The following is a 125,099-nucleotide window of genomic DNA, read 5'->3' on the forward strand; positions in this document are numbered from 1 at the left end:
TTGACATTCATATAATAGAAGAGAGAAGCCATTCAGTTCTCCATCGTAAACTATTATACCCTTTCGGTCTCCTCGTAAACTCTTCTACCCCTACGAAATTTGATTTCTTTTAACAAAACGAATTAAATACAAAAAAAGTGGATATATAAACAATTACTCATAATACCAACAATACAAATTAAAAATGGTACCAAATTGAATATTATTTGACGAGTTTGGATGTCCTTTTAAGAAATCAAACGAAACTGAATACACATATATTTTAATAGTTATTTTTGTATTAATATGATATATTGCATTACTCTATTATTTGTTAGTTTTTAATTTTTTAATACTATTTATTAGTTTAATCTAGTCCATTTTTCCACTATTTCTTTTTGATTTAAATATAATCTATCATTATCATTCCTAATACTAATTTTTCATTTATTACATGTTATATTTTGCATCAAGCAATTATTTTATCATATCTATATATTATTAAACATTAATTTAAAATTTAAAATTTGCAATTTAAATATCCAAAAATTGATCAAAATTACTTTGCTTTAAACTAAGTCAGATCAGATCTTTTAAATTAGTCATCCAAAATAAAATCAAATGTAAATTCATCTTTAAAATAAATGAGTTTTTGCTTCAAAACCGATCCAAATTATCTGTGAACACCGTTACTATATCCTTTCCAAAAATCATTTCCATGATGTTTGAAACATCTCGACCGAACGTAATTTATCAAATGTTGGGTGAGTTATTTTCCTGTAGAGAAAATTAGAGTCGTTTATAAAAAAAATGTAGAGAAAATTAAGGTGATATGTTAGCGATTTTATGTGAATAGTCCTACAAAAAGAAATATACCTGTATTTGTTTTTATATAATTCGTTTAATTCATTTAATATTTTAAGGGATTTTTATTTTTTTTATTTTTATTTTTATTTTATTTTATAAAAGCTACACAATTACTGATTATTAGATAGTTGAGTGTCAATGTCACGCGCAGACGAAGCTTCCGCTGGAAATTAACAGAAATCTATTCCTTTTTCTACTTTTTAATTAGCATATCAACGCTTAAATGGTAAGAAACTTTTGGGTGATGTAAACTCTCTATATACTGAGGTAGCACATACTTTTTTTTATTACATACAACAAACTCATCAAGAGCTTACATGATTATGCATGGTAATCCAAGTTATATCCAGCTCAGGTAAATAAAACCCCAAAAGAAAAGTTAGACCTATGTCGATGACATACCCGAAATTTGGAAAAATGTTATTTTAATTTGGAATATACAATAAATGTTATTTAATTTGTCTACATGCCATTAACTTCAAGAATCAAAACAAATCCATTAGTTATATGGTAATTTCATTAATTATTTTATTGAGGTAAGATAATCTTTTTTTTTTTTTTGGTACAAATTGAGGTAAGATAATCTATGAATTAGGTTATATGGGTATCTTAACCGATTGATTAGTTTGTCACACCGATTGATTAGGTCATCTTCTTCCCCTATTTCTTACCATGTGTATCTTCTTTTGTATTTGGATTGGACGTGGTAATGCATCATACAGTTACTCGTTTTAGCTGTAAATATGATATTTACAGCAAATATTTTTTACAATTAATTTTATTAATGTGTAATTTGAATTGTTCGATCTTCAATTAACTGTTTATCGTCATTACAATGTGTATGCGTGCCGCTTAACAGTAGCAATCTGGGTCCGTATCTTGGCACAGTAATAATTTCGAAAATTTTGAAACATGTTGCCTATGTGATTATGATTTAAGTACAATATATATATATATATATATATATATATATATATATATATATATATATATATATCACAAACTTGTTTAAGTACAATATATATATAGTAATTATGATTTAAGTACAATATATATTTTCTTACATAAAAAGCTTACTCGAGAATATCATCATATCATAATATTTTTATTAATCGAAAAAAGCAATAACGTTTTTTCTATTACGACCACTACTAGTTTAGGACAGAATGGAGATGTTGTGTGCTGTAACATGTTTAGGGTTAAACGTGCCTTAGCCTCCGTTACCCTCCAAATAATAATAACACCAAAATCTTAGGGTTTCAAATAACGCTCCACTCTCTACCTAAACCTACTCTCCCAAACAAAACGTGCAAAACACGCACCAATCAAAAACATTTAATGTGCAAATGGCATGATCAGTACCTTTAACCTTAGATGACACGACAGGTACAAAATTAATAAATGAAGCGCTGAAAAAAGAAACGCGTGAGATGAACGCGCGAGTACTGTATACCCTTTTTTTCACCCCTCTATCTAGGGTTTTCTCGCCGTCCACAGCACAAAGCCCATTATAAATGGTTAGTGATAAGAGCCGCACATTATTGACACGTGGATGTTTCTCATTGGATATAATTTTCTCTCTCCTAACATTCTCTTTCGGTATATTTTTTTCTTTTCTTTTTTATTTAAATTTTTTATTTTATTACAAAAATACAAAGACATCTTCTTCCAACGACAAGAAGATAAAAATTCTCTCTCATCTATATCTAATATCTTCACTCACTCTCTCTCTCTCTAACTCCGAAACAATCGAAACCCCTCTCTCTTTCTCTCTCTAGGGTTTGTGCGTGTTTCGCGCTTAATTTATACCGACGCAGTAGCGAATCAAATCTCCGAGCTAAGCTTTTTATCTTCGCCGTCGAAAGCTCTGTCAAACGGTGTCGTTTCTGTCCAAAGCCGTTGAGAATCGGTTAAGCTTCTGGGAGAGATCGTGTGCGGTGATCCACAGGTGAGTTCGCGTGTACCTTCTCTTTTTAGATCAAGCGTTTTCTCTTCTTATATATAATTCAATGAACGTTTCCGTGTTGATCGGAATCTTGTTCTCAGATAAATCTGAAGATTTTTTTGATAAATATTATTAAGCTCTCACTGTACTGTTTATGGTGTGTCCACTTCAGCTTTTACTTTGCATTTTCCTTTTTTTTTTTTCTCGCTTTATTACTACCGTTTCACGCTCTCTTTTTTTATCATTTTTTCTTTTTTTCTCGAGTTTTCTTAGCTGGTTAATTCGCACCGAGTTAATTCATGTTTATCTATTGATGTGAGAGATAAATTAATTTTAAACGGCGAGCCCTAAGATAATTTAATTGTGTTGATATTTGTGCATCGTTTCATCATCATCTTGTAAGGTGAGTTTCTTGCCACGCATTAAATCATATAATTCGATGATATTTTAGCTGTAAGATGACAATTTTCTCCTCCATTTTTTTTTTGTTATAAAAAAACCCTAATGTTTTGCTGGGTTTTGTTAACTGTCTCTATCATTGAACTAATTGTATGGATGACATGGTTACTGGTTATTGCAGTTGCGTTTAAAATCATCTATTATAAAGTATGAGAGTATTTTTAGTTGGTTTTATTGAATTAGACCTAGGGTTTAGCATCTTTCATAATTTTGGATGTTATGATTTTATGTAATTAATCACTGTGTTTTGAGTTTTTATTGCTTCTATATTGCTTTATATTGTGCTTTGACTTTGTCGACCTTGTCTTTCCTTTTTATTTGTTACTAGATTTGCATGAACCCTAATTGTTTTCTTAAAGCTTGATTAATATGTTATCATATGATAGTAGTGCTTTCCTTACTTTGTACATGTTTGCAACTATTTGTTTGATTAATAATAATAATTTGACTTAAGTGTTGGATATTTTGACCCATTATTTCCATTTTGAAATTTAATCTGAGTTTAATATATTTGTGAATAGGAGATATTATTTATTGGTACTTCTAGCTGCAGTTACTTGTACTGTGATGTGCTTGCACAACAGTGGATAATTATTTGCAAGGTGATTCTAATATATTGGCTGAGTTCATGGGATCGTCGTATGTTGAGATTGACTCGATCTCTATTGATCTTAATACCACTATTGACAAGAGCGATGCAGGCAAATGTGAACATTTTTCAATACGGTAAGCGTTGACGCCACATACATATTCTTAAGAACCTACAATACTTCAGTTATATAGTTTACACCTTCCTTAATGCACACTCCCTCCGGTCACATTTATGAGCAAATGTTCCTTTTTTAGATTCATTGAATAATTGATCTACCTTAAGTATAATAAAGTTTAGATACATCAATTATTTAATGAATCTGAAAAAATAAAAGTTGCTTATAAACGTGACGAGAGGATTATTTTTCACAGCTAAATGTTAGTGGTTAATTTATTCAGGTGGGAGGTAATATTAGTAGAAGGGATCGAACACCGAACCTCCTAGATGTAACTCTTTTGGTGTCCCAACTCATACCATTGGGCCACACCTTTAGAGACTATTCCTAAACTACTATCTTGTAATATACCTGTAGTTGATTACACTGTCTTAATTAGAGGAGTTTCTGTTATTTTTATTGACTATAGGACACATACTGCAATTAATGTGTTTGTTTACAATAATATTTGAAGTTGGAACCCTTTCGATTTTTAAATGCATGGGAATAAGGACTTTATCGAGAGGCATATGATTGGTGTTGCCTAAATATAGAAAGTTTTGAATATTGCAGAATTATTTTGAGAAGTGTTCGGTTTTGTAATTAATTTGAGAGGGGCTGATATCAAACTTTCTCTTCAGAATTAAAAAAAAAAAAAAAAAAAAACTCTAGATTATATTTTCTTATATGTAATCAACTGTCTTTTGATTCCCTTTCAGATTCTTTAACACTATCTTAATTATTGTTAGTGCAGTGAATATGTCTCAGAAATTCGGAAAAAAGATTGGAAACTTTGTTGGCCATTTCCAATAGATGAGTCTGACAAGCAACCGTCATTTCCACCGCTAGATGTGCCAAAACACAGATGTTGCCATTCTCCAAACTATGAACAAGAAAATGCGGCCAAAGACATTCCTAAAGATATCCAAACAGACTTTAATCGTGTTAGTACCGGATGCAGATCTGATACCAACTGCACTAATGCAGCTCTCAAACCTTGTATTCAGAAAGATCCAATATCTGACATTATTGTGAGAAGAGACATTGATCTTAATGCTAACCTGAATAGTGTCGATTGTTTCTTACCAATTACTATTGAGAAAGAAAAGAAAGCCGGAGTTGGACTCGGCAGCGGAATTGGTAACTTTCAATCAGTTATATATTATATATGAGTATCTTTTTTGTTGTTTTAATTGGGTGTTAATTTTGTTGAATTGCTTCCTCCAGACCTTGAGATCGGATTGGAGGATAATCTCAATCACCAAGTAACAAGTGCTCCATCGCCTAAAATTTATCCAGACTTTCCACAAGAAGTGAGCACAACTAAAAGAGGTAGTTTCATCTGAATAAGACATTTTAATGTCAAACAGCAGCACTCTTATTTATTTTTTTGTATTATTGAAGTGACAAGTTTGTGTATATTATAGTGATATATTCTTAATTTCAAAATGTACAATTCAAGTAAAAGGTTCTTTTTTATTGGGACAGGTGGTGAAAGTAATGGAGTGTCTTATGTTCAGCTTGCTAAAAATCTTAGACTTAAATGCACGGGTAAGAATTCTGCTGAGATTTTTAATGGGGGAACACCTGCAGATAACCAATGCCGGAAAGATTTAGTAACAACAGCCATGGAATCAGATAATAAATATGATCACACAACTGGACCACCTATTGAATCCCTTGCTTGTAATCATACTGTGCCTGCAGTAAGTACAGACAACATGGTTGACGATGATTTTCAAGATCATCATTCAGAAAAGTCCACTGGTTTGTCTCGTAGGAAACCTCGAAAGGTGCGTTTGATGACTGACTTGTTGCGTGAAAATGGTGAATCAAAGACTGAAAAAATTGCAGTACAAGAATCCCAATTCCGTGGTACTTCCAATATTTCTGCAGCTTCACAGGCACGCTCAAATTTCCCAGGAAAGGTGGATGTTCAAGGAGATCTGACTTTAACAAACAAGGGTCAGAGTAGGAAAAGGAAAATTCTCCCGGATGAAGTACGGAGTATGGAAAGTATGGCTTTTCAGAGAGCTGGAGTTGAAGCTCAAAACTTAGAGGGGAATGCAAAAACAACTAGTACGGTTTTCAATAATAGATCCAATTCCAAAAATGTGCTAGAAGGAACATGTTTACAATTTGCTGAGAAAGGCAACTGCAGTAAACCTGGACCTGAAAGAAGCCAAATCATGGGTAAGAAGAAGAAGAACAAAAAGAATCAAGTTGGAGACAATTATTACTTGATTCCTGAGCCACAACAAGGACAGAGAAGAGAAAATGAGGACACCGTGTATACTACAGATAAGGCATATGCATCTAAAACTGTTTCTTCTAGATTATCTCCTTCTGTGTTCACAGGGAAAGGGGTGGATGATTTTTCTTTCCACAACCTAAGAATAGAAAATGAGTTCAATCCATCCAAAGAAAAGGGGAAAATGCTGCAAACCGATGGAGAACTTAATTCTTTATCCTACCACAGAAATGACATGCTTGGCAGAGATTCTTTTGCATATTCAGGGGTAAAAATCAGGTCTAGTGTTGCTGCAGATGTTCCAGTTCCTTCAGACCAAGGGGTGATGAATGGAAAAGGAAAGGAGGAGGGTTTGCATCTTTCTTTGAACAGTTATATGTCAGAACATGGTTACAACAAAAAATGTATCCATCAAATAGAAAACCGTCTTCCCTTCACATTGCCTTTTCAAGAGAGCACCTCAAGAGTTCCTCAGTTTAATAGAAACGATAGTGAAACCAATGTTTTTGGAGCACCTAGCATTCCTTGCAGGCACACGACAAATAATATTTATGGAAAAGGAGTTCACTGTAAAGTAAGTTGCCACATAAATGTTCAGAGAATACTTTTCATGATTAGGTGAATAAGTATGCCTATCAAATAAAGATGAATTAATTCCTCTGACCAATTAATGGTATTATGTAATTTTCCCCTCGTTTGTGTGAGCATTGAGCAGAGTTTAGTATTTTTAATCAATGTTGCATTTCTATTAGACTTTCAATTTGAACAGTTTTGACTTCTTTAATCAAGTTTCTAGAGTGATCATCATTTCCGTTTTGCAGGAAAATACTGGTGCAAGAAAAACTGTTGAAGATGTGGAACAACTAGGTATTAAAAACAGATACAATGAACAAGCAGCTGAGGTGTCTGAGCAGGGAACATTAGATGGTATACCCATGGAAATTGTGGAACTCATGGCAAAGAATCAGTACGAGAGGTGTCTCCCTGACGTAGAAAATAGATGCTCAATGTTTGAAAAATCTTCTACCAGTAGGAACACACAGATGACAACTGCTGTTTATGGCAAAGGGAAGATGAGCTTGTTAAAAGAAGGGCAGAAGGAGAAATCAAGGGGTAGACCTAAGAAAAATAACATGGTCACAAGAGGAGAGAATGTGAAGCCTAACAAAAGAAAGCCAAATCATTACTTTTCTCCATTCAATGGAAGTAATTTGGGAGTGAACAATCCGTATCCACCTCAACCCTCCTTCGGATTTGAAATTCCCCAGTCCCAAAAGTTGTCAAATGGATTCCAGTTTTCACCTATGATTTCTAACCAGCTTGGTAGTGCGCGGAATATCAAGTTTAATGGGAGTCTCGAAGAGCGCGCCCCCTCTAATGCTACTTTGCAATCCCTGGGAGGATGTAGCTTACACAAGAATATATTACAACAGGATGATGAAGCTTCTCACATTTGGGCATCCTTGGCCCCAAATCACGCTTCCATAGGGTATAATGGATTGCAAAAGGTTGTTTCTCAGCCTAGTAGTAGCAACATAGACAGAACTTCACTCCAATCTGGTGCATTACATAAGCAGAACATGAGGAGGGATATTGATCTTAACTATACAAATATCAATGCTACAGGCCAAGAAAAGCATAGTAGAAATACAGGTTCTGGAGTCTTCAGCAGGGTGAATGGAGAATGCTCAGTTCCATGCAAACATAATGGAATAGAGCCTCATCAAAATGTGAGGGGCTCTTTGGATTTGTATTCTAATGAGACTATACCTGCCATGCATTTACTTAGCCTTATGGATGCAGGCATGCAGTCACGTACACCCTTCAATGTTGGTGTTAATGCTCAAATGCTCAAAAGACCCTCATATCCTGGTGATTGCAATACCAAGTTGGAAATTGGTGCATCTAAGGCCAATGGTACCCTGAAAAGGCAGCCGTCTGATTATTACAACAGAAGTTACTTATCAGATAAACCACATGGCTGTTTCATTGGCTCTCCAACCTTCGGTGCATCTTCATCAGCCCAGCATGGTAATAAGTTTACAAAAGATGATGGTTCCAATGCTCAAAATTCAACTAAGTTTGGAAAGAAAGAAAAGATGAAGAGCTCCAACTCATCCCTGCAGAATAGATTTGTTAAGCAGTGTAGCTTGTCTTGTAACGAAACAGAAACTTCACTGCAACGCAGATTGGAAGTTCATGGTGCTCACACCTCTGTGCCGTTAAAGACCACATCTGGCATCTCATGTACGGTGAATAGAAACCCAGCTGAATTCACCGTTCCGGAAACAGGGAATGTCTATATGATCAGAGGAGAGGATCTGAAATTTGAGAGGAGCATTCCCCAAAACAAGCATCTTTTCCCTATTCATTGTGGACACAAGCAGCAGAGGAATTTGAAGGGAACTAAAATGAAAGAACACTCAAAACATTGAAATCCTCCATTATTCTGTGATCTGGTAGCTCTTTAGGATCTCCTTAATTTTACTTTTTAGCTACAAACTTTATAATTAAGCATTTCTTTGATAAACCTTATTTTTCCTGTCTTTCTCAAATATTTCAGCAGGTGAGTCGTTCATGCAACGTGAGAATAGCAAATGACTTTCATCTCAGTGTAGAAGGTGATCTTTGACTTGGAACCTCACATCGATCGACTTGGGAAGGAGTTAGTGAGATGCCACGTTGAAAGCTGATCAGAAGACAATCGTGCATCTATTATGCAATTGTTGTAACTATTAAACTTACGTACTTCATATATATTATGTTGGTGTCATAAAATTTACGGGGAGCCTACATGTAGCCCCTTAGAATTAAAGGATCAGTATGATGTCATAAAGTTTATGGGGAAAACTCAAAAATAGCCCCGTATAAACTTAATATATTATTGTTACAATTCATACAAGTGCCAAAACCAATGTAAAAGATCCAGTTTGCTACTGAGATGTTTTTTTTCCTACAAAACCTACAAGGAAAATACTATTTGTTTGTGACCAAATTTCACTGGTAGTACGTGATTGATCTCTTTGATGAAGTTTATCAATCACTTGAGCTCAATTGATTTGTTCGTGATTGATCTCTTTGATGAAGCTTATTAATCACTTGAGTTCAATTGATTTGTTCGTGATTGATCTCTTTGATGAAGCTTATTAATCACGTGAGCTCAATTGATTTGTTTGTGATTGGACTTTGGCCTATTTTAACTCGTACCTCGCAAGATTTTTCTTAAGACTGAATTCAATGTTGATTCTCTATTTAAAAACATTACATGTATAATTAAAGAGCAAGACTGAATCTCTAATTTAGAGTCTTTTGTTGATTGTTTTTAAAAAAGTAGTTGTAAAAAAAAATCTTAGGAAAATCGATGCATTTCGTGCGAGGGGACAACCACTTCGGTTCATGGAAAATTAACATTATTATGTTGCATGTCCTCTTGCGTGTGCGAGTTATATTCCCTAGCGCTTCCGAAGGGACATTAAAAGACACTCTTGAAAAATGATCCCTTTGAGTGTGTTTCTTTCCATATCTAAAGTTTGAATCCTTTAGACGCCAACAATTCTTTCATTGAGTTGGTCTATGTCTTTATTCAATTTTCCATTGTTTATTCTAAAATTTCATTTTTTTTCTTTCAATTTTTAGAATAAGAAAAAAAAATCATAATTGCTTTATTTTCATCCTTTGTTCTTTTTTTCCATTCCTTCAAGGCTTAATTTTAAAATGGCTACGGATTTGTGAATAGAGACTTTTTTTTTTGAAAAGGCTAAAAAGATATAAATAAAACAATCAAAGTATAAGGAATGCTACAATCAAAGGATTATACATTTTACAATTACATTACAAAAGCAACGGTGTCTCCAAAGAAGAAAAGCTGAAAATTGTATTACAATAAAATCACTACTAGACATCTGTAAGGCTGAGTGCTTCATTGATAGAAATCATAAGTACAATTACAAAAACAACGGTGTCTTCGGAGAAGAAAAGCTGAAATTCGTATTACAGATAAAACCACTCCTAGACATCTGTAAGGTTGAGTGCTTCATTGATAAAAATCATAAGAAAAATCTTTAACTCTGAACTTGATCCATGACCAAACCAAAAGTTGTACAATGTCCAAAGGTGTTACGAGCTAAGCAATCCTGGTTGCCAAACATGACATAGTTACGGTGCTTCTAAATTGACCAAATGCATGAAAATATTCCTTCAATTTCTTTCATTGAGAAATCAAACCTATGAATTGAACCACATGACAAAAATAATTATTTGACATTACACAACTAATTCTTATCCAAGACAACATACATCCATAATAGAAGCTAAAAAATCAAGCAAATGTTCAGTTGTTTCATTCAAATTACAACTACCCAGACATGAAAACGATGTAATATTTTGCACCCCTCTTCAAAATAAATTATCTTTGTGGGATGACAATTATGCAGTAATCTTCAAGCATAGAAATCTTCAACATGACTAAACTGTCCAAATGACCTAATATAAAGGAGAATTCGTTATATCTTCAAAGTTAGTTATCAATTCATAAGCATCTTTAACCGATTACATACATCCGGATTAAGATCCCAAATCCTAACCCTAGATTACATATATTATAAGAAAGATTCGAAGTATATATTTCGAGCGAGCTATATGTCATGTCCTCGAAAGGTTTAAGATTTGAAATTTTTTATTCGAATAAAAGATCAATCTATGAAACATCCAAAATTACTCAATGAAATTCAAACCACATGACCATAAAAAAAACATGGTGTTGCAACAACATAGGAGTTAGTTTATTTTTATCTACAAATCGTAAGATCAAACTCTATGCAAACGAGTTCATTTCTGTTCGAAATAACAATGTCAGCTAGAAACACATTCGTCCCCACAAAATACTAACCTTACGGACGACATTTAAAAAACGATGTATGAAACTCACATATCTTAATATATATTTTCCGTTTTCGCACATTTGTGCATTTGTTTTTCTATATTTATTTTTCTTTTATGCCTTATTGAAAATCCGTACGTTTCTACGATTCATAACTTTACACTTACAACTTTAAACTAATCAACTAGGAACTTTGTTAAGGATCAAACTCATGTCCTAAATTGATCTATCGATTCATTTGTCATGCTGAAATGTTTTCGAATCAACAAACTGCCACGCCTGGAGAGACTCTAGTTTGATATAATTTGTGTCAAGTTTTTAGTTATCAAATACGTATACAAAAATATATAAAGCATGACTCCTTCCAAAAGAAGAAATGTTAACAAAAATAACAATTCAAACAAGAAGAACAAGATATAATTTCATTTTATAAAATGTGAATTCAATATGTCCAATTTTGTTCGCGCTTGTTAGAATCACATTACATTTTTCGTTCATACATATCATTTTACTTGAAAATAAAAAGAAATATTCTTCTGTTATTGATAAGATTGTATGTTTTGTTGATAACTTAGTGAATACTTTTTTTTTGTTTTGAAAAAGTCATATTTTTTAAATGTTATTTATTTTTTGACAATTTTTTTTAAAAAAATAAATTTTTAGCTTTAAAAAGGTCACATCTAACCTAAGAATTAATATATTTGTTTTAGAATTAAACAATTGTTAATTTGGAGTGCAAAATGGAAACGAATATATAAAAAAAAAAAACGTATATATGGAGAAGAGAAAACTCTAATAAATGGAAAAGAATAGATAAAAAAAAGAGGAAGAAAAAGTGCATAAAAAAACAAGAAATTAGAGTGCAAAATACAGTAACTTATATTATTTGGCTAATGCTAACATGTGCCCTTGGGGCACATGTTAAGGAATTTAAATAGAAATAATGGTCTTAAAAGTTGTGCATTCAACCTTAATCAATTTTTTAAAGTCAAAATTTTAATGTTTTCTATGAAAAACTTATAATTTTGGATTCCTTAACTTGTGCCCTTACAAGATAACAAGACCCATATTATTTTATCTAAAATAAGAGTAGAAATACAACAAGAGTTATTCTTGCATGAACTCTCACCCAACACATCATTCTTACACACAACCAATAAAAATATGACACATGTTATTAACTTTAAAAAAAGTGTGTAAGAATGGAAACATAAATAATGGTGGGTGGTTCTTGTCGGTTAAAGAAAGTGGAAAAAAGAGAGAGAAATATTCTGATATTAATTCCTTTTATTATTTTAATGAGGTGTTTGATTTTAATTGGATGGGTGTAAGAATGATATGTTGGGTAAGAGTTCACCTAAGAATTTCTCAACAATAATTGTTATAACTTAAAAAATGCAAGTTTTATATAAAATATTTGCTGTAGAAGTATGTTTTGTCATGATGAAAGTTCAAATGATCATTTACAATAAATCAAAAACAACCATACAAATGAGTTGAACATGGTACGATGAAATTAAAGTTTTAACTCAGCCGTACTTACCACAATAGAATGAATATGCATAGAAAATAATATAGGATATATTTTAATCGAGTAAAGAAAGCTTAATTGAGAATTAAATAGAAAACGTCAAAATTTTGTTGGCCACCAGTCAATTATTTCATGACATCAATTATCAAAAACTCAAAGCACCAAAACAAGAAAACTAGTTGCAGGTTTTGGGAAACAAACGTAAGAGAGCAAGAATGATTATATATGTGATAGAAAATTAGAGATAGATCTATGAGTTGTAAAAGAGGGACAAGATTGATTATACCCAAAACGACGACATATTATATATAGTGGCTTGCTTGGCTTTGGCCCTTTTTTCCTTTTTATATCAGCTTTAAATTAAACTGAAGGAAAATAATAAGTAGGTCATATCTGAACCCAGAAATAATAACAATAATAATGAAACTTTTGTATTCTGGCCGTAATTAAGATTTAAGATTTAATTAGGATTTAATCATAAAATTAAGATTCAGGATTAAATGATAGATTAGTTTTGATAGAAGGAGTAACGTAAGATCCTGCAGACACAGCACAAAGGCGCGCTTATGAACATTCATTCCATTTCTCATGCAACAACTCGCTTCTTCAATCTTTCTTCCAACTCGATCTTCAACATTCCGTGGGACCCATTTGTTTTGATGTTCCTCCTGGTTCGTCTTTTCTTTTCATTCTGCACATTCAACAAGTTTTTTTTTTTTTTTTTTGTCACACATGAAAAAGGCAGATTTTGAGTGTTATTTTAATACCTGTCTTGATGTTTTTGATCAAATTTATTAAAAAATTTAGTATTTATCTTGTGTCTGGCTTTCGAGCACATGATTTGATGAAAGCTTTGCAATTGCAACCCTTCATAAAAAGTTGAAATATTTCCCTTACTATAATGCGGATAAGCTCAAATTGACTAAATTGTGCTTGTGCTATTGTTGTAAGAATTGACCACCCCATTACTCCTTTTAATAAATTCTTTTTCCGTTTTTAGAAGAATTAAATCTTTTGTTTATAAAAAAAATTGTGAAAATTTCGAGTTTAACTTGGAACATCTTATGGATATGATTTGAATTTCTAAGGATTAGCAAAATTTATTTATGTAGTGAAACAACACAGTTTCACACAACATTCTATTAAAGTCCTTGGGTCGTTATTTGATGGTACATATTATTACTTTATCAAATCATCTAACGCTCTGCGTTGTTTTTTAAGACACTACATCCACATGCTAATGATAATAGATGAAGTAATAAGTTTTTTTTTATCAACAAATAAAGGTAGTTCGTGTTTTGTTGGTAGATATTCGTCACATATATATTTTTTTTATATTTTATTATTTAAAAATAAATTTAAATTTTGAATCAATTTTGTATTACTATTATCTAACAAAATTTTAGAACATTAAAGAATTTTCTATTACTAATAACATGCATTGTGCTCATGTAAGATAGACTAATTCTACTTGGATTTTTTTTTTAAAAGATAATTTAGTGAATTAACGCTTAAAATAAAACTATGTGATTCTCCTCGTTCTAACAATTGAGTGCAGATGGCAATGATTAAAAAAAAAATGCTATGAAAAACAAATTCGCACATCAAAACTTAATTCATTTATTATCTTAGGTTTAGTTGAAGCACTGATATAATCATTATCTCACTTTTAAGAGCAAGACAACACAAATTTACTATGCCTGTTGAAGAGAAATGAAATGATGCTTGTCTTCAGGAATATTCCTAGCTAGGATATATATACCTCTCCTTTCATTGGAGCCTGACATGAATTTTTCAGCTCATGGTTGGTACTGTATTTTCTAGATATATCAAACAATCCTCAAATTCAGTGGGCCCAGTGCCCTTGGTCTTTGCTTATTTTCTTCCTTGATGTGAACATCTTCACAACTTAGCAGAACCGAAATAGAAGGTTGTTACCCTTTTCAGCCGCAGAGACTGAGAGATAGAACAACAGTGAGTTATAAGTATGTATATATATATAGAACATAGCATACGTACATATTCATAGTCTCTACTCTCTATCTCATGCAGGCAAGTCTAATGTTTCTATATTGAGCAAGACTTGAATACTCACAAACACAAATGATTTGGATTTAGCCACATGTATATATATATATATATATATATATATATATATATATATATATATATATATATATATATATATATATTTTTTTTATCAAAGCACTAAAATAAAAAGACAGGAGATGACTGAACCAATACAACAGAGTCAGAAAACGTATAACCTGCGAAAAGAAAGACTAGATCTATCCCTATAAAGGATTTAACCACATATACAATTGATAACAAATAAAAGCATATATATATATATATATATATATATATATATATATATATATATATATATATCTTTTTATACTTTTTATCAATTGCGTATGTGTCTAGATCCAAATTATATTATATTTGTGACGACAAAAATACTTTCATAAGATGAAATGTAAAAGTATAAATAAACTTTGACATTTTTAAAGAATAATTGCTTAATTTAGAATGCTTAAAGAGTGTCCCGGGACACTCGTTAATAAGCCCGGTTTTTTAATATTATTATTATTATTATTATTATTATTATTATTATTATTATTATTATTATTATTATTATTATTATTATTATTATTATTAAAGTAACATTTATGACAATTTTACAACCGTTTTTTTTCACAGAAAATAAACGATGTTCATTAATTCAAATTGATAGAGTATATCAATACAATACACATTCAAAGTCGCTAAAAACAAAAAAGATAAATATGCGAACAAACTCACAATATACATGTTAAAAGCTTAAAACGGCATAGTACATATGCCTACAAATATGACTACATTCAAGTCTCCAGACATTGATATATTCAGGCCCGGCCATTGGGGTGCGCAAGCAGCTCAACCAAGCCGGGCCTCGAAAACCTATGGGTCTCAAAAAAATAAATTAAGTCTAATACCACATCCCACTTAAATAAATAAAAAATATGTTACTTATTTTTCTTTCTTCAGTACATGTTTGAGTTTTTTTTAGACTCTAATTCTCTTTTTGACATAAATCTGATGCTACCAAACCACCCCCAATTTATATAATCACTCAATCAGTCAATTTGGAAAGCTATTTCAATAAAAAAAAATCACAACAATCATTTCTTTTTCGCACAAACCATTTGTTTCCCCTTTCCCACAACGGAGGAATGATAAATCCAAATGACACCGTTAGGTAAATTTCACCTCTCTTTCACTTAATTTTTTTTTATTTCGTTTCATGTTTAGAAGTTCTTCTAATTCTGATTTTTTTAATGAGGTTTAGCTACAAAAAAAAAATTATGTTTTTATTTTAGGGGGCCTATTTTAAAAAGAGAGCCGAGCCTCCTATTTTATAGGAACGGCCCTGGATATATTTAAAATAAATGTACATTGATATATTATACTAATTAAACTCTTAAAAAAATATGTTGTCATGGACCGTGTAAAAAGAGTTACAAGTGTAACTACACTATTCTGCATTAGTTTTTTTATCCACGCATGATTTAACAAAACATGCTTGACAATGGTTGGTCGCATATATGCTTCTTTAAGGTAGAATCGTAGGCCAAAGCCAGAAAGGAAAAGAGATGAGCCAATATATATCAAGTTAAAATTAATGATCAATACTTTACTTTCATAAATAGAAAATTTTATCGGTATTTTTCTTTTAAGAAAACAAGTGAAATTAAAGGAGCTGGGTGTATACAATTTCTGAAAACGCGAGATAATTTTCCTTATAAATTAAGTAATTGATCATGCGAACCCTAAGAAAGCCTACGTACTCCAAAAATGATGATGATTATAGTGTTATTGGTAAGAATTTTAAGAGTAATAAGTTTTTGGATTCAGCAAATTAAAGAGGACATTGTAGTTGAATGCAATCAAGCAGCTTTAATTTATACTCTTTCCTTAAACAGTACTATCAGTAAGTGTCAATATATAATTAGTTCAGATTCTAAAGTAAAATCGGAAATGCACAGGTGCAAGCAACTAGTAAATCTTTGCATGATCCGGTTTTCGACATTAATTGTTGGTCAAACGTCATAGGATTATATTATATGTTTTGTGAGTGACCAGAAAATAATTAAAAAACTGTGTAAGAGCATCATATTATTGAAGAAAGTAATTACCTAGCTATAAACTTTACGACTAGCTTTGTTGTTGACAAGACCTTGGATTGGAAGCAAAAATGAAAAATATAACCACCCATTTATGGGAGAACACCAATGTCTGTCTTTTTTCTAGAGTCTATTAAAGCACATAAATCCTTCAGTTTTGCCTCTCATAATTCTGACAAATTAATTAATTAAGTGATTAGTCAACACATTTTGATGATCCCTATTTAATTTGTTTTGTTTAGAATGTAACCTTGTTTGGTTAAACTGCAATTGCCGCACGTACACAAGAGCCAAAGAGTGCTAAGTTATTGTGAAAAAGTAACGGAACATATACTGTATAATGATCAGTTACCTGTTGGATAATATGGAATGGGGTACCCACTAGCTAACTACTATGGTAGGTCATAATATTCTTCAACCCACAATGCGAGGAGAAAATCTTGTGTGGACCAGGATCAAAAATTTTGGTTTGGTCACACACAAAGAGAGAAGAGAGAGAAGAGAGAAGAGAGAGAAAATGGAGAAGAGAGAAGAGAAGAGAAAGAAGGAAAAAACTTGTGTGTGTGACCAAACTAAAATTCTTGGTCCTGGTCAGAATGCCCCAAACTGGTGTGCTTAATTTTCTTTTTTGAAAGGAAAGTGATATGCTTTATTTATGGATCCACATTCGCATTTCAGACCATAAACATCAATTTTACAATTATATTTCTTTTCAGATGGGATATTATAATATATGTTAAAATAAGAACAATCAATGGCAAGTCATAGATTAATTAGAACAATACTCCCTCCATCCCAAATTATAAGCCAAAAAAAAAATATCACATTTATTAAGAAAACTAAAACATGAGAATTTGGAGTATAGTTTTTTGTGTTTTCTTTGGAAAAAGTTTCATAGGAAGATGTAAAATCAATTTTCATTGGCCATTGGTTATGGAAAAAATGAAAGAGAGAAAATTGAATGTAATTTGCATTTAATTTTATGAGAATAAACAAAAGTTTTTCTTGAAAAATAGATTTTTTAGAAAAACAAGATTAAATAGGATAAAAATGTGTCTTTTTTGCTTATATTTTGGGACAAAGAAAATGAGTTTTTTTTGCTTATATTATGGGACGGAGGGCGTACATGGCAAGTTATAGATCATAAACGATACTCCCTCTGGTCACTATTATAAGCAAAAATTCACTTTTTAGATTCATTCAATAAATGATGTATGTAGTCTATATATAGACCACATACATCATTTATTGAATGAACCTAAAAAGTCAACTTTTACTTATAATAGTGACCGGAGGGAGTATGCTTTAAGGGTCCATTTTTTAAAAATGCTTTGAATATGAACTCTTACTCTTACTACTCCGGCCGTTCCAAATTATATATCACTTTAGCAATTTTATATAGATTAAAAAATATAATTAATGTTGTATAAAAAAGAGTAATTATGAACTATTTATAAAAATATCCGTCGTTAATTGTATGGAAAACATAAATTAAAAGAATTAGAAAAAAGATAATGTTATAAATAGTAAGGGACATAATAGAAAAATAAAGATTAATTATTTTTTTGAGTAAAGAAAAATAAACATTAATGATTTTTTGATATTGTAAATTGACATATAATTTGAAACAACTTTTTTACTTAAATTACATTTTATTTAAAACGGAAGGAGTATTTTTTACTAAATATGGTCTAAAAGTGATTTTTGGACCATTTTTAAAGGATCAGTATTAAGACACATCGGTTCAATTTTGATAAAATTTACAGAAAAATAAAATTGCTTTCTTTAAATATAAAAGGCATATAAAGGAACCAAGCGGCGTCATTAAATAAAAGCCCCATGCATCCAACAAAAAATTGTAGCTAGGCTCTTTTAAATTAAGTCGATGTTGACAATCCAAAAAACCTATCTAAACGTCGTTATTATTAAATTGTGAATTTTTTTTTTTTTGACTCGTTGATTTTAGTAGGGACTGGAATCTGTGACAATCCAAAAAACCTATGTAAACGTCGTTATATTAAATTGTGAATGCTTCTTTTTTGACTCGTTGATTTTAGTAGGGACTGGAATCTGTATACGGATGACCAAGGGAGTTTGTGTTGGCTCGAACCGAGTGTTTAGACACGAGTGATGCACTATGACTTCTATCTGCTATGAAATGGGTTAAGAACCTTCAGCTCTGGAATATGGATTTTGAGGTGGATTCAAAGACGGTGGTAGATAATGTCTACGGTAAACAATTAGGCGTGTCAAACTTCAACTCTATTATTCAAGAATGCACGCGCCTGTTGTGCACAGATCTTGCAAACTCTAATGTAAAGTTCATTAGGAGAAGGGAGGTTCCATCTTTAACTAGTTTCCATATTTTCTATGGGATTTCTACATGCATTGAAACTATTCTTATAAATGAAATGCATTAAGCTTGTTTACGTAAAAAAAAAAAAAAGAATACAGGTAAGTATTAGTGTATATATACAATACATGTACGATAATAAATAAAGGAAATAGGTGGACATAATATTATGGCGAGAATACAATTAGTTATAATCATATTTTGTCAAAAAAATAAATAGTTATAATCATATATCATTAGTAACAATTTGACGGGATTCTGGTAATTCAACCTTTTTTTTTTGGTGGTCGGGACCCCGGACCTTGCATATTTTTATGCATTGTCGGTTTGAAGTCTTGGGTTCAAACATATATTATATATATGATTAAATATTAATTTAACAACTTACTATTAATAGTATTCCCTCAAAAAAAACTTACTATTCATAGCAACCTTTAACACTTTTATCTGATACACTGATGAATATCTGCAAGTGATTTTGTTTTATGGGAATGTTGTCATGTTTGACTTCGTTTTCCCTGCATATTTTGTTCTTGATTGTGTGTTTTAATTATTCCATTTTGCCTTTTAATAAAGAAATGAAGGCATAAAAAATATAAGGGTAAGGGGGAAATGTTCCTTTTTGTTCTATTCCCTTTAGATTCAGAGGTACATGACATGATATGATATGGTATCTTTGAGTATTTATAGATATTTTTTTAATGTACAGAAGACATTACAAATGATGGGCTTCTACATAATTGGTATTCGAGGGCTCCTCCATCCATATATATACTACCTGACAAAAGCAAATTGTCTAACTCCCCATGTATATCAGATTTTAATTGCTGCTACTAGAACACCTACCAATCTAAAACATTCCAGAGGTCCTCGCTACCCAACTCATCATCATGTGGGGAAGTTGGTCACAATGAAAGTGTCTGTATTTCCAGCTACCCTCTTAGCTAGCATTTGTTGTACTTTTATTATATGTATATGGTGATTATGGTTATAAGATAATTAACACATTTTGCTCTATTAACAAATAAAAATAACAGGTATTTATCCATTGTTGAATATGTCAATTAAATTGAGTGAGTTGATCACCCTAGCTGCCAAGCTAAATTGTATACTAGACTAGAAGCTGTAGGGGGTGCATTTTTCGGGTCTTTTGGTAGGGCTTAAGTAGAGTTTGACTTTGGATGGTCCGTTGGAAAATACTATTGAAGCAAAATTGTGATTGTTGAGCGATGGTTGATAGAATAAAGTTCTCATATATCTTAGAAGTTATTTAGGGATGAAGACCTCATATACCACTCTTATACTTCTTTTTAAGAGGAGGTAGGGTCTGGTGATTATGTGTCTTTCTGTTGGCCGTTTCATTTTGTCTGTTTTTCCAAGTTTTTGGTGGTTCTTCTCTGGTAAGGGTTGTCCATCTTGTACTCTCTTATTTAATGTATGTATTTTAACACAAAAAATATTGTGAAGAGTGACACAATATAATGTATTCAAGAAGGAAATGATATGAGGTAGATTTGGATTTGTTGTACTAAACAATTTCAAGCAATGATGTTGTTAGTTGTTGGTTGTTAGATCGAGATCAGAGTCAAGAGTTAATTTTAATTTCTTTAAAATGTAATATCAATAGATCATATATACATTTGTAAAAAAAAAAATCATATATACAAGATAAGTTGGTATATCGAGATCGGAGTTAATTTTGGAGTCTATTTATAATGTTTTTTGAGTTGTTGGATTGAACAGATCGTATATTTATTAAATAATAAAATATATGATACATATGTACATGTAAGATTCACTTAAACACTTAAAAGTAAAAGATCTATCGTAGATGGTTTTAGTGAGTAGTGTAAACTTTCAATATTGTAAAGTTCAACTACTATTCCTTTTACTTTGAGTTTTTAATATATCAGTCATTAAAAAAACCATAGAAACAAGTTATTCTTTTCTGAATTTTTGTATTAATCTGCTAAAAAAATTTAGGGCTAAATCAATTTTTTGATTTTTGTAAACATTTTAATTTTCTTTTTGGTCTTTTTAAAAAATTTCAACATGTAGATTATCAGATATTTTCTATCACGATTTTTGGTCAATAAAAGAAAATGTTAACCGATGCTTCAGATTAAACAATCAAATATAGTAATATTATATTGGAAGTCATGCAATCAATTTATCAAAAGTCTAAAAGTGACATTTTAAATTTAAAACTTTTTTTTAATCTCTTTAACCATTACCTTAAACATTGGTTAGTTTGTCCTCGTAAGCTTAACTCAGTTGGTAGGGACAATGCATAATATATGCAAGGTCTAAGTTTCAAACCTCGACAAAAAAAAACATTGGTTAGTTTGTCCCATTACCTATTTTCTTCTTGGAGAGGAAAAGAAAGACATGGAGAGAGACCAAATGGGAAGAAAATATTCACGTAAATTATGGTATGATTAACCAGTCCCATAGGGTGCCACTTATTATGTTACCATGTGGTTGAGGAAATGGAGCCATCACTCTCTCGCACCATATATTATTCTCTGATATATCTCTCCCAAATCTGACATATTTTCTGCAGAAACAAACTCCTTCCAACTCATATTTTCAGCAATTCCAGAAACTTAACCCCACTCCACGTGAATCTGACACGCTCAATTTCAGGAAATAAACCTAAATTAATTACATTAAATTACCTAAACTTTAATTTCGAATTTTGAAATTATTTTACTACATATCACATATGTTGCCCCGTCAAGCCACGTATATCTCTTCATAGTTTATATAAAGAAGAGGTAGACATGTAGTAGTAGTAGCAGTTCATATAAAAGTATCACTTCGAATTCAGGTTAGAAGACTGCCCACCTTACTTAACACTATGTTTCCATGTTCAAATAAATAGGACGGATCCAGCTCAATATCGGACGGCTTGTTAGAATTTTATTATGCAGCAGAAAAAAGTTGGTCGAGTGACTATGTTAATGTGTGGAGTTTGGCATAATCGCAATATATAATTAGGTATGGAATTATGAGGAGAAAGTAGTTATTAATCAGATTGATGTTCATATTATTTGACTGTGGGAAGAATGGCCAAGTATAAATGGGCGGAGTTTGATTCAATTGATTGGATTAATGCAATGGGAAGCTGTTGCCTTCTAAACACGGGTGCATTTAATTTGGACCACCAACTCTTTGGCTCCAACTTGGACCACCTAAATGACTTACAATAGGAGGTGTGGATCCGGTCAAGAAGCTCACACCATAAGCACATGATAGTATCAATTCCCTTTACATGTTTTAAAAGAAAAATTTAAAAGGCATATTAAATTGTAGTGTGGACCCGCAGAAGTGAGTTGTTGTCTCTAATGAATTAAAATATATTTGCTTGAAAGAATTAAAATGAATGAAAACAAAATTGTGTTCAGTAATATACTAATTAATCAACCAAATTAAATGCAAATCGTTTTAATGAATTTATTTTTTTAAGAACGTTTTAATGAATTTATAAATAATATTCCCTAAAAAATTATACATAATATATAATATTTATCTCCTATACCATATATTCAAATATCAAACATAAATAACTGAAATAAAAGTATATGCAAAAAAATAAATACTCAAACATGTTATGGTAATTATACACTCAAAAGCAATTTTAGTCCAAACAATAAATATTGTTTAAATCACTTTTTTAGTGAAGGTATCCAAACATAAATCACGTTACATTCAACCAACTTTTAACAAAAATCAATTATACAGAATCAATTAATTCAAAATCAATTTTCACCACCGCCGAACCAAACACATGCGAAGAAGATCTCGGTGGTGGAGAAGAGAAATGAGAAAAAATTGGATTTTTTTAAAATTAAAACATTAAGGGTATTTGGGTAATTTCATAATATAAAATTAATTTTTTGGAAAACTATTATAAAAAAATTATGTAGTGACGTGTTTAAAAAAATAACTAATAAAATAATAATGTATCAGTGTCACGTCAGATCCGTTAGTATAAGTTAACAGTAGAGACTAAAAACACCAACGAAAAATTTTGTATCGATTAAAAAGCGTGATTTGTTTTTATAGGGACATTTGGAACTAAAAAAGTTTAAACAAACTTAAACCCTGACTTAAAACTAATCTTGGGATATTTGGCACTAAACAAGTTCAAACAAACTCAAACCCTAGCTCAAACTAATCTTGGAACTAAACAAGTTCAATCAAATTCAAACCCTAGTTTATGTCTAATCTTGGGACATTTGGGACTAAACAAGTTCAATCAAAATCGAATCCTTTATTGGGACAACAAATAGATTGTAAACTTTGGCTTAAGACAACTAATAAGCATCAAACCCTAGCTTAGGTCTGATCTTAGGATATTTAGGACTAAACAAATTCAATCTAACTCAAACCCTACCTTAATATTAATAATAACATCAATAATAACTAGTAACAACTTTCTTCGACATGATAACAATTGCAGTAATGATAGTAATCATATTAATAAGGGTTAATTATCTTTTTGGCCCCAATAATTTTTTCAAATTTCAAGTTTTTAGATAAAAAAAATTGATTTAAAAGCTTGAAATTTGAAAATTTTACATTGGTCAAAAACATATTTAATCCATTACAATTGCAGTAATAGTAGTTTTTTTTAATTATTTTTGCTTATTGATTGAAATAATATCTTTAAACTAACATCCTATAAATTATTAATTTCTTCATAAGCCAAATCATAGCATCAATTTCTAATTTAATATCTAAATTATTTTTTTCTTTAAAATTAAACCTTAAAGAAATGTAATTACATTTCTTTAAAACATCACATTTTTGTTAGGGATTGAATTATTTACCCATGTACATTATTAGATTCTTTAATTACATTGTTAAAAAAATCTTTTCTATGTTCAACGTAATTTAAAAGGCCTAGAAAAGATTTTTTTTGTTGAACATAGAAAACCCATGCAACAGTAATTTATTTATTTGAACGTAATTTATTAGAGACAATGTAATTATGCTTCAACATAATTTATTTGTTTCTTTTCAAAATAAACAAATAAATTATTTGTTTCTTTTGAACGTAATTTATTTGTTTCATGCTTCAACGTAATTTATTTGTTTCTTTTCAAAATAATACTACAAAAGCCCATGCAACACCATAAATAAGAGAGCCCAAAAAATTCCATGACAAAAAAAAAAAAAAAACTGTAGCATGATCTATGTAAGCTTGGAATTACAGTAAACTTGTTTGAAGGGTTGTCAACAATAAATCTGGTCCGTTCCAATATATTAGTAATAAATCGATGGTCAATATTGAAGGGGTCCAAGTTGGACCTAAAGAGTTGGTGGTCCAAATTATACGCGACTTCTAAACACTATCATTTGGATATTATTCAATTCACAAAAACACCAAGCCATTTTTTAGAGTGAAATTCACTCTCATCTAGTCAGTATACTGTAATTCAGTTTTTTAGTTTCACAATTAAAAGTTTGATGTCGTTATACATCCAACAATTTGATTGTAAGTTAATTAAGTGGCAAATTAAATATGCAATTTAGCCTCACAAGAACAAGGAAAAGATGGTTGCATCACCACTTTGAGGCTTCAATTTCAGTTCAAGGATCAATCAATGAAGTAACTTTGAATCCACGAAGATGGTCTGACTCAAAATGGAAAAGGATACTTAAATGGTGCCTGCAACTGCATAAAACGCTCTTACCCCAATTTAATTCATTCATTATTGGTTTGTACTTTCTATGTTTTTTTATTTCAAAATTTATACTCTGTGTCTCGCAAATAAAAAAATTATACTCTGTGTCTCGCAATAGATGACCCATTTGAAAATGTGTAATTTTGACCTAACTTACTTTGACCATATTTTTCTACTAATATACAAAGATAAATAATATCATATAAGATGTCGTTAGATTTGTCTTGATGAGTATTTTCAAAATATCAAATTTTCATAATTTTTCTAATATATTATTCAAGATATTTAAGCTCAAAATTATTCATTGGCATGCGTAATAAGGTCAACTGTGTCAAGTATTATGGGACAGAGAGAGTAATTTATTACTCGTACTCGTAGTATACATACTCCTTTTTATTTAATTTTTAATGAAAAAAATATCAAATCATAATCGCCATAAACAGCATAAGTAGTAAGTACTACTACTAGTATTTCAAAATACAAAGGCCTGGTGATACAATTACAAACATGATGCAGATGCAGCAATCGATAATGACAGTAAAGTTGAAGTGGTAAAACTTGACAGTAAATACATGCATTATTATCTATTTTTTAATTGCGAGTGAACACCACGCTGCAACTCTAACTTGTGTCATGCGAGTGGGGGTGAGAAAGATGTTGCAGTGTCTTCAAAAGCTGGGCCCCTTTTCTCTTTCCCCTAGCACTACACTCTCCTTGAAGCGCCAATTCCACTGCACGCGCCACCTCTTCTGGCGGAGCCGTCTGCATATCCCCCGTATCACCGCCGTAAATCACAGCTAACACACCAATAGCATACTCTTTCCCACGCGCCCCCGTTTTTCCCATGACAGTAACCATCACTGGAACCGCTAGCGCGTGAGCTCTCACTTCCTCCGCACCTTCCGGCACAGTACACATAAGCTCTAAAGCAGCAAGAGCTCTCTCAGCTGGTGCACCGTCAAGTTCAGGAGCAGATTCTACGACGGCGCCAACGGCGCCAGCTTCAACAGCAACACGACGGTTGGCTTCTGAGAGACAAAGCGCGAAGAGAATCTTGGTGGCGGGTTTTGATTGACGTAAATTTCGTATGAGTGCACGCATGAGGTTAGGTGGACATGGTGGTTGGTCTTGTGGAGGGTTGGGAACGAGGGAACGTTCTAGAAGGTTAAGAGCAGCGTTAAGGTCTGTGGTTGATTGTAGTTCTGACACGTGGAAGAGTTCTTGAAGGTTGGGGATGGTGGAAAGAAAAGGAGGAAGAGGTGGTGGTGGTGGAGGAGGAGGGAGTGGGGGTGTGTTTGGAGTGGAAGTGGGGGTGGGAATAGAGAAACGCCACTGTGTGAAGCTTTGAGAAGTGGTGGCTGAGTTAGAAGAGGATGAAGTGGAAGATTCGCATGTTGTTGAAGTGTGAGTTTGAGTTTGAGTTAGAGGGAGTGGTGGTGGGGTGGGACCGGTGGCTGTAGGACTAAGGACTGTTTGGCCGCAGTGTCGAAAAAAGCCACATGAGAATAGTTGAGTTTTAAGCTGTTTTGGTTGATGGCTTTTCATGGTTGTGAATAGATTCAGCTACTTACTTGTTTTTCTTCGAGTGAGAGACTGTGAGGTGAAGTGATTCTTTGTTGTGTTTTGAAAATTGTAACAATGTTGTGACTTGTGAGTACTGTGCAGTACGGTGTGGTTCTTGCTTTCTGTCAACTTCGTCAAAAACAATATAGGGAAAACTATCACGGTGTGGTTCACTTCACTTTTCACAGAGTTAAATAGTGAAAACTCAATTCAATTTGGTATTTTTGGAATGGAAAATGATTACTGTACACTAATACACTCCATTCCATTTACATCTTGCGAGAAAATAAAAATAAAAATGATGATATGATATAAGAAAATGTTTGAGAAATGATATTTAAACCACTATTTTTGATAACTTTATGTCATATTCACATTATTTTTTTACTTTTTTTTTCTATTGCTTTTGTTTTTGTGTCAATATCTCGTTTGCTTTGTAAAATTTTAATTGTCTCAAAAATTGTCATATTGTGTCAATATCTCGTTTGCATTGTAAAATTTTAATTATCTAAAAAATTGTCATATATATGGATGTTCAAATAACACAACTCAAAATGAACATTGATACTTGAACACAAGAAAAACAACATGTATTGACAACGTACACCATTTCATGTGGATCATGTACACCCTTTTCTCTCAAAACACGTATCCCAAGGTGCACAAAAAGTTGAAGAGTCCACTATCCATACAAGTATGAGAAATGGTCGAACAATTTTGTGATAATTTTGTATAACTTTCTCTCTTATACACTCATTACGTTCTTACTCTCTTTTTTTCTTTTTCTTTTTTTTCATTTGACCTTATCTCTATTGTTTTTTATTAATAAAAAAAAGATTAAAATAATGTTGTGCCAAAAGTTGTCGCAAAATTATTGTACAAATATCATTACTCTATAAATATACACTGTGATGTTCATTTTGGATGTACATATAAGATTATTGATAAAATAAATAGGAAAAAAAAAGGTGTTGAATAATGTTGGAGAGTCTAATGTTTAAATACAATTTGAATCTTGCTGTTTTCACATTCATTGTTTTCTAGAAACACATGGAGTGAGTGTTTGGATCAACTTTGGGACACAAATATCACGTCCCAATGCAATTTCAACTTGGACATTATGAAGCTACAAATATGAGCTTTTGCTTTGATGTGGTTTTTTAACGTGATTTTCTTTGATGTGCCGCATTACCAAACAAGCTAGGAAATGACCAAAAAATCTAACGGTAGTTAACTACCGCCGGTTTCTAATTATAAGTCAACTGCAGTTAACTACCGCTGGAGTGTTTTTGGTAATTTCCATGTGTTTCTAGGAAACAATGGATGTGAGAAAAGCAACTTTCTATTTTCATGTCACTTGAAATAATATAGTTCGGTCAAATTGCACTTGAATTCTCCCAAAAGATTTATTTGAGTAATTATATCTTAGTCTCCTAAAACAACCAAGGTTTTAAAACCAAAATAAAATTAAAGAACAAAGATATTTTATCAAATGATTCATGATATCAATTTTTTTTTTTTATAAATAAGATGCAAATTATCAATGACTCGTTGGATTAGGAAAAGATTGGTCCTTCGTTTATAGTCACATACTTCGTGAAGAAAATCAATGTTGTGTTGACATGTTAACTAAGATGAAAGCAAAGTATTTGGAAGTCGTTTATTGTCATGTATGATTCTCCCCGTCGATGGGGACGCGCTCTATTAGCATGATGCAAATGGAGTTTATTTTTTGAGACTTTGTTTTCCTTCTTTGAGGGAGATTATTCTGTTAAATTCGTCAATTATATTTCGTGCATGTCAAAATTGTAAAATATCAAAGCATCTAAAAAGAGGAACTAAAGTCATACATAAATCCGTAATTTAACTAAAGAAAATGATTGGAAATAAGAATCTATTTTCTGTCCACCTCATGGTTGTAAACGTGTAACTGCAATTAGAATAAGGAGCAAAATATTTCATCAAATGCAGCCTACCCTATTTGTTTCACAAAGCAACTGCCTTCTGAAGTACGTGTTTCTCCTATCTCAATCCTCAATTTACAACATTAATATCCTCCCCTCCATTCAGCCTCAAACAAAGGAATGTAATGGAATTTTACAGTTTTGTAATTCAAGCTACGAGATCTCAACGAAGCTCTGAAATGAACTAATAAATAAAATAAGAAACTAAGACCTACTTAATAGTTCAAAACTTAAGAAATTACGCGTCCGATATGGAAGACAGATCATCTCCATTTCTCTTCTAGATCTTTCCTCTCCGATAATACATAAGTAACAAATAATGCTGCTACAAGTGCAACAATTGTTAGCAGAAGTAGAGCATAGCTGAAATCTTCAGTCAGTGAATCGTAAGTCCTAGAAGGAGCAATCTGAGTAAAAAATAGATCTACTCCATAGGCAAAGACGAGGGATGTAGACTCCAATTTGGCAGGCACTGTTACTATACCTCGCAGACCTTCTACTTTTAGGGAATGTGTGATATAGGACTGCATAGATTCAAACATAATGTGTGAATTTCATGTTAAGAAGTATAGTAAGCTTAAAGATAAGCATGAGACCAAGTTGGTTTCAAATGTTTATCTAACTAGTATGCATTTGCTCAAGCAGATCTACTCTAAACCGAGGAAGGACGATATGCAAGTGCAGGCCATAGCAAGTAAAAACAGGGCTCAAAGTCATTTCTCCATCCTCCTTATCATTTTCCAATTACTAGTTCTCATAATGGATAGGAACAAGTTATTAAAGTTGTAATTCATTACTGTCTAACATATGGCTAATCCCTCTGGTACAGAGAAATTCCCCCGAGAAAAAGGAATGGGGGGTTATATATATAGTTAAATCAGAAATTAATCTCACACAACATGCATGTGGGCATGGTTCAGTTTGGGATGAAAACTACCAAACTGAACTGTTTGCTAAATTTAAAATAACTGAACTGTTTCAAACTGAACTGAACCGAACTGTTATTAGTGATACCTTTGAAAAAAATTATGAATAAAAACAAACGAAATCGAATTTTAGTCACCGAACTGAACCGAACTGTTTTGAACCGAACTGAACTGTTTCAGTTCAGTTTCAGAACTGTTAGTAATAGTTCAGTTTTTTTTGGTTCAGTAAAGTTCAGCAGTTCAGTTCGGTTTTTTGGTTTTTTTGCCCACCCTTAGATATATATTGCTGGCTATAACTTGGCATGTTATCTACTTTGCCGCTAAATATCTAAAGAATAAAGGTCACAGCCCTTCATCAGTAGATAATTCTTTGTCATCCAAAATATGTCCCCCCAACCCATCCCCCCTCTTCTCAACGCACTGTCTCCCTGACCAGAAGCAATTTCATATTTATTGTGATAAAAGAAATTTGTAAACTTGCTGATGTTTTTAATCCTTTAAAGACTCAACAAATTTCTTTTGAGATAATGAAGGATTTTTTTTTGCTTGTATTAAATTAAGGAAACTTCAGATGAAAATATACCTGAGAAATGATCGGTAGTGAATCAGTAAGAGGAATAATTCCTTCTTCTTTCTCAGCTTGTGAGGGATTGAGAGTCCGACGGGGATCCAAAAATCGTTTATCAAGTGCCAAAACCTGCAGCAAACAAAAAAAAACAGTAAGAATGTCATTGAAGAATCCAATTAAATGAGAAAACAACAGAGTGTTGCTTTTGATCTCAAGTATTCATGTGGGAAAACAGTCATAATAAATTCCTACCTGATCACCAATTGTTCCGATAAGAAGCTGCTTAGAGGTTATACCCTTAGCAGTTGAAGTCACTTCAATGGCTTTCACAGAGTGAGTAAAGAAGTATGATTGTGATTTTGCTGAGATTTCTGGTCGGTAATAAGAAGAGATGGGTGATGTAAGATTATGCTTCCCAAGTACAAACTTCCAAATATCTTTGTTATCCTGTGAAATATATTCCAGCCATATATCACATTAGAATGAACAAAGACAACACAAGAAATAATGACTGGATGAACACAATAACCATGTAAAAAAAGATTAGCAGCAAAAAATTAGACAGAGAGAAGAATAATCAAATAACAATACACAAGTTGGCTGACATACCGCCCGAGACTGGTCATAGACCTCGATGACTGACATCTCATGTCTGTGAGCCCTGAGATTAAAATAGTGGTAGACAACCCAGTTTTCACTAAATACCTACAGAAATAATATTCATGCGATGTGAGAGCCAGATTCATATAATACATCTTAAGAATGAGAAGGTAGCTCAAAAGCTTACAGCATGAACAGGACCCTGGCAACCGTGGTGGGTCATGCGATGCAATATGCGACCAGTCACAGTATCAATGATATAGATAACCAAAGTTGCCTCCTCTGGTGTTGCTGTTCCGATTTCCCCACTGGCTTTTGGTGCTGCATTTGCGACAAAAAGTATATTCTTCGATATATACTTGTACATGACATCGTGGTCAGTCATAACTTTTGCTTGAGTATGAACAACCTAGATGAAACAAAAGAGAATAATAATTTAGAAAGGAAGGAAGCAAAGAAATGACCAAAGACTCGATGAAAGAGAGTCATTATAATATTTAAAGTTTAAGTGCGTTGAAAATCTTTAATTGTCGTATTATTTATGATCATTTGTTATATTGAAATATAACTACATATACAATTCAAACGACTTCGGAAAAACTAAAGGCACGCTGATTTGGGAGCATAACAAAACTTGGATATTAAGATTAGTAAATATTACACTACCAATCAAATCACCTCTTACTCGGAAAAAAAATCACCTCAAGACTAAAAACTTAATTTCATTCTTTATAGTGACATTGATTTATTTATGATAAAACCCAACTCAAGCTGTCGAGTTGAGCACATACTCATTAAATTTAAAAGAAAAGTATTTCGAGTAAGGCATGTTTATATACCTCAGATGGGAGACTAATATTTTTAAAACATAAGGTGATCTGTATTAGATGAAGTAGAATATAACAAAAAATGTTCTTTTAATTAAAAACCTCAAAACCAAAGGCACCATACCTCATTTGATTTTCTTGTAACTGTTGCAATAATCTTTTCTGATTCCGATGGGAATACAATTGACCATAAGTCCCTGAATACAAAGCAGTATTCATCCACTACTTCATGAATGCAATTGCTCTTTAATGCATGACCTCTAATAACACCATTATCAGTCTCAACCGAGTACCAGTATATATTTGAAAACTCACGTTTCAGAATCTCAATAGCTTCAGGAGTTCTTGGGTATAAATATGCATGTTTGTTAACATCTATAATAAGATGCAGACGCTGTTCAGTTGAATCAGTATAAGGCAGTGGAATAACTCGAGCAACGGTGTGGGCAAGACTCAGAGAATTGAGTTCCTTCCCTGTGTATGCATCAAGAAAAGAAATAACAGTTGGCGCAGTCACACTTGGTCCACATCGCCCAATTACAAGAAGAGATGGATTCTCATCCAGTGCATGATGATGTGGAACCTGCCACTGATAAATGTTAAGCCCAACTGGATGTTCACAATCCTCTGATTTACGCAAAGTATGAAGTGTCGTAGACCAAACTATGCGTCCATCCCCGGTATGCAAAGCAAAAACCTTTCCTGCCCTTGTAAGTACTATAAGCAACTTACGAAAACCATTATGATCACGAGTCATTTTGCTTTTCTCAGAACTCCTCAACCTAAGCTTTTGAATAGCTATTTTCTCCTCAGCGCTTGCGATCATTAGAGTTCCTTTGAGTTTCAGCAAATGTCCCTTCATGAAAGTTCCACCATTAGAGCAGCAGTTAATGATATCCACATAAAAATCATAATTCTAACATTAAAACAACAGAATATATACATATAGAGAAGTATCAAGCGGAAGTGTGAGAGGGTCTAATCTTGATGACCACATAAACATACACTAACAGTCAAAATTGTTTACTTCAAGATAATCTTGATCATATAATTATGTTGTGTGGTCAAGATTAATTCTTCAAATGAGATGTACTCTCAATTGACACATACACACGCAAAAACATAAATATCTGTAAAAAAATAGACAGTATAATGTCCTTGTTAAACATATCAAGGGCATACCTTAAGCCATTCGAAGAGGTTCTGTTCTACTTTTGCAACAGATACACCTTCCTTTTCCACAGGTAGTTCTGACGTTGTTACATCAATAACTGAGGCAAGACCGTCCTCTCTACTCCAGACAATTTCTCCTTGTTGAACTAATAGAAGTGAATGATCCTCCATTACCATCAATGCTCTGAACCCATGAGATCTATCTGTTCTGACATAATTGTTTATGAAAATCTTCTCAATATTTCCTCTTTGATGGTCTATTACCAAGTTTTCCTTCAGCAAAGCACCATTCCAATCATTAACATCCTTTACAGAGAGCTGAATTTTATTGTCTTCATATTGAACAAAGGCAAAGACATGTTGATCCTCTGAAATTGACAGAGCATTGCTAAAGGCTGCTGTATTGTCGATTTGGTCCAGCGCCACCAACTCACCTTCATTTGTAACTTTAATTAAGAGAACTTGGGAATTGATTTTTAATGCAAACAGTCCTGGAAGCTTTGATGGTAATATTACTGCCTGTCCAGATGAATCCTTGATGAGGTCTGAAACTTGCTTCTGGTTGTAGTTAATATCTCCATTGTTGATGTCTATTGTTACTATCTTTGACCTTACATCATCCAACACCACAAACTTATCACCTGAGACTGATAATGATTCCCCAGAAGTTGCAAAGGGAAGTGCTACATGATTATTCTTTAACAACTCCCCGCTCTTTGCATTCACTTCATAAACATAAAACTTTAAAGAACCAACAAAACCAGCTACATAAATCACATCAGGAGACTGTATAATATGGCTAACTTCAATGCTGCAAATATGATTAAGATATAAAAAAAATCAATGGTACTCTTTCGCTTAAGAAAAAAATATCAGGCTTATCCAACCCCAAATTTGTCATACCTCTCACTAGCAAAATCTTTCCTCCAGAGAACTTCACCGTCTATGCCAGAAATGGCATGAAGACACCCTTTACCAAAAACAAGTATCAAATCATCCTTGTCAGCTTTCAAATTTTTCTGCAAAAAGTAAAAACTGCAATTAATTACAGGTGTACGGAAAAATACAACAAAATAAACCAAGGCCAACTGCAGTAAAGGGGGTCAGTGCAGGTTCATAAAGATGGCAATGCAGACTAAACTATTCTGCCCCACCATCAACCAGCCAATGAAAGGGCGGGTAGGTTAGCCCATTTTAGAAAATGGGTTGGTTGAGCGAACACACTGCCAATGAAAAATTTCAATAAAATAAAGACCTTAAGGCTCCGCTTGGGGGTTTAGAACAGGAGGGAAGGGCTTTGGGGGAAAGGAAAGGAAAGGGAAAAGAGAAAGAGAAGGAATGTCTCCCAACTTGAATGGGGGTTTATTTTTCTTCATAATACCAAATCCCCATAATATGGGTGAGCTCGATATATTGCAGAAAGCTTTCTGAGGGTTTAAAAAAATTCTTCAGATCATTTCCATCCTTTTATAATACTCTTAAAAATATATCAATCATAAGCTTTCTCTTCTCATTCTCTACAAAATGACTCTCTTAAATAAGGTGGGAGATTTCTCTCTTCCCCCCTCCCTCCCCTACAAACTCCCAAACAGTGCCCACATAGCAAAGTCACCCATAATATGGGTCGAGTCATGGCACCTTATTTGCTTTGGCATTCATCTTAATGCATATATTAAGGAGGATTTCTCTAATTATGTTCGAGAGAATTAGAAGGTCTATTGTTTTAACTAGTTCAATCTATTATTGAGTTCTGTTTGCATCTCCAGAGGATGCTCACTTTATGTATGTGTCCTTTTCACAGCTTTGGAGGATGTTATACCTTTTATATCAGTTATTGTTTCTTAACCTTTTCGTAATCTTCTTACTTTATTCAATAAGAAACCACATCACATTCATATGTATATAACAAAAGATATGGTACTTAGAAAGAAAAAAAAAAAAACTTACTGGAATGTTTAATATTGACTTTGATTCCTTTGATCCCTGAAGGGAAGACTCCCAAACCATCTGCCCGTCAGGTAAGTTCCATGCTCTCAGTATACTTCCATCAGAGGAAAGGGTGATGACATCTGCAACATTTAAAAACACATTTGTGAACTCAATCACTAATATACACTAAAATTGAAACAAATCTTGATGCATAAAATAATTCACTCCAACAAAGTATTAAAGAGAGCACAGAAGAAATGACAAATTAATGAAAAATCACTGTTAAGTCTTTTTACTAGTGCATGACATCCTTTAACTTATTATATTATATTTGAAACAATGAGACAACAATCGCGAGGAATATCATTGCTTTACGAGATACAGATAGCCAAATGAGATTTTTGGACAATAGACACTTGAAAGTGGAAACGAGGTGGAGTGAATCTCAGGCTAACTTTACTCTTTTATGAGAAAGATGTTTACTCTTTGATATATTTATGCAATTAGAGTGAGACTGAGACGAGCATCAGATTGATTCACCAAAGTTTTAGATCTACAACCCCAACATCTTCATTTGCAACCTCGTATGAGAATTGCAACAGAGAATGCAACAACAGGAAGACTGTATTTATGAGGAAATATATCACATATATTTGTTATATTTTGGTCAATAACTTGTTCTTCGTCAAATATGTTAGTAGAAGAAATCCAAACAAATATATTTTCAAAAGAAATACAAATTTCAAATAACTAAACTGAGTACCAAAAAAGGAATAGAAAGGGATCGTGGTAACAAGAAGAACCCTGAAAATTAATGTCACATCCCAATGTCGATATATTTTTTATGATAAATTATAAAACTACAATATAACTTTTCTGCAGTACAACTAAAACTAGAGAGCATGTAGTATCATTCTGCGTGAAAAGATACCAAACAGAAAAAGGTTAGACATCATACATTTTCCAAGGGCAATGTCAATCCCATCAACAACATCATTGGTGCCAAGAACATGCCTCCAAACTGCAAGCAACAAAAACACAATTCATCATTTTCTAATTCCAAACAAAAGAAAACAAACAACTAAGCAAACAACCAATGGTTATTGCTTGGAAAAGGCTTGATTTACTCCGAAAACGATTCAAGACTATTAGGCTCAATATTATATTAACCATCATAAGCCATAACCTATGGCAGTATCAAAAACAACACTCTCCTAAATATAACAGAAATTTGGGTTTGGACTAGATACATCAACTTTTGTTGACCCAAATTTCTCTTATATTTAGTTCGGATAACAGCTTAATTAATATACTGAAAAAACAGTAACACAAATTAGCCATACAAATCTCTCCATGGCGAAGGTCGAGTGAAGCTACAACATTCTCTTCAGTGGACACTAAAACACGCTTTCGCCCCGTCTTCTGAGTATGGAACACAGCATGCTTCACCTTCCCAATATACTGTTGGTGCCTGCAATTGGCAGCCAAAAACATAATCACAATCCATCAATTATAACTTCCAAATCATAAAAACAGATTGAATTTGATTATAATCACTTTTAAAGTCACACATATAGAATAGATGAGATTGATTTGTTGATGGTGTAAAACTTTTCACACCGTGGTGCATAATTAAAAGGCTAATTTATGCACTAGAAGTTTATTTTTCCGTGTAAAATTGATTATCCTCAACGATTAAAAAAAAACCGATCAACATCAGTTAAGGTTTAGATTAAGTAGCAAGTACTTGTAACAACATCGATGAGTTTGAAATTAGAAATAAAATCAATGAAAATAGATCGAGGTTTTAAGGCGATGATTACAACAAGGGAATAATTAAAACAAATGGAATTGTGGTGTGAATAAGGGTGATAGAATTTACCAATCCATGAGACCAACTTGATCTTCGTAAAGAGAAGAAGCGAGATTGGTTAAAGAGAGGAAAAGGAGAAAAGAGAGAAAAACCCTAATCGCCATGGCCATGGCGATGGATCTGAAGAGAGAAGAGTGAATGTGTGAGTGATGGGTATTGTAATCTTCGAGTTCCACGGAGGAAGATCGAAGCTGACTTCTCCAAGAACGCAAGTGTTTGTTTATTTATTTTTGGATGAAAATTAGGTTGGTCTAATTAAGTTATTTATTTATTTTGAAAATGGCCACTTTATTATTAGTGAAAGAACAACATTAAGCAAGTTAGCAGCTGTACTTTTTTTTTCGGAAAAAAATATATTCAAAAAGAAAACACTCTTAAAAATATCGTATTCGTTTGTTATACAATTAAAAAAAAATATCAAAATCGAAAAAAATAATTCTTTAGATAATTTTGTAACAAAATCGTTTTTATTTAGTTATATATCCAGATAAACTAGATTATTATTTTTTTAACAGTGATTTTTATTATGGTAAGACAACACAAAAATATTCTACTTAGAGTAAAAATCATTGTTTTTACTAGCGCATTCAGACGGATATTTCGTGCTAAATCCTATTTTTATTATGCTAATGTGTATAAATTATGAATAATAATTTTTAAAATTTTTTAATTATAATTAAAAGTATTTTGATTAAAAATATAAGTATAAATATTTTGCAGTTTCATAATGTAACAAATTACATTACCTTTTTTTCAATAACACTAACAATATAACAAACTTAATATAATTATGTTGTAAACATAATGTAATTTTTTTTTTGTTGAATGACACTAACAATATAACATTTTTATATGCAAATTTGTTTAAAAGTATAAGTGTAAGTAAAAAAAGTCATCCCAAAATCATGTATTCCCTTTTTTACATGGTTTCGAGCCGACTTTTTCATTTCCAATTATACCGTTAAACAAATTTCTTTGGTTACATACCCTTAAATAAATTTGACCATACAAATGTTATTTTGTTGGTGTTATAAAAAATATAAGAACTTATGTTATATTTGTTATATTGTTGATATCATCGAGAAAAAAATAAGTATAATTTATTACAATATAAAAGTGAAAAATATCAATTATCTACCCTTATAATCTTAATCAAAATAACTTTAATAAAATTTTTATAAAAAAAATATATTGTTCATAATTTATAGGCATTATCGCAATTGAAAGAGCGGACGGATGGATACGAAGTACCACTTGAACTCTAATATATATATATATATACTATAATTTTTTTTTATGATTAAGTAATTGATTGAATATATGTGATGTATTTAAGTTGAGATATTAATGTTGAACACTCCAACAAGATAAAAATAAAACTACCTTATCAAAACGACGAACAAAACAATGCAAAGTACCAGAGGATAATCATATCCATGTGAGCATAGTAGTAGTAAATAAACGAATAAATGATTTAGTTGGGTGATTCCAAGAAATTAGAGAGAATGTGGAGTGAAAAGTTTAATAGGTTCGCCTAACTCTTCTACGTTGTTGGAGAGTGCTAGTCAATGTCCGATTAAGAAACCAAAAAGTTAAGTTTTTATAAAAAAAAAAAAAAAAAAGTTTCATTAAAAAAAAAAAACTTACATTTCTAAAGCAAAATTTATCTTTGAGGATTCTTGAACGAATCCCCCGGTTAGCAAGACCCTACTCTATTTTCTAAAAAGTTAAAGAGTTGTTTAATTGTTTAACTTAATAGAAATTAAACTTTTTTGTGTGCTTCACCATAATAAAAAAAAATAATTGTGTGCTTGGAACGCATCCCTGGTTGTTGACAAGCACGTGAGGAAATAGTGTGCAACTCGTTTGTGATAAGGAATCAGGGAAAGAAACATATCAATTACTATCATTTTCTGTCTGTCCCTTTCTAAATCTATATTTTCACTTTCCGTTTTTTCCCCCTCCGAGGATTTTAGTTTTGAAGTTGCCTCCTTTTAGATTAGATCTCTAAAAACCAACCACCGAATCCCGAATCTCAATCTCCCAGTTCCCCTCATTTCATATGGCACTGTCTTCTATGTTCAGTACCACTTGGTCGCAAAGTTGGAACAGTCATGCTCCTCCACTCTGCTTCGCTGTCATTTAGGTACTTTATCTTGTTCCACTTTTCATCCTTAACTTAACTTGCTATATTGGTCACCCGAAACTCCTTGCTCAATAATGAATATCCACTTGCCATTTTTGGCTGGGAAAGACGAGTAGTTTTTATGACCACTTTGTTTACATTCATGCCATACTTGTATTCATTTGGGGTGAAGGTTTTTTTGGATAGTCAAATGTTGCTTGGTTATGTTAGTTTCTAGTTTGTATCCGGAACCTCCTAGTTAATACTCTTTCGTTGTCCTTCAGCTCACCAACCAAACTGTCTACCTGGGACCTCATTTGGAGTTAAGTAAGTTACTGAACATTATTGATTTGGATTTATTTCTATGAATGGCATCAATTAGAAGAACCTTGTCTCCGGTTCCTCGAGCCACAACTGCAGGAAATGTAGATGTATGTTCAGTATCTTCCCCGTTATCTAAGTCCTCTCCTACCCCCCAGAAGTCTATGCCATCCGATGGATTGTTACCTTCTTCATTCACCTCACTGGACTCCAGTGCTTTTTTGCTTGGTGTTTTCTTCCCAAGATCTTTGTGGAATATTGAGAAATCAAAACCTAAGGGTCAGCTTTGGAGAAAGGTGCTTTTCCATTTTTTCATTTGTTTCATGGTTGGTGTTTCTATTGGCCTCATCCCGCTCGCATCAACCAACTTGTCCTTGAATCTCATGTCAAGAAATCAAGGTTTTTCTTTTGAGGTCATATCTACTGTAAAAAAATTCCAGTCACTCGAAAATGTGAAGATAAATGAGACACCGTTAGTTGATGAGGCTGTGAAGTTTGATGCTACTTTGATTTCTGCAGTACAAGAACAAGAACTAACAGATGGTGTAACGTATAATATATCAGATAGCCAATTCAGTGATGAATCATATTTGGAGTCTCAAAAGCTTCTCATAATTGTCACACCAACTTACAATCATCTATTTCAAGCTTATTATTTGCATCACTTGTCACAAACTTTGAAATTGGTCTCCCCTCCTTTGTTGTGGATTGTTGTTGAGATGAATTCTCAATCTGATGAAACTGCTGACATTTTGAGAAGTAGTGGGATTATGTATAGACATCTCATATGCAAAATGAATCTAACCAACACAAGCCATAGGAGCCTTCTTATGAGAAATCTTGCAATAGCTCACATTGAAACTCATCGCCTCAATGGAATTGTTTATTTTGCAGACAATGATAACATCTATTCGATTGACATCTTTCAGCAAATGAGAGAAATAAGGTATTTTAGTTCAAACAATGTTACTCGGTGTGATAATTTCTGTTATTCACCTCTCACTCTTGGATCAACTTGTGTTATAAAGAAAATCGTTACATCATATCGTTCTTTCCTTCAATATTTTTGCAGGCGATTTGGAACATGGACTGTTGCAAGATTATCAAAGGATAGAAGCGGCATTCTCTTGCAAGGGCCCATTTGTAATGGAAGTGAAGTGATTGGATGGCACACAAATAATGAATCAGATGGGAATTCTAAACGGTTTCATGCTGAAATGCAAGGCTTCGCCTTCAACAGTACGATACTATGGGATCCAAAGAAGCGGCACCGACCGTCTCATGAACCTATCAGGCAGCTCGAATCAGTCAGGGAAAATTTGTGGGTTGGTAACTTAGCATATTTTCTTCTTTGGAGTATATCATTTTCTGTATTCAACTGAACCTGTTGAAATTGGTCTGCAGCTGAAATGTATAGAATTTCTGATTATGTAACATTTGTCCTTTGCGGTCGGGTGATGTTCTACATACTCTCATGTTATGGCTATCCTCTCCTGGTTGAGCGAAACAAAAATATATAGCTTACTGATTGATCAAACCTGAAATGATGTTTTGATCAATTGTGAATTTATTTATTTTTTCGCTATATGCAGGTTAGCACATTGATTGAGCAGATTGTTGAAGATGAAAGTGAAATGGAGGGCCTAATGAACGACTGCTCGAGAGTTATGGTTTGGAATATTGATCTCGAGTCATCTTATTCCTTCTATCCTAAAAAATGGATTACAGAGAACAACCTAGACATCATTTGGAATCTTCCCCTTGTGTGAAATTCTTCATAAAGAAGCGGGAAGCGCTATATTTTCATCCTGTTGTGAGTTAAAACTTCAGTCTTTGTACTTTAGTTCCTTCTATAATTGAATTGAATGTTAAGAATTATAGGTTTAGGAAAGGGAAGAAGGATCAGAGAAAGATGGCTCAAGTTAATGAACCAAAAATGTTATCGATAGTTACAATGTGTTACAAAAGACAAAGCACCAACCTTTGCATATACCAATACTAAACTCTTAATCATAGTTAAAATTAAAAAGGGAAAAGTAGACAGGAAATATAAAGAAATATGCAAACTGCTACTTATAAACCATTTTAAGTTATTTTAAGATATTCTAAGATACTTTAAACACCTGTATGTTTTGTAAGATGTAAAAGAAGGAGGAATTATTGTTTTAAATGTGTTGTCAATTTGTCATATACTCAATTTATACAGCCTTTTTTAACTTTTGATTTAAATTGTTTCAGCATTCTGTTATGCACTGCAAGGAAGATTATAAAGAATTGGAAGTCATCATGCTAGTGCTTTATTGTTTATTATCATCTTCTCAAATGGCTACGCCTATTCGGATATCCCATTCGCCATCACAGTGACTTGCGATACCATCCCTACGAGTCCATTGATTAATAGTGCATTTTAATCTTTAACAGCCTGTGCATTATAATTAAAAACCAGGTTCCTTCTGATCTTTCAAGAGGCAGATGTTTCAGTTGTCCAGTTGGTCCTATCATATACTTTTTGTTTGTTTTAACAATTTAATGATGTCTCTCATGTAACATTGAGATGAATTTTGAATGTCAAATAGTAATAGTAATATTTAACATTTGAATGCATACCTATTCATCATTTTCATTTAAAATTTAATGTAATATTATCTCTAGAAAATTTGATGTTAAATTTTACAGTTAAATAAGTTTTTCGTCCCTAAAAATATAGCGAATTTTGATTTTAGTCCCTAAAAAATTAATCACAATGTTTTCGTCCTCACAGATTTTTTTTATTTTTTTTTGTTCCCTAATGACCAATTTATGTTAATATAAATGTCAAGATTACGAGTCTTTTATGTTCAAAATGTGTTCATGTTTTTTGAAGGAAAAATGTGTTCATGTTATACTTATATCCGTTTATTATGTTCAACTTTTGTATATTCATATTATGTTCAAAAAATTTCAAGAACACGTCAAAATTATATTTGTTATGGACCAAAAACAAAATAAAAAAATTTGTGATGTTTTCATATTTGTTAGGGACCAAAAACAAAATAAAAAAATTTGTGATGATGAAAACACCTTGTTTTATTTTTATAAGGACTAAAATCAAAATCTGTTATATTTATAGGACTAAAACCAAAAGAACTACCATTAAAACCAAAAATAAAATAATAAGAAATTATTTTTCGAAAAAAAAAGGTCAGCCGTTCATGTATTAAAGACAATAAATTAAATAAAGAATTATGATATCTAATAAGAATCATAAAAAGACAATAAATTAAATAAAGAATTATGATATCTAATAAGAATCATAACATTCTATTAGTAATTATTCATATTACTAATAGCTTACTAATTATAAATTGGAAGAGTGGGGTTGTTGTTTGGGGGAGGACGCTTTTTTAATCGAGGAAGTCACTGATTCTGGACAAGAACAGCCTGCCCCAGAAGATGTTGAAGGTTTGGAGAAGGTACAAGGGGAGTGGGAGTTGGACGACTTGGTTACTCGATTTACAAAACGAGTGGAATCAACATGATGGACAGAAGGAGGGTCGGCACAAATCTGAAGCGAACAATTTTGTTGGGAAAAACAAAGCTGTCAACGTTTTGGTGCAGCAGCTGCAGCCGGTTTTGGAGCCTGTAGAGCAAGCAGTCAGTGCAACTGCTATTCATGCCAGCAACGTTCAGCAACAGAAGGGTGATGATGCAAACAAACTTAAAGGAACAATACCATGGAGTCTTGATTGGCTGGCCCATTTTCATTCACGTGATACTAGTAATGATGGATCCTTGAATTGTGATAAAATTAAAGTTGTTGATTCTAATGTGCAAGTGGCAAAACGTGATGATAAATTGCCAAAGCCATCATCTCTTTCAAAGAATTCTTTACTTCCCAAGCATTCGGTTGGCTTTTTAAAAAAAGTTGCGCGCATGCCGGACATTGAACGTAAACAAATTTTAAAAGCTTTGAAAAGGCAAGATAGAAGTAAAAGGAAGCGTAAAGGGAAATTTATTACAAATGCAGCAGGTACTTCTAACTCTGATTCTTCTAAAAACTCAACCTCGTCAGTTAATAATGATTTGGGTAAATTGGGTCTTGGCTCATGAAAAACCAAAAGCTGTGGCGGAAGATGTTAAGGAGATTGGGAAGGTAGTGGGTGTGAAATTTAATTGTGACACGGAGAATAGTTTTAATTTGCTAACAAAAGAAGGGAGAAGAGAATGGAGGGCTTTCAGTGGTGGTGAGAAGGCGAGTAAGTTGTTAGGGGACGGTGAGGGTGTGGAGGAGAGGTGTTGAGGGCGTGGGGTTTGGTGACGGTGGGGAGGGTGGAAGGTTTAAATGAAGATTTTGACGTATAATGCGAGGGGGTTAGGAGGTGGTGAGAAGAGGGAGGAGGTTCGTCGGTTAGTTTGTGACAAACATCCTTCAGTGTTGTGTATACAAGAATCTAAGATGTCCGTGGTTACTGATTTATTTATTAAATCCATCTGGGGGAATTCCCCTTGTGACTATTCTTTTCAACCGTCATTGGGAGCTTCGGGAGGTTTGATTATTGTGTGGGATTGTTCTAGAGTTGTTGTTTGGTCCACTATGAGTCTTGATCATGTTCTGGTAATCAAAGGCAAAGATATTCATTCAGAAGAAGAATTCGCTATTTTTAATATTTATGCACCTTGTGACTTGGCAGCTAAAAGCGATCTTTGGGCTAGACTGATACCTCTAATTGTTAGTAATAATGATTTATGCTTATGTGCTTGCGGGGATTTCAATTCTGTCCGTGATTCAGATGAGAGGAAAGGAAGGGGTATGATGTTCAGACAGGTGGATGCGGATGTTTTTAACAAATTTATTGATGATGGGTCTCTTGTTGATTTGCCTATTTGTGGGAGGTTGTTTACATGGTACCGCGGAGATGGTGTGTCGATAAGTAGATTGGATAGATTTTTGGTGTCAGAGAAGTGGGTCGAAGCTTGGCCTAACTGTGTTCAAGTGGCTTACCCAAGAGGCCTTTCTGATCATGTTCCTCTCATGTTATATGTTGATAACGCTAATTGGGGTCCTAGACCGCTTCGCATGTTAAAATGTTGGGCGGATTATCCAGGTTACGAAGACTTTGTCCGTGAAAAGTGGGCCTCATTCAATGTTACCGGATGGGGCGGTTTTGTTCTTAGGCAGAAATTGAAGTTGATGAAAGAAAGTTTAAAGGAGTGGCATGTTCAACATTCTCAGAATTTAGATGGTAAAATTATGGACATTAAAAATTGAATGGCTTTTTTGGATGACAAAGGTGAGACTGGGGCGCTACTGGAGGTTGAGGTGGAGGAGATTCATGAATTATCTGTTAAATTACATTCCTTGGCTCGAGTTCAAAATGGTATCAATTGGCAGAAGTCGAGAATGCATTGGTTACAGGAAGGCGACGCCAATTCAAAATTCTTCCATGAAGCTATGTCTAGTCGTCGGCGTCATAATGCGATTAACATGGTGCATGTTGGGGGTATTAATGTTGAAGGGGTACAAAACATCCGTGCAGCAGTTTACAATCATTTTTCCACTCATTTTCAACCTTTATGTGCTGCTCGACCTTGCTTGGATGGCCAACATTTCCGCAAGTTATCTTATGGTGAGGCTGGTAATTTGACTAAACCCTTTTCTCTTGAGGAAGTAAAGCAAGCGGTTTGGGACTGTGATAGTTTCAAGAGCCCGGGACCGGATGGAATTAGTTTTGATTTTATTAAAAGGTTTTGGGATTTACTAAAGAATGATTTCATTAGATTTTTAGCGGAATTTCATCGCAATGGGAAGTTGTCTAAAGGAGTGAATTCTACATTCATTGCATTGATTCCAAAGGTGACTAGTCCTCAACGCCTTCATGATTTCCGGCCTATCTCTCTGGTGGGGTGCTTGTATAAGGTTTTAGCAAAGGTTTTAGCTAATAGGTTGCGCGGTGTGATTGGTAGTGTGGTTTCTGATTCACAGTCGGCTTTTGTTAAAGAACAAATCTTAGACGGTATATTAATAGCTAATGAAGCGGTTGATGAATCGAGACGTATGGGTAAGGAACTTCTTTTGTTTAAAGTTGACTTCGAAAAGGCCTATGACTCCGTCGACTTTAAATACCTTGACTCGGTGATGGTAAATATGAATTTCCCTACTATTTGGCGAAAGTGGATCTATGAATGTATTGGGACAGCAACAACATCGGTTCTTGTCAATGGTAGTCCAACAGAAGAGTTTCCTATTGGGAGGGGTCTTCGCCAAGGGGATCCGCTCTCGCCTTTCTTATTTTTGTTGGCAGCTGAAGGCTTTAACGTCCTAATGAATGCCATGGTGGAGGCACAATTGTTCCACGACTTTGGTGTTGGCCGAAGTAGTGAGGTGCGGCTTTCGCATCTTCAGTTCACCGATGACACTCTAATCATTGGTGAAAAGAGTTGGCTAAATGTGCGAGCTATGAGGGCGGTGTTACTTTTGTTTGAGGAGGTGTCAGGCCTAAAGGTGAATTTCCATAAGAGTTTGTTGACAGAAGTTAATATATCTGAGTCTTGGTTAGCGGAGGCGGCATCGGTTATGAATTGTCGAAGAGGGACTATCCCGTTTGTTTATCTGGGGTTACGTATTGGTGGGGATTCGAGGAGGTTGAGTTTCTGGAAACCAGTTGTTGACCGTATAGTGGATCGCTTGTCGTCATGGAAGAATAAGTTTCTCTCATTTGGTGGTCGATTGGTTCTTCTGAAGTCTGTCCTGTCCTCGCTTCCGGTTTACTTTCTTTCCTTTTTCAAAGCCCCTGCAGGTATAATTTCTTCTATCGAATCTATTTTTAAAAAATTCTTTTGGGGGGGGGGGGGGGGGGGGGTGGTGAGGATAATAGGAAAATTGCCTGGATTAATTGGGATTTGATTTGTTGTCCTAAGGATGAAGGGGGTTGGGGGTTAGGAGGGTGGGAGCTTTTAATTTATCGTTGTTAGGGAAATGGTGTTTGCGTCTGTTGGTGGATAGAGACGAGTTGTGGTATCGGGTGTTAAAAGCTCGATATGGTGAGGAGGGGGGGCAGCTTTGTGAGGGTGGTAGACAGTCTTCGATGTGGTGGAAGACTATATGTAATGTGCGTGAAGGTATAGGAGAGGGGGTGGGGAACTGGTTTGAAGAAAACATACGTAGGGTAGTTGGAGATGGGAGGGACACTTTCTTTTGGTATGATACGTGGGTGGGAGACGTTCCGTTGAGATTAAAATATCCTCGATTGTTTGATTTGGTGATGAATAAGGAGTGTAAGGTGGCTGACATGGGGAGGTTGGGGTGGACGGTTGATGGAAGGGGGTGGGAGTGGAGACGTCGCCTGTTTGCGTGGGAAGAGGAGTGTGTGAGGGAGTGTAGTGTTCTTTTAAATAACTTTGTTTTGCAGGATAACGTTGATGACAAATGGAGATGGTTGTTAGACCCTGTAAATGGTTACTCAGTAAAAGTCTTCTATAGATACATTACTTCCACATGTCATATTTCAGACAGGTCTCTGGTTGATGATGTTTGGCATAACCATATCTCGTCAAAGGTTTCTGTGTTGGTGTGCCGCCTCCTTCGCAATAGGCTTCCTACAAAAGACAACCTGGTGCATCGGGGGGTTCTTTTATCGACAAATGCAGCGTGCGTAGGTGGGTGTGGTGATTCCGAATCCGCTACACACCTCTTTTTACATTGCAACGTTTTTGGTTCACTTTGGTCTCTTGTAACAAATTGGCTTGGTATTTCATATGTGTCTTCTGCTGAGCTTCGATCACATTTTATTCAGTTTACCAAAATGGCTGGTATGCCAAGAGTTTCTCATTTATACTTCAGGATAATTTGGTTTGCAACTATTTGGGTGATTTGGAAAGAAAGGAACAACCATATATTCCAAAATACGGTAACTGCTCCTTTGGTGCTCATTGACAAAATAAAGCTTCATTCATTCCTTTGGTTGAAATCTAAACAGGTGGATTTTGCTTATAATTACTTAGATTGGTGGAAAAACCCGTTGCTTTGTATGGGTGTTCTTAGGTAACTGTTTTATTTTCTGGATGGTGTTTTTTATCACCAGTTGATGTAACTGTGTAAATATGTGCGGTGTTTCTTTCTTTTGCGCGCCTTGTGCGAGTGGAAACACCTTGTGGTAATATATCTCATTTTGATTTCTTCAAAAAAAATTATTCATATTTTCATGAGTGTCCGTTTTCTGCTCTTTTTACTGCGTTAAAGTTTGAAAATTATGAACGGTGTTTTTTTATGAAATTTTGATTTTGATTGAAACTAAAAATACAAATGTTTGTTACTTTCAAGTTATAACAACAAAAAAAATATAATCTAAATTCTTTTTTTTTAGCGACACCAACAATCATCTTTATTATATAAAAAGTTGTTTAAGGTATAATTGGGATAATGAAAAGGTATGTATAAATACTCATCTAGTTTGTTACACTTTTTAAATGATAAAGGAAAAAAACCAGATATATATATATATATATATATATATATATATATATATATTCATATCGTGTTTGTTACATTTGTTTTAATATTTAAATTTATTCTTGAGCAATGCTATATATCAAGAAAGATTTTATCAAGAAATTGTCCCGAAATTAATGTTAGCCAATAAAATCTCAGCCTGGCCGGAAATCATGGGGTGGTGGGTTTTATGTATTTTTTTTTATGAAACGTTAATAAATAATATTGAAATCTAAAGGTGATTATTTTGCCATGTCATTCTTGAATTCATCAAGAAAATCCATTCTTGATATCTAGCATTTTCCTTTATTCTTATATGTTTGTTCCATGTGTTATTTGTATTGAAAATTGAGGGTATTTTTGGAAGGAAGTGATGAAGCGGTTTCATTCGCCCTAAAAAAATGTAAATATTTCCATTTGCTCACATGTTCATCAATATGGCCATTTTTCGGATGACCATAGAATATTCATAATACTTCCATTAACTTGGAAATAAAATAAAATACACAAAAATAGTACTAATGTTGAACTGTTGATTTGGTAGCACAAATTATTTATACACGACATTAGTTGTAGTTTTAGAAAAAGTTTATAGTGAAAAATACACACTTCACTACTATTTGTGACAACCCTCTCTCTCATACTCTCATTGTACTTTTATTCTTTCTCTTCCTTTTTCTCTCTCTATTATTATTGTCCAATAAAAAGAGAGGAAAAAAGTTGTCACTAAAAATTGTTAAAAATTGGATGTCAAAATATCATTGCTCTTACATTATATTAGAGAAATGATATTTTGACAACCACTTTTTGACAACTTTTGGACAACTTTCTCTTTCATACTCACATGATGTTATTCTCTCTCTTCCTTTTTCTCTCTCCATTGTTTTTGACCAATAAGAAGTGAGAAAAACAAGGTTGTCAACAAAGTTATCATCAAATGGATATCAAAATATCATTACTCATTATATTATTACAGACACCGGCGTAGTTGTCAAAGATTCAGGGGTTCTTGAACACCAAACTTTGATCACAAATTGGATGCTACAATTATCTCTTGTTCCAAGACTCAAAAGACAAAAACTGCCGAACCTTAAAATATCTTTTCTTTGAAGTACATGCAAATTTTGTGCCTTGTATATTGCTGAACTTGTAAATAAATAATCCTCACATAAATATGACTAAATAATAACCACGTAAATGGCAGAACATGTCTCTAATCTTGAATGCATAGTAAAGAAAAACTATTCTTACGCATCCTCTATTTTTCGTTCTCATGGTTTCTTCTTCCTATTCAAAACCAAAGCATAAAATCAGAACCTAAGAAAACAAAACATAGAATAAAAAAAAAGTTTCCTACATTTGTTATATTGGAGGCAAGATGTTTGAATTCCTACATGCAAGAACAGTCCTGCAAAAAATCCAATAGTTGATGCAATTGTTCTCAAAATTAGCTGAGGCACATGCTTAGATGACAGCTCTTCTCAATTCGAAAGATCACCATCTGCCACCGACTCAACGTTCAAGAAATCCATTCAATTATCACTCGGTCTCCTTTGATTCTGCTTCGTTATATATGTTGTCGTTGTTGCCTCAAAGTTTATCGGGTTCGGGATGCATGCACATTGCAGTGGGAAAGCACAAAATCAGCCTGAGTTTTTGCAACAATTAAATATCAGCCTGAGTTTTGCAACAATTAAATGACAATGGAATTATAAAGAAAAGCACCTTATATATGGAAAAGTATGGACAGCTAGAATATTTGGGTTCGAAACAAAGTAAATCAATTAGGAGTAATAGATCTAAAATAAAAGTGTCAAATAAAAAGCTTACATTTTAAGTGTCGAGTGAGTGGACACATAAGTCCATATCTTGAAATCATGCTACAAGAAGAAAAATCATAGAAATGATTGTCAATGATTAAGTGTCGGGACTTAAAAATACTTACCCACCCTGTTCTTGAGAAAAAAAGAGAAACAACATGGAATGTAACAAAATCCCTTTTTTCTTCTGAAAATGGAATTTGTTATGTAAAATAGCAATCATGACTGTTGTTTTTTGGATTTCCAAACTGTTGTATTTGGATTTCCAAATGCTATTATCTACCGAAGTTGTTACTAGGTTGAGTCACGACCAGGTCGCTCTCTTTAAGACGTTTCGTGGCACTACCCAAAATTGTGCAAGGTAGACTATCAACCACGCCGCCTCCAGGATAAAACAAGTCCAGCTACAACTGTGCGGTTAACTACTGCACCGTAGAAAACCGTTCGACAATTACACCTTCAAATATGGTACTAAGACCACTCTTTAATACTGAAACCACTTTAATATGGTATTATTACCATTCTATTATGGTGCCAAGACCACTCAAATATGGTGTTACCACCATTCTAACGTTAATTTCTCCAAAGTATCAATATGGTACTATGACCACTCAAATATGGTGTTACCACCATTTCTCCTCAAATAAAATTATTGAATAATTTTTATATACCGTTAAGATCATTCTTGATTCCGACGGGACATTGTTTATTCCAAATAGGGACTATGATCTTAAAAGCACTCTTTATTCCGAAGGGACATATATTATCGAAGGGACTATGAACTTAAGACCATTCTTAATTCCGAAGGGACATTAAACCGAAAAGGGGCTATGGTCTTAAGAACACTCTTAATTCCGAAGGGACAGAAAGGAGTAGAAAAAGGAGAAGGACTTGTCAAACAAGTTGAAGGAGGGAGAAGAGATGAAAGACTCGTCAACACAAGTCAAAAAAGGGAGAAGAGAGAAAGAGTTCCCGACAACTCAATGAAACTCTTTGGTGTGTGGAATGCACTGTGTGAGCTCTCTATTTATAGAGAAAATTCTCAACTAATAAGTGAGAAACTTTGGGAACAAGTAATATGAGAAACTTTGGGAACAAGTAACATATTACTTTGCGATTAAGTAATTCCCATATTAGATCTAGTACAAAAATATCTTAATTGAGTACCAAAATATATTATATTTAGTACAAAAATATATTATATTATGTACCAAAATATTTTAGCAAAACTTGGGGACTAAGAAAGCACTTTCTAATAATGATTAATAAATTAATTATTTAATTTATCATTTCCAAATAATAAAATATATATCAATATATATTTTTCTCTAGTGCTTATGTACCCCCATTAATTAGAGGTACACCCCCACTATATAAACACTACTAATGTGTGTGTTCCATCCGACGTGGGACTTCCACTTTTTTCAATTCACACAACACTAGTTCTACCCAACATGAAAATTTGTGTTTAGTCTTTTTACTCAATTTCCACACATGTTCCAACAATGACTAAGAATTTCGGCTTGTTCATAATTAGTTCCACAACAAAATAAAAAAAGGGAAAATCTTGGGTGAAGAGTGAGAGAAGAAAAAAAAAATTAGAAAAAGAAATGAGGAAAGAAAGATGTGAAACATAAGAAAGGGGTGTAGGAAAAAGGTAACAGAGAGGATTAGATTAGAGAAAGTAAAACCAAATTGATGTGACGAGAGACGGAAGAGAAAGAGAGACTGAATTGAGATTTCTTGGAACGGATTGATATGTCAAAGGAAAGAGTATTTTATTGGGAATCAATGCACATTAACTACCTTATTTTTTAGTAGGCAGTTTAGAGTCAAGAGATCCACTTTGGAATTAGCGATGAGTTGAATATTGCAATTAGTGGGTCAATGAGTTGTTAATTAATAAATTAAGAGGTCCACTTACTTAGTTTAGGAGGGAAAAAAGTAGGGTTTAGGGAAGGAATACGGAAAGACTAATATGATGATGATGAAAAAAAAGTGGGATACCAACTGTTTTGATAAAAAAAACTTGATCCAATTGTCGTGATCCAAAAATCCCTTTCCCTTTCCTTGTAATGCGAAAAAAGTCTCTCTTATTACACTCTCACTTTTATCAATTCATAAGATTAACCTAAACTTAACCCTATCCCCACCGCACGTTTTCAAACCCTTACACACCTGCGGCACCACCTACATATAAATGAAAATGAAGAGAGCCTCCCTCAAATATTCGCATCAAATTGTTTCGTGCACAAAATCAACAATGGTTGCAACATATTTCTATTTACCTGATGACTGTTGGGAATATGTCTTCAAATTCCTCATCATCGACGGTTACCGTCTCCACTTGAATTCTGTTTCTGTTGTCTCCAAACGGTTCCTTTCCATCACCAACTGTCTCCGATTCTCTCTGTCTATCTATGGTATAACATACCCTTTCCTCACTCGACTCTTTCTTAGATTCACCAACCTCACCTCCCTCAACCTTACATGCTACTCCTTCGACCTCAACAACTTGCTATTCGAAATCTCTAGTTTCCCATTGAAACTTACTTCACTCAATATCTCCAACAAAAGCATTATTCCCACAAATGGATTGCGAGCTTTCTCGAAAAATATTACAACTCTGACCTCTCTCACCTGTTCGCACATAAGTTGTATCAACAGCACCGACTTGTTGGTCATCGCTGAATGCTTCCCTTTACTTGAAGAACTCGACCTCAGCAGCCCTTTAGAATGTAACAACGACCAATTACTTGATGAGTTAGAGACTCTCTCATTGCAACTTTTCAAACTCCGCAAGGTTAATCTCTCTAGTCATTACTACATCAACGACCAATTGTTTTTTCACTTGTTCAGAAATTGTAAGCTTCTCGAGGAGGCCATCATGGTTTGCTGCAATGGTGTAATCGGCACAGGTATTGTTAGAATGATTGTAGAGAATTCTAATTCTTTGATGGGTTTTGTTGTAAGACCGCAATTAAAGTCTCTCTGTTTGGATCACAATCCATGGTTAAGAGATGAAAGCATCATAATGATTGCTTCCATTTTCCCCAATCTGCAGCTTCTTGATTTAACTCATTGCTATGAGATATCGGAAGGTATTTGTCAAGTTTTAAAGAGATGTTGTAAAATTAGGCATTTGAAATTAGCTTACTGTTCAAAACAGAAGTTACTTGGAATGAACTTTGAAGCTCCCAAACTGGAGGTGTTAGACTTGTCAAATACAATGGTTGATGATGAAACACTCTATGTGATCTCGAAAAGTTGTTGTGGGCTTTTGCAACTGTTACTGAAAAATGGTTATCATGTCACAGAGAAGGGAGTGAAGCATATGTGGTAGAAAAATGCACAAAACTAAGAGAGATTAATTTAAAGGGTTGTTTTAAATTGCAGGCTAATTTTGTTGCCTCAATGATATTTTCAAGACCATCATTGAGAGAAATAACAGCTCCACCTGGTTTTGATTCAAGCGAGAAAATGAAACTCTACTTGAGCCACAACTGCTTTGTTTGGTAGCCTGAAACATGAAACAACTCTGCTGAAGTATAAACTCTGAAATGCAAAACTTGTTTGTTGTTTTCGGATTCACTTATATGAGAAATTAATTTATTTTATAAATGTTAACTTACAAATTTGTATTTAATTATGTGGATGATAATTCCCTATCATAATATATCATCGGTTTTTTTTTTTGGTGGTGGCCGGGGTTCGAACCCCGGACCTTGCATATTGTATGCAATGTCCATACCAACTGAGCTAAGCTCACGAGGACTATCATCGGTTTATTTATCCCTTTTCTGATATTATATGCTAGACTAGATGTTTTTATTTGTGTGTATGATGGTCTTCTTTGGTTGGAATTGGAAAGGTAACAATTTAGTTTAGCATTTTAAACTCGGTTTTTATTTTGATTCAATTTGCAAGCTGTAAATTTTTGCTATGGTTTGGTGTTAATATTATTCTACTACACATTTAATTCTTGATTATCTCTTTCATTTTTTTAGATATTTGAGAAAATATTATCTGCTAATTATCCATGTCCATCGGTGTTTGAACCTTATTTTTGTGTTGGATTGGAAGTTAGAATGCATGCTTGAAATGTGTATGTCTGTAGTTCATTTCACACGGCAAATAAGGTACAAAACAAAATGAAACCTACACTAAGAGTGTGTTCTTCTCAAGTCTCTGGTTTGATCCCCTTCGGTGCCAATTTTGGTGTTAGTTTGACTTCCTCTTAAAAAAATGTGAAACTATCTTAAAACTAATCAATATTCTTCTAATTCCTCATCGTGTTGAAAGTTCCATCGAAAATTGGCATCTTTCTGCATACGCCTGCATATCATGTTTCTTATTTTGAAATTATGCTATGTCTGATATTGGTTTTTGAAGCTATTGACTGACTACTCATTCTTTTCTGCGTTGATTCGAGTGTTTAATTAGTTTGGTGTACATTTTGTTGTTTCTATTTAGTTTTTGATCAATTTTTTTTGTTGCTTAATGATTCTGTTTGTGGTGACTTGATTATCGAATCCAAGTCTCTCATATATGCTATTTTTTGCGACACTTTCAGCTCACCTCCTTAGTATTTATGTAATTTATACTAGGTATTTGTTTAATCATTAAACAATCTATTATTGTGTGCATTTTGGTTTAGCCTTGGGTAAATTGGAGAGTAGTATAATTACAATTAAAGAACAACTATTGGGAAATTGACCGAGACTAACTTGAGCTAGCTTATAGCTTGTTGAATTAGCTTATAAGCTTGTTGGATCAAAACATAATGTGTTTGGTAACGAGCTTTTCCTACAAGCTTATAGCTTTTCTTGAGAAGCTATTTCGAGTAGCTTTTGAGCTTATAGCTTTTAGCTTTTTACATTTTGTTCCAATTATAACCTTATAATTTTATTTTTGTTACTTTTTTATCCTTTTGTAAGATGAAATAACTACCCACTACCTTACATCAAAATTGCACGGTACTCATACTCCACTCCACCCAATTTTCTTCGTTTTGGATAAAACAGTATGCTCTCATGGTGAGTGCTGCAATTTTAAATACAATTTCAATAATGAAATCAACCGAAGAAGCAATTCTTATCGGGTTAATCATTTTTTAGAAATCCCAAAGAGAAAAAAGACAATATGCATAGTTAGAAGGACCAACAAGTATGTAACTGCTCTCTATCGATACGCTGTTTATACGAGATTCTATTTTTCTTTCAAAAATCAGGTCCATTTTTTTTATTTCGTAAAAAAAGAAAACCATTTTTTAATGTTTTTATATATTTAGAATAAAATATATTTATTTAATATAAAAAATATTTAAAATTAAATGGTTGTGTACTTTTATGTCATTTTATATTTACAATAGCTAAATTTGCCAAACACTTTAACTTAAAATGATCAGCTTTTCAGCTATAAGTTATCAGCTATAAGCTAGCTTTTCAACTTTCAGCTAGCTTATAGCTTAATTTTACCAAATAGAGCCAATTAGAGAATAACTTCTCCCTCATTAAACCAAATCAGTGCATAAGCGAGGGCTCATAGGAATCAAGAGAAAGAAAGAGTAGAAAATGAACAAGTCAAGGAAGGAAGACAATTCTATCTTCCTCAATCCTCTCTAGAAATCCATAACCTAAGTAAGTACTCTCTTTGCATGTGTGGATTTTCTGGGTTAGGTTATGAAGGATTGTGAGTTTTATGTTGAAATTGGAATTCGTTTTGCTCTTGCTTAAACTAATTTTTCTTGAAGTATGAATATGTCATTGGTGTGTTCTTGTTGTAATTGTTGAGTTATATGACTTGTTGTGTGTTGACTTGATGCTGTCGTGAATGTTTTTGAACAACCAAAAATGAAATATATTAACTAAACAAAGAGTTCTACCAAAAAGAGTGCAATGATAGAAATCAAAAGTGCAAACAATTAATTACAATACCAAAACAAACAACTGAAAAACCAATATATCAACAATTAATTACGATATCAAAACAAACAACTGAGAAGCCAACATAGATTATAAGCTAAGTGACAAAACCCAAACGCATAATAGGATTAAGCAACCAAAGATGAAAAATGTGATTGCTCCTTTTCTTCCTGTTGTGAATTCGGACAAAATCACACCAATGAAAAACAAAGATGCATGGAGCAAAGGAAGTGGTAATCAATGGATAAAGTGTCTTCAAGCAGCAGCAGCAACAACAACAACAACAAACAATCCTAAAACTAAGTGTAAAGCAACATCATAAGCATAATCAAAGAAACAAAGATAAGAAAGCAAGAAAGAAAAAAACACACCAAGATGGTAACCCAGTTCGGTCCAATATGACCTACTCTAGGGGAGAGAGCAGCCCTCCAATCCACTAAGATGAAAGTGATACAAATGAGTTACAAGAAATTAGCTTAAAAGCTCACAAAAGAACAAATCCTAATTTCTACCCATTTTCATGTCACCCACACTCACAATGAATCCTAAGAGAAAACACAAAAGGAAGCTTTTTTATCCTTCCAACGGTGAAATCTCACTACCCAAGGTGTTTACAATGTTTCCCAACCCAAGAGAACCTCAGTACAAAGACACTCAACCCTAAAGTTACCTCCTTTGTAATCCAAGTTTCTCTCTCTTCAAGCTCTCCTTCAAAATCTAAACAGAAACACTTATATAGCAGTTAGACACTGACAAAATCGTGTCACGATTGGCCAAATCGTGTCACGATTGATGCGTACGACCCAAGGTACGACCAACCTTATCCTGAAAACGTGCCAAGCATGCGAAAAATCGTGTCACGATTGAACACCGGGAAAAACCATGCTCACTGCCAAGAAAATCGTGACACGCTTGATAAATCGTGTCACAATTCTGTACAACCTCAGAATCACAATTTGAAGCCAATTTACAACACTTCCAAATAACCCAAACACAAACTAACCAAATTATTTGCAAAGAAGATTGAATAGCTCTTGAAACGGCTCCTAAATTACCAAATTGCACAAGATGATTAGACAAGTGTATCAGATTCGTAGAATGCACTCATTACGTAACTAGACCCTGAATACTGCAAAAAACGTTGCAGCCCGAAAACAAATGGTCAATACTTTCTGGCATCCTACATCTGCTTACACACAAAGTAGCATTAGGTGGAATAATTCCTCGCCTAACCAGATTGTCCTTTGTAAGGATCCGATTGTTAATGAGGTCTTGTTTGTTGGCTTGTTAAAAAGTATTAAAAAAAGAGGGATTTGAGTAAGAAATTATTTATGATAGATTTGGTGTTTTCATATGAAAGTTAATGGGTTCAATATTTAGACTTGGTAATAATGTAATATGTTATAATTTATGTTCTGGTTTCAACCCAATGCAATGTTGAGTTGTAACTGTATTTAGAATGCGAATTTTTTTTCCAAATCATATTCAGCATGATTGTTGTTTTTCCAGGCAGCTTGGGCATTTGGATTGGCGCCTAGTGCCTTAAAGACCAAAATTAGAAGTGCATTGTATTTTCATGTTGGGTGCCTTGTGCTAGCTAAAAATATCCTCAGCAGGCGTCAATCACACCAATTTTGGCCCTTTGTGCTATGTTTCCCCCTTCGAACTTCTTGCACTTAGATGCCATGTTTGGGAGCTTTATGATTGGTTAAATCCTATTGTGACTTGATAATATGTTAGAATTGATGGTTTAGTTGCAATCCAATGCAATGTTGAGTTTTGGGTTGTTTATAATGTGAATAATCTGTCAAAATCATATTTTCGCATGATTATTGCTTTTCCAAGCAACTTGGCGTTGTGACGGGTGCCTAGTGCCTGAAAAACCAAATGTGATTAGACATTGTCATTTTTTCAAGTATAAGTATTCCTTTTGTTTATAAGACCAAACTAGGTATTTAAGATTAGAAACTGTGATCGGGTTACCTAATCCCAAATAGTTCATCCCCTTTACTCTCTTTAAGGCCATAGTGGAAGAGGAATTAGTGATGGAAACTCAAAGCAAAGGAAGAGAATACCAAAAGTTGTTGAAAGAATTAGATTGTGAACTTCTTCCTAGGTGCTGATAGTATTTTTAAGCATTGGGAACATTGAAATATGATGACAGGTCATCTTACGTTATTTTTAGCATATTTTTCAGTTATTTTTATTTAGTTTTGATCCAAATTAGAGGAGTTTTAAAACAATTGGCTATTGTTTTCGAGACATTTTGTAATGTTTTCATTTTGAATCATGTAATTCTAGTTTTCCCAAAACCAAGCAGTTCTAGGGTGTTTTTAATGTAATTCAAGGGAACATCATGCAAATCGGCAAAACAAAGCATTTTATGAGAATTTGGGAAGACAATGAATGGAGATTCAAGAGGCCTTTGAAGATATTGCAAAAAGGAAAAATTATGTTCCAAGTCCCAAGACAAGTTCTATTGAAAAAAGCACCCCAAAAGACGAAGAAACAAACGATTACGCGCGGATAAAGCACTCATGCGCCCCTGGTGGGCAAAAACACGCTTGTGCGCCCCCGAGTGTGAACCTGGCAACCTCGTATGCGCAAAAATACACTTATGCACCCTCGGGTGTGGTATGCACACCCCCGAGTGTATTATTTCGGGAAATAACTGTTTTTTGCTATTTTTTTCATGGAAACAAGTCTATAAATTCAACCCATCTCATTCACAATTATTCATTCAGAACGAAGTGGTTCAAGAGGAAAGCAAACATCAGGAGCTTCAAGGGAGTAATCTCTCTCCTCACTCAAGTCTTTAGGGTATGTTTTATTTTTTTTGTAATTTGTCTTTTCAAGTCTTTAGGGTATGTTTTATTTTTTTTGTAATTTGTCTTTAGTCACCATGAATAACTAAAGGGTTTCCAGATGAACCTCTATTTTATATGTTGGATTTATTTAATTTAAATTTTTTTATTCAGTTATTTTATGTATTTAATTTTATTATGCAAAAGTCTTAAAGCTTTCACCTGAATTCAATACATACCTGAGATAATGATAATCCCTCATATGATACTCCACTTGTCGCTTTATTACTTGGTAACAATTTAATACACTTGTATAAATTGTCTATCAAATATCTTGCTGCCTCTTTGATAAAATATTTTTGCACTCAGTCAACATATTTTTGCATACCATAATCTTATTGTTGCAAACAATAAACATATTTTTGAATGCAATATCCATGTGTGGGTAATCAATAAATATATTTTTGCACATGCCATGAACTTATTTTGGCCGTCATTAAACTTATTGTTGCAGAAAATATACATATTTAGGAAGCCGCCAAGTTTTTTTTTTGCAATCAATAAATTTTTGGCAGTCATTAAGCTTATGAAAAATGCTACACCCTCCGGTCACTATTATAAACAAAACTTTACATTTTAGATTCATTCCTTAAATGATGTATGTGGTTTATAATAAAGACCATATACATCATTTAATAAATGAATCTAAAATGTAAAGTTTTGCTTATAATAGTGACTGGAGGGTGTATTTCTCTAGAAAAATAGCATCAAGAATTTTTCAACAAGTTTTAATTGCATGATTTATTTGTTTACTTCCTATTTTTCAGCCACACCTCCTTGAATTGTGGCAAATAGTGCATTGTGATTGGCTGCTCTTTATTCTTGAAGAATTCTTGATGTTGTTTTTCTAGAGATATAGCATTGCTATAAACTTATTGTTGTAGAAAATATACGCCAATTTTTTATTTTTTTTTTGCAATCAATAAATTAATTTTTGGTACCCATAAACATATTATTGCAACAAATAATATTTTCGCACTCAATCAACATAGTTTTGCAGGCAATAATCTTATTATGACAAACAATAAACATATTTTTTAATGCAATAACCATGTCTGGGTAGTCAGTCTTTCAAAAAAAATGTGTGGGTAGTCAATAAATATATTTTTGCACACAATAAACTTATTTTGGTAGTGTCCCGTGAGCATAGCTCAGTTGTTAGAACAATGCATTATTATATGCAGGGGCCGGGGTTCGAACCCCGGACACCCCACTTATTCACCTTATAAGGTGAATTCTAGCCACTAAGCTACCTGACAAAAAAAAAAAACTTATTTTGGTAGTTAATGAATTTATTCTTGCAGAAAATAAACTTATTTAGGAGGCCAATAAATTTATTTTTACAATTAATAAACTTACTTTTGGTACCAATAAACATATCACTGCAACAAATAATATTAATAATATTTCTGCACTCAATCAAAATATTTTTGCAGGCAATAATCTTAGTGTCGCGAACAATATACATATTTTTGAATGCAATATTTTAAGAGGTCAGTCAATAAATATATTTTTGCAAACAATAAACTTATTTTTCCAGCAGTATTATCATTCTTGGAAAAAATAAACTTATTTAGGGAGCCAATAAATTTATTTTTGCAAGCAATAAACTTATCTCTAGTAAGCATAAACATATTATTGCAGCAAATAATTCAGTCTCTCGAGTTAAAATTTAGAAAAATAATTTTTTTTTGACAAAGAATATTTATATCTTTTTTCTTTTTTTTGGAATATTTATATCTTATCCCTGATTCTTTTTTTTTTTTTACAAGCTCTGATCCCTTGATTCTGTCTCATTTTTAATATTGTTCGTATAAGTTTAACCTAATCTTAAACTTGCAAACCCTCACAGATAGCGCAACTATCACCAGCAGCAACAACATCAATATGAAAAGAAAGAGAAGTAACTCTCTCAAATCTTCCCAACAACAATTGTTTTCTTCTTCCACAAAAATGACAACCATTACAGCAGCATATTTCTATTTACCTGATGAGTGTTGGGAATGTGTCTTCAAATTCTTCACCGATGGTGACGGTAACATCAGCAACAACTACTACTTGAAACATCTATCCGTTGTCTCAAAGCAGTTCCTCTCAATCACCAACCTTCTCCGATTCTCTCTCACTATACTTGCTCCAAAGCACTTTTGTTTCCTTCGTCGTCTCTTCCAAAGATTCTCCAACCTTAACTCCCTCAACCTTTCCATAGACTACGGTAATGATATCAACCTACTTCTCATCCAAATATCTCTTTTACCATTGAAACTTCGATCACTCCATCTCTCCAACACACCCACCAATCTTGCCAATGGATTGCGAGCTTTCTCTCAAAATGTTACAACTTTGACTTCACTCACTTCTTTCAACGTAAATTATAGATCGCAACGACTTTTTCTTCATCACCGATTGTTTTCCCGATTTGCAGTCGCTTGATTTTAAGTATTGCCATGAAATATGCAACAAAGGTATTGGTTGTGTTTTATGGAGATGTTGTAACATTAGACACTTGAACTTAACCGGTTGTTCGAGAGTGAAACTGCATGGAATGAACTTTGAAGTTCTCAAATTGGAGGTGTTGAACTTGTCCCATACAAGAGTTGACGATGAAATGTTGGATTAATTATTTAATTAATCAATTATGGATTGACAATAATCAATTATTATAAGTTGATGCCATAATATAAATTATGGTCTATTGTGTTAAGCACTAATTATATGATGAATTTGAGTGATTGGGCTTTTGTTACTAAATGGACCGTGATGGGTTGGACCATTTAGATAAGCCCAATGAGAGGTCCCTGCCCTCAGCCGTTTAGCTATTTAAACGTCATCCCATTAGACGGTTAATTATTCTGAAGATTGGTGAGAAAACCTAGAGCTAGACGGAATGAGGGTAGTTACCCCTCTCATAGTTGTCGCTGTTGTCCACGGTTATCCTTCATCAACCTAATTCAAAGGTACACAATCTCTTGTTCCTTTTTTTGTTATTGATGATATGCTATAATTTGTATCTATTGATCTATGGCTAAACACTAAAACTTTCATCAATTGGTATCAGAGCCACGTATATACAATTTATGGCTATTGTCTTTGTACCTTATTACGTGTTTGGTTGATTCTTTCAATTAAATATACTCTGTAATATGTTTCGATATACACCATGCCATATGTGAGGTTTTGACCATAATTGACAATTTTCAAATTAATCAAATACCTTGAGTTTTGTTTTTAAACGATAATTCAGTTTGAAAATAACCAGACAATAGATGGTTGGCTAATTCTTTTGGTGTATGTTGTCGATTACTAGACCCGAATTTATTTTTCGATTTGCAATTTTTTTTTTCTTTCTCTAACTGGATCAACGATTCTGAACAAATTATAAAGGGTTTTTTTCTCATCAAATTTATGGAGTTCTTACTACCTAAAAACCAAAGTAAATCGTTGGGTATTCTATAAGAAATCATATTGATTTATATTCGGATTTTGTCAAGAACCCTAATTTTTTAATCTCTGATTGAGTCAATAATCCACAAAATTGATATGTGGTTTCCCTTTGTCTCTCAATCGCGATTTCAAATCGAATTGAATCGTCAATTTTCGTCATCTTACGAGCAAGATCGAATCGGGTTAATCACGGGTCATTTCGACCCGTTTTCAGTTATCCGGGCGAAGAAGAAGCTCTTAGGCGCGTGTTCCACACGCGCGCGTATTTTAAAAAAAAATTATATTATTTTAAAATTCCAAATGTCATTTTATTTTAACCAGATAAATAATATTTACCATTCTAAAATTTTGGTAAATATTTTTTGGAATTGTTGACATATACATATTTGTTCTAATTTTATTTGGGGATAAATTATATTTTAAAGTATCATATTCTTATTTTTGTGGGAAGATTTCTTACTCGTTTATGACACTTCGAGAAAATACTCATTGAGGTATTTTTAATCCCCAAACTAACTAGTTAATATTATATTATTTTGGGATAAAAACATAATTTCTCTTGTACCCAAAATATTCAGAAGATTTGATTTATTTTATACCTTAAAATTTGGGATTTTAAATTACTTTTTGAAATCTCTAAATTTTTGATGTAAATTGATATGAAAATCATATGTTCTTTTAAATCATGCATTCTTTAGATTTGAGTCTAAAATATAACACTTATGTAAATTATTCTTTTAAAGTGTTAGTATTGTGAAGAATCTTTAGACTCAGTCTTATATTATTGTCTCAAATATCTTGTATAAACTAATATATTTTTGAGAATTGTTGATATTGTATTTTTTTGATGCATGGATTTCAAAATTTTGTCAAATCTTGAAAAGATCATATATCGATTAAATTGAGAATAATTTATTTCAAATCATGTATTCTCAATATTTGAGCTTAAACTGTTTTTGAAAATTCTCTCTTATATTTACTATTGTGAATTTATAGAAGGCTCAATTTTGTTAATTTTAATGCCAAGTATAATTAATTTATATTTTACGATTTTAAATATTCTTGGCATTATAAATATTCTAATGTAAGATATTCTTGAATTCATATTATCTTAGCATAAAGATCCAAAGTTCACTAATTGATCATTCTTTTCGCAACATATTTAAACTAAGACACTTGTCTTCGATTCTTGTCACAAATTGTTTTGAAGGGTCCTCATAATATTTTGTTTTCAAAATGAGTATAGTGAGTTGTATATATATGTCATTTATATTAATTGAATATAATATTGACATATTTCTCTTTAATATACATTATGCTTTCTGCTATACTCTCTAATCTAGACCCGTAATTTATTACTCTAAATTTTGTGATAAATACTATTAGTGTGTCTTGTCGCAATTAAATATTTGGATCACAATTATGTTAAACTATGTATTTTTGTATATAGTAAATAATGCATTATTGCATTTTTTATGCTAAAATTATAATGATGAATTAAAATTTGTAAGCCTCTTTGTTGTTTATCTGTTAACTATTATCAAAACAACTTATTAAGAATGGAGGCAATTTTTGAAATATGTATCATCCTTACATCTGAATTCTTATATAAATCATATTGATTTATAATTAGAGTCTCACTTATGCTTATTTATAATTGCTTATTCTCTATTGATGAATATTTTTGAGATGACTATATTATAAGATATTCTCGTTAAGTCATCAAAATTCAGTGGCTCTAAGTATAAGGATGAATGTCACACTCTGCGAGGTAAGTTGTTATTTAATTATTTTATCCTCTTGTGACTTATTGCTTATTATTGCACATATGAAGAAATTTTGTTCTTCTTCTCTTTTGTTGTGCAATTATGATATCCTATATAGAAGTGAAATCCTTTTTCAGAATATTCTAAACAGAACTCTGTTGTTATATACTATTTTCTTACTATAATGCTCCATTTTGTATTTGTGTTTTTTCTAATTTATAGTGGGAGTATTGAAAAAATTTATTCTAAGAGTTCTTTTCTGGATAAATTAGAAAACTATTTGACACACTTCTATTCCAAATAACAACTTTTGTTATTATACTACTTCATATAAAAGAAATTCTAAAGTCATATTTATGATGTGCTAATTTAAAATATTGTTAAGCACATTTTTCTATCATTTGAATATGACCGAAGTTGAGTAAATTTAAGTATAATTGTTTATGCATGATATTATTGTATCATATTCTCTTAAGCATAAACATTATTTATTTGTATAATTGTAATCTCACCTATCGTGGGTACAATTATGCAAATTTTGTTAAATAGATTAGCATTATATTGGTAACAGTCATACCCTATCGGTGTGTTGTTATTAACATAATTGTTATTATTCAATGTACCTAAAATGTTTATACTTATGTCAATTATAATTAGAATACTCTATCAATGTTTAAATTTTGTAAGACATAAGAATGGTACATTGTGATGATATAGTTCTTACTTATTATCGTTAAGATCCTTGAATGAGATTAATATAAGTAAGTTACTTTGTTAAAAGACATGTAGAAAATTGTATAAATTTTGCAATCCAATATTATTACATTTTGAATTAAATTTCTACCTAAATGTGATTTATATATATATATATATATATATATATATATATATATATATATATATATATATCGGATTGCTACTATCCCTTTGTTATGTGAGTGACGGACATACCCTATCGGTGTGACGTTACTTAACATATCATTTTGTGATAGAGAAATAGTTGAATATTTTATTTAAAATATCTTTCAAACCTTTTTAATTCAGCTATCATTGTCTATTCTCTATCAAGTGGGAGAATCATTGCTATGTATTGTGTAACGTGATGGACATACCCTATCGGTATGACATTACTTAACATAATCATCCTTTTGTGGGTAAGATAGTTTAACTATCATTCTTCAACAAGTGAGAAAAATTCTACATGTCAACTAACTATATCTCATAAACAAATATATTTATTTGTTTTCATATTTTAGATATGAAATAGAGACTTATATTGAGGATATTAATTATGTTATTGCTATTCTTTAATACTTATGGAAGCTTATGACTATTTTCTCTTATATCCTCAATAATAATAAAATATAAGTCTTGTGTATTTCCGCTGCTTGTAACCTAATTGTTTCTCAAATTTGTGTAAGTATAATTGTAGCGTTTGAGTTTTGAGTGAGTTATTAAAATTGTGAAAAGAGTCTTATATCCTATTTTTAGAGACTCATCTCACTCATAGGATGATAAATTTTTTATATAATCATCATACTCTGTCATATAACGGTTACTATGTTTATAAAATTCTGTGGAATTTTAATTGTGAAAAGGAGATCTTGTGTTATAAAATTCTTAAATGAAAATTTATGTTCTCCTTAATTGTAAATGCATAATATGTGGTTAACTACGAAACCCAAGTCTTGATAATATCTGCCATTGATAAAATATGTATTTATGGGGTTTCATATTATCTTTGAGTTACCACTTGTGTTAATAATTCTGCTATGCTCATGTGCAAAATATGTGGTTGAGTTCATGAAACTCTATTGGCTAAAATTATATAACCACTTATGTTGATGATCTTGCACTAGTAATTGAGTATCCCACTGTTGAATATTACATTATCATAATATTTTGTATCAGTGATCACTAATGAGAATTCCACTTACTCTTGTTTATATATATGTGGGATCAGTGGGAGTGTGTACACAATATTATATATTATGAGCTCAAATGAGAAATCTCACTTTTGTTTTATATATATGTGAGATGAAGAGAAATGTGTACACAATATTATTGTCGTTATCGCCATATACTCTTGTGCACACTATAAAATATGGCATAGCTTAAGAGACTTTAAACTTTAGTCTCATTCTATTATATTGAGATATATGTTAAAATTCTATCGATCTCAATGAGCATCATAATTGGATGCTTAAGTCAATTTTGTTGGAATATGCACAATAACTTCTTGGCATGCAAATATACATTGTGTTTCTGTTTTACCAACATTCCACATTTTAAGGTCATAAATAGTAAGTACAATGTATAACATCAATACTCCTATCGAGTATGATATTGTGTTCTTGTGGTAATTATAATTTGAGATAATCATAAATGTTCTTTTGTTATTGACATTCTAGTGGCCACATTAATCCACATATTTTTCTTTAAACTACGTGTCTATGTTAATCCAATTTGGGGATTATTGAATTTCCTATTTTGCTTTTATGGATTTTCATAGTCACATTTTTTTATAAAACTTGGATTAATTGAATGTCATTGAACATTTATCGACTTTGACTAAATGTAATTACTATCTCTTTATAGGCTATCCCTATAAGTAATTACTACTCTTATACCTATGTGGATATATGACTTTTATGGAATTGAAAACTCATTGGCAGAACCACTAACCACATACTTATATATGAGTATTGTAACTCATAATGATTTGATTAAGTCTATGTTATTTTGGGTTAGTGGGAGTTTGTTATAGCATTTATAAAATGCTTGGGCTATTCTTTACTGACATATTCTTTTAATTCAAATGTGTCACTATAGATTCATCATTTGTTAGAAAAGTGAGTCTTTGATCTGTATGATTTGTTTTCCCTATCGGATTCAATTTCTGCAGCATTAAAGCTTACTTCTCTTTTGAATGATTAGTGCTTTGACCATACATGTAATTTTAAATTTTTAAATTCTTTATGACAAGTGAATTTTTTTATTTTTTCAGTAATTGAGTATTGTCATCCAAGTGGGAGATTGTTGGATTAATTATTTAATTAATCAATTATGGATTGACAATAATCAATTATTATAAGTTGATGTCATAATATAAATTACGGTCTATTGTGTTAAGCACTAATTATATGATGAATTTGAGTGATTGGGCTTTTGTTACTAAATGGACCGTGATGGGTTGGACCATTTAGATAAGCCCAATGAGAGGTCCCTGCCCTCAGCCGTTTAGCTATTTAAACGTCATCCCATTAGACGGTTAATTATTCTGAAGATTGGTGAGAAAACCTAGAGCTAGACGGAATGAGAGTAGTTACCCCTCTCATAGTTGTCGCCGTTGTCCACGGTTATCCTTCATCAACCTAATTCAAAAGTACACAATCTCTTGTTCCTTTTTTTGTTATTGATGATATGCTATAATTTGTATCTATTGATCTATGGCTAAACACTAAAACTTTCATCATGAAAAACTATATGTAATCTCAAAGAGTTGTCGCGGGCTTTTGCAACTGTTTCTAGAAAATTGTTTGTATGTCACACAAAAAGGAATGAAACATGTGGTAGAAAACTGCACACAATTGAGAGAGATCAACTTGAGGTATTGCTATAAAGTCCATGCTGATTTTATTACCTCAATAGTATTTTCAAGGTCATCATTGAGAAAGATATTTGTTCCTTTCCCTTATCATTTCAAAGATAGAGAGAGGGAACTCTTTTCGCGTCATGGTTGTCTTGTTTGCTAGCATTCTGAAGCTGCTCTGTGGAAGTTTGAACTTTGAAATGTAAGATGTTTTTTGTTTTCAATTTATGTCTCTAATTACTTTTAAGAAAAGGATATGCTCATTAGGTTGTGCGTGATGATAAACGCTCCAGTTATTTTGTATTGCAAGGGTGTTATATGCAGCCTTACATTGTGTAGCTTTTCGTAGCCTTGCCTTGAACTGTATTACTTGGATATTTATTGTAGTTCTTGGCAGCATGAGTATTGCATATATACTTGCTGTAACACACATTTTTCTGCTGTTAATTTTATCTGCTAAAGTATTTTTCCTTCATAAGATCAAATATACCAAACAATGGCGTGTCTCATTCTATAATTTTCCATGCTTATGGTTTAGATTACATTTTGATTACAACATGTGACATAATATACTAGACCCGATCTTTTTCTTTGGAATATAGACCAATCAATATTCAATATTGATTACATATTCTCCCACATATGATCAAATCTACCAAACAATGGAATGGAAATATGCATAAAATTTCCAAACAAGGGAATGAAATCTCTTTTCCTTTCCGTTCCGTTCCATTCTATTTCATTCCGCTCCGTTTCGTTTTGTTCCAACAATCCAAACAGAACCTAAGTGGTATATATATTGTACTGACTGGTTAAAATTTCAAAAGTAAGTTCTTAGTGGTGATACATTTATGAATATGGATTTTGTGATTGGCTTCAGGTCATAACTCAGTCCATGTCTTTTATTTTTTTTTACTTGTGGAATTCCTTTCACTTGTGGAATGTTTGAGGCAATGTGTTTGTTATGTTATGATATTTTTTTTGAAAGTATATAATATATGGAATGTTAAACAAACTCCAGATCATTACTTTATGATGATTTGTTAGAGAATGTTTTCTCCTTTGCATAGCGATTGTGTTTTAAATGTCTTGCCTTTTCACTTTGTAGGTAAATGTTTCAGAAATACTTGCAGGTCATAAATCATGCTTTTCCCCACAAGACTAATGCTACAATACTACTCATCATTCATTATCAAGTGAAGTTACACTAACAAACATACTTGGATGACGAAAAATCAAGATTTAGAAAATGAAAAAACTTTATATTTTGGAGACGGTTTTGTTTTTGCCATTTTTAGTAGGTAATAATTAGGCTAAAGTGCACTTTTCCCCTCTAACTTTCAAAAACTTGCAATTTTGATCCCCTAAGTACAAAAACCACAATTTTGCCCCCATAAGATTTAGCTTCATTGCAACTTTGGTCCTTTTGACCAATTTTGACCTAGTCAACCCTAATTTGGCATACAACATGTGTATTTTTTAATTTTCTTTTTTTTTTAAAGCCACATGATCATTTTTTAAAGGCTAAAGTGCACTTTTCCCCCCTTAACTTTCAAAAACATGCAATTTTGGCCCCCTAAGTACAAAAACTACAATTTTGACCCCCTAAGTTTTAGCCCCTTTGCAGCTTTGGTCTTTTTGGTCAATTTTGACTTATTCAACGCCTACGTGGCAGGCCACGTGTGTAATTAATTTATTAAAAAAATTAAATAAACCAAAAAAAACAATTTTTAAATTAAATAAATTAAAAAAAAGAATTAAAAAATAAGAGAAAAAAAAAAACGAAAACTCTTCGTCATGGTCATGTCTATCTTCATCTCTTCCAACCCAACCCAAACAAACAAAAATTACCAACTCATTCAATTCAAAATCCAAAAAATTAACAACCCAAATCAAAATAGTAGAACCACTATTATCCTAACAAGCAAACTCTCCTTGTCTCAGTATTCCTATCCACCAACCTCTCCACCATAGCCACCTCCCTTCTCTATTCTCTTATCCTCTCCCACGAACTCAACACAAAACACTAAACAACAACACTTTTATCTTTGTTACAAAAACTCAAAAAAGCACCGTACATAGCTTTTTATTGCTTGCTTATGTTGTCCTTGCAGATCTTACAGAAGATTCAATTCAAGTCTTGTTTTTCTTCATTGAACTTGTTCCTGATTTTTGTTTGATGCAGGTGTGATAAGGTTTTTCTTCATACCCTTTTGAAGTTTTTGTTCTTGGATTTGATTGGTGGGTTTTGTCAAGCTTGTTGTAGTGAAAGAAATGCTAGAATTGATTTTGAAGGTGAAAAAAGTTTGAATTTTGAAGTTGTTTTGGTGATTTTGTTTTTGAAGAAGTGAAAAAGGTCATAATTTTGAAGTGTGTGTCGCTGGAGAAGAAGAGAAAATTAATTAGGATTTTTTTTTCTGATTTTTTAATTCTTTTTTTCATTTATTTAATTTAAAAATTGATTTTTTGGTTTTTTAAATTTTTTAATTAATTAATTACACACGTGGCCTGCCATGCCACGTAGGCGTTGAATAAGTCAAAATTGACCAAAAGGACCAAAGATGCAAAGGGCTAAATCTTAGGAGGCCAAAATTGTAGTTTTTGTACTTAGGGGGCTAAAATTGCAAGTTTTTGAAAGTTAAGGGGGAAAAGTGCTCTTTAGCCTTTTTTAAATTAGATAAATGAAAAAAGAAATTGAAAAATTAAAAAATCAGAAATTAAAAAAAAAATAGAAAAGAAAATGAAAAAAGAAACATCATGATTCAAAAGAAAAAAGAATCGTGGAGAAAGAAAAGGAAAGAAATAGAAAAGGAAAAGAAAAAAGAAAAAAAAATGTGATCCAGGTGAGAACTACGTTACCCTCTCTTGTTTAGGGGGTAATTACCCTCTCATAATATCAACCAATCAAAATGTAATATGCATAGACAACATTAAATGTCAAATAAATGAATCAATTTTTTCTAAAAATAAAAAAGTTCATCTTAATGATAAGGTAACTTTTAATACTTTTAATTTTTTATTTAGAGTAAATTACACTCCCCTCCCCTCTTATGTTAAAATATACACTTCCCTCCCTTTAAAAATAAAATCTACACTCCTCTCCATCTAAGATGCTTGAATTACAACCCTCTCCCTTAATAATTAAACATGTATTACACTTTAATCTATTTTAACATAAATAAATATTTTTATGATATATACTAACCACCATTTAAGAAAAATAAATTCATTTCTTTATAATTTAAATATCAATGGTAATTAAACTTAAATATTTTGCTATTAAGTTTATAATTTATAGTATAAAACTAATTTTTAAATAACCATATTTTACTGTATTTAGTAATTATTGTAATTTTATTTTTTGGTTGTTTCATATTTTATAATAGAGTTTAAAACTATATGTTAATGTAATTGTGAATAAAAAAAAGCGAAAAATATGTATTCAAATTTTGATTATGTTAAAATAGACCCGCAATATTTTTTTTTTAAGTGTGTTAGATTATTATTATTATTATTATTATTTTGTTAGATTATTAAAAAGAAAATATTGAGGAAGTAGATTTTAACATAAGAAGAGAGAATAATGTAATTCAAGCTTCTCTTAAGGGAGAGGAATGAAATGTTTTCTAATATGTTTGGAATAAGGGAGGAGGGGAGCGTATATTTTAACATAACAGGGGAGGGGAGTGTAATTCAGGAATCTTTGAGGGGAGAAGAGTGTAATTTACTCTTTTATTGTAATTCAAGAATCTTTGAGGGGAGAAGAGTGTAATTTACTCTTTTATTTAATTATATTAAGGTGTTCAATCTTAATTAATTTACACTACAAGACTTATAACAAATCAAATTTTTACATCAAATTTCTTTCATCTAGATGTCCTTAAATTCATCACTTACATTCATAAAATTTCTTCCATTCCACAACCCCGAACGTGAGAACAAAAACATCTCCTTCATTCAAATTTCTTCTTTATTCTTCTCTATTGATCAATTCTTGTTTCTTTTTCGTTTTCTTCCCATTTTGATTGTTCAATTTTGTCGTTCCAAAGTGCTGCAGTTTCAAATTATAGTGAGAATTGTCGTTGTTTCTAGAACCGCGTCAGGTATCGTGATTTTTTTTTTTATTTAAGCAGCCAACCTAATAAAATATGCTAACACGCATAGACCTGCCTCACTATCAACCAAAGCCTTTAAGTCCAAACAAAAGAACAAAAACCTCATGACATAACCATTTAAGCAGCAACCGAAAAAAATGCTAGCAAACTCCCAAAACATCACAGCGGCAACACCTGCTAGCAATCCTTAAAGTATAACGGATGACTTACTCAATTGTTATAATTAACTACCTCACAACCAAGAAAAATCAAATCAAAAAGAAAAATCAACTCACCATATCTGACGTGGTTCTGGAAATAACGGTAATTCTCACGATATTTGGAATCAAACAAACGACGACGATTCTCACGAAAATTGAAAAATGCGGCAGTTTAGAACGACAAAATTGAACAATCAAAATGAGAAGAAGAAATTTTATGAACGTAACAGATAAATTTAAGGACATTTAGATGAAAGAAATTTGATGTGAAATTTTAATTGTTCTAAGCCAGTCTTGTAGTGTAAATTAATTAAGATTGAACACCTAAATATAATTAAGGCAAGATTTCATTTGAGGTTCTTTATCTTTTTTTTTTGTGATAATTTGGTCATTTATCTTTATTTTTTCCCGTTTGGGTCCTTTATCTCTCTTAAAAGCACATATACATCTTTTTTCTCATTTTTTATTAAAAAATACATAATTTTATTTTTAAAAATATATTTTTATTAAAAAGGAAAAAAAAATCCAGAAATATGATGAAGAAGTTCATCATCTTCATCTTCTTCCTTTGAATCTTCTCCAACTTCTTTAAATAATTTTTTTTTTACTAAAATATATCTCCAAATATCGTGGATTAATGTTATATTCATCTCAAATCTTCTTTTAAACACAAAAATCAAAACATTAATTTCACAAATGTTGCAAGGCGGATGGTGGAGGCTTAGTCACTGGCGGAAGGGTTAGGCTTTACAAAAGTTAAGATTGTTCTGGAAACAACAAAATTGATGGGCAAAGCTGCTCTCAATTTTGGGGTTATTTTTATGTCGGGTTTGAATATTGAGTTAGAAAATAATAATAATACACGGTGTGACAATTTATAACTATTTTTTTTAAACTAAATCTCTTTTCTATAGGGTTTTGATTTTTGTGTTTAAAAGAAGATTTGAGGTGAACATAACATTAATTCATGTTATTTGGAGATATATTTGTGTAGAATTTTTTTTGATTCAATGAAAATGATGAAGATTCAAAGAAAGAAGATGGAGATGATGAACATCTTCATCATATTTCTGGATTTTTTTTCATTTTTAATAAAAATATATTTTAAAAAAAATAAAATTATGTATTTTTTTAATTAAAAAAAATGAGAAAAAGGATGTATATGTGCTTTTATGAGAGATAAAAGATCTAAACGGAAAAAAATAAAGATAAATGACCAAAGTGTTACAAATAAATAAGATAAAGGAACTATAATGTAATCTTGTCTATAATTAAATAAAAATTAAAAGTATTAAAAGTTACCTAAAATAGATTTTTTTTTTTATAGAAAAAATTTACTCATTTATTTGACATTTAATATGTATATTACATTTTGATAATACTGTACCCTCTAAACAAGAGAGGGTAATCTAGAAAAAACCCGGAAAGAAGAAACAATCACTGAGAAATAAATAATCATGGAAAAATTCAGAAACCCATAGATTGAAAAGATAAAAGAAAACAAGATGAATCATGGAAAGAAGATCGGTTTGCTATTGTTGTTGTGCTGCAATAACCTAGCCTCAAAATCCAATCCAATCCAATTCAATCCTTCTTGAATTTTCAATCTTTTTGTTCTTCTTTTTGAATCGATTCGATATGAAAATTAAAACCAATAAGAGAATTGGTTTCAAGATTTCAAGCAAGGGATGAAAACCAAAAATCGAAAAGAAGCTTGGAGAATCGCTCCTCTTGCGACACCGGCATCGACGTCGTAAAGAAGCTTGGAGAATCGTTGCTTTCTGATCTGTTATGGGGTGTTTGTTTTTTATGCTTTCGATGGTGAATGTTATTGAGATAAGATTGTGGATGTTATCTTGTGGGAGTAAATCTGCAGCTCATGCTGTTGCTGTTATGGCTATTCTTGTTTCTTCTGTTGTTGTGGTTTATATTTCAACTGCTATTTATGCCTTTACACACTAGATTTGGAATTGAAATCTTGTTTGATTGTTATGTTTTTTGATATATGAAATGGATTGAATTGGATTTAGGAAAGAAGAAATTCTTGGTGTTTTTTTAAGAAGAAATTCACGTGTCATTCCTTTTTTTTATGGAAAGAAGAAGAATCGTTTATTCCTTTTTTATTTTCCTTTTCTATTATTTTTTTTTAAATTTCTGATTTTTTTTAATTTTTCAATTTCTTTTTTCATTTATTTAATTTAATAAATGATTATGTGGCTTTTTAAAAAAAGAAAATTAAAAAATACACATGTGGCATGCCAAATCAGTGTTGATTAGGTCAAAATTGGTCAAAAGGACCAAAGTTGCAATTGGGCTAAATCTTAAAGTGGCTAAATTGTGGTTTTGGTACTTAGGGGCCAAAATTGCAAGTTTTTGAAAGTTAGGGGGGAAAATGCACTTTAGCCTAATAATTATTGTGATGTAAGACTTATATTGCATAGTTCCTTTGATTCTTTATCATTGTGTAATGTATTTTATCATTTGAGCATAACTATATTTTGTGCTTTTATTAGTTTAAATTATTTTCTCCAAAAAACTGAATCAAATATGTATGTTATTTTCTCCACTAATTCTGGGCAGGATACTGAAGGTGAGAAAAACACAAGAAGGGAGGTTGAATTGTGTTTTGAAAAATTCTTCGTTTCTCCTAAAAACTGAACACACTGATCAGAAGCTAAGTGAGACAGCTTCTGAAGTGATAATCAGAATCTAAATGCAGCGGAATAAAACAGAGAGAGAGAAGAAGAACGACACAAAGCAATTATACTGGTTCCTTCCACAATCCGGAAGTAGTCCAGTCCCCCTTGCACTTCCAAGGAGATTTCACTATGAGTAATATCTGATTACAAATGCTCAAGCACACAAGCAAGAGACTTCCTTTGCTCAAGCACACAAGCTAGAGACTTCCTTTGCTCAAGAACACAATCAAGAGACTTCCTGCTCAAGCACAACTGCAAGAGACTTCCTAACTAAACAAAATTACACAGAAAATTGTTTAAGGTTGAACACTTGATATACAATCAGAGGTGCTCTCAATACAAATCAGATACAGACTCAATGGACTTAAGAATTTCTAAGATATGACTTTTAGACACAGAAATTCTAAGTGAATGCAGAACAATTTCAGCAGAGATTTGGCACTTGTAAAAATGTTATGAGTCTTTCGTTTAGCGTTCTTGCATTGCCAAATTTCTAGGTCTTCACTCCTTTATATAGAGGTGTGAAAGAGACGTTGTGAAATTGCCAGCACACCAAAGAGTCGTTGTTGAAGCTTGATCTTTCACCAATGATCTTTTGTCTGATTTGGTTGTTGTCCTATGAAGAACCAATTTGAAATCCATTCCTTATCCAAAGGAACATATATGCAGGCGAGACCGTATTCTGGAGCTGTTTTCTTGTCTTGAAGCGTGGACACAAAACAGAGTAGTGGAGAACGTGGCTGTACAATTCGTACAATAGTACAATGTCAACGCTTTCGTCCAAATTGCAAGCACATGCCTTCAAACACCTTTGAAATGGCCGTTGCAATGTTCCACTGATTTTCTGCTGTGTTTTCGAGACCAATAGACAACTTTTGCAATGTAGATCCTTCAATCTTTGAATGTTTTGCAAATCCAGTTGATCTTCAGCTTCTGGTGAAATGACTTCTGATGAGGCAGCTTCTTCAGCTTCTGATGATGTGGCTTCTGGACCTCTTGTCTTCAGAAGCACTATTCTTCAGGAGCAGCTTTACTTCAGGAGCGGTATTTCTTCAGGAGCAGCTTGACTTCAGGAGCAGCTTGACTTCAGGAGCGCTTTGCCTTCAGAATCATCTAAGCTTCATTTCCTTTTGCTCTTTATTTGCTCATTCAGAACCAACCAATGATGTAACTTTTTAACTGTGGTCCTGTACACTTGAACAAATATTAGCTAGTCCAATTTACAATTTTTAATACCTTGTTATCATCAAAACTCTTTAAGGTTCATTGTTAAACACATTTTGTTCCAACAGATACAACGATAAATCTACTTAACTCATTGATGCTTTCTTTTGTCATAGTCAACTTGTTGAAGCATACTTGCGTATGACAAGATTGTGTGTAATCATAATGACCCCTGTTTATAAAGGGTAGTAGGGAGAAGCTACTATTAGATGCATATGTTGAACTCAATTATGAAAGCATGAAAATTTGATTAGACGTAACAAACTTCAATCCTCTCTTGTAGACTAGATTTGCCCATATTCTTCCAAATCCACCATAAGATAATGTGTATGTTTGAGTTTGTCGTATAAAAATTGATTTTGTAAAATTGATTGATTAAAAGTGAATTGAAGGAAAATAATTTATGTTTAAAATAAAAAACTATAAATTTTAACTTCAATTAAAATCAATTTTATTCGAAATCAATCAATAGGGTCTCATTCAACTTTCCAACTGAAGCTGAAAAAGAACACGCATCAAAAGTTACTACACAGCGGTATATAAGATAAGATTGTTAGTTAATTAGTTAGTTAGATGAGTAAAGAAAAGAACGTGTGATGTTGGTTTGAATTGAAGATGACAACAAAGTCGTAGTGTTTCGTCTACAATCACTCGTCACTGAAATAGAGAAAGAGAGAGAAACAAGAATCATCATTCATCCATGGAAACCAAGCTATTGAATCCACCTTCTCTTATTCACTTTCCTTCCTCCTCTGTTTCTTCTTCTTCTTCTTTATCCACACGCACATTCTTCCCCTTTCATCACTACCGTTCTTTCAAACTAATCATCGCTCACAATTCACATACCGAACAACAACAATCTCAATCTTCCAAACCCATTTACTCTCCTACACCTCCCAATCGTCAACTTCGCACCCCTCATAGCGGGTAACTATCTTTCTATCTAATCTTTTTCATTCTTATTTTCATTCAATCTTTCATTTATTCAATTTATGTGTTTAGGTATCACTTTGATGGAACTGCACGCAAATTCTTCGAGGGTTGGTACTTCAAAGTTTCCATTCCTGAAAAGAGACAAAGCTTTTGCTTTATGTATTCTGTTGAGAATCCTGCGTTTCCCAAGGAATTGACAACTTTGGAATTGGCACAATATGGACCTAGGTTTACTGGTGTTGGGGCACAAATTCTTGGTGCTGGTGATAAATACATTTGCCAATATACTCCCCAATCACACAATTTCTGGGGAAGTAAGCAACTATTATATGCACATTATAATAAAGTTTGTATTTTTATGTAATTCTAATAAGGATGATGATCACATTATAATTTTAACTTACAAGTTAATTTTTTTGAATGGTTAGGTAGGAATGAATTGATGTTGGGTAACACTTTTGCGGCTAAGCAAAATTCGAAACCTCCGAACAAGGAGGTTCCTCCTAAGGTAGGTTTTATGTATACAATCTTTCAATCTAATTGTTTGACTCTATGCTATTTATCAGTAAATTAACTACTAATATTTGTTACTCCTGTCGTCATGCATATTTTAAATTTTGAGAAATTGACTTGTCTCATGAGACATGTCTTATGATAATACATACACCCTTCAGTTCAGTAGCTCAATTACACTCACTACAAATTAGAGAGGGTCTGTCTGTCATTTAAACATACATGAGGGTAGGTGAGTACACTTTTCCAATGAATAAGTAGGTGGTGAGTGTTGGGTTTGTGTGTGCGTCATTTAAGCATACCTTGGGGGTCATTTTCTTCTTAAGATGCTTGACTATTAAGACTCTATTTGGATAAGCAACATAATTAAGTGCTATTAGTATAAACACTTATCATGCAAGTGCTTATGTATAAGTTATTTCCTTTACAAAAGATAAAGTAAAGTTATTAGCTATTGAAAATAAGCTGAAAGCAACTTATGGACATGCCATACACAGTTTTCATAAGCTCTCCCAAACAATTTCGCAACTACTTATGCCAGCAGATGAGCTCAAATAAGTCAATCCAAATAGGTCCTAGGTGTTAACTTCCCTGTTACTGCTGCATCTTTGCTGAGCTATATAAGTGATTACTTTTGAATGACTCTAGTTTTGTTTCTTTACTGAACTAGTTTTACTTATTTCATTGGTAGTCGTTGACACTCTTTCAAGGGTAACTTTTTTTCTTTAATTTCCAACAAATTTAGACTAATCAGACAAATGGTTTATTTTCTGTCACAATTACATTACTGGTTATAAGAGTGGCTTCCAGAAATAATTATTATTCTTTATTTTTGTTTGCAAATGCTTCTTATTTGGTCACTTTCCATAGGAATTTAATGATAAAGTGTTCGAAGGTTTTCAAGTCACTCCCCTTTGGAATCAAGGTTTCATTTGCGATGATGGAAGGTAGAAGTTACATTTTTTTTTTTTTTTAAATATTGTTTTCTTTGATTGATTACTTTTGTTATTTGATACAAATTATAATTATAGGTCGGATTATGTAGAAACAGTAAAGACTGCTCGCTGGGAGTATAGTACACGTCCTGTATATGGTTGGGGTGACGTTGGGTCTACACAGAAGTCAACTGCTGGCTGGCTTGCAGCTTTTCCTGTTTTTGAACCACATTGGCAAATATGCATGGCCGGTGGCCTGTCAACAGGTATGTGCTGTCATGTTCTAGTATCTGCATTTTTTATGTCTGAACTGAAACAGATTGATTTGATCAGTTTATGTGAAGCTATTATGGCTGTCCACTCATGTAATTTGCCAAAGTGATTGGCATCTAGCCACTTGATATCTACAAAATATTACATGCCAGTAGAATTGTGGTATTGGACATATATAATTTTTTTGAACAATTGGACATATATAATTATTGCTAGAGCCATGTGGTGAGTCAGGAATAGGCGAGTGAAAGTATGATAATGAACATTTACAAGGTCAATTTTAGACTAAAACTGAAATGATAGGATGATGCTTGACAATTAGTTTGGGAAGTATGGTGTTGGCTTGGGGCCTTGGAATGTGCTCCTCTTAAAGTCTCATATTCATTTCTCGCCGGTGTCAATTTCGGTGGGCTAGTTTGGCTTCTTGAAAAAAAAAATGTAGTTTGTGAAGTGCATTTGTACTTTAAAAGTTATTCACACTTGTTGGTGTCATATGTGTGTTCTCTTTCATTTTTCTTATATTAACAATATTGAATCTCAGGTTGGATAGAGTGGGATGGCGAGAGGATTGAGTTTGAAAATGCCCCATCTTATTCAGAAAAGAACTGGGGTGGAGCGTTCCCGAGAAAATGGTTTTGGGTAAAAAAACTCTCTTTCTTCACTGAAGTATGTGTCATAGAGTTTATCTGCACATCGGTTTCATGGCTTGCTATGATACTTCAGCTGTAGCTAGTTGCATGAAATCAATTGCGAGCCTTCTTGTATTTTGATTGAAAATTATGGCCAGAATGTTGCTTTTCCTCGTTTTATGGTTACTTGAATTTTCCAGCAAGTATTGTAGATTAATATGCTTTCTTATTGTTATTTTGATATTCAACTATTCTCACCAGTGTTTCGATGAGTGTTGCATAATTTATTTATTTTTTTGTATCTCACATAGTGGAGTGGATGTCTCATGCAGGCTCAGTGTAATGTTTTCGAAGGTGCTAGTGGAGAAATTGCACTTACAGCCGCTGGTGGATTGAGACAAATTCCGGGACTAACTGAGACATTTGAAAATGCTGCATTGGTAACTTCATATGGCAATATCGATTTGACTCATTTCATAAATCTATTTCACTGACTTTATGTAATATTGAAGATTACATTTGAAATAAATGTTGATGATAATAGGAATGGCTAAAGGACGGGGATGTAAAGCAAATTCTATTGTTCTTTTTGTTTTGGTTAAAATAACATGTCTCTGCTCATGTTACTCTTTGATTTGACAAAATCTATAGTGAGGATGAAAGTGCTTGAGTTTTTTAGTGTCTTCAAATAATTTATTGCATTACTGACACTTCAGGAAAATATGTATTCTCTGCTTAAAATCATGAATGATGTGGAGTTATGTTAAAATTTATTGTCGAGTGGCTCAAGTAGGTTGATATTTCTTTTGAAGTGTTCTAATTTGAATGTCTAATGGCCGTTAGTGATTTCATCTGTTTCAAATTGTGGTAACAAGGTGTTGCTCTTGTGTAGGATTAGTTTTGGGTCTATTTGCCTTCTTCTGTTGGTCACTACATGCAATAATCCTTTCTATCAGTATATTATATTATTGTTATTATTTTTTATCTTAACTTATAATATTTATTTACTATGTTGCAAATTAGCGCAGATTGGAATTCACTATGGTGGAAAGTTTTATGAATTTGTGCCATGGAATGGTGTTGTAAGCTGGGAAGTAGCTACTTGGGGTTATTGGTTTATGTCTGCAGACAACGGAAATTATGTGGTAAATATTTCTCTCCAATTACATTATGTTTTATGTTGATGGTTACTTTACAGATGTATACATCTCATGAATCAGAAATGATCTGAACATTTTGATGAATATACAACTCATACTTGGGGTTATTGGTTTATGTCTGCAGAAAACAAAATGAAAAATTATGCAAATTCGCGATTAAAAATAAAAGCAGAAATGTTTTCTTAAAGTAAACATGCTGGAATTCTGGCTAATGACAGGCTCAATTAATTATATTTTTGCAGGTTGAATTAGAAGCAACAACAGAGGATCAAGGTACTACATTGCGTGCTCCAACATCAGAAGCTGGCCTTTCTCAAGCTTGTAAAGATACATGCTTTGGAATACTAAAATTAAAATTGTGGGAAAGAAGATATGACGGCAGCAAGGGAAAGGTGTTTTCTTATATTCACACAAATAAATTGTTCACATACTTTGTCTTTGATTAGATTAATGGAACATGTTGATGAATGTTATGTGAAAATGGCAGATAATATTGGACGTGACAAGTGACATGGCAGCTCTAGAAGTTGGAGGAGGGCCATGGTTTAACACTTGGAAGGGAAAAACATCAACTCCACCTGTTCTTAGCCGTGCTATTGGATTACCGGTAGATGTAGATGGCCTCTATAATCTGTTTCCTCTGTTTAAACCACCTGGCTTGTAGTATGTTGTTGTTTTAATATCCATGTAAAACTTCTCTCTTGGTACAGAGTTTCATGGTAAGTACAAACTTTTGGAAGGGATTCATGATTAGAAAAGTACCATGTTTATACATAGAAAATATCAAATGAAAAGAATTGTATGTTTAATTAATGTATGTTTAATGTATAAGAATGTTCATGGAATTGTTAACGTGTGTTTAGTTGGAGGGGAGGGAAGAAATTATTTTAGATTTTAGTGGCTTAGTTCGTCTTTTTGGAGGGGAGGGAAAGGTACGTGGGGGACTAAAATCCCTCTTAAGTTAGTTTTATCTCCCTTTCAAACGTGTGGGGATTTGGAGGGGAGAAAAATTGTTTAAATTTATACTTAAATTTCCTTATATTGAGTGTGGGGGGAGCCCCTAATATGAACTTCAATTTAAAGTAACTGCTGGTGGACCTTAGTTAATTATTGGGTATAACCGGATGAAACCAATCAATGAAAATGAAAAAAAAAAAAAGGCATAAATTTAAAGAGACGTTAATAATTGAACACAATTTATTTATTGATCAATATTTTATAATACATTTACATTAAAATTAAAATAATGCTTATTACAACAAATTATTAGATGCCTAAAACTAAATCTTTGGGACAAAAAGATGGAGAGGGAATGCGGGAAGGCTTGTTTCCTCTCGCACATCCTCAGAAGGAGAGGAGGGGAAGGTTTGTTTTCTCTCGCACATTCTCATGAGGGGAAGTTGGAAGAATGAGATTTCGATGAGCAACCCCAGATTCCGATGAGCAAATATGCAGAGTGGGACATCGCCCTTTGACCATTCATATTATCCCTACAAAATTAGAGGAACCTTTGTGTGAAATGTCAATGGTAGAACATTGGCATCATGAACATTATAAAAGAGAACGAGAGAATGTGAGTTGGAACGAGAATTTGTGAAGAATGATTGGGTATTTATAGGGGAAATGTTGTCATAGAGTGTAACGATCAGTCATTGGAAGGGGAAACATATGGTCAACAGAGTCTGGCCAATCAATGGAAGGGAAAACACATGTTAAATGAATCAGCCTTGATGACCAAGCCATCGTCCACATTTTGAACTTGTTCGAATTATATAATCTGGACACTTCCTCGGTCAGATATTTCCAAGATATTAGGAAAATTTTGATTCCACCCAGGACCCAAGAAGAAATTAGGGTTTGCATGGATGGATCAGGTGATGATTCATGTTTGGTCGATCCATGATATTTTGTGTGTTTTATTATGTTATTTAACACTGTTGAATTATGTTATTGAATTTTTCATGTTTTTGAAATTGTTATTTTTAATGTATGTTGTTGAAATTAAATTTCTTGTTTTTTAAACTCCATCAAACCCTCCAAACCTCAAGTTTAACACAGTATGAGACTGGTTCGGATTATATAATCCGAAGTAATTTGGAAATGAATTCGGATTACATAGTCCAAATCATCCCAAATTGTGGATTGCAGTGTTGCAAGCAAGGTTTGGACAGTTTGTGATGTGTTAATTCAAAATGTTTCTTTCATATTTAGAGCAACATCTGTCTGCCATGTATTTCATCTTTAACCTTTTGAGATCTCTCTCTCGTCCATCTCAAATTCTGAAACTTTGTGTGTTTCGTCCCTTCTGCGGGTGAATAAATAAATCTCGATCACCCCTATATGTAATCATCAACATGTATATGTGAGACTTTCATTTGTGTTTGTTTCTATTTTAATTTTGATTTGCTTCTACGAGAACATTATAGTATAATCACGGTTGCTATAACATAAATGGTTCTAGATGGATTCCATGTGTATGCATAATCTTATTTTAATATTAGTACTTAATAAACACTCATTCGTTTCATCTGAGTAACTGAAAAATTTATTAAATGATTTTCAATAATAACTTTATATTATTACATTTCAATAATAATCAATTTGTTAAATAATAATTATCTTATTTATGATATTTTAGATTATAAAAATTATAAATTTTATTTGCACAACATTTTCATGAATTGTATTTTATTTAAAATGAGGAAAGAAGTTGTATATACTTTGAAAGTCGTTGCAATTGATGAAAGAAGTAGCTAATTTTAAATGAATTTAAGCACTTTTTTTTTTGAAACATGTTAAAAGAAGTTGCATATACATATATTAGTTGTTAATTTCTCTTCTTTTTTTATATTTATACGAGATGCATACATATATAGAGAGTAGAAGCGTTTTATCTTCATACCAATCTCTAAAGAGTAGGGTGTCATTTTTTAAACAAGACCTACAGAGGAGGGTCTCAAACTTTTTTAGGCTTAATTTCTAAAAAACAAGAAAATTGGCTTCTAGCGACATATGAAAATTATCACTAAATGTCAATTGTTAGTAGATAAAAAGCTCATTGATATTCAGGCCGTTTGAATGTTTAGTTTTAAATCTAGCTTCGGTTTTGTCTGTATGTAAAGGTTAAACAAGAAAATGATGGCTCTTTTTAAAAAAATTGTGTTTCGGTATATGTTATTTTCAATTTGAATAGAGGATAATTTTTTTTTTTTTAAAAAAAAAATTAAGTTTTTTTATGAGGTGTTCATTTTTAATATTTGAGCATAGCCTATAGTTTCATTGGACCGATCATGAGAGTAGTTAAAAAATCCTACATGTTATTAGACAAAAACATCTTCCATTAAAGTTGCTCTTAAATGTTAATAGGAAATTTCATTGAAGGTGATCTTAAATATTACTAAGATATTATTTTTTGACTATGATATTGAATATTAGAAGAGTGAAAAATATAATTTTACATTTGCCTCCATGACTCAATTTAAATCTCCCCATCCTCTCTTGAGACTGAAAAAGACTTGAGATCAATTATGTTCATCTATTTTGCATTTTTTTAATTACAAAGAGAGCCAAAGCCCGATCGTTTTTGCAATTTCAGTGAAGTTTAGGTGTATGTGTGTGTCTCTCAAGAAAATCCTACCTGTTTTGCTAGTGTAATATTCGCTTGGATTTTTTTTTATCAAGTAACTTAATGACTAAAAATTCACATTTTAAAGTGATTAAGTGACGTGTTCGGAGTTCGAACATCAGCTCTGTGTATATTCGCTTGGATGCTTTGTTATATATAGTTAATTAATACTCTTCAATCACGTAAAAAAATGTTCACCAGAAATCAAAGATTTTCCTCAACATATTGATTCAATTTACATACTTTTTTTGGTTACACATACTTTTAATTGAAGTGTATTTTGTTTCAAAAAATTTAAGAATGTTTAAAGTTAAGTTGATCCAAAACTATGGTTCTCTTAAACATAAATTTTGAATTTTGACGTCCTCGTCACCTGATTGTACGTTAGGTTTATATTATTCGAACGTGTTCCACGAGCCTGTACTGCGCCTGCTAGGCTGTTACTATCGAAAGGGACTCCACTGTCGGGACTTGGGGACAGAATCTAAATTCTTCATTTTATTTGTGGTTTGAGGATATTTGCTTGCTTATATGTTTACTGTAAATTGTTACGTTTTTCTTTTATTACATTGACATAATACTTACTCTCTTGGATCATTATTATTATTATAAGATGAAAATCTTCAAATCTTAGAGGGGAATAGTGAAGTCTACAACAGTTAATGTTTTTGTTAACAATTGTAAGCTGAAGGCGAATCAAAGGTTCTAATGGTTAGTCTTCTACTTTACAGCACAATAGTGACATGTTAATGCACAACTCTCATAAATTGTGTCACATCGTCTCATTTCCCATTGCTGAACCGATGATACAACTTAGGGGAGACTTGTTTACGTCTACAAATAATGGTTTTGTTGGTCGATCTTGAAAAACATGTGATTGTACTATTTGGTGAGGAAGCCTCCAAAACGAGTGAATGATTATCAATGCTAGAGTAGCAGAGTGAGGGAGTTGATTCTTTCTTGAGGCTACTAATTTATAACGTGGGTCTTCAGAGGTTAGGAACTGAGTAAAAACATAATGGGACTGGACAATGACACGAAAAAATCAAGTTTTTCCGCAATTTATCCCTTTATCTTTATGCTTTTATTTTTATATATTTCTTAGTGTAGCTTAAATCCAAAAATAATTGTACTTAATGCTCTATTGAAGAAGTTAAGGAACACATAATCGAGGAACAAAGTTTCTCCCTCAGCGTCAATCGCTTGAAACAAATGATATCGCAATTGAGAAGACTCAGTCGACCTCGGCAATTTCTAGTTTCCATCAACACATAACATTGACAATTTCTTTGTAGTTGCGTTTGAAACCAATTAGAATTATTTTCCATAGCACAAATATTCCATCGCAACAATGTAATCGCCGACAACACCCCATCCTCTAGATTTAAATTCCCCACAATATGTGATACATACTTTTCGACTGTAAACTCTTTCCAAAACTCTGTCTTCTGAGATAATAATTTTCATCTTAATAGGCTAACATTCACTACCCTCATGTACCTATTCTTCAACTCCCTCCCTTTTCGGCTTGTAAAAATCCCCTCATATAACCTAGTTGATAATCCTATTCTTTCGTAACCCAGATAAACTCCTTGTAATTTAACTGACTCCCCTCACACCTTTCTGAAGCACCAACATATATGAAAGGCAAAACAATGGAATCACACTTAGAACCGAATTAGGAACGGTCCTCCTCGTAAGAATGACATCTTAGTACCCCAAGAACCAAGTCTCTTCCTTAATACCAATCCTACAATTAAGAAAATATGATGTTATAAACATAAATTCCTCGTGCACATTGATAGATACAATGTGAAGGTCCTATGAAGTTGTTTTATTTTGTGACGATAAATCGGCCATTAGTATTGCACATAATCTTGTTCAGCATGACATGACAAAACACATTGAGATTGATTGACTTCATCAAAGAGAAGTTGGATAGTGGATCGATAACTACAATATGTATTCCTTCTGAGCATCAGCTGACATGTGTTATCAAAAGGTTTACCAACCGAAAAATTTAGTCAATTTACTTACAAGATAGATATGATAGATATCCAAATATGATAGATATTCATTCACGAGCTTGAAAGGGAGTGTGGTAAATAACAGTGTAGATAATAATATGTTTAATTACTTTTATTTTTCATATGTGGCTTGTTAAGTAAACTCGTTAAATTTAGATTATCTATTTAAACTCACCTCTTGTATCATTTTGAATCATTATTGAAATATATCCATCCGTCTAGTTTTCTACCTCTTGTATAATAGTGTTTTCATTTTTTTACCAAAAAAGTAATGTTTTCATTTTGGTACAAGCGTGCTACACGTGGTGAATTAAACATTTTTTTTTATTTTATGAATAGAGGAATCAAACAATTCCCAGCACATAATACTACCTCCGTTCCTTTTTAAGTGTCACTTTTTAACATTTTACACAAACCAAGACACTCAATAAATGTTACTTTTTCTTATACAATAATCTATACTTTTACTATAATAGCCTTAGTCATTTAATATCTTATTTCATATATTTCTCTCTCCACAATAAATAACTAAGGGTAATGTTGGTAAAACAACATTTATTGTTGCATTGAACTTTGAAAGTGACAGTTAAATAGGAACAAAAAATTTCTCCAAAAGTGACACTTAAAAAGGAACGGAGGGAGTAACTCGTACCGCTGCTTCTGCTTGTGTGTTTGTGCTTTGTAGCCCGAGGGTGTGGTACGTATGGCGAGAGATGAAATCTTATCCATTGACAAGATAATGTCGGTTGAGAAGACAAACAATGATTGTGCCACGTATAGAAGAAAATTTTGTTACAAAAATGAATGATCATTTTCATTGGAGGTACATTTATGATTTATGTTTTGTCTCTACAAAAAACAGATTCAAAATTTAATGGGTGATTCAAAACACTTGTTAAGGTAACTAATTAAATAACGGTTTAACATTAGAAACAACAATTTTTAATCTTTTTACAAGTTGATTTGAGAACTTTTTACCACTTTTCAGCATAATATTTATATTTCTGCTTCCTTAATCAATGTCATAAGAGTATTTTTTAACATTTTCCTTAATTTGATTTACAAATGCATATTTTTGTTACCCAAGTACTTCATCCGGCTACCTTTATAAAACAATTTTTTAGATTCATTGAATAACTAATGTATCTAGTCTATATATAAATCAAATAAATTAGTTATTCAATGAACCTAAAAAATTGTTTTTTGATTATAAATGTGATCAGAGAGAATAGTTCATAAATTATATGAAAGTAATTTGTCCTCCTGTAAGTTTCAACTCAAAGGGAAGAACTTGAATTTATAACCTCTCATTTGTAACATTAGTTGTAAAATGTTTGGACGCAAGATAAAAAAACTAAATATAAAAAAAAAATTGTTTTGAAAATTATATATTCAACATCTTAAAAATCTCAAAAGTTATATTTTTAATGTGAATCTTATTTTATACGAATAGAAATGACTAAATTGACATGTTACATATACTATAAGGGCTGCTATATATGTTTATATAGTTTAAGAATTTATCTGACTAAATTGATGATTTATAAATTGAAGAAACTTATTAAATGTTACCTTGATATTTTTAAATGACAAATAATTTCAGATAAATAAATATTGCAAATGAGGTACTAATTAATAATGACATATTTTTAAATTACGAGAACATCGAATAATTTAGTACTTTAAAATTATAAAATGAAATAATAATTTAATATCTTAAATGAAATTTTGAATCAATTTATTCATCTGTAAAAATCTATTCAGACAACAGTCATCAAAATAAGTGATACCGTTAAAATTGCGATGATAAATTCTAAACAATATACTAAATATAACCTACGTTCTTTGATTTAAAAGCTAAATTTCCATTTCACAAATCTATAATATTAAATTTTAAAAATAATAAGTAGACATCTCTTGACCAAAAAAAATAAAATAAAATAATAATAATAAGTAGACACCTTTAATTTTCCAACATTCATTCATCACTCAACTTTCTCTTTATTTCTATCTTCATATCTCATCACAAATTTATCACATACAATATCACTCTCTTTATTTCTTTCTCTCTTAAGGTGTCAAATAGAGATTTGAGTGTTTGCAAAACATTTCTCTAAATTGCCCCACCTTGCAATTTAAAGAAAGATAAAGATACATTGATTTTTTTTTTTTTTGTTTCAATCCCCTCATATAAAGTTATCTATTTAAAACTCTTAACAATTAGATATAAACACATCTCTCAACCTTGCATATATTATGCATTATCTCTATCAACTGAGTTAAGTTCACGGAGATAACTAGAACAACGTTTACGTGGTCATAAGTCAAAATATAAAATATTCAGACAAACTCGTATAAATAGATTTTTTTAAATATTTTAATGATGTATATATTTTATGTGTGCGACTAAATGATTAATATTTATGGTTGTCATCACAGAAAATACTAACTCCTACGGCCTAGCCAGACCAAGCCAAGGGGGTTACCCTTCATTCTATTCTCTATAAAAACCAACCCATTAGGTCCTTCATTTCTTGTCTTCCTATATTGCGTGTGTCTGGGTGTAGATAATAATGGCAGCTACTCATGGGAGAATAGTCTTGTTCATGTTTCTTGCAGCCTTTATGTTGTTTAATACCCAAAATGCATTCGTGAGTTGTGCTTTAACATCAGAGTTACAAAACAAAATTGCTAAAATCAACGAAGAGGGTCCTTATTTGGGTTTAATCATACCAAATTCTTTTGAACTTGACCCTCTTCTTCAAAATCCAGGCTATACTGCTAGTGACAACATCATAGATTTTGCAGGTAAGTGCATGCGTCTATTCCGGCCCATTTAAAAGGACCAAGATTAAATTATACATATGAAAAATCCAAAGTTTATTTTAACTAGAGCTGCACCTAGTAAACAAGGGACCACCTAATTTACAAATCTTCACTGATTTCTAACACCATCAACAGAAAATAACAATGAAATTAATTAACTTTGCAAGGAAATAAGCAATAATCTATTAGTAATATATAGTTTTTAATTTTCCTCTTTTTTTTATGGCTAATAACGAAGGAAGGAGATTTCGTTTTGGATCCATTGGCGACAAACCAGTTATACTAGTCATGACGGGATTGAGTGTGGTACGTATGGTTTCATAGTTTCTGAGATTATTTAATATTAATTATTGGAATTACTTAATTAATGTGTCTAATATTTTTGTACTGATGCATGCATGAAATGTAGATAAACGCAGCTATAACAACACAGCTTCTGTTAAGCTTTTTCAAAGTAGATGGAGTTGTTCATTACGGGATTGCTGGAAATGCAAACCCTTCCTTGCATATCGGAGATGTTGCTATTCCACATTATTGGGCTCATTTGGCACTTTGGAGCTGGCAGGTAGTACAGTCCACAATAATTCCCAGGATACAGTATTTTCTACTGAAGAAATAATGAAATAATGAATATACTCAATAAAAAAAATAAAGAAAAAATTAACATGAAATAATGAATATATAGTAAAAAAAATACTACTGAAGAAATCATTTATAAAAAATAAATCAAGAAAAAATTTAGTATTTTCTATATCTCAAGCTAGCTTTTGGCTTTTTTTTTATTTGTCCAACAAAATCTCAACTATTAAATTTAGATATAATATATAAATAAATTAAAGTTGAGTTGGGGATTACAAAGCTTATTATTAATTAAAATAATATTAATAAATGTTTTATAACTATCTTCGAAGGACTTTGAACATCATCCCTTCGAATTAAAATGTTATACTATTATCAATGGACTAATTAACACCTTTTTTTCTATTACAATATATAACATTTTGGTGGTGTGAATTCCGGACCTTGCATATATTATGCATTGGTCTTACCAACTGAGTTAAGCTCACGCAGACTTGGCAATATATAACATATAATATAATATTAATGTGATCGTATATTGGAACATTTTATCACTTTATAATGCAAAATAATACGTGGAGATACAAAAATTATTCTTTTGTCAAAAAAAATTAAAAAATTATTCTTACCCTAGTCATTATAGACACCAGCAACAAATAAAGGTTTAACTAATATTGTTTTTTCCTTAAATTAATATTACCAAATGTGTGTTTAAAGGAAACCCCACTATTTTTCCACAATAAACCAAAAGTAATTTTATTAAAACAGAAGTCAGGCGAGTACTCTAACTCAATATAAAATGATATGGATGTGTGTGTGTTTTTGTACGTGCACTTAAAAAAAAACTAGATATTCAAGACAAAGACCGATCAATTCGAGAGTCCAATCTCAATGTTTGATTACGTGAAGTCCAATTTAAAGTAAGAGTAAAACTTTGTATGAATTATCACATCCAAATTGGTAAGGGAGAAATCGAACTTGAGATATTGAGAGAAACACACTTCACGGTTCTAATTGGGTGTTCATATATATACACACCTATAATTTATACTTTATTACATGAATTTAAATTTATAGTTACATGCATATTGGGTATGTAATTGTAGAATTTTGCGGTTAATTTTAACTCTTCAATTTTTAAAGTAAAAGTATTGAGAGTAAGAATATCTTTAAAATTATAAATTTAGGTAAAGATTTTTTTAGATGGTAAGACTTTATTGAAATAAAAATATTACCATAAAAAAGCTTTTCTTTTTAACCAAGAAAAAGAAATTGCATATTTGATTATGCCCTAACACATAAAATGTCTCTTTAGCAAACAACAGAGTTGTACTTAAAAGATACAAGATGGTTCATACAATGTAGTTTTTTATTCAAATAACCTAATCAAATTACCTGTAAATATTTTTTTTTTTTACAAATCATGTAGTTTTTTTTTAGGGATACAAATCATGTAGTTGAAAACAACATTAAAGACCTGTTTGTTACTAATTATAAAAAAAAAAAAAAAGTAATTTTTCCTTAAAAAGAAAAGTAATTTTAATACTCAATAATTTAAGATAACTTTTTAAATGTTTTTTTTAAAAGACATACCTTATTTTGTGTCTATTAACCATAATTAAAATTATATATATTTTTTAAATAGTCTTACAAACTTTTTATTTAGAAATGATTTTTATTATCACGAAACAACTATAAAAATGATACCCCTTAAAAAAAAACTATCAATATGACACATTTGTCCAAAAAAAAACACAGAAAAATGACGTTAGTGCTAGGACAAATGTCTGGTCATGTCGTCTCATAACTTACCTCTCAGGCTCTCACGTCGTCATTGCTAGGACAAATATCATGATTAATATATACGTGGATTCTTGACTAAGTTAATTAATTAACTATGATGGTGTAAAATACTTTTTTTTTATTCATTTTTGGATTTGATTGCATAATTAATTACTTATATCGACAAGATAGATTAGCGAATTGTATATTAACGGTGGGTGTGTTGTGTAATTCTAATGTGAATAATATTAATATATGCAGAGGTATGGGCAAGGTGCTGATGATACGTTACCACTAGAAAACAATGGTGACTACACAAGGGACGTAGGGTTCTTGAAATTTTCAGATTTTACCTCAAACATAAGTGCTGCTGACAGTGTTACAGTTGACAATCATCTCAACAACCTTTGGTACCAACCAGAAGAGATTTTTCCCGTTGATGGTATTCCTGAACAAAGGCAACATGCTCTTTGGGTCCCCGTTGATTCCAAGTACTACCGTATTGCCAAAAAACTCGAGGTATGGTCTAGGATTCCAACCAGTACCATATATGTAAAAATTCAAAGATATCAACTATCAATAATTCAAAGATCCTTAATTATACGTAAAAATTGATCAATAAAAATTAATGTTTTTGTTCCAAATTTTGGACTAAATATGTCGATTACCTTTGATTAAATTTTACTTAAATTTGAGATCGGATCAGTAATTTTTAATGTTTTTTTATAAAATCAAAAACAATTTTGTGTTTGTTTACCATAATAAAAATCGATATTAGTTATCCAAAAATATGATTTTTTTTATTGAAGCTACTAAAAACACATTCAAATTTAAATAAGTTTTTAGATTATAAAATTCCTTCAAATTTTCATTAAAAAAACTGCAATAGAATGTCTAAAAGTAATAATTTTGTTTAAAAAAGTTTGTCACAATTAAAATATTTTTTTGTCAAATTTTATTTACCCGTCAACCAAATTTTCGAGATTACTCATTTCATTACCTTGAGAATGAGAGTTATTTATTTTATTTTTTGGTCAACTAGCTTAGTGACTAGACCTCACACATTTTAAATGTGGAGAAGTGGGGTGTCAGGGTTAGAACCCAACCCCTACATATAAAATGCAATATACCAAATGAGCTAAGCTCACAGACATAGAATGAAAGAGTTATTGGTACATAAAATAATACAGCATATTGGCAACCACTCAACGAAATATTTTTACTCAAATTATTGTTGTTTATACAACTAATTTACACGTTCGTTGTCAATCACACATAGATTGTGTTTTGACGTTTTTGGCACTGCCTAATTATTTAATATACTCCTATATACAAATATAAATCGTGTTTTTATTGGCCGACCACAAATAGACAATCCAACATTTTTTTTTTTATCTCTTAAAAACAAAAATAAAATTACACGGTTATGATTTTTTCGAATATATATTTTTCAGGAAATGAAGCTAGATGCGTGCATAGACTCAGACACATGCTTGACAACGACACCAAAGGTTGTGCTTGTAGACAGAGGAACAAGTGCAGGGTTCTATCTAGACAATGCAGCATACAGAACCTTCATCTACAATAAGTTTAACGTGAGTCCAGTGGACATGGAAAGTGCATCAGTGGCTCTTATATGCTTGCAACAAAGGATTCCCTTCATTGCTATCAGGGCTCTTTCTGATTTGGCTGGCGGCGGCACGGCAGAGTCCAACGAGGCTGATACCTTCTCACCACTGGCCGCAACCAACTCTGTTGCTGTGGTCATTGAGTTTGTGAAGCTATTGTCATCACACCACTCCAAGTGGTGAACTATGTTATGATGATGTTTGCAATAATCCGTAATTAGTGCAATTATATGCACATAGACAACAACTTTGTTCTGGTTGGTTGTCCGGAATATAATAAAGCGTAAATAAATGCGTTGATCTTCTTTTTTTTACTTCTCAATACTTTTGTTTGGATGAAATAATAGAAAATTTCATTGTCATCGTTTTTGGGCAAATTTTATAAACTTTAAATTTTTTAGGTCAAATTTGAAAGTTGAAATCAGGGTTCAATTTGTAAATTTCAAAAAATTGAGGTGTCAAATTGTAATTTTTGAAAATTTTGAGGGGTCAATTTACAATTTTTGGAAATTTATTGGAGTCAAATTGAAAATTTTGGAAAATTTGAGGACCAAATTGCAAAATTCAAAAAATTATAACAATGAAGAATTTTGAAATTCAAATTGCAAAATTCTTAACTTTTAGGTGTCATTTGAAATTCTCTAAATTTAACTTGAACAAAGTACTTCGTAAATTTCCATCATTTTGAAAATTCTTCAAATTATTATCCAATTTTATTCTCTCTATACTAATGAAATAAAAAAAAATTACATAAATAATCTCTTAACTTAATTTCAAGTAATATTTTAGTCTTTTATCCTTTTTTTTCTCAATTTAATCCTTTACCTTTTTAAAAAATTACTAAGCTAACCTTTAAGTAAAGATTTTCTTTTAAAAAGTAAATTCTGTTAGATTTTCTGTTAAAAAAAACCCCAAGTTATCTTCTTTCTCCTCCATGTCAAACAGCAAGAACATGCAACTTAAAATCTAACTCAAAAATTACAATCAATGGCTTCATCACTCATAGGAGGCTCACACACCCAATCTTTTTCTTGTTCCTTCGCCTCCGGTGGAAATTGCCAGCCACATGAATGTTTATGTGGGTTAAAACCTATTGTTTGAACAGTGACGGAAATGGGTCCCTATAGGGGTTGTAGGAATTTTGTGGTACCTTTGCATATGTATTATGGGTAACTAGTATTTCCATCCGTGCAACGCACGGGCGAAAAAAGATTTTTTGTGACGTTAACAAATTATTACTCTGAACGTACCACCAAAATAAAAACATATAATGCACTTATTAAATAAATCAAATGTTATTGTCTTCATGAAAATAAGGAAATAAAATAGGCAATAATTTAAATATAAACATCATGTTACAAATCAGAAGGACTACAATTAAATCTACTTTACATTCATTGCATAATATTGTTGAATAATCATCAAATCACCACATGAGTTATAACTCTAAAAAACAAATAGTAAACTTATATCATATAATCCATATAAAACTTACGATGAATAGACAAATTATTGAAATCCATGTAGCCTATAGGTGTTTGAGAGATACAAAGTTTTCCACATAAAGAAATATATTTAGCCTAAAATATAAAACTTTGAACTAAAATCAGATACATGTAGCCTTCCGTGTTTCTTTAAAATATAAAACTTTGAATTTAAATCAAATACATATTAAAATCTCATGTTTATGTTAGGTGTGAATAGTAGACACCTAAGTATTAATATTATGTTTGGAAATAACACGGAAATAAATTAATACTTTTTTTTTTTGAGAGAAAATAAATAATAAATTAATACTCATAAACCATAATAGAGTAGTTAATAGTTCATACACACGATCCTTGTAAAACAGTTCAACATGATAATAAAATACCTAGATAAAGCATGTATTTTGAAAACTATATAAATAAATTCCAAAGTATCAACCAAAAAGGCCAAGCCAAGTAACATTCATTAGTCTAACATTGGTTGCCAATACAATACAGGCCACAAATTAGTTAGATATATAACCAAATTCTTAGCTAAAACTGCAGAGTGGTTTTGAATAGATTGAGACATATGTTGATGTCTTCAAATTCCTTCTCATCATGAGAGCCACTTTTTTGATGATGAACCAACATCATCAAGTCCAGCTCCCTTTCCAATAGCAACATCAGCAAGTCCAACTTTTTATATCCAATAGCAACATCATCAAGTCTAGCTCCCTTTTCAATAGTAACATCTCCCTCAGTGGTCAACTCCTACATAGTATTTTGTCAAAACTGGTTAGTAATGTTGCAACAAATTCATCATTTGAATAGATAGGTCACGAAGAAAGAACCAAACAACAAACTACGGAATATATTTGTTCAATTAAAACCTGCTTAAGGCAAATGATTTTCTTACGTATCATATTCAACTGTGAATTTTGTAAATACTTCAATAGTCCAAACTACATTTTTGGGTATTTCAAATATGCAACCTTAGGTAAATCTTAAGAGATAACAAAGCTTCTCAAATGAAATAGTAGAAATTGGAGAACCAAACCTCAACCTAAAAACACCATATAAGAAAGGTGGGCTTAAGTTAAATGGAGTCTAATCTTGTTCAAGATTTCCTTTGTCCCCATGTGTATATAAAATATTGTTATCAATAACTATTTCCCTCGTTTTTCATACAACACCAATAGTATGTAATCTTAAATAAGCAAAATATAGCAAATACAAATAGTATGTAATCACTGTCTAGTTAACATTGGAGATTAGACACAGAGGATAAATAAAACAATAAGATGAGGGTAAAGTTCATTACCCTCTTTCAAACTGCTCTTTAGCCAACTCCATGAAAGAAATTGAACATCCTCAAGAACATTTTCAGCTGAAGCATTAATACCAAGAGGAAAGCATACAACATAATCATCCAATTGTAATTAACTTAAAGAAAAAAGGGAAGATAATAATATAAGATAGACATAACTTAATTCCGGAACATAGGAAGAATCACTAAACTTGGGTCATCTACAACTACATGTAAAAAAGAATGAAAAGAATAAAAAAAACTCGTTATCAAGTTAACAGATTTGAAGAGTTAAATATACATAAATTTGCATCTTAGTCAAAATGGCTTAAAGAATAAAGATACTAAATAACTAAAACAGTACATGTACCTTAACAATGATACAAAAAATAATCTTATAACTAATTTTTGTGAAAATCACTTCTAAGATCTACCTATCTGTCTATATGCATTGAAAAGTTATAGTAACGTCTCTTTAAGTTGGACTTTTGTTATTTAATAGAGCAGCGTGCACAATGTGCATGTGTGTAACTCAGATGTGTGTACAATTATATTCAATCAAAGAATACCCTTTTATAGAAAAATATCATACAGAGATTATCAAAGAAAAAACCAAAAGAAAGAGTCATATTTAGATCAAATTTTGAACTTCAACATTATGCAAATATATAAATATTTGGCTAAATCCCACTCTCATGAAAATGGTAAAAGATTCTAAACTCAGTGGATTAACTTAATGCAAATCACAAACATTCAAATTAACTTTGTTAGGCCTATAAATACTCATGAGGTTCATATTATTGATCTATTTGAAAATTATGAGTATGTGAATCTGGCTCTAAGATTCACATACTCATAATTTTCAAATAGGTCAATAATAAGTCAGTTTCATTGTTGCTAGTAGTCCCATGAGTTAATTTGCAAAAACAGCATAATCAATTTGCAAGGTTTGATCCTTTATTTTTTAAGAAAAACTATGTCAGGAAATAGAGCTTGGCATTATTCATGTAGTGAGGTCAACTTGTTTAGGTCAAATTTAAAAACACAATATGAAATAGAGTTAACAATATCCATTATATACCTTTGAACATTTATAATGCATATTTAACATAAAGACTTCATTTTTAGAAAACTATATGCATCGGCCAGAAGTAGCCACACATATATGTAAACTATATAAAATATAGAGTCGAAAAAATTGTTGAACAATAAATCTCAAGCCATGAATAAAAACCATCAGTTTGATACCTTCAGTTTGATTGCATCTCCAATGTCATTTATTTGAACTCTTTCAAACTTGATGCATAAAATCTGTCACCAAACAAAACCAGAGATTGACAATTGAATAAAATTTGTCATCATATACATTTTACTCAAAATAGCATGCCTTGCATATCCAGACAGAGAGTAATTGGAACAAAATAATAAACATCTTTAGAAACTAAGAAAGTTGATTTAAAACTCAGTTTCAAATGACCGTTTCACATAATCATCAATTTTAAATAGGTTTTAGAAAGTCAGTTTCACAGTGGCTAGTAGTCTCTTGAGTTTGATAAGTCAGTTTCAAACTCAAAAGGATTTAAACTTCGATAGATATAAGATACTTTAGTCATGACAGTCAACTTTAGATAACAATTGATTAATAAGTTGAAAAACACTTATAAGCATCCCATATGCAATGTAATTTACATTAGTTGAAGAAAGCTGTTAGCTCCTACCCCATATTCAGTCGTAATAGTCTGATATCAAGAAAACAATACCGATCATTAAAAGTTCAAAAATACGAAGCAAAGTATGAACTAAAAAAGCTAGACCAAGTAAATTAAGGCACATAGTTTATCAAAAAGCTATTATCTCATGGGAATCTAAACTGAGAAAATTCAAATGTCAGATAAACAAATGCAAATAGGGTACATCTAAACTTCCAAAAATCAAATTTTGAACATGAAATGTCAGAAGATGGCATGAACAAAACCATCTCTTTCCTTTTTCTATCTCTTCAATATTGGGCCGCATGCTTTATTAATATGATATCATAAAATTAATGAAAAGAAACTAAATTGAATTCAATTGATATAAAGGAGAATTAGACTACTACTTGCTCGGCACACTCACTAAGCTTGCCCGAATTCTGACTCTCTACTTGTTCTCATCCAAGTACAGCTGTTAATTCATAATTTATGGATTGTTTTACAAATTAAAAACAGACAACTTCCATACTTTCATCACATTTCAGAATCATAACATGAGTATTCTTTCTACTACTTTAAATAGTTTATTTCAAATCAAGTGGAAACAAAAGTGAGAAGGAAATGATTCAAACACATATGAAAACTTTATAACCAACAAAATTGTAACTTTTAAATAACAAAATCACTATTAGTCTATAAGTTTGAAGACAAAGAGCTCATTAGGATAAATCTGAAATATGTGACTAAAATAAGATAGATGAAAACACCATTTCATGACCAAATGACCAAAACAACAAAATTTGTATTTCATCAAAATTTGATAAAATTAACAAAATACTAATTATAACAATTTCATCAATTCACAATTTATAGCCTACAATAAAAAAGTTGCATTTCAAATTTATAATGATTAAGGTTATTAATGATTATTATCATCACGAAAGTAAAAGTATTGAGACTGAGAAAAAAAAGAAAAGAATCGATGAAACAAATTCAAAAAACATCACCTGAGCTATAGACCATCCATTCATTTGGAGCTGCCTCATTTTTTCAGTGGTATCGTTCTGAAAAACAAACCAGAGAGAGTGTAAGAGAATAGCTCTATAGTCTACAAAAACAAAACCAAAAATGGAATTGTAAAATAAATTACCTCCGCTGTTGTCGTGTGCTTCTTTGTAAAGTCGAATATGTTCTGCTCCAATATAAGAAATGAACTACAATATAAATATGAGAATGAAATGTTGTTAGTAGTTTAGAGAGATTAGTTACGTGGTTAATTATTTTGTATAGTTTATTAAGTCCCGTATTCATGTTTTCATTTAGCTTTTAAAGAACTTATCACTCAATTTCTCCAAACCGTGTCCATATGTAACAGATGAAAACTTGCAGAATACCAATTGATAAAAAAAAAATTGAATATAAATCCAAACACAAAGATTATCAAAGAAAAAACCAAAAACAGCTAGTCAATATGTCACTCTTTGTATCAATTCATGTCGTGAAATCTTACCTAAAAGATTTCAAGCAAGTGATCATAAAATATAAAAAAATAAATTAAAACTCTCAAACCAATATGAAGCTACTACCTTAACAAATCATTTACAAAAATAAACCAAAAATAGTTGATGTCAGCGCATTCATTAGTTAAAATAAGATTTAAAAGAATGGATTTTTATCTTCCCTGCCATATAAATCTGTTAGGCTACTGATGTGAGAGAGTGAAAATTGATTTTGTTTGACTCATTATTGTCCCTTTTTCTTTTTGTGTAGCATGTGTGATGTAAGCTCCGTGTGTGTAATCATATCTATGTTTGAATTTCAAATTGATAATGAAGAGAAAATTTGAATGTGTGTTAGAACAATAAACCAAAAATTCAAATCAAATAATTAAAATAATCATCATTTCATAAGCTAATAACCAAGTAACAATTCAAAATCACATAATTATGCAAATAAAGCTTAGTGAAGTGAATCTGAGTGTTTACAAACATGTGAATTACAAAAAAATAAACTAAAATCCACTATTAAAATTACAAACAATTAAAAAAAACAAATATTATGAATAAAAAACTAATAATAATCAAAGATTTACCTTCAAACAACTAAAGCCAGCTTGATTCTCAAAACCATTTTGTTCATCTTCTTCAACGTGTTGCTGCTACACCAAGTTTTCAAAAATCAAAACACCATTTGAAGTGATTTTGATGAAATAAATTTACGAATTTCAATTTTGTTACCTTTCGATGTGTTTTGAATGATTGGTCGATGATAGTTTTGAGGTCGGTGAATTCGGGTTCAGCGGTGATATCGATTGTCTCAAAACAATACACTTCAATTATAACAAAACAAAATGAGAACAAACAAAATGAGACACAGACCAACTTAGAACAAAACAATCCAAACAATCATGACTGATATTTTTATCCAAATTCTAACAAATCAAATTAAACTAAAACAAAACACATTATTAACAAACTTCAGTACCATGCAAAACTAACAATATAGTCATTTTTTTATTGAGACATATTCTCAAACACTTTGTGGGTGATAAAATTCACAACAAAATAATCAAAACCAGAGGATAGGAAAGGAAAATTATGACTATTCTGATAATCAACCATCAAAACTTAATAATCTAAAATATAAAATCATAAAAACAATCTCTTGATTGAAGTTAACAAAAAGCCTCGACATTTCAATGAAGGATAGTCAAGCCTTTTAGAAGTTGGAATCATTACCTATTAGAAGTTAATCAAAAACAAAACAAACAAAAAAAAAATCATAGGAAAATTAAGGAGTATAAACAGTACCTTATAGTTCGACATTTCAATGAAGCCAAATTCAAATTTTTGATTGTATGTTGCCGTTTTCACCTATAAGAACAACAACAAACCAAAGGGAGAGAGTGAACAAAAACATTTCTGCATAAACATGGATCAGGAACTCAAAACAATAATAGTATTTAGAATCATTACCTTAGAAGTCGTCTTGCAATTTTCAGTAGTACTGGATTTGTCCCGGTTCCGATTCATTTCGTAGAAAGGAAGATGAAAAAGAGAGACCAGGAGATTAATTCGTAGAGAGAGAAGAAGAAAGAGAAAGTGAGAGATTGAGTTTGAAGATTTGAATTTTGAATTTGAGTGAGGTGGGTGTAATGAGATTGGGAGATGAAAATTTTTCACCATCAAGGTGAAGAAGAGAAATTGAAGCGTGAGGTCTCAAGTCAAGAGTGACAGAAAATACATTCCCTTTTTGTTGCCTTTGCATTTAATGGTTTCTAAAAAGATGAGGGTTTGAGTGTTGGACTTAACATAATTGGGCCTCATTTCAAATTGAGTCTTTGTTTTTTTCTTAAGAATTTTGCTCTACACCCAGCACATTTCGCTCGCGCCCTGCAGCCATTCCTAATATGCCCCTGCGTTAGTTAAGTCACGCCGCATGAGTTAACTCACGCAGCGTGAGTTAAGTCACGCTGAAAACAACAACAAAAGTTTGGTTATCTTCTTCCCTCTCTCTCCTTCCAATTTCATTCAATCCATCTCTTCTTCCTTCTCTCTCGTTCCATTACAATTTTGAATAACATTACAATTTTGAATAAATCATTTGTGCCAATGATAAGGGTCCCTTATACATTATGAATAAGTGGATTATTTGTGCCAATTCTCTTCCAATTTCATTTCTGCTCTTCTTCCTTCATTTATGAAATTAAGAACAGCTGGGTTATTTGTGCAAATTCACTTGAAATCTGTTTAGCAAGAGAATTATTTGAACAGCTGGGTTATTTCTTTATGCGGTTAAGGTATACCAGTTTTGAAATGAAATTGATTTTGATTTTGATTTGTGAAATTGATTCAAAAAAGATCTTACCGTCTAATGAGATTTGACATAGGATTTTAGCAAGCAACAATTGTAAAATTGATAAGGTTGTTTGCAATTCAAAATAATAGGCAAAGATGCAAAGAAAGAAAGAAAGAAAGAAGAAGAAAGGAAAATAGTAGAGAAAAAACCAGTGAGTTACGTTACTTAAGTCACGTAATTCACTTCACTTTGGGTCCCATGCGCCTTCTGTGTATGTTGGAGCAATTCATATGACTTTGAACTAGCGTGAGTTAACTCACGCAGGGTGCGTGAGTTAACTCACGCGGCGTGACTTAAGTCACGCAGAGTTTATAAGGTATGTTAGTTAAGTCACGTTGCGTGACTTAACTAACGCAGAAATTAACACTTGCGCAAGTTAACTTGCGCAAGGGTATTTTTGGTAGGCTTGCAGGGTGCGAGCAAAACGTGCTGGGTGGAGAGCAAAATTCTTTTCTTAATACTACACCTGAAAATGACATTTCTTAGAGGGAAATGAACACATTTAAATTTTTATGAACTAAAATGATTTTTTTTTGGTGTAAATTTGAAATTGTTATGGTTTTGTGGTCCCTATTACTATAAGTGATGATAAAATGAGATTATAAAATATGATGATTTATTGTAGGAGGCTTAGAATTTTGACACATTGGATTTGTGCAAATTTTTTTTCTATTTGTGGCTTCACATTTGTATATTATTAAGATTAAGATTAAAATTAAGATAAGATTAAGATATGTGTTGTATCCTCTTTCATTCTCTTTCATCTCAGTTTGCATATTGCTTAGATCCATTTTTTCCGTTTTATAGATTTTTGTGTTTATTCATTGTGTAGGCTTCTGACATTGATTGTGGCTGCAATTCCACATCAACAGACACAACAACCTTGCATTGAGTGCCTCCAAAAGGAATTGGAACAAGGACTTTTAGCAATGATATGTTGAAGATGCATAAGAACCATAACTCAACCAAAACCATGATGAAGATTTTGGTCACAATTTGTGTTTTAAGATGGTGTTTCGTAGTTTAATGGATGTACTTCTATCTTGAACCATTAATGTATTTCTAAATATGTAATCAAAGTATTTCTATCTTGTCTTGAATTATATAAACTTCATTCATTGATAAGTCATAATATCGAGTTCTTTCATTACATATATATTAATATATATATATATATATATATATATATATATATATATATATATATATATATATATATATAGGGCTGTTAACTTGCACCCACCTAAAAACACTAAGGTGCAAGTTAACAAGATGCACCTACTAGTTATTTACCAAAACACCCATGTTTTTCTATTATAAACAAATATTATTTATGCTATTTACAAAAATGTCCTTTTAATTAAAATAAAGTTTAATAGAGACAAAATGGTGTTTTAGTAAAGTACAAGTAGGTGCAAGTTAACAAGCTGCACCTACTAGTTATTTACCAAAACACCCATGTTTTTCTATTATAAACAAATATTATTTATGCTATTTACAAAAATGTCCTTTTAATTAAAATAAAGTTTAATAGAGACAAAAGGGTGTTTTAGTAAAGTACAAGTAGGTGCAGCTTGTTAACTTGCACCTTAGTGTTTTTAGGTGGGTGCAAGTTAACAACCCCCTATATATATATGGGGTTTGCTAGAACACACCCACTAGTTTTTATGTGGGAGTGTTTTAGCAAAGCTACACCTTAGGGTGTATTTAACCACTTTTTAGTTATTTACTTGCTAAAATACTCCTTCTAAAAAATAAGTGGGTGTATCTTAGCAAATGTCTATAGGATTTGCTAGAACACACCCACTTGTTTTTGTTAGAAGGTGTGTTATAGCAACATACACCTTAAGGTGTATTTATTAACTTTTTAGTTATAACTTGCTAAAACACTCCCACATAAAAACTAGTGGGTGTGTTATAGCAAATCCCTATATATATATATATATATAATATGCCAGAAAATTGTCATTACATAAAACTAGATTATAAATCATAATATGGAACTTAGCCATTACAAAAGTCAACCAAAATATGGAACATAGCCATGACCCTTCCTAATTGTATAGATTATAAGCAGTACTAGGTCTGTTAGTGTAAAAACTCACACTTATGCGTTTTCCTTTCTTGTTTCTGGGTTTTCCAGAATGTGTTTCTAATTTGTGTGAAAGATTAAAGCGTAATTGTGAAGAGAAAATAGAAAAATAAAAGAATAATATAAATTGTGTTTTTTTTTTTAAAGGAAGTGTAACGGAAGGCTAACCTTGAAATTATTTAAAAAGATAAAGGACTAAAATGGAACGAAAAAAAGATAAAAGACTAAAACGTTATTAAAAATTAAGTTAAGGGACTATTTATGTATTTTTCCCTAAAAAAAATATCTCCAATGAAAAATTTCAATCAATTTAATTCATCTATAAAAACTTCATCAAAATAAAAAAAATACCTTTGAAATTGTGATGTTTAATTATAAAAAGTGACCACATATAACTGAGATTCTTTCAATTAAAAACCACACCTTTAGTTATCAAATTTATAAGATTAAATGACCTTACAATTTAAAGAAAAGACACCGACTATTTAGCAAATAATATTTGAGATCCTCTCAACACTAGATGTAAACACCTCTCATCACATTGTCTGAGACTAACTTTTTCACTAGATAAAAAAAGTGATGAACATCTTCATCATCAACCCATCCTTCTTCAATCCAAAAAAACACATAAAAATCCTCATAATCTTTTTCATCATCATCTTCAAACACACAAAAATCTCATTATCAAAATTCTAAATTTCCAAATTACATTCACTAAAGATCAGAACCCATAAAATCCAAAATTCTAAATATCTAAATTTACTAATGACAGATTTAAGACAAGTAATTAGATTACAAGTGCAAGACATTAACAATATCATTTTTTATGAACACAACTTTAACAGTTTCATGAAGTTACGTGTATAAGTATAACTCAAAGCATCTTACGTATGTTGAATATTGGAGATCAATAACAAGTGACAAGACAACCCAAAATCATCATATTCACCTTCTTGAGCTCCATTTCCCTCCATATCGAGGACATGCGCCACCCCATATCTACATTAAGTTAAAGAAATTAACAAAATTGGAGATTTAGAATTTTGATTTTTAATGTTTTTATGGGTTTTAATCTTTAGCCAATACAATTTGGAGATTTAGAATTTTGATAATGAGGTTTTCGTGGGTTTGAAGATGATGAAGAAGATAATGAGGTTTTCTTTGGGTTGAAGAAAGAGAGGTAGATGATGAAAATATTCATCCTTTTTCTAGTATAATGTTTTAATTATTTAAAAAAAAAAAGAAATAGGATTATTATATGTGGCATAACAACTCAACATTTTTTAATATAAAATGAAAAAAAAAAGATTTATTTGTGCATGTTTTGCAAAATAAAGGATTTGAGTGAGAAAAAACGAAGATAGAAGACCAAAATGTTACAAATAAATAAGATAAAATAACTTTGAAGTAATTTTGCTATTTTTACTATTTGAGTTGAACGTTCTTGCTTATCGGATACATTTTCCTCTCTTTTCTTTTCTTTTTTGGGTATAAAGCACATATACTCTGCCTATTTTCTTTTGGGTGCAACACTCTTCCTCATTTTATTCTCCATAAAAGCCAACCTATTTGGGTCCTTTATTTCTCAAATCCCACGGTTATTGCCCTTCATATATTGCTTGTGCGTGAGTGGATAAAAATGGCAGCCACTGACGTTAGAATAGTCTTGTTCATTTTTCTTGTGGCATTTATGTGGTTTAATACCCAAAATGCATTCGTGAGTTGTGCTTTAACATCAGAGTTACAAAACAAAATTGCTAAAATCAACGAAGAGGGTCCTTATTTGCTAAAAATGTGTTCTTAATAACTCTATCAAGTCAATTTGATGTTGTTGACTTGGATCATTTTAGTGTGTTCCTTTCAAGGTCTCATGTTCGATTCTTTTCTGTGTCAATTTTGATGGACTAACTTGCTTTCTTAAAGAAAAAAATCTATCAAATTCATGTGCATGGGTCGTTTATCCCAACAAAGTTAGCAACTGAGAAGTCACTCATGGTCGTACTATGTACTCTCAGACTTTGTTTTTTGAAGGGATGTCCTCTCAGACTTTTGTTTTTCTTTTTAATTTCCCGTCTATTTTTAACTTAGAAAAAAAATCTAACAAAATTACTAATCGCATGGTTGATTTTTTTTCCCAAAAATTTGTCATTTTCCATGTATCTGCACATGAGAATGGGATAAAATTAGTATTTTTTATTTTTTTCGTTAAGAAATAAAATTAACCTCAACTGAGTGGTCGTTTTACTCACGTCTCATTTGTTAAGGGCAAATACACTAAATTTGAATTGTTGACTTTTTTTATTAGGCTAATTAATATGATTAGGGCTGGGCCAACGCTTAATTAATAACTTTAGAGCATCTTTATTAGAAGATAGTATTTTGTTTAATAACATGCATAACAAAAATCCATTTTATAGAAACAATTTCCTCAAAATCAATTCTTGTAAAAGTTGAACCTAACATACACTCGACTTGATAGATTAACGAATTGCATATTTGGCGAAGTTTGTAATAATCTGATGGAGATTAACGATTGTATATGTGCAGAGGTATGGGCAAGGGCCTGATGACACGTTACCCTTAGAAAACAATGGAGATTACACAAGGGAAGTAGGGTATTTAAAATTTGCAGATTTTACATCAAACTTAAGTGCTGGCAGTACATTTGACAACCAACTCAACAATCTATGGTACCAACCAGAAGAGATTTTCCCCGTTGGTGGCATTCCTGAACAAAGGCAACATGCTCTTTGGGTCCCCGTTGATTCCAAGTACTACCTTATTGCCAAAAAACTAGAGGTATGTAATTAATTAGGCCTGGATTCAAACTACTATACCATAAATATATCTTAAATGAAATTTTGAATCAATTTATTCATCTGTAAAAATCTATTCAGACAACAGTCATCAAAATAAGTGATACCGTTAAAATTGCGATGATAAATTCTAAACAATATACTAAATATAACCTACGTTCTTTGATTTAAAAGCTAAATTTCCATTTCACAAATCTATAATATTAAATTTTAAAAATAATAAGTAGACATCTCTTGACCAAAAAAAATAAAATAAAATAATAATAATAAGTAGACACCTTTAATTTTCCAACATTCATTCATCACTCAACTTTCTCTTTATTTCTATCTTCATATCTCATCACAAATTTATCACATACAATATCACTCTCTTTATTTCTTTCTCTCTTAAGGTGTCAAATAGAGATTTGAGTGTTTGCAAAACATTTCTCTAAATTGCCCCACCTTGCAATTTAAAGAAAGATAAAGATACATTGATTTTTTTTTTTTTGTTTCAATCCCCTCATATAAAGTTATCTATTTAAAACTCTAACAATTAGATATAAACACATCTCTCAACCTTGCATATATTATGCATTATCTCTATCAACTGAGTTAAGTTCACGGAGATAACTAGAACAACGTTTACGTGGTCATAAGTCAAAATATAAAATATTCAGACAAACTCGTATAAATAGATTTTTTTAAATATTTTAATGATGTATATATTTTATGTGTGCGACTAAATGATTAATATTTATGGTTGTCATCACAGAAAATACTAACTCCTACGGCCTAGCCAGACCAAGCCAAGGGGGTTACCCTTCATTCTATTCTCTATAAAAACCAACCCATTAGGTCCTTCATTTCTTGTCTTCCTATATTGCGTGTGTCTGGGTGTAGATAATAATGGCAGCTACTCATGGGAGAATAGTCTTGTTCATGTTTCTTGCAGCCTTTATGTTGTTTAATACCCAAAATGCATTCGTGAGTTGTGCTTTAACATCAGAGTTACAAAACAAAATTGCTAAAATCAACGAAGAGGGTCCTTATTTGGGTTTAATCATACCAAATTCTTTTGAACTTGACCCTCTTCTTCAAAATCCAGGCTATACTGCTAGTGACAACATCATAGATTTTGCAGGTAAGTGCATGCGTCTATTCCGGCCCATTTAAAAGGACCAAGATTAAATTATACATATGAAAAATCCAAAGTTTATTTTAACTAGAGCTGCACCTAGTAAACAAGGGACCACCTAATTTACAAATCTTCACTGATTTCTAACACCATCAACAGAAAATAACAATGAAATTAATTAACTTTGCAAGGAAATAAGCAATAATCTATTAGTAATATATAGTAATTTTTAATTTTCCTCTTTTTTTTATGGCTAATAACGAAGGAAGGAGATTTCGTTTTGGATCCATTGGCGACAAACCAGTTATACTAGTCATGACGGGATTGAGTGTGGTACGTATGGTTTCATAGTTTCTGAGATTATTTAATATTAATTATTGGAATTACTTAATTAATGTGTCTAATATTTTTGTACTGATGCATGCATGAAATGTAGATAAACGCAGCTATAACAACACAGCTTCTGTTAAGCTTTTTCAAAGTAGATGGAGTTGTTCATTACGGGATTGCTGGAAATGCAAACCCTTCCTTGCATATCGGAGATGTTGCTATTCCACATTATTGGGCTCATTTGGCACTTTGGAGCTGGCAGGTAGTACAGTCCACCACAATAATTATTATTTATATAATATATAGTCGATCAAAAATTGAAATGAAAGTATAAACAGTTAATTAAATATTACCAAAAAAATCATAATATCATATAAAATAAAATAATTGAATCAAAATTTCTTTTATGGTAAATAATTTTAAAATAACAACAACATGTAAAATAAATAAATAAAAGTAAAATAACGACTAAAAAGCAATGAATGTGCATGGTACTTATTTCTTTATCTTTATCTCAAGTCACCTTCATGCTTTGTTTTTTTTTTTTTTTTTTGAAGGATTCATGCTTTGTTGTTATCGACGGAAAACTCATGAATTATATTAAGGTGAATTCTACGGTACAGTCACCCAAATGACTTTTTCAATAAAGTCAAAATTTTTAAATCAGTTTATTCAAAAACCGGCCTTAAAAGTTTAAATTTAAAAATGGAATTTATTAAAGGACCAACAGGGAAATGTATTTTACAACCCTTTATATTATGTCCAAACTATCAAGATATTACATTAGTTAAAGCACAAATTAGATGGTGCAATACAACGGCTGAATATTTTTTAGATAAATATTTATATGAAAGCCATGAAAATATAGATCATTTTTTATATAATGAATATAAAGGATTAGCTCAAGATTTAAGGAATAAACTTAAAGAATTAGCTAGATGAGTGAAGAAAATAATACCCTCACAACTAGAGTTAAAGCTTTGCTTGACGAAACCAAGAAATTAAATGAGAGATTTGAAAGACAGATTTCTTTTCTTGAAACCTTACCTCAAATCTATAAACAAAATAATTTGTTTACAAAAGATTATGAGCAAGGATTAGAAAGACCCCATGAAACTTGGGTAAATATGGAAAAAGATTTTCCGTGTTACAATAAAAATGAGAATAATAAATATCCTCATATATATCATTCTTTTAATCCTCAGTTAAACAATATCACTGATATGATTAATTATCTAATAAAAAACTGTTGTAAACAACATCTTTCTCTTCAAGAAGGGGGGAAGAATAAGGAAAAAATCGAAATCGAAGAAAAAACCTTATTTGCTAATTATAAAAGATGAGTATAGAAGAAAACATAGAGTATCAACTCGAAAAATTAGATCAACTTATGGCTACTTTAGACATAAGTGAAAAAGATTCCATTAAGGAAGAACCTGAACCTAAAGATCTAGAAGATTTTGTCTACGACTTTAGTTCTGATGATGATTCAAAAGACGATGGAAATTTCGTTAAAATAGAACAATTAGAAATGGGCGAAAGCTCAGGAACAAAAAGAGGACCCTCTTATAATTGGAATGCAGAATTCCATAGGGAATTTTCCCAAGCTAAATACCAAAAAATTCCTATGAGTTATATTCCCAAACATAGTGTAAACGATGGAAGTGGAATTTTAAATATTGATTGTGTTGACAATCTTGTCCAAGCCATAAGAAATTGGTATAATAAAAATACTATCCAGATACAGTTAGATAGCGACTTAAAAGGTCTAAGCCCAAAACAAATTTTTAATTATCTTTTGTGTAGAACAGAAGGTAATGCATATAAATTTCTAGCCGAAAAACCTGAAGAAGAACAAACTGCAGAAAATAGTATGGGAATGATCAATAAAATCTTTGAATGGCTTTTAAATGAATTCAAAGGATGGCAAGATACGGTAGATTCAAATACCGCCTTTAACACTGAAAAATTATGGAGAATAATGAATTTATCCATATGTAATCCTTGTTACATAGAAAATTATATTTGCGAATTTTCACAATTATATTATGACTTAAATAAGGATACTAGAGAAAACCAAAAGGTTGTCGAATTATTTTACCAAAAATTACCTATGTCAATGTCCCAAATAATTCAAACTGAATTTAACAGCGCAGTATCCTCAGGAACAGTTAAAAATACTTTAGGAGCTAGAATTTCTATTCTTAGAAATTAGATGCAAGAACAATGCCTAAAGAAACAATCAAAACGAGATGCACGAATAGGTTTGTGCTGCGATAGAATCCAAGGAAAAATTGGAGCATATGGTTGTGAAAAAACTAGGAAAAGAAGAAAATATCCTAGAAGAAAGAAATTTAAAAGATTTTCCTATGATAAAAAGAAACATAGGAAGAAAAAATTCTATAGAAGAAAAAGAGAATACCCTAGGAAAAATAAAACCTGTCCTAAAGGTAAAAAATCATGTACATGTTGGTTATGCCATGAAACAGGACATTATGCTAATGAATGTCCAAAGAAAGTTTCTAAAGAAAAGAAACAAGTTTTAAACATGATCTATAGAATAGGTTATGAACCAGTAGAATCAGACTCAGATTCTGATTGGGAGCAACAAAGTTTCTATGAACTTTGTACAGATTCCGAAGATGAGCAAAACCAAGATTTTGAGTAAAGGAAACCCTAGTGCTACCTTTATTAAAATAAAACTTCGTAAGAAGGAGATTTTAGCCTATCTAGATACAGGCGCAACATTATGTTTTGGAAAACGAAACATATCAAGAAATTGGGAAAGATTAGGAAAACCCAAAGAAATAATTGTTGCAGATAAGTCAAAACATCAAATATGGTTTGTTTTGAAAAACATCTCAATTACTATAGAAGGTCATGAATTCTTCATACCAACAATTTATCTCCATGATTCAGGATTAGATTTAATCATTGGAAATAACTTTTTAAAGTTATATGCACCGTTTGTGCAAAATGTTAAAACTATTTCTCTACTTTGGAAAAATTTAGCAAACCCCAAAGAAAAGACAAAAGTTATAACAACAAAAATTATAACTAGAAATGAGATTATTCAATTAATTTCTGAAAATCTTATAAACCTAAAAAGTATTTGGGAAGAAGGAAAATTCTTTTTAAATCTTGAAGAAATAGAACAAAAACTTGATACTGTATGTTCAGAAGATCCTTTGGATAATCTGAAAAATACAAATCATGAACTTGTTACCATCAAATTACGAGATCCTAATAAGGAGATTAATGTAAAATATAAAATGCCTTATTCAGTACAAGATAAATTAGAATTTCAAAAGGATATAAAAGAACTTCAAGAAAAGAAGTTAATTACTCCATCTGCAAGTCCACATTCAGCACCCGCTTTTTATGTGACAAATCACAATGAAATAAAAAGAGGAAAAGCTAGAATGGTGATAAATTATAAGAAACTCAATGATGCTACAATCGGAGATTCTTATAAATTACCACGAAAGGATTATATTTTGCAAAAAATAAAAGGATGTGATTGGTTTTCATCTTTTGATGCAAAATCAGGATACTATCAAATCAGACTTTCAGAAGAAACTAAGCCTTTAACAGCTTTTTCATGTCCACAAGGTCATTACCAATGGAATGTCCTTCCGTTTGGACTAAAACAAGCACCATCTATATACCAAAGATTTATGGATAATGCTCTTAGAGGATTAGAACATATATGTTTGGCATATATTGATGATATTTTAGTTTTTACAAAAGGAACTAAAGAACAACATCTTAAAGATGTAGAAATTGTTTTAAATAGAATTTCAGAAAAGGGAATTGTTATTTCAAAAAAGAAATCACAATTAGCCAAAAAGGAAATCGAGTATTTAGGCCTTATTTTTAAAGAAAATGGCACCCTCGATTTATCTCCACATGTTCAGGAAAAGATCCAAGCTTTCCCTGATGAATTGAAAGATCGAAAACAAATTCAAAGATTTTTAGGATGTTTGAATTATATTGCCAATGAAGGATTTTTCAAAAATTTGGCAACTGAAAGAAAGATTTTACAGAAAAAGATATCTGAGAAAGTTCCATGGTCATGGACTGAACAAGATACTCTAACTGTAAAAACTATTAAAAGAAAAATTAAAGTTCTACCCAGCTTATACAATCCAACAGAAAATGATTTTTTAATTGTTGAGATTGATGCTGATAAAACAACCTGGGCAGGTTGTATGAGAGCTCTACCTAATGGTAAAGCGATACTGAATCTTGATGATTCGGGAAACTATGTTGGTGATGTAACCCATCAACAAGGAATGAAAGATACTGGAGCAACCCAGTACGCTAAGTCTAGTAGCTCGAAAGAGAAATTGGACAAACTCTCTAATTCATCAGAAAAATTAGTATCAAAAGATACTAAGATTGATTATTCTTATGAAAATATTAAAAATAAGATAAAAGATGAAGATCTTTTACTTTGTAAATATGTTTCAGGATCATTTACAGATACCGAAACAAGATATCCAATTCATGAATTAGAAACATTGAGTTGTGTTAAAGTTTTAACAAAATGGCAAATGGAATTAATTCCAACCAGATTTTTACTAAGAACAGATTCCAAATATGTAACTGGATTTTGGAAATATGACCTTCGCGTCAATTATAAATATGGAAGACTTGTAAGATGGCAGATGAAACTCCAACTGTTTCACCCATATATTGAATATATAAAATCTGAAAAGAATTGCTTTGCAGATGCATTGACAAGAGAATGGAAGCAGCTATAAAGACATTACAGAATTCTCTCAGGCAAAAGCAGGAGCAAATCATTCATATCCAAGACCAGATACTTAATCAAGATTGGCATTTCAAATCATTCATATCCAACAAATGATGGAAGAGATGTAGATCCAAGACCAGAATGTTTTCTGCATCAAATGGAAAAATTCTATGATACTCTCATCAGATTTGGAGTAAAATTACCAAACTTCAGGGTAGTTACTGCAAAGGAAAGCTTTCTAGTCTATAGTGACTCAAGGAAGCAAGCAAGAGAAGAACACCTTCAGCAAATTCTAAAGTTCGAAGAAAACTTTAGCGGGCTTGAAGCTGACTTGGGCCGTCTACCCGACCCAATCCAACAGGAGTGCTGCCGACACTTTCAAAAATACAAAGAACACCAATGCAAGTGGTGTGCAAAAGACATAAATAACGTGGCAGACAAAGAATCGTTGTATGACAGTGACGTTTCACCAAACAACGAAGAAAATGTAGAAAATTAATGGGCATGGGACCCATTTAGAGATAAGCCTTATCTCTAAGGCAATTATGTAATATAATTTTCTTTGTTGTTTTCTTCTTTCTGTCATGTCATTTCTTTTCCGTGTGCTGTAAAGGAAAGAGACGTTGTGCCAACTATGAAGGCCAACTTGTGAGTCTCTCATCCTATAAATAAGGGCCTCGAAGCTCATTTGTAACCACCATGTTTTGAAGCAATATAAGTTATATCGTTTGATATGAGCTTGCCTCTTAGTTTTTAGAACTAGTGGTCCTATAGTGGTAAAACACTATAGCTGAGAATTCTTGAGGTAATACTCTGGAGGAATTCGCCCTGAGTTGGGATAAACTCAACACAAGCAGAAAAAACTGCTGAAGAAGATCAGATTGCTGAAGCAAAACAACCCATATTTCTGAAGAAAAATCAGGTATGAATTTATCAAGAATTATTATAAAATATGTCTGAAGTTTCATATTTTGAAGGAACATCTAGTTATCATGCTGATAGCATAATAGATAATAAAATTGAAGAAGCAGATTTGTCTTTAACTGCTGAAGAAAATTTTAAAAGAAAGTTTAGTAAACTTAAGGAATTTCTGTCAAGAAAAAATATTCTAAAATTCGGAATAATGGTAGGAGAGGAAGCAATTCCAATTGAAACAACTAATGGAAAAATAGTTATATCAACTATAGATAAACAACAAATCGATAAAAGACTTGGAAAATTTTCTGAGAACGAGAGAAAAAAGATTGGTTATATTCATATATCAACCATTCAAATTCTAATCAAAAGTACCTTCATGAAAGGTATTGATTCACCTCTAGAAATAGCTCTAGAAGATTCTAGAATTAGAAATAAAAAACAAGCAGTAATTGCAAAAGGAAATTGTAATCTAAAATATGGAAAGATAAAATTTGATATAAATTTACAGATGGGATTATCCCTAAAAGATATAGATTTGAATAAATCTATAGTTTTTCATTATAAACTAAAAGATTCAACATTTATGAAAGAAGGTAATCATCCTTTTACAATTTACTACAGAATTAATTATGCTTTGAGTAATTCACATCATAGCATAGAATTCATAGGAAAAGAAACAATTCATATTGATGAACTATTTACACCATTAATTACTTTGGAAACACCAATATTTAAAGATATCACGAGAAATAGTTTTTCTTTGATAGAAGCAGAAAAGAATATGTTTGAAGAAACAGAACAACCGTTGTTTAGAAGCCAAAGTCTTCGAATAACATCACCGAACAAAGATCAAAAAGATTTTAGCAAATCATTAAGTTCTCAAACTATATTTGAAGATGATACTTCATCCTCATTCGAACCACCTAGAAAGGATTTCGAAATAAGTAGAGAAAAAGAGCTTAAGGATCTTCATGATTCTATAAAAACTCTATCGACACAGGTTAATAAGATTAATCAAAGACTATAAAAGGTCAAAATGCCTGGATTAAATCTAAAAACAGAGTTACAACTCTATAAGCAAAAACTAGAAAATATAATTTCTGAAATAAATTATCAAAATACAAGAATTATGTTAAATCAAATTCTTTTTGCTTCACAAGATTTAATAATCTACCATGTAGATTCTATTTCTAAGTTATTAGAAGAAATAGAAGATTTGAATACTCTTACAAGTATTCAGCAAGAAAAAGCAAAAATGCTTTTAGAACCCTTTCAAGGCTTAGCAAAAATCGAAAAAATGTTAAAACAAATAAAAACTGATCAAATGCTAGAACAAGAAAACCTCCGCTGGAGAATCAACAATTAGATATGCCTAGACTAGATCTTATAACAGAATTAAGACTCTTCAAGAAAAGGCTAGAAGACATAGTCTCTGAAATAGAATTGTATTATGAAAAAATTGTTTTTAAACAAACTCTTTACAATTCTAGAGAATTTGTTATATATCATATAGAATATATTGAAGATCTATTAAGAGATACAGAAGATTTAGAAAATCTTACTCAGATACAAAAACAAAGAGCTAAAACACTCTTAAAACCTTTTCAAGGGTTATTTAAAATCGAACAAATGTTAAAAGAAGTTCGTGAAAATTCCGCTGAAAACCCCACTCCAAACCTGGTATCAGAGCAGGAAACACAATCCTAAGGGATAAACATGAAAATAAAAATAAAAAAGAAATTAAAAAATATTTTTTATATAAAACAAAAGCTTTTTAAAATCGTTTTTCCAAATAACCGATTTAAAAAAGACATCCACGTGGCACTCTCCCATTAAGCCACATAAGCGACTTTTTCAGAAAAGTCATAAAAACAACTGCACCATAGCAGTCCCCTTATATTAATACTTGAGACAAAAATAATTCATACACGTAGTCATTGTTGACTATAAAATATTGTAGGGTCCTTTTCGAAGGGTGTTTGGTAAAAATAATTGATAACTTACTAGTTTTTAATCAATTCATAGTTGAAAACTTGTTTTATTCAAAATTTTGAACGTAACTTATTGTATATTTTGATTTCCGTTGCAATCATACATACCTTTGAGAGCCCGTAGTTGAACTATTTTTTTCAAAAATAAAAAATAAAAACACAATAAATTTTAAGGCTTTATGTCACCTTTAATCAAGTGGTTGATTTTTTTTTTTTTTGATCAATCAAGTGGTGAATTTAAATGGTTGATGAATTTTTTCAAAAATAAAAAATAAAAACACAATAAATTTTAAGGCTTTATGTCACCTTTAATCAAGTGGTTGATTTTTTTTTTTTTTGTGATCAATCAAGTGGTGAATTTAAATGGTTGATGAATTTGTGTTAATAAATCTTTTTGAAGAATTCTTGTTTGAGTTCTAACTTGAATGATCTTTAGTCAAACTTAACTTATTTACTTTATGAACAACTTTTGTGCTACTAACACCCTTTTCTCTGAAAGTCAGGTGGTGAAGACAAAAGGAAGACTTTTAAAACTTTTTGTATGTTTATTATAAATTAAAAAAAATGAAAATCTAAAAAATATAAAAAGTATTTTGAATGAGAAGTTGTTTTTATAGCTTCTCAAAAAAATCTTTTTTCATAACTGATTTTTTATTAAAAAATATTTTCATTATGGCTAACAAACACAATTAACAAGTTGAGGTTAAATTCTCTGTCAAAAAAAAATTGAGGTTAAATTCTTTTTTGTATAATCTGCCTGAATAAGAAATATTTTCCTTTAAATTAATTAACAACTACATATTTTTTTGGTGAAGTAGTGAACACTTCATCTATTTCTTGTAATGGTCGCTTATATACAAAAAAAAATGTGTTCTTAATAACTCTATCAAGTCAATTTGATGTTGTTGACTTGGATCATTTTAGTGTGTTCCTTTCAAGGTCTCATGTTCGATTCTTTTCTGTGTCAATTTTGATGGACTAACTTGCTTTCTTAAAGAAAAAAATCTATCAAATTCATGTGCATGGGTCGTTTATCCCAACAAAGTTAGCAACTGAGAAGTCACTCATGGTCGTACTATGTACTCTCAGACTTTGTTTTTTGAAGGGATGTCCTCTCAGACTTTTGTTTTTCTTTTTAATTTCCCGTCTATTTTTAACTTAGAAAAAAAATCTAACAAAATTACTAATCGCATGGTTGATTTTTTTTCCCAAAAATTTGTCATTTTCCATGTATCTGCACATGAGAATGGGATAAAATTAGTATTTTTTATTTTTTTCGTTAAGAAATAAAATTAACCTCAACTGAGTGGTCGTTTTACTCACGTCTCATTTGTTAAGGGCAAATACACTAAATTTGAATTGTTGACTTTTTTTATTAGGCTAATTAATATGATTAGGGCTGGGCCAACGCTTAATTAATAACTTTAGAGCATCTTTATTAGAAGATAGTATTTTGTTTAATAACATGCATAACAAAAATCCATTTTATAGAAACAATTTCCTCAAAATCAATTCTTGTAAAAGTTGAACCTAACATACACTCGACTTGATAGATTAACGAATTGCATATTTGGCGAAGTTTGTAATAATCTGATGGAGATTAACGATTGTATATGTGCAGAGGTATGGGCAAGGGCCTGATGACACGTTACCCTTAGAAAACAATGGAGATTACACAAGGGAAGTAGGGTATTTAAAATTTGCAGATTTTACATCAAACTTAAGTGCTGGCAGTACATTTGACAACCAACTCAACAATCTATGGTACCAACCAGAAGAGATTTTTCCCGTTGATGGTATTCCTGAACAAAGGCAACATGCTCTTTGGGTCCCCGTTGATTCCAAGTTCTACCGTATTGCCAAAAAACTAGAGGTATGTAATTAATTAGGCCTGGATTCAAACTACTATACCATAAATATATATGAGTAGGGTTTCAACAAATAATTTACTATAATAATAAATATATTTTTACATTTATATATTTTTGAGAGGATCAATATTGTATCCATTTTTTTTGAGGGAGCAATTATGTAGACATGTAAACTATATTTTTACATTTATATATTACTACATGATACAAATTATGTGGTTATGTTTATTCGGATATATTTTTCAGCAAATGAAGCTGGAGGCGTGTATAGACTCAGACACATGCTTGACAACGACACCAAAGGTTGTGCTTGTAGACAGAGGAACAAGTGCAGGGTTCTATCTAGACAATGCAGCATACAGAACCTTCATCTACAATAAGTTTAACGTGAGTCCAGTGGACATGGAAAGTGCATCAGTGGCTCTTATATGCTTGCAACAAAGGATTCCCTTCATTGCTATCAGGGCTCTTTCTGATTTGGCTGGCGGCGGCACTGCAGAGTCCAACGAGGCTGATACCTTCTCACCACTGGCCGCCACTAACTCTGTTGCTGTGGTCATTGAGTTTGTGAAGCTACTGTCATCACACCACTCCAAGTGGTGAACTATGTTATGATGTTTTTAATAATCCGTAATTAGTGCAATGATATGCACATGTATGTAAACAACAACTTTGTTCTTGGTTTGGTTGTCTGGAATATAATAAAGCATAACATTTCTTTCACGTGACTTTAAAAAAAAAAGAAGGGATTTTAGATATTACTTAAAAAGGTTAAAATATAATTAAATATTAAAAAGGAAATCTTAAATGTAGTAATTAGATATTTAATATATTATGCATAATAAAACATTCAACAACAACGATGTGTACATCAATTAATTTTTTACAATTGTTCAATATCTTTTTTTTTAATCTTTTTATTCATATTACATCATCAATTTATCACATTTATTACATCATTTTTTCATGTCTCTTTCTCTCTCATAATCTATACAGTTACTTTCAAAGGATTTACATAAAACATTTTCCTAAAACTTTATGGATATGGAAGTGGTTATCTTTTACTCCCTCCGACTCAAATTATTATATGTCGTTTTGGTCATTTACACAAATGAAGAAATATAATTAATGTTGTATGGAAAAGATATATTATAATTCATTTTACAAATTTATTCTTCATTAATGATATATGAAAGATAAATAAAAGAACTGAAATAAGAGAGGGCAATAAATAGTTGAAGGTAAAATGGAAAAAATAACATTTAATATTTCATTATTATTGTAAAACGATTTATAATCTAAGACAAAAAATTTCTCCAAAGTAATTTATAATTTGGGACGAAGAGAGTAACAAACACCAACTCGCGCTTTTTGCGCACAACTTTTATGCAACACTTGAGGTGATAGAAGGTCATGTGAGTCTTGACGAAATCCAAGGCAAGCTAAAACAAGTTCTGAGTTTTATCATTGACTCATTGTATGAAAAAATTTGTTAGAAGGGTAGAACTCACCTCTTATTTGTCATACATATTTTTTTTTTATAGAGATTAGTCATATTGTTAAACGATAATGGAAATTTCTTACTTATGGTAACTAAAAAAAAAAACCATTACAGAAACTAAAATAAATGAGGAACAAAACATGTCTAAGAGTAAAGCTAAGATAAAACACAACCATCGCGACATAGGGACATGCAACCTTACAATAATATTTTGTTAATATTTTAGGGAAAAATCTTTTTAGGTATATGGTTGTTGTTGATCATAGTGGTCGTACCTTATGTGTGTTATCTAGGGTATGGCCGTATGGGTAAAATCAAGAGGAAGACTTGTTTGAACACAAATACGAATAAAAAAGATTTGGGTACACTCACATATGTAGAAAAAAAATAAATGAAAAAAATTTAGTCATATCATTCAATTATTTTTTCTTTAATTTTGTTTAATTATGTGTGTGTGTGTCTAAACACTTTTTTACTTGTGTTTGTGACTAAAAAAGAATTTCTCTAAAATCAAATATTCATTTGTTTGTTGCTTGCATCTTTAGGTAAGATCATCTCCATTTATTAATCTCTTCATTTCTTTCATTTGGAGAGATAGAAATAGGGGATAGAGATAAGGCTAGGATTAGACTAGATTTGATTTTGATCCCACATTCTATTGTGTGATCCATCTAAAAACACCCCACTTATAATCTATTCTTGTGTTCGGTCCGGGTGATTGTCAACTTTACTTATCGAGTTTTATAACTTATAAAATATTATTTCATAAAAAAGCACAATTCCTTTGTTTACAAGAATCATACGAAATCTTTTATATTTTATTGTAAAAAATAATCAATATTTTCTATTTATAAGTAATAAAAATTATGAAAAACTAAATTTTATTATACCACTATTTTTGGTAAATAAAATTTAGTTATTGTAATTTTAAATGATAAAATTAGTTAAGAAAAAATTATTTTTTATCATTTACAATTAAAATAACTAAACCTCATTTACCAAAAATAGCGGCAAAGTAAAATTTAATTTTTTTGAATTTTTATTACTCATAATAGAAACCGGTTCAAAACCAGTTCCTTCTGTCTGAACCGATTTTCTGCCGAAAATCGGGTTTACCCGAATAGTTCTTTTTTTTTTTTTTTGCCTACTAAAAACAGTTTTTTTTTTTTGCCTAAATTCGGTCATCACTATAAAAAAAGATTTTTTTTTAAAAATAATAATTTATTAATAGACTTTAATATCAAAAATATTCTCAGTCAAAGCATTGGCCTTTCTACTCCAAATAATTAATCAAAACAAGACTAATTTCATAAAGAAGTTGTGAAGAGAATCACGACTGAATGAGTGAATCAGTTCAAAGATAATCACGTTTGAGAGAAGTTGTGAAGAGAATCGCGACTGTATGAGAGAATCAGTTCAGAGTGAATCACATTTGAGATAAGTTGCGGAGAGAAGAGGTTGTTAGGGTTCTGTTGTGTTCTTTTGGCTTAGTGGCTCCGGGTCAAAAACCGATTATTCAGAAAAGTTAACCTACTTTTTCCTTTTTTTTTTTAAATGGACCAGGAAATTTTTAAAAGGTTTGGGATTTTTTATTTGGTTAACATGATTTATGGTTATGAATCAAGTGAACCTGTTTCTATGCACACCTCTAGGTTTAACTATTATTTTGAATTTCATTTTGTAAGTTTTTGTTTGTAAATTTCATTCAAACAATTGAGATCTTTTCAAAAGAGTTAAGTAATTAACGCTTCAATTTTTATTTTCATCCTCTTTTCAATTTTTGGGTTATTTGTTTTGTTTACTATGTTTTTTGTTTCTTAATAGGGAAAGTTAACTTGCTTGTGAATGAGGTGCAAAGTGGCAATAAACATCAACTCATATTTTTCTCTTTCGCCTAAGTCCATATGACTGTACCTAGAGGTGGCAATATGATCCATCAAATTCATATCTATTCAATCTATCCAGTATTATATCCATCCAAACCATCCACCGAACAAAAAAAAAAATTACTGGATCGGGTTAAATCCATCCATTTAAAATTATGGATACATCCAATTCATCCACCTTATTTTAAAAATCCAATGGATTACCTAAAATATTAATGATAATCCATTGGATAAACAAATATTTTAAACATGATTTAAATTAATTTTGTTAATAAATAAAAACAAACTGTTTTTTTAATTATGGGGTCTAAAAAGAATTCTTCTTATTTTTTTTCCTCAAATGATTGGCCCATAAGATTAAGCCCACTCCATTAAAAATAATCGTCTTATTCTCCTTGATAAAATAAAAAGTCAACATCTATGGCTACCAGAGTTCTGCCACAGTCACTTGACAGCCACCACCTAATGCTGCCAACTTGTCCGATCTCCGTCGTGGCTCACTGAAAAATAGCAATTCCTGACCATAGCACCGCCGCGTGCAGCCGGAGCTCTGTCGGTCAATTGTGGTGGTCGTCGGTCAACGTCGGTGCACCACCACCTTTTATTTATTTATTTTATTTCAAAAAGAAAATTGTTTTGGACTTGATAAAAAAATATGTTTTGGGGCTTAGACGAAAAAAATAAGCATTTGACTTAATTAAAATTTTATTTTGGGCTTAGACAAATAAATATTGAGTTGAATGTTTTTACTTTTTATACCAATTTATAAACAAAATAATTATGTAAAATAAATTTAAAAAAATAAAGAGTGTAGCTATATACAACAAAAATCTGTTTTGCGAAATTTCATTTTTTTTTTGAGAGAAAGATAACTCATTTCATTTCATCTAAAATATTAGAACGAATACAATCGGGAGGATGCAAGAAAATACTGGGACTAACATGTAATATAGATGCTCGAGCAAGGTTATGAGCGACTATATTAGCTTGTCTCCTAATAAAAGCTAGAGCATAACTAGCATTAGATAGAAGCAAAGTCCTACAATTAGAGAGTAAACTTCCTAATTCATTCATATATGAGCTATTATTAAGAACTGCATTCACAACTAGTTGACAATCACTTTCGAATACTACCCGATTCAGGCCAAGGTCAAGAGCAATTTAGAGGGCTTGTTGTAGAGCTGTAGCTTCACACTCAGCTGCGGTAGTAACAAAAGGAAAGACCATAGAGTTAGCTTGGATAAGATGTCCAAGGCTATCTCGAAAACAGATACCAACACCAAATTTTCCTTCAGCTTCGAAAAGGGCACAATCAACGTTACACTTGATCCAATCTGTCTGCGGTTTAGACCAAACTGAAGTAGCAGACTCCACATCATCATTGAGACGGTGACACCACATGTAATCGCGAACCGTATCAAGGGCCAGGACACAAGATGCATGTGCATTGACAGGTTTTTGCTCCCATAAACAAGCATTACGCGCGCGCCAAATACTCCATAAAATAGCGACAAATTTAGCACGATTATCCACTTCAAGCGTTCTAAGAATGGAAAAAATAATAGATGAAAAACTACCGCTTGACATCATGTAAGACTCTAGCTTGCTCCATAAATTGGCCTCTTTCCAACAATCAGTAGCAAACTTGCAGTGCATAAACATGTGCATTTCATCTTCTAGGTCATTATTGCAAACCACACAAACTGATTGGCAATTGACTCCGCGACTTTGCAAGTTAGACCTCGTGGGTAAGCAACTACGAAGCAATCTCCAACAAAAATGTTTAATTTTAGGCGGAACACGCAATGACCATATTAACTTCCAGTCACCAGAGACATGATAGTTTGTTCTTTGGTCTGAAATACCCAAACACATCTTATAGGCAGATTTTACTGTGTATGAGCCATTAGGAGATGCATTCCAAATAATTGTATCAGAATCAATTTGAGAGTACAAAGGAATTTTACAAATATCGGATGTATCTTGTGTGTTCATGATAGAATCAATAAAGTCTCGATTCCAAGTGTTGGTTGTTGGATTGAAAAGTTGAGAGACAGTCATGTTGAGAAGATTGCTTGACGGAATTGAGGAAGGCTGCAGATTATGACGAGTGCGGATCCATCGGTCTTTCCAAACATTAATATCATTACCATCGCCGATTTTCCACCTATAACCAAGAGACAACATCGGAATAGTGCTCCAGATACTCCTCCATGTGAAACTTGGACTATGACCAATATTAGCGTCCAAAAAACCGCTTCTAGGGAAATATTTAGCTTTGAGAACTCTAGTGAGGAGAGAGGAGGGGTTTGTGAGGAGCTTCCATCCTTGCTTACCAAGCATGGCAAGGTTAAAACCTTCAAGGTCACGAAAATTGAGACCACCTTGATCCTTACAAGCAGTCATCTTATCCCAATTTAACCAATTTATACTTCGGCCTCCATTCTTCTTCGATCCCCAATAAAATGAATTCATCATGCGCTCTATTTCCTCCCCAAAAGAGGTAGGGAGAAGAAAAGCACTCATACAGTAAGTAGGAATAGATTGGGCTATTGATTTCAGAAGCACTTCTTTACCTGCGCGTGAAAGAGATCGAGCATTCCAATTTTGGATATTCTTCCAGATGCGTTCTTTAACAAAAGAGAATATCGATTTTTTGTCTCGTCCTACCATAGACGGGAGGCCAAGATACTTACCGTGCCCCATAAATTTCACTACTCCCAAGAGATGAATAATGTTGCTACGAAGTGAAGGATTTGTATTACGGCTAAAAACAATGGAGGATTTTTGATAATTAATAGCTTGGCCACTAACAGTCTCATAAGTATCCAGAATATTCTTGAGGGTAGTCACTTTCAGAGACACTAGCCTTGCAGAATAGAAAACTGTCATCTGCGAAGAGGAGATGAGTAATAGATGGACTCCCTCGACAGATGCGTGTGCCGTGAATAAGGCCTTTATTCTCATGGTGACGGATGTAAGAACTGAGACCTTCAGAACAAATAATATATAGATAAGGCGAAAGGGGGTCCCCTTGACGAAGGCCACAAAGAGGAGAAACAGGTCCCACACGATCATTGTTGACAAGCGCGTGATAGTTAACAGATGAGACACATTGCATAATCCAATTAATCCAAACATTTGAAAACCCCATTTTCTCCATCACCGCTTGAAGATAACTCCACTTGACCCTGTCAAAGGCTTTACTAACATCTAGCTTTAAAGCAATGTTTTGCGAAATTTCATGAAACAACGAGCATGGCTTTGTTTCTTTTTCTTATAACGTGGACCTATTTTTAAAACATTTTAAATAATTAGTAAAATGGAATAGGCAAAATGTTTTACTAATATATAGAAAGCAAATTACTATAGCTGACCAACAACCAACAACAAACAGTTAACTGTTTTGTAAAAAAGATCTATTTATTTTTCTCTATCTCTTTCTCTTAGGGTCAATTTTGACCAAAAAATCACCCCTCCGAGTTGTTTTTCCTTCTATCCTAATTGAACAAGTGATTTCACATATTTTCTGTTTTCTTTCGTTTGTTTTTGTGATTTCATCATCTCTGAACGACTTTGTTTTTTTATTTCCCGTCTTTATGCGGTGTGTTTTTGATTTCCCGTTCTAGTGCGGTGTTTAATTGATTCAGGTTGAAAGATTAGCTTTGAGCAAGTGCAGATCCGATCAATGACAATGACTTTGGCGTCGTCAACGTTGCAGATTCGGAGACATGAGTATTCCGAAGACTTGAATATAGTCATATTTGTCATATTTGTAGGCATAGATATTTTGCCGTTTTATGTTATTAACATGGATGTTGTGAGTTTGTTCACAAATTCATCCTTTTTGTTTTTAGCGAATTTGGATTTGTATTGTATCGATGTACTCTATCAATTTGAATGAATGAATATCGTTTACAAAATAAACAAAATTTACAATGCTCAAAACACATCGGTACTATCTTAACAAGTGCCTTGAGATCTTCCACTTGATCAACTGTACAAAGATTCCATGAATTTAAAGCTCTTCCAGCCGGTGTTAGATCTTCCAAAAGATTTCTCATTATGCATGCTTTGTTGAGAAACCTGTTCAACAAGTTACCGCTTTAGCTTCATCTCTTGATTCATTAAAGGAAGAATATTTTACAGGATTATCCAAGTCAAACTATGAACATGACAAAATATATCTCATTATACAAAATAGGTTGAATTATGCTCTTACTCCCCACCCCACAAATATGCCATTTTTGAGTTTTTATATACTGTGTAATTTTATTATTTTTAATCTTTGCAAATATACCATTTTTTTTGCTTTTGGCCCTTTTTGTTTGTTTTTTTGGTTCAAACCTTTGTGTTTTGTTTTAATATTTTAAAAAGTGATATATTTGCAAAACTAAAACAAAATATTTTAAAAGAGACTAAAAGCAAAAAATTATATATTTGCATCGATCAAAAACATTTAAACCTATAAAATATGTCTTGATTGTATGCAATTAGATATACTATATGTTTAGATCAATAGTGAACGTATCATTAAAATAGGATGATATCCAAAGAATGATAAATGAGAGACTTAAAAATAATGTACCTTAATTTTTCAGTTGGAGCTAGGAGATTGGAATTCTTGTCATGGTGATAGATGCCATTCTTCACATCCTCTTTTGGTAACTGCAGGAATCTGTTTCTGTAAGAAGCTACAATGACATGTGCTAAACCACTTAGCAATTACTCTTAGGCTTTGTTTGCGAGTTTGGAGGGGAGGGGAAGGGAAGACTTTGAGGGGTGGAAAATATGAGGGAAAATGGAGAAATCTTTCAAAAAATTTAAAAGAGTAGTTTTTTAGAGAATGATAAATTAATGCATATGATTAATACATTTTTAATTTTAAAAATAATATAACAACATAGATTAAATTTGAAGAATTCATATAAACCCTCTAAAACCCCCCAAAACCCTCCTCCAATACAATTTTTTAGTTCTCCCAAATGAGGAGGGTTTAGTATTATGAAGAAAAATTAACCCCCCCAAATCCCTCCCCTCCCATTTTCCTCTATTTCTTCCACTTGCCCATTCCTTTTTTCCCAAGCCTTCCCCTCCCTTCCCCTCCAAACTCGCAAACAAAGCCTTAGGCTCAAGCATCACATAAAATGGAGTAGCTGAGAAAAATTATAGAGTGGCTATAAACATTAAGATAGCAGGAACACCAAATCCTACTGTCCACCCCATGTTGACACTGCGGTGGAAGCACAGTACCAGCTGAAATAGCCCTCTTTGGTTCTTGTATTTTAGTCTCTCTTGCTTAATTGTCAACACCAAAGGCCAAGGAGGACGATATAATGCCTCCAGCTCCAGTGGACATGAGAGCAAAAGAAGAATGCAACATCAAAAGCTGGATTGTTGTAGGGGGGTTGCAGCTGTTTGTAAGTTGGTTGATCATAGTTGTTAACCATATAAGAATCATTCCCGGCAACCCCAACATAGACAAGGGACAAAAATCAATTTTAATGAGAATGAATTGATTTTGAATCTTCTAAGTTCTAACTAACAGATAAAATCCTACATGTTCTTTTAACTGATCATGCCGTACAAAATATGTGACTGCGTTAAATGTGTGATTTCCTATTGCCTGAAATTTGGACTATTGGATAAATTTGGATTCTTTGTATTTAGGTTATCGTCTAATCAAGAAAATGAACTATTCAATCAAGATCGAACAGTTAACGTTTTAACA

At 31.9% G+C, this 125,099-nt stretch overlaps 9 protein-coding genes and 2 pseudogenes across 24 annotated transcripts; 8 read left to right on the forward strand and 3 right to left on the reverse strand.

Annotated features, from left to right (window-relative positions):
• The first annotated feature begins 2,582 nt into the window (after positions 1-2,582).
• On the forward strand, positions 2,583-9,242 carry EMF1 (embryonic flower 1 (EMF1)). Its single transcript, XM_085756766.1, has 7 exons — positions 2,583-2,794; positions 3,772-3,976; positions 4,751-5,136; positions 5,224-5,328; positions 5,485-6,821; positions 7,069-8,706; positions 8,811-9,242. The coding sequence occupies exons 2-6, from the start codon at positions 3,879-3,881 to the stop codon at positions 8,680-8,682; spliced, it is 3,540 nt and encodes a 1,179-aa protein (XP_085612892.1). The 5' UTR covers positions 2,583-2,794; positions 3,772-3,878; the 3' UTR covers positions 8,683-8,706; positions 8,811-9,242.
• Positions 9,243-25,227: 15,985 nt separating this feature from the next.
• Positions 25,228-26,737, reverse strand: LOC146942716 (ARM repeat superfamily protein). The gene has a single exon (XM_085756749.1). It carries the CDS (start codon positions 26,412-26,414, stop codon positions 25,491-25,493), a length of 924 nt encoding a protein of 307 aa, XP_085612875.1. The 5' UTR covers positions 26,415-26,737; the 3' UTR covers positions 25,228-25,490.
• Positions 26,738-28,329: 1,592 nt separating this feature from the next.
• On the reverse strand, positions 28,330-36,528 carry LOC146942717 (uncharacterized). The gene is made up of 12 exons (XM_085756768.1): positions 36,302-36,528; positions 35,763-35,890; positions 35,378-35,440; positions 34,438-34,559; positions 33,394-33,509; positions 32,500-33,301; positions 31,442-32,173; positions 30,678-30,899; positions 30,500-30,595; positions 30,143-30,337; positions 29,906-30,019; positions 28,330-28,920 (listed from the first exon to the last, which is right to left on the reverse strand). Exons 1-12 carry the CDS (start codon positions 36,400-36,402, stop codon positions 28,660-28,662), a joined length of 2,952 nt encoding a protein of 983 aa, XP_085612894.1. The 5' UTR covers positions 36,403-36,528; the 3' UTR covers positions 28,330-28,659.
• A 1,604-nt stretch (positions 36,529-38,132) lies between these two features.
• On the forward strand, positions 38,133-41,342 carry LOC146942718 (putative beta-1,4-xylosyltransferase IRX9H). 2 transcript variants are annotated; one of them, XM_085756770.1, is made up of 5 exons: positions 38,133-38,438; positions 38,702-39,684; positions 39,811-40,063; positions 40,331-40,551; positions 40,977-41,342. In XM_085756770.1, the coding sequence occupies exons 2-4, from the start codon at positions 38,786-38,788 to the stop codon at positions 40,505-40,507; spliced, it is 1,329 nt and encodes a 442-aa protein (XP_085612896.1). In that variant the 5' UTR covers positions 38,133-38,438; positions 38,702-38,785; the 3' UTR covers positions 40,508-40,551; positions 40,977-41,342. The 2 variants fall into 2 exon arrangements, with proteins under 2 accessions (XP_085612896.1, XP_085612895.1); XM_085756769.1 differs by having other exon boundaries at positions 38,157-39,684.
• Positions 41,343-43,173: 1,831 nt separating this feature from the next.
• Positions 43,174-43,986, forward strand: LOC146942719 (uncharacterized). Its single transcript, XM_085750055.1, has one exon. It carries the CDS (start codon positions 43,174-43,176, stop codon positions 43,984-43,986), a length of 813 nt encoding a protein of 270 aa, XP_085606181.1.
• Positions 43,987-51,220: 7,234 nt separating this feature from the next.
• LOC146942720 (uncharacterized) lies at positions 51,221-52,551 on the forward strand (annotated as a pseudogene).
• A 4,804-nt stretch (positions 52,552-57,355) lies between these two features.
• LOC146942721 (F-box/LRR-repeat protein 14-like) lies at positions 57,356-66,778 on the forward strand (annotated as a pseudogene).
• An 8,642-nt stretch (positions 66,779-75,420) lies between these two features.
• On the forward strand, positions 75,421-80,141 carry VTE1 (tocopherol cyclase, chloroplast / vitamin E deficient 1 (VTE1) / sucrose export defective 1 (SXD1)). Its single transcript, XM_085756771.1, has 10 exons — positions 75,421-75,780; positions 75,856-76,100; positions 76,215-76,294; positions 77,170-77,246; positions 77,331-77,500; positions 78,049-78,146; positions 78,469-78,576; positions 79,165-79,281; positions 79,539-79,688; positions 79,784-80,141. Exons 1-10 carry the CDS (start codon positions 75,554-75,556, stop codon positions 79,958-79,960), a joined length of 1,449 nt encoding a protein of 482 aa, XP_085612897.1. The 5' UTR covers positions 75,421-75,553; the 3' UTR covers positions 79,961-80,141.
• A 7,343-nt stretch (positions 80,142-87,484) lies between these two features.
• Positions 87,485-92,063, forward strand: LOC146942723 (bark storage protein A-like). The gene is made up of 5 exons (XM_085756772.1): positions 87,485-87,756; positions 88,013-88,080; positions 88,184-88,339; positions 90,397-90,654; positions 91,590-92,063. Exons 1-5 carry the CDS (start codon positions 87,522-87,524, stop codon positions 91,944-91,946), a joined length of 1,074 nt encoding a protein of 357 aa, XP_085612898.1. The 5' UTR covers positions 87,485-87,521; the 3' UTR covers positions 91,947-92,063.
• Positions 92,064-93,546: 1,483 nt separating this feature from the next.
• Positions 93,547-99,470, reverse strand: LOC146942724 (uncharacterized). Of its 15 annotated transcripts, none has more exons than XR_015032839.1 (10): positions 99,205-99,470; positions 99,040-99,102; positions 98,467-98,558; positions 98,322-98,384; positions 97,380-98,034; positions 97,237-97,293; positions 96,228-96,277; positions 95,787-95,849; positions 94,554-94,619; positions 93,547-94,003 (listed from the first exon to the last, which is right to left on the reverse strand). XR_015032839.1 is itself a non-coding variant. In XM_085756774.1 (8 exons), exons 6-8 carry the CDS (start codon positions 97,273-97,275, stop codon positions 93,785-93,787), a joined length of 321 nt encoding a protein of 106 aa, XP_085612900.1. In that variant the 5' UTR covers positions 97,276-97,293; positions 97,380-97,443; positions 98,322-98,384; positions 98,467-98,558; positions 99,040-99,102; positions 99,205-99,470; the 3' UTR covers positions 93,605-93,784. The 15 variants fall into 15 exon arrangements, 3 of the variants coding, with proteins under 3 accessions (XP_085612900.1, XP_085612902.1, XP_085612901.1); XR_015032836.1 differs by having other exon boundaries at positions 94,554-94,765; positions 97,380-97,443; positions 98,322-98,387; XR_015032835.1 differs by lacking the exon at positions 96,228-96,277 and adding an exon at positions 96,641-96,701 and having other exon boundaries at positions 94,554-94,765; positions 97,380-97,443; positions 98,322-98,387.
• A 6,376-nt stretch (positions 99,471-105,846) lies between these two features.
• On the forward strand, positions 105,847-116,704 carry LOC146942725 (bark storage protein A-like). The gene is made up of 5 exons (XM_085756773.1): positions 105,847-106,118; positions 106,378-106,445; positions 106,549-106,704; positions 115,732-115,983; positions 116,228-116,704. The coding sequence occupies exons 1-5, from the start codon at positions 105,884-105,886 to the stop codon at positions 116,582-116,584; spliced, it is 1,068 nt and encodes a 355-aa protein (XP_085612899.1). The 5' UTR covers positions 105,847-105,883; the 3' UTR covers positions 116,585-116,704.
• Positions 116,705-125,099: the final 8,395 nt, after the last annotated feature.

The sequence above is a fragment of the Medicago sativa genome, chromosome 3 (genome assembly GCF_051527215.1).
Source record: "Medicago sativa cultivar Bolivia chromosome 3, Bolivia_mono, whole genome shotgun sequence".
Classification (NCBI taxonomy): domain Eukaryota; kingdom Viridiplantae; phylum Streptophyta; class Magnoliopsida; order Fabales; family Fabaceae; genus Medicago; species Medicago sativa.

What these genes read in the sequence shown, in the direction of transcription:
- LOC146942725 (XM_085756773.1), top strand. Translation starts at nt 105,884, where the DNA reads ATGGCAGCTACTCATGGGAGAATAGTCTTGTTCATGTTTCTTGCAGCC. An exon ending in TCATGACGGGATTGAGTGTG is followed by an intron (nt 106,446 to 106,548) that starts GTACGTATGGTT and finishes CATGAAATGTAG; the next exon opens with ATAAACGCAGCTATAACAAC. An exon ending in GTATTGCCAAAAAACTAGAG is followed by an intron (nt 115,984 to 116,227) that starts GTATGTAATTAA and finishes TATATTTTTCAG; the next exon opens with CAAATGAAGCTGGAGGCGTG.
- EMF1 (XM_085756766.1), top strand. Translation starts at nt 3,879, where the DNA reads ATGGGATCGTCGTATGTTGAGATTGACTCGATCTCTATTGATCTTAAT. An exon ending in TGGACTCGGCAGCGGAATTG is followed by an intron (nt 5,137 to 5,223) that starts GTAACTTTCAAT and finishes TGCTTCCTCCAG; the next exon opens with ACCTTGAGATCGGATTGGAG. An exon ending in GAAAAGGAGTTCACTGTAAA is followed by an intron (nt 6,822 to 7,068) that starts GTAAGTTGCCAC and finishes TCCGTTTTGCAG; the next exon opens with GAAAATACTGGTGCAAGAAA.
- LOC146942724 (XM_085756774.1), bottom strand. Translation starts at nt 97,275, where the DNA reads ATGAGGCAGCTCCAAATGAATGGATGGTCTATAGCTCAG. An exon ending in ATGGATGGTCTATAGCTCAG is followed by an intron (nt 95,850 to 97,236) that starts GTGATGTTTTTT and finishes GTTTGGTGACAG; the next exon opens with ATTTTATGCATCAAGTTTGA. An exon ending in GAGATGCAATCAAACTGAAG is followed by an intron (nt 94,004 to 95,786) that starts GTATCAAACTGA and finishes AATACTATGTAG; the next exon opens with GAGTTGACCACTGAGGGAGA.
- LOC146942719 (XM_085750055.1), top strand. Translation starts at nt 43,174, where the DNA reads ATGTCCGTGGTTACTGATTTATTTATTAAATCCATCTGGGGGAATTCC.
- LOC146942716 (XM_085756749.1), bottom strand. Translation starts at nt 26,414, where the DNA reads ATGAAAAGCCATCAACCAAAACAGCTTAAAACTCAACTATTCTCATGT.
- LOC146942717 (XM_085756768.1), bottom strand. Translation starts at nt 36,402, where the DNA reads ATGGCCATGGCGATTAGGGTTTTTCTCTCTTTTCTCCTTTTCCTCTCT. An exon ending in CAAGTTGGTCTCATGGATTG is followed by an intron (nt 35,891 to 36,301) that starts GTAAATTCTATC and finishes TGCCAATTGCAG; the next exon opens with GCACCAACAGTATATTGGGA. An exon ending in TCGGAACAATTGGTGATCAG is followed by an intron (nt 30,020 to 30,142) that starts GTAGGAATTTAT and finishes TGTTTGCTGCAG; the next exon opens with GTTTTGGCACTTGATAAACG.
- LOC146942723 (XM_085756772.1), top strand. Translation starts at nt 87,522, where the DNA reads ATGGCAGCTACTCATGGGAGAATAGTCTTGTTCATGTTTCTTGCAGCC. An exon ending in CAACATCATAGATTTTGCAG is followed by an intron (nt 87,757 to 88,012) that starts GTAAGTGCATGC and finishes CTAATAACGAAG; the next exon opens with GAAGGAGATTTCGTTTTGGA. An exon ending in TCATGACGGGATTGAGTGTG is followed by an intron (nt 88,081 to 88,183) that starts GTACGTATGGTT and finishes CATGAAATGTAG; the next exon opens with ATAAACGCAGCTATAACAAC.
- LOC146942718 (XM_085756770.1), top strand. Translation starts at nt 38,786, where the DNA reads ATGGCATCAATTAGAAGAACCTTGTCTCCGGTTCCTCGAGCCACAACT. An exon ending in CAGCAAATGAGAGAAATAAG is followed by an intron (nt 39,685 to 39,810) that starts GTATTTTAGTTC and finishes ATATTTTTGCAG; the next exon opens with GCGATTTGGAACATGGACTG. An exon ending in CAGTCAGGGAAAATTTGTGG is followed by an intron (nt 40,064 to 40,330) that starts GTTGGTAACTTA and finishes CGCTATATGCAG; the next exon opens with GTTAGCACATTGATTGAGCA.
- VTE1 (XM_085756771.1), top strand. Translation starts at nt 75,554, where the DNA reads ATGGAAACCAAGCTATTGAATCCACCTTCTCTTATTCACTTTCCTTCC. An exon ending in CTTCGCACCCCTCATAGCGG is followed by an intron (nt 75,781 to 75,855) that starts GTAACTATCTTT and finishes TTATGTGTTTAG; the next exon opens with GTATCACTTTGATGGAACTG. An exon ending in GGCCGGTGGCCTGTCAACAG is followed by an intron (nt 77,501 to 78,048) that starts GTATGTGCTGTC and finishes ATTGAATCTCAG; the next exon opens with GTTGGATAGAGTGGGATGGC.